The sequence below is a fragment of the Eulemur rufifrons genome, chromosome 13 (assembly GCF_041146395.1).
Source record: "Eulemur rufifrons isolate Redbay chromosome 13, OSU_ERuf_1, whole genome shotgun sequence".
Taxonomy (NCBI): domain Eukaryota; kingdom Metazoa; phylum Chordata; class Mammalia; order Primates; family Lemuridae; genus Eulemur; species Eulemur rufifrons.
Window position 1 is genome coordinate 2,702,875 of NC_090995.1, and position 144,179 is coordinate 2,847,053.

Consider the following 144,179-nt stretch of genomic DNA (forward strand, 5'->3'; position numbering starts at 1 on the left):
CATGTAGGTGTGCACTCCTCCCCTCCCCCCACCCCATCCCCCCCAGAGAGAACTTCAAACGTGTCCATTCCCCAGGCAGTGCGCATCGCACTCATCAAGTAGGTATACACCCATCCCTTCCACCCAGCCCCGACCTCTGTCCAATACCCAATTGGTGTGAATCCCAAATGTGCTCTCAGGGAAACCAATTTGCTGGTGAGTACATGTGGTGCTTGTTTTTCCATTCTTGGGATACTTCACTTAATAGAATGGGTTCCAAGATTTCTATTTCATTTTCATAGCACAGCCAAGAGCTCCAATCTACCAGGTCTCAGTAATACCTGGGAGACATCTACACCTTTTTCTGCTGTCATTTCAAGTTCATTGCGTTAAACTCCTGTGCCGTGATGAGCAGACATCTCCAGAAACAAATAGTACTAATGGTTCTTCTTGTTATTTTATCCTGAGAATTAGTGGGCGCTGTTTTTAATACTGTTCTTCTTTATATTTTCATAACTCTTTCTGAAAAAAGTAATAATGTCAACTTTATTAAACTAAAAAGGTACACTCTTCAAAAGACACTGTTCAAAGAATGAAAAGATAAGCCCCAGACTGGAAGAAAATACTTGCACAACACATATCGGAAGAAGGACTCGCATGCAAAATGTACCAAGACATTCTAAAATTCAACAATGAGACCATAAATTCTCCCCAAAATACATCAATAAATATCTGTGCAGACACCTCACTATAGTAGATGTACACATTAAACATAAGCACATAACGAGATGCTGAACATTAGCGAATAATGGCAAAAAAGTAATGCATTGTACATTGAGGAAAATCAAACTAAAACAACACGGAGGTAGACACCCTATGCATCTATTAGGATGGTTACTTAAACAACAAAGAAGCAAAAAATGGGCAACACCCATCCTTGGTAAGGCTACAGAATAACAGAAAACCTCCTTCATTACTGTTTGGAATGCATAATGGTACAGCCACTTTACAAAAGAGCTTGGCCCGTTGTTATGAAGCCAAACATAAAATCACCATAGGATGCAGCAAACATACTCCACCCGGTTGGTGGGAAGACTTACGACCACATACAAAACAGCGAGGACATCTATAGAGCCACTTTAGTCACAGTGTGTGAAACCTAGAAGCAACCAAGATGTCATCAGCACGTCAGCAGATAACAAAACTCTGTTACAGTGGGTGACTCCTGAGGCAGGAACAAATGATGGGGACCCATGAGACCCTTGGGGTACAGAGAGAGGAGACGGATACATGAAAAAAGGCAGTGTCACAGCCACAGGGGTTTCAGATAAAAAAAAAATGTCTGACAAGACTCACGAGGCATGGAGATACTTGAGGACAGACACGGCCACCAGTCCGGGTCACAGAGGCACACAAAGACAGCTGCGAGCTAACGGATGAAGACACTCGAGGGTGGGTATGTTCCATAGGCTGGACGGTGGAGGAAAAAGAATCGTGACATGGGCCACAGGGACAAGGGACTGAGACACTCGAGGGAAGACACAGGCTCCATGCAGAGGGGCTGGAGCCTGCAAAGATGGGCATGGGATGAGGCAAGGCTAAGGAGACGAGACGGTATACGCAACGCATGCTGCAGGGACAAGGAGTGGAGCCACGTGGAGCTGGCACTGCCCCAGGCAGAGAGGACACAGACACCTGATGACACACTAGGGCACTTGTCACTGCAGTGTGATGAGATGGTGATATTCAGGCTGGAGTGAAGACACCTGGAACCTGGAACGGCTGCAGGCACGTGGGCGAGCAATCCTGGAGGCTGACAGGGCTGCAGGGACAGGGTTGGGAGAGACATGAGGAAGTACAGGCGATGCCAGATAATTCAGGATCAAGCGGGAATGTGTCACCTTAAGTGCGCATGTCAGCGCAGGACAAAGGCAGAAAATCATCTCAGCTTTCACCTGAAGAATCTTTTTGTAAAAAGATCAAACCAGATACAGAATTAGGGCAATGAAAACAGCAGACATTAATCCTCTTAGTTCTTAATACCCGAAGACTCTGTAAAGAACGCCTCTAGTGTTGATTCCTGACATTGTATATCGTGTTCAATTTTCTTTCTTTTCCTTAATCACTTTAGCGGATTATTGATTCTATTAGTATTTGAAGAAACTTTTTATGGTTTGTGTTTCTGTTGTACTTTTAAAAATACTATTTCATAACTCTTGTAAATCACTGGATCTGGTTTTATCGGTGTAATACCTTTCTGGAACTCAAATTTCGGCTTAAAATAGGGATTAGCTTATTTTGTTGTTTTTTTTTTTTTTTTAGTAAGAACCAAGTCTTCCATTGGACGACATGTCAGAGTAGACTGACTGCAGTAACAAACAACCTCAAAATTTCAGTGACTAAACACAATAAAAGTTTAGTTTATTTACGTTGTCCAGTGTCGGCAGACAGACAGCTCTGTCTCCTGAAATCATTCAAGAAGTCAGGGTCAAGTGTATTGACCATTCCTTAGGGCTTTGTAGTCCACAAGTAGATCCTCAATATCAAGTCAGGTAGACAGGTGAAAAGAAAGAGTGAGCAGTTTTTTTCTAATTTTTTAAATTTTATTTCTTTTGTTTCATTTAAGAACATGGGAACCAATACACACATATTGGTTACATAATTTGCTTTTGGATAGTTTGAGTAAAAGTTACAAGTGTGCCCTTCACTCAGATAGTGTTCATTGTACCCGTTAGGTGTGAATTTACCCATCTCCTTCCCACCACCCCCATCTACTTGATTTCCCTTGAGTTTCACTTCCTTATTGCACGTAAATGTTGATCAATTCATTCCAACTTAGTAGTGAGTACATGCTGTGTTTGTTTTCCATTCTTATGATACTTCGTTTAGAAGAATGGTCTCCAGTTCCATCCAAGTTGTTACAGAAGAAACCAGATCACCATTTTTATGGCTGAGTAGTACTCCTGGAATACATACATCACATTTTATTAATCCACTCATGTATTGGTGGACACTTGGATTGTTTCCACATCTTTGTGATCATGAATTATGCTGCTATAAACATTTGAGTGCAAGTGTCTTTTTTATAAAATGTCTTTGTTTCCTTTGGATAAATACCTAGTAGTGGGACTGCTGATTGCTGGATCAAATGGTAGGTCTACTTTTAGTTCTTTCAGGTGTCTTCATACGACGTTCCATAGAGGTTGTGCTAGTTTGGAGTCCCACCAGCAGTGTATGAGTGTTCCATTTCTCTGTATCCATGCAAGCATCTGTTGTTTGGGGACTTTTTGATAAGAGCTATTCTCACTTGGGTAAAGGGATATCTCATTGTGGTTTTAATTTCCATTTCCCTGATGATTAGTGACACTGAGCAATTTTTCATGTGTTGTTGGCCATTAGTCTATCTTCATTTGAAAAGTTTCTGTTTATGTCTTTTGCCCACTTTGTAATGGGGTTGTTTGGTTTTTTCCTTGCTGATTTGCTTGAGTTCTTTGTAGATTATGATTATTAGCCATTTATTGGACTTATGGCATGCAAATATTTTCTCCCATTCTGTATGTTGTCTATTTGTCTGTAATCACCTGATGGCCTTTCAAGGAATGGTGTATATTCTCCTATTTCTCCTTTGGATTACATTCTTCTTCTGAACAACTTCTTATTTCCAATTGTGAGTGCTTCCTGAGTCCTCTGAACGTTCCTCCTTGACTTCCTCTAGCCAGCACATTGCAACTTTGCATCAAAATCTTTTACCTTATCTTTCTAAAGGAAAACCAGCTGGACTAGTTGTTTACATGAGTGGTCTTTAATACCAGAAAATTTTCTAGAACATGCTTCCTGGATGTTGCTGAAGAATTCAGATGATTCTCATTAAACTTGGTCTCAGATTTCAAGCAGTCTTTTGCTCATATGTTAATGTAGTAAACTATTTGTCGTATTTCTGGCCATTTAGTGAGTTCTGAGGGTATGGCTTTTAACCGACTATGCTTTTCGTTATATGTAACTTCAGCTAACCTCAACTATTATCAATTACTTTCGACTTAAATCACCAGTGTGTCTAATGCCCAGTGTTCTTTAGTAATCATGCAAGAATGATCATCTCTTTTTCTGCTACTGAGAAAGCTCTCATACATAATAACCGGTGCATGGAAATATCTATTTTTTATTGAGAAATGTGCATGGAATGTAAATCAAACTTATAGTGTGCACTTCCTGGAACATAATTCTAATTGAAACATTAGAATATATTTTGTCTTCTTTTACATTTTTGTATTGGAAAAGAAAAGGCTGAAAATCTTGTGGCAATGACATTACACACTACAGTCACATTTTAAAGCATTTTTGAAAAGCCTGTCTCTTTTGCTAATTGTTCTTTAATATTTATATGTCAACTTTTGAAATCTTGGTTATATTATGAAAAATATGTGCAATAAATCATTTCAGCTATGTGACTACTACTTTTAAATATGACAACTTTTTAACATTTAAACACTGTAAATTTTATATTAATATTTGTTTGACATTCACATTCATTTATCCAGTTTTTTTTTTTTTTTCTTATAGTAAGGCTTCAGTGTTCATTACGGTTTTCCATAGTAAACCTTCTAGTTTACACTTGAAGTCACAGGTGTTATATGTTTATGCTTTGGTTAACATTTCATTATTTTTAACCACTACTAATAAAGAAGGAAACCAAGCTAAAGAAACTTACAAAATCATCTCCACCATGAACTAAAGCTGATGGTGAGAAGGGAGAATAAATGTGTAGTGAATGCTGAAATACTTTTTTTTTTTTTCCTTTTGAGACAGAGTCTCACTCTCTTGCCTAGGTTAGAGTGCCATGGCGTCAGCCCGGCTCACAGCAACCTCCAACTCCTGGGCTCAAGAAATCCTCCTGCCTCAGCCTCCCAAGTAGCTGGGACTACAGGCACGTGCCACCATGCCTGGCTAACTTTTTCTATATATATTTTTTTAGTTGTCTAGTTAATTTCTTTCTATCTTTTAGTAGAGATGGGGTCTCACTCCTGCTCAAGCTGGTCTCGAACTCCTGACCTAGAGTGATCCTCCCGCCTCGGCCTCCCAGAGTGCTAGGATTACAGGCGTGAGCCACCGCGCCCGGCCCTGAAATACTTTTGAAATAGCACCTTCCCATGCTGCCCGTTACAGTCATCCAGGTCCAGAAGAATGAGCTCCACCTGACCAAAGGAAAAGAAGATGAGATTTGTGTCTACATAGAAAGTGATTGAATTTTTCAGTCTGGAAAATTAAAGCCTGACCTAAACACACACTCCTGTTTTGTTTCCTTTGAGAGAGCCAAGAGTATGAGCTAATAATTCCAAGCATCTCAAATACCAGGAGATGCCAAGACTGATGCTTTGTTTCCTATTTTGCGAGCTCAGGACAGGATGCTCAGCTCATAAACACATTTAGAGAGTTTTACAGGACACAAAACCACTTACGCAGCACTGTGAATCTCCATTTTTTAATTCCCTTCCAAATTAATTTTTATGACTTCTCGGGGAGACTTCTCAATTCCCTACACAGATCATGAAATTTTGATTAAACATTTAATGAGGTTCTGTGCATACATCTGTCTTATTTCCCAAGCCCTTTCATGCCACCATGGCTATTCAACTCAGTGGCCCATCTCGAAAATAAACTATGAAAAGAAACTCATTATCCATTTAAAGTTTTATAACATGTAGTCTTTTCAATCTTGGCCTTCTTTTTTTTTTTATTCTTATATCAGCATATTGTGGGGGTACAAAAGTTTAGGTTACATGTATCTCCCTTGCCCCCCCACCCTACCCCCGAGTCAGAGCTTCAAGCGTGTCCATCCCCTAGACAGTGTGCATGGCACTCATTATGTATGTATACACCCATCCCCTCCCCCACCCAAATCTACCCGACACCCGATCAATGTTATTCCTAAATGTGCTCTTAGGTGATGATCAATGAAACCAGTTTGATGGTGAGTACACGTGGTGCTTATTTTTCCATTCTTGGGATACTTTACTTAATAGAATGGGTTCCAACTCTTTCCAGGAAAATACAAGAAGTGCTATATCACCACTGTTTCTTATAGCTGAGTAGAACTCCATGGTATACATATACCACATTTTATTAATCCACTCATGTATTGATGGGCACTTGGGTTGTTTCCACATCTTTGCAATTGTGAATTGTGCTGCTATGAACATTCGGGTGCAGGTGTCTTTGTTATAGAATGTCGTTTGTTCTTTTGGGTAGATGCCCCATAATGGGATTGCTGGATCAAATGGTAGGTCTACTTGTACCTGTTTAATCTTGGCCTTCCTAGTGATAGGATTTTTTTAAATCTGTATTTATGAAACCATTGCTGAGAGCCTACTATGTGCTAGACACTGTGCCAGTAGCTTAAAAAAGATGGAGAGGAATCAAAATGGTGCTTTCTTTTCTCAAATAATTCACAGTATAATTGGAGACATCAAAAACTTATTTACAATGTGTATGTGAGATAAAAACAAATTTCTATGAAATACCCAGTGCACCGATACTTTCCGGCACGTTATTTGTTTCAGAATAGTATGGACATAGGTTCACTCAATAAATCAATCTGCAGTTATGCATTCAGTGGACACAGTACAATTAGTCAGCACATGGTGTGACTCACGTGACCCTTCTACGAGTTGATATACAGCATCTCACATAAATACATATACAAAAGGTAAACTTTGTTTTATATTATTATTATGGTGAGAGTTATTATTAATGTGTATCTGGTATTAAATATTATAAGTATATGCCACAGTTTTTATTGTTGAAACAAGATAAAATAATGACGGAAGAGGAAATTTTAAAATCTATGATGTAAGGATAGAGAATAAAGCTTAGTGAGAAGACAGACATTAACTCTGTCTGGGGCTGAGGAGTTAGGGAAGGTTTGGCAAAGAAGTGACATTTGTATTGAGACTCAAAGAGAATAGATAGATCGATAGAAGGTCATGGTGAGGCAGAGACTGGAGAAAAAACCTCAGTCAGTAGAAAGAGTTAAGTGCAGGAAAGTATAATAAAAATGTATTGCTATCTGCCAGATTTAGAGAGCCTTTATCATGCAAACAATAGACAGTAGAGAGTGTGAAGCTTTTTTTCCATCTTTTTGGCAGAGCTGCAAAAAGATTTGTAGATTGGGTTAAATATGGTGGAAGGGCTTGGTGGTCACTGTGATTTGAGAGGAGAAATGGCTGGAAGTAGGAGACAAATTAAGACATTCTTGCAATATGTCACGGCCAAGAAGGTGAGGTGTGATGTTTTGAAGAAGCAGGAATGGGTTCAAGAAATATTTTCAGTAGAGAGAAAAAAAAACCTGTTGAATAATTAAATAGAAAGAATAAATCAGAAACAGAAAGTAAAGGATGTCTTAGTGGGTGAAAGGTTGCAGATTTAATTAACCAAGTTGAAATGGAAAAAATGGAATTATTTATTTGTGATGCCTACAGGGCATCTAAACAGAAATTTCCAAAAGGATATGGTAAATATAAATTGGAACTCAGAAGATAAGTTGAGGTTAGATATAGTGGTTATTTTGCTGTGATTACAGTAGTATTTGCAGCTGAAGCTGAAGATATGAGATTGATAATAGAACATAAAGCATTTTTTACTAAGTTATGTTATTTTCATTGTTTTAAGCCAAATTAACTTTTGATAAACCAAATTATTTTTGTTATCTTGTTCAAATAGTTCAGTACTGGAAGCTGGAGGACCATAGTATGAGTAGGCTAGAGCTTCAAATTTTTTCCACCTCCGTTTCCCGATTTATAACATTTATAGCACTTATAACAATGTTTGTTTTACTGAGTTATTAAAATTTTTAAGAAAACATAAAATGACAAAAATATTCCTGAGTAAAGTGTGTCTACAAGAGATTCATTTTAAATTTAAAATGCAGATATATTGAAAATAAAAATGTGAGAAAAGATATACTATGTAAACAGTAAGCGTGCAAAAGCTGAAGTGGCTAAATTAATATTAGACAAAATAAATTCAAGACAAAACATTTGTTATCAATTACCTTGAACTAATTGATGTTTACAGAACAATACTTCACCCCAAAACTGCAGAACACACATTACTTTCAAATGGACATAGATTGTTTGCCAAATTAAACCCTATGCTGGGACATTAAATAAGTATCAATAAGATTAAAATAATAATGAAACATAAAAAAAGCATGTTTCATAAAACAGGTTTGGATGTGTTTCCTCCTTCAATATCTTCCAAACAGTTTGTATAAGTTTGATATTATTTCTTCCTTAAATGTTTGGTAGAAAACACAACTGAAACCATTAATAGCTAAAATTTTATTTTGGGGAATTTTATTTTTGATAACAAAATTAATCTCTTTAATAGGCATATAAAACTGTTTACATTATCTATAATAGCAAAAATCTAGAAACTCAAATATCCATCAATAGGAGAATGCACAAATAGTAGTATATTCATATAAGAAATACTATTCACCAGTAAAAAGCAAAAAACTATCATTATGTGCAACAATATGAGGCAAATCTCAAAAGCATTATGTTAAGGGAAAGGATCTAGACACAAAGGAGTATATAATGTTGGCTGAGCGTGGTGGCTCACACCCGTAATCCTAGCACTCTGGGAGGCCGGGGAGGGAGGATTGCTTAAGAGCAGGGGTTCAAGATGAGTCTGAACAAGAATGAGACCCCCTTCTCTACTAAAAATGAAAAAAATTAGCTGGGCAACTAAAAACAGAAAAAATTAGCTAGGCATGGTGGCGCATGCCTGTAGTCCCAGCTACTCGGGAGGCTGAGGCAGGAGGATCGCTTGAGCCCAGGAGTTTGGGGTTGCTGTGAGTTAGGCTGACACCACGGCACTGTAGCCAGGGTGACAGAGCAAGACTTTGTCTCAAAAAAAAAAAAAAAAAAAAAGAGTATATAACGTTTGCTTCTATTTATATTAAATTCAAGAGAAAGCAAAATCATCAATAGTGATAGAAATTAGAACAGCAGTTGTGCCGAGGGGATGAAAATTAATTTGAGAGGACAGAGGGAGCTTTCTGGGGTGATAAATATATTTTATATTTTGCTCAGAGAAGTAATTGTCTGGCTATATACATTTTTCAAAAGTTATGTATTTTATTACGTGTAAATTTTACTTCATTAAAATGGCATTAAAATGCATTGATTTGAAACTTGTATGTTCCAATATTTATGTTATATTATAGTCAAAAACACTTTAAAGAAAATTTGAGATTAATATGTAAAAACTGTGCAAAGTATCTGTCCTGCCTGTGACCCTGAACACCTCTGACCCCATTTTAAGAGATAGATAGATGACCTTGGGTTATTCCTGGCTATTTTTATATGATTTGAACCTGCTTTTGAACTCTCAGCTTTTCAACACCAACTACATCCCTTGACATTGAAATCCCAGCTTTACTAATGTACCACATTTCAAACTTTAATGTGCCCGGGAATCTTAGAATACTACAGACTCTGACCCGGGAGGTCTGGGGTGGGATCTGAGGGTCTGAACTTCTCACAGGCTCCCAGGTGACGTTGCAGCTGCTGGTCCGTGGAAGCACTTGAACTTGGGAAGCTCCGGAGCACAATGCTGTGGCTTTCCTCTCTGACACCTGCTGCCCTGTGGCGTCTCGGGCAGGAATCTTCCCCAGCTCCTGGCACCTTAAATACAAACGATGTCCCCACCCACCAGGCCACTCCCTGTGCCGGGCCAGCCCCAGGCCTAACAGAAGGGCATTACCTTCATCACTGTGCACACGGAAAGTATGTGTGTATCTCATTTATCTGTGGATAAGCTTTTCCACTTCTGTTAATTTTCCAAATAACTGAAATTTACTCCATATTATATGCTATTTTTGTGCACCAAAGTCTTTGTGATGCTCATTGTACTTCCCTGAAATCGTAACCAGAGAATACTAAGAATGATTGAATCTCTCATCATTAACTCAGGGACATTATGAGCCTGCAGTGCGGAGATGCCCTCGGGAGTGATTGAGATCTGTTTTTCCTGCCTAAGGAGGTCCTAGACTGCTCTCGTGTGCTGTTGGAAATACTTGTTGTTTCCCTGATTCCCCGACGGACTCTCGGCTATTAGTTTCATTATTAGACCTCAACTTGCCTGGCTTTACCAGGCAGCATTCCCTCTTCTGATTACTGTTTCAATTCAATTATACAAATTTAAAAGGAATAACCAAGCAGTGGTTTAAAACGCAAGTCAAAAGACTGAATGAGAACATAAAGTTTCCTGCTTCAGGAACACGCGGGAGCTTTAGTATCTGACTTTCAGCAATTTGATTAACTTAGAGGCCAATGTTTCTTCTTATTAGGGGCTGTGTTCTACAACAATGTTTGTTCATTGGTTTATGAACAGCTTACCATGGAATCAGCTGTGGTGCTTAATAAATTTAAGATTCTGGGGCCTCAGCCTTAGAGATGCTTATACATTAATATTAATCCTTGAGGATTCTGCACTTAGCAAATACCTCAGGGGTTCCTGTACCTGGAAACTTTGGGGAAAAACCAAAAACGCTGTTCTTGTGTAAATGTTATTAATCTGTTGAGGATCATGGACCTTCCTTAAGTTCTCATTAGCATTTCTCCTTTGTCTTTGGTCTTCTCAACGATGGCTAGGTCTAACTTTCCATGCGGCACTGGAAGACTTGTTTGTCTCAACTAGGAAGCCTCTTATCACTTAATGACTCAGTCTTTTCCATTTCTTGGGAGTGGAAAGTTCGATGGAAATGTCCTAACTTACCGTCAGGACTCCAAGCCTGGTCTGTGACCCTCCAAACCGAAACGCTGACTGGACGGAGCATCTAAAGCCGCAAATTCTCTCTGCCAACAAATACAAGTTTTTCCTAAATGGAGAAACCAGACGCATAACTTAAGGTCTGAACTTAAGATCACCTTGTGGATGAGAAAACAATTTACTTTATTCAAAATATTTGTGAGATATCTAACAACGAATAACTCGCATCTGAATTTTTAAAAGGCTCCCCAAAGTGGCTTATCATTAATTTTCATATGTCTAAGGATTCATAAGACATCAAAAGCGGCCCAAGCTTTTGTCTAAGGTAGAAGACAAGAGAGATAAAACATTTCTGGGACAAATTCTGGTGCGAGAAAAGCACTCCAACCCCCATGCCTAGAGCCTAGCAATTGAGAGCTATAGCTGAAAGTCACTTATTCATCGTCACCACCCTCCACCTGGTGTCCTGTATTGCTCAGATATTTTAGTACATTTTACTAAGCACCTGGCTCTCCCACTCTCTACAGCTATTCATTCATTCCACAAATATTTATTAAACATCTGTGAGCCGGGCATTGTGCTAGCTGCCAGAAACATAGTACTGAAAAAAATAGATAAAAAGCTCTTCCCTTGAGGAGCATTAAATTTTAGTGGGAAAGACAGATGTTAAGAACAAATATTTAAAGTATATAACAGGTAGTCATAAGTACCAAGAGGACAACAGTAAAGAAGGGAAGGAGATAGGAAATATTGGTAGGACAATTGAGATCTTAGTGTGGCTGGGGAAATGTGCTTTGAGAGGCAACTTTCAAGCAAATCCTGAAAGAGCTGTACAAGCTAGCCATGTGGACATCTTGAGAAAAAGTCCTTTGCTCCAGGGAGAGGAAGTGGTGGGTGCAACGGTACAGAGATCATGACCAGTGTTTTCATGGAAGGTTGCAGCTGAGTGAACAAAGAGGATGGAAGAGAGACACTCAAAGAGGAGACAGGTAGGGACAGAATTGAATGATGTAGTGCCACTGAAGTCTTGAGGATAGTTTGCTTCTTGCTCTGAGGAAATGGGAAGTTGGTGGTGCATTTGAGCAAAGCAATATGATCTGAGTTGCGTTTAACGGATCACTCTTCTGCTGTGTTGAGAATAGATTGGAGAGAGACGAGAGTGGGAGTATGAATGGGTGGGAGGATATTGCAAAACCCTGGCCTACGGATGAGATGCTTTCTGATTTTCCATACTGTTGTCAAGTTCCCAAAACATCCCTCTTCTATTCACACTTCGCTGATGGAATCCACCGTGAATAGCAAACATCCTCAAATCTGCAACTGCATTCAACCTCTCTTCCTTTTTCATATCACAATGGAGGAAATTATCCTCTTCTAATGAAAGATAGGCAGCAAAATGCACTGAATGAGAATACTGGCTCTGGCAAAAGATGCTTGAAATATAATACTGTCACCTCTGCCTAAATTGTGTGACTTGGGAAAATTCCTTAGTCATTCTGTGCCTCAGTTTCTTCACTTGCAACATGAAGACAATGGTAAGAGTTACTTCAATGAATGGCATGAGGACCAAAAAAAGAATACATTCCCATCATTGTGAAGAAAGCCTGGCACATAATTAAAACTCAATAAAGCTTAGTTTCACCTTCTGTGCATACGAGGGAGCTATCTTTCCTCCTTACTTGAAAAACTTATCCCAGATAATTCTCCCTGTCTCTTGCATCTTCAACATTTTCCTCCCAACTAGATCCTTCTCATCAGTAATTAAACACATCTGGATTTTCTCTATCTTTAAAAAAAAAAAAGTCTCTGAACCTACCCTTATTTTAACTCAGGTGTACTATAAACTGGAGAGCATGATACAAAGTTTAAAGTACTGATTCCTTATTTAAGAAGAAAAGAAGTGAGGCCAGGAAGAAAGTACAGCAATACTATATGACTGACTGATATTTGCAAGAAGAAATTGTGCCCCTAGTTGCCCTGGGAAGAAAGGAAGGTGAGGGAATTGGTTTACCTAACTCCCTCCCAGTTCTTGTTTCCTCCTGCGGAATGTGTAGCTCTCAAGGAGTTAAGTTCTGTGCTCTTTTGAGTTTTGTGGTCTGGTACTTTTGCGTGCCAGATTCCACACTGGAGTCTGTCGGTGTGGTTATGATTCATCAAAGCTCAGAAATGACACGAGAAGCCAAAAAATCCAGGGGTGCAGCTGGGTAGCTTGGCTACATAAAAGTAGCCAAGAGAGAAGCTCTGGTGTTCCCAGGGGACGTTGAGCCCAGACAATGAACCTGTGTTGGCAAAACAGAGTTGGTTGGACTCAATGGGGCCAAGGATCCGGGAGACAAGCGGTGCCAGAGGAATGTGATTAGTCACATATTACTTATGGCTGGTCCAGCCCTATAGCCCACTCAAACGTACTCCTGCTTCTTCAGCTCTTTACAAACTTATTGAAATGTTTGTCTACACACTGTTTCTTCGTCTTTATATCCTAGTAACTGCAAAATTTGGTTTCCACACTAACCCTAATCCTACATGCAAATGGCTCCCCGTACAGCCATCAAGGACCTCTGCAGCCTTAAATTCAATAATATTTTTCAATCCCCATCTTTTTCGACCTTTCAGCATCATTTGATGTAAATTGAAAATTTTCTTCTCTAGGTAGTGTCTGTCCTTGGGTCTCAAAAGAGGGACTTCTGGTTTTCCTCCTATCTTTCTGGTTGCTGCTTTCCTGCTTTTCTCTTCTAATGCGATTCTTTTCAATGTTAGCAATCCTTAGGGTTGGATTTTATAGGCTCTCTTCACTCCTCTTATCACATGCTCTTTTTTGTTATCCCATATATTCCATGGCTCTAATTATCATGTATAATCCAGACCCACCTCCCCACAAATGACATCTTCGACTCAATCCTTTCATCTAAGCACCAGTCCAACTGCTGACAGATTGTTTTTCTCTGGTGTTTTTATAGATACCACAAACAAACCATGTTCACACTTTAATCCATGCTCTACCCCACAAAGAAGCTTCCCCTATAGTTTCCCTTTTTAATAGATAACCCTATCACTTATATGGTCATTCACTCAAGAACTTTGAGAAGCATCCTTGACTCCTGTCCTTCTCTTAGTTTCCCAACTCCTAACATAATTAACCCACTCCAAAATTTCCATGTCCCAGAAATCTTTTTTTTTCTTTTCCTATTCTTCCTAGTTAAATTTCTCAAAAAATTTCTCTTATGCTTACAATCTACATTTCCTCATGTAGTTCCCAACTTTCAAATCATGCATCAACCCATTCCAACGTGGCTTCCATTCACATCACCTGTGAGAACAGAATGCATCCACCACGTGTCGCTAAATCCACAAGGATTCCTGAAGATCTCATCTTATTTTACCTGGTAGCAGCATTTGATAGTGGAGCTCTCTCGACTTCTTGAGACATTTTCTTCCCTCTTCTCTTTCAAGAGATTTTAATCTTATCTTTTTGGAAGTTCCTTTTGTCTCTGTAGACTCCTCTTCATTTACCTAGCAATTAAGTGTTGGGATTACAGTTTGGGCCTCCATATCTGTGGGTTTCACATCTGTGGATTCAACCAACCACAAATCAAAAGTATTACCTCCCCAAACAAACAAAAAGTAATGATACAACAATACAAATAATACAAATAAAAAATACGTATACTATTTACATAGTATTTATATTGTATTAGGTATGTAAAGTATTTGGGAGAATGTGCATAGGATATATGCAAATACTGTGCCTTTTTACATAAGGGACTTGAGCACCTGTAGATTTTGGTGTCCATGAAAGGTCCTGGGACAAATCCCTGATGAACACCAAGGGATGGCTGCACATTAGGTTCTTTCTTCCTGGGCAGTTGTATCCATTGCTGTTACTTTAAATGATAATGTATTGACCAGGTGTTTAAATTCACACCTCTAACTCATGCTCTCCTTCTTATTTCCAGATAAAATGCATGTCCCTACTTGCATCTGTTCTTGAACATCTCAAAAGGACCTAAAACTCAACATTTGCAAAACCAAACTTCTGAGCTCCCGCCTGAAACCTTACAAATTTTTATTGCTCTTTATCACAGTGCATTCACTATAATTCTGTACCACTGTGCTTTAAATTTTGAAGTGAGAAACTTAGCAACATTTCACTCTCCCTAAATCCTTAATTCAATCCGTCATTTCTCTTCATATCTACTGTCTTCATTCTAGTTCCAGTTTTCCATCATTATGTGCCTGTACTTTTTCAATAACCTTCTTACCACATTTGCTCCTGCCTTTCTCAAATCCATTTTCAATACAGCAGATAGGATGATGTTATCAAAATGAAAATCTGAGCCTACAATTTTAGAAGAAAGGCCTAAATTCTTAACGTAGCTCACAAACCCTTCCATCATCCGCCCTGACGTCCTTTGCAGCCCTATCTCCCCTATGTATCTGTCATGGCACTCACTTTCCAGACACTTTGGCCTCCTTTCTGTCCTTTGTCCCTTGAATGCTCCTTCTTGCCACACTCTCTTACTAGTGCTCATTTCTCCTTCCTCTACCTAGTTCACGCTTAAACATCCTTCACTGAAATGCACATCTATTGTTTTATATGAGATACTGTACTATTGTTTTATATGAGCTCTGAGCTTTAGCTTTTGTGTAATTTTACACTGGTAGGTGTCTATTGTGCTGATCCATGTATAATACAGTCCTACCCAACTGAATGAACAGAACAGCATCCCATATATCAATGCTATCCATCAGCGTGAACCATCTGAATGCCCCACTGTAGAGGCATAGGCTGACAGAATGGGTGAAGAAATACAACATAAGGGTCTTCTGTCTCCAGGAAACACATCTAACCCACAAGGACTCACACAGACTCAAGGTGAAGAGATGGAAAAAAATATTCCATCCAAACAGAAGCCAAAAGAAAGCACGTGTAACCATACTCATATCACATAAAATTGACTTTAAATCTACAGTAGTAAAGAAAGACAAAAGTGGCAATTATATAATGGTAAAGGAAGCAATTCAACAAGAAGACAACAATCCTAAATATTTATGCACCTACATAGGAGCACCCAGATTCCTAAAGCAAATTCTAGATCTAAGCAAAGAGATAAACAGCAGCGTTATAATTGCCAGGGACTTCAACACCCCACTGACAGAGCTGGATAGATCATTCAAGCAGAAAATAAATAAAGGAACACTGGACTTAAACAGGACTCTAGAACAAATGGGCCTAACATACATATACAGAACATTTTACCAAAAACCTACCAAATATACATTCATCGCATCAGCACATTGAACATTCTCCATGATTGATCATACCTTAGGCCACAAAACATGTCTCAACAAATTTGAAAAAATAGAAATCATACCATGTACCTTCTCAGACCATAGTAGAATAAAACTAGAAATCAACTCCAAGGGAAACACTCAATTCTACACAAGTCCTGGAAATTAAACAACCTGCTGCTGAATGATTATTGGGTCAATAATGAAATTAAGATGTAAATCAAAAGATTCTTTGAGCTGAATGACAAACAAGACACAACCTATCAAAATCTATGGGATTCAGCAAGCAGTCCTAAAGGGAATATTCATAGCCTTAACCACCTACATCAAAAAGACAGAAAGATCACCAATTAACAATCTAATGACACATCTCAAGGGACTAGGAAAACAAGACCAAACCAAAACCAAAATCAGAAGAAGAAAAGAAATAACTAAGGTCAGGGCAGAATTAAATGAAATGGAAAACAAAATTAAAAAAAAATACAAAATATCAATGAAACAAAAAGTTTGTTCTTTAAAAAGATAAACAAAATTGGTAGACCTCTTGTTAGATTAACCAGGAATAGAAGAGAGAGGAACCAAATAAGCTCAATCAGAAAGGAAAAAGGAGATATTACAACTGATACCACAGAAATACAAGATATTATTTGTGAATACTATCAAAATCTCTATGCACATAAACTCAAAACATAGAGGAAATGGACAAATTCCTGGAAACACACAGCTTCACAAGACTCGATCAAGACAAAACAGAACTCCTGGACAGATCAATAATGAGCAATGAGATTAAAGCAGTAATAAAAAAAACACTTCCAAAAAAATTTATTTTCTGCACTGCACAGAAGCTTTTTAATTTAATCAAGTCCTATTTATTTATTTTTACTGTCTCTATGATTGCCATTGGGGTCTTTTTCATAAACTCTTTGCCTAGGCTGATATCTAGAAGAGTTTTTCCTACATTTTCTTCTAGAATTCTTATGGTTTCATACCTTACATTTAAGTCTTTTATCCATCTTGAATTAATTTTTGTGAGTGGTCAGAGATATGGATCCTGTTTCATTTTTCCACCTGTGGCTATCCAATTTTCCCAGCACCATTTATTGAATAGGCCTTCTTTTCCCCAGTGTGTATGTTGTCTGCTTCATCAAAGATCAGTTGGCTGCATGCAGATGGTTTTATATCTGGATTCTTTGCTCAGTTCCACTGGTCTATGTCTCTATTTTTGTGCAAATACCATGCTGTTTTGATTACTATAGCCTTATAGTATATTTTGAATTCTGGTAATGTGATGCCTCCAGATTTGCTTTCTTTATATAAGATTGTTTTGGTCATTTGGGCTCTTTTCTGGTTCCAAAAGAAGTGTAGAATTATTTTCTCTAGATCTGTGGAATATGATATTGGTATTTTGATGGAGATTGCATGAATCTGTAAATCACTTTGGGTAGTATGGTCATTTAACAATGTTGATTCTATCTATCCAGGGGTATGATATGTTTTTCCATAGGTTTGTGTTATCTGAAAATTCTTTCTTCACTGTTTTGGAGTTGTCTTTGTAGAGATCTTTCATTTCTTTGGCTACGTATACTCATAGGTATTTTATTTTATCAGTGGCTCTTATGAATAGTATTGAATCTTTGATTTGACTCTCAGGTTGACTGTTATTGGTGTATAGGAATGCTACTGATTGTATATATTGATTTTGTAACCTGAGAATTTGCTTAATTTATTTATCAATTCCAGTAGTTTCTTGTTGGAGTTTTGGGGTTTTCTAGAGGGAAGGAAAACTCAGTGGAAATCATGCTGAGGAGGGAGAGATGAGGGGATGTGTGAAATCCTACCTAATGGATACAATGAACACTATCTGGGTGATGGGCACACTTATTGCCCTGACTCAATCATTACAAAAGTGATCCAAGTAACCAAAAACATTTATACCCCCATAATATTTTGAAATAAAAAAAGAAACCTAATTGTCACTTTTCCAGGAAAGCTCTGACATATCTTCTTAACTCGGTAAAAATCTTCCACTTACACAAATTCTACTAAATCAGATTCTCAAATAACATTTTCTAATAGCATATAATAGCAAATAGATGTTGAAAAATGACATTTTCTATGCATACTTAATCAATGTCTGCTCTCAGCTACAAGACAACCAATCTTCTTGTGAATATTGTCAGCTTCATGAGAAAAATTATTCTGGTGCTCACCATTTTGTTCCTAGTGCCTTGGACAGTATTGAACATGTAATAGGCATTCAATAAATATGCGTTAGATAAACAAATGAATGAATGCATTTGGCATATTTCTTGGGAGCTTATCTCCTTTTGAAGATTTAGGTATGACTGAAAACTTCAAAATATGGATGACTCTAATGCCCTCCTTATCATCCCTTTGAATTTATCATATCGGTTAAAAGCTGAGATCCAAAGTCAGGTTGTCTGGGATTCTAATCTGGCTTTTCTACCTAATATATGTGGGACCGCTGCCCATTGCTTAATGGTGACCTCTCTAAGCCTCGGTTTCTGATAAACAGAGATGATAATGATAATGATACTGTGCGTACAATTCTTGTAAGTATTATATGAATACATGCAAGTCAGTGGCTTAGCACAGCCTGCCACATAGAAAGTGGTCATTAAATCGTAGCTATTGTAATTACTGACCTTATTTCCACATGCTTTTCTCCTTTTCCACTCATGGATCTTTGCAGACTATTTAGATTTCATCTCCATAGTAGCTTGGTGGAAAAAGTCTTCTGCACCTTTCACAAGAAATCTGGTCCCACCAAACTTATTCTGGTTTTTGTAGTTTTATTGGAGATGTGTGTTTTCACAGCGAATTGCCTAGAGCCCAAGATAGCCTACCCACTCATTGGCCTCAGCCCCACTTCCCTCTTTACAGGACCAACCGTCTACACCTGATTCCTTTCTCCGGTCCCAGACTTGACCCAGCATTTCCCCCATGCAAAGACCCTGTGACTCTCGGTTTTCCTCCAGCTGTTTCTCTGATGGGGAACAGCCTTGTTAATTTCATTTGTCTGACCCCGCCCCCTAAGAACTATGGGGAAAACCAATGTTTCTTTCTCCCACCTTCTAAAACTCTTTCTACTGCCTAGAATACTTCTCTGAAATCTCTTGGCCCTTAAAATAAAGTTCAAGGCAGGATTTTGTACCACCTGGCCCCTTTCTGATCTCCTACTGTGTTTCCTCCCTCTTGCTCATTTTTCTGTAACAACATTGACCTATTTTCATCTGCCTTGAATGCAATGAAATTTTTCTTTTCAGGGCCTTCACGATTTCCCAAATATCTCCCTTTGCCCATCTAAGACTCACTCATCCTTTGTATTTAGAGTTCACACCTATTCCTCAGAGAATTCTCAATGACTAGAATTAAACTCCCTTGTTAGATAGCTTCATTGAATAATAGATATTTCTATTGTAAATCTTATCACAACTATAATTAAATAATTTTAATTCTTAAAGCTTATATATATTTCTATGTTTTAATTAAATAAAGCATTGTTAATTAAATAAAAATAATTAAGATATGTTTTCACATCATTAAACATCTCGAGGGCAAGTACTATGTCTGCCCAGTTCTTTGTTTTATACTTAGTCCCTGGACGAGTGATGGGCTCACAATGGCTACTCAACAGATATTGGCCGAGTCAGCGACAATTTAATCTTTATACTTTTGCATTTTGTTTGACTCCAGTTTTTCTTAGAACTCCCAAATTCTCCACAAGTCTGAATTTTATCTAACTCTTAATCCCTGAGTTTGTTTTGTGATGCTGAACTGGAACCCATTGGTCCACTGGAATCCTCTCAAGTGCTGGACTGGGTATAGGGGTGTAACCAGAAAAGCTGAATCAAGGTCAAGGTTCGGAGCTTGACATTGACCTGCCCAGCTTCTGAGACTTTAGTGTGAGTATTGGACTAAATGAAGACTTCTTGTGTTTCTTTTAGTATAAAAGAGTCCAGCTGAATGATTTCTCTTTGTCTTAAACACTGTCTACAGAAAAAAAAAAAAAAATTCAGTCTTTAGTTCTGTAGATTTAGTTATATGCTCTATTCATCTGATCAAGGGGTCTCTTTTTTGTGGTTTTCCCAGAGAGAACTGAACTTTTTTCCTGTGTGGTTTTGAGTCATTTTTCTAGTTAGCATCTGTAGAGTAAATAATTAGAGGCAACTGCTCAGGAATGTAAGAGGAATTTGGAGATTGTTCTCAGAAACACAGCAGATGAACCTCGTGCAGAGACATGGAGGCTTGGGAAGAGTGAGATTTCCAAGTTGATTTAGAGTCAATAAAGGGGAAGTATCATCTGGCTTTTTGTGTTGACAAGAAAACCAAATCCACTGTAGAATTCTCTCACCGAGGGTCCCTTATCTCCTGTGTAAATTATAATGTTGCAGGTGGAGAATGTCTGTTCTGTCTCTAAAGCACGAGAAGGCTGGACGGCCTCTGCGTGTGCGTGTGTAAGAGAGAACATGAGACTGAGAAGCAGAGACTAAGTTCAGTTTTGTGCCACCCTGAACAGTTTTGGAGACTTTGGTTCAGAGCCACCTCACTTGTAGTTGAATATATTAGACATTTTACTATCCTCCAGTTAGCTCCCCTAGGAAAAATAGGAGCAAGATTTTGTGGAACCTGAAGCTTGTAAAAATGTGATGGTTATTTTAAAGGAAAAGAGGTAAGGTATAAAAGCAATTATTCCTTTAGAATGAGAGAAAATAAAGGCCCACACATCACAAAAATACCTTTTATAATACTTATTTCTGTACGTTTTGACTCTGTAATACTTGATCACTGCTTCACATGGCAAAGATTTTGTAAAATCATTTTCTACAGGGAGAAGAGAAAGCTAAGCAATTGTTCTCAAGCCAGGTTGTATTAATACGTAATTTGCAATAGGTTACGTATAGTTGGGATGTCTATACGTGTGACATATATGCTTGCCTTTTGTAATACTGACCCAAGAAATACAGGCAACGTGGTAAATTCTATTTCTCATCATTCCTATCAGAAATGAAAAAAAATTGCATTGCATTGCATACTTGAATATATGGCATTTATTAAGAGTTTTCCTAACAGAACAAAAGAAACCACATGCTCTGCTTATAACGTGATACATTTGATGATTAAAAGAATTTTCCACAAGCTAGCATCCGATTCCACATATTTCAAACATGTTTTGCTTCCACAGCGTACAAAATTCTAGTACCAAGAGTCATAAAACAAACTAGTGCCATAACCAGACATTTGGCCTTGACCTTTCATGTCCAACACAAAGCCTGTCAGTGCAGTGAGCACTAGGCATGTTCTTGAAAGCCCTGGGACACTGAACACCTAGTCACAACTTGATGACACATAGAAGTGACTGTACACCACATAAATATTAATATACACTGCCAAATCCCATCCAAATTCCTCAACTCAATTTCCCCTTAGCCATACCCCCATGATATCCATTTCCAGTGCTGCCCAGCAGGAAAAGGAAGACAAGGGAGAAAGAGACAGCAATCTAAACTGATTTCATTAAGGCATCTTCCTTTTGCAAATTTTACAACAAAAACATGACTGCGTGAAACATTGCTGACCAAGGAATGGACATAGGCAAGTGAAAGACTCTGAAGCGTAAATTTCATTGTCTCTGGCCCAGATCTGTCTCTGGCGAGTCTCTGCCATCAATCTATGTTTCTTCCTGCAGAATGAAGATGGGGAGAGGCCCCCAGGAGGTGGGCAGGAAGCCTGGCCTCCATCAGAGAGGAGGTTCAGCATAACCTCTTTTAGGGCTGTTTGTCCTCAGCCTTATATTGTATTTTCTAAATCTTTTGTCTCCTGAAAGGTCAAGGGGAAAATGAATTTATATTTGGTTACAGTAGGTGCTTCTATTTTTCATATATTCATCACGAAGAAAATCAACAAAAAGGACATACTGTTTTGGAGGGTTTAATGTTGTTTTCTGTGCATGAAATGATCGCTACCAGAAAAAGAACATGTCTGAAAAAATATAAACCAACGAGTTTCAATAGGCTATGAGTTCTTCTCCCATCCCTAGTGACAATATCTCCCTGATGTTTGTGTTTCTGCTCTACATGTAGTCTTTGTTCTCCAAAAGCCTCAGATCTTTGTGACCATCGAGTAAATAACTTTATATTAATATAAGACAACTACTCATCCCAGCCTCAGTTCTAGCTACAAACAAGTTCTCCAAAGTACATGTTTTGCTGCCTTGCAGTGCTGTGCTTAGCAAAATAACTGAGTCTACAGTTAGTGGTACTTTGTTTTTTTTATCAAGTAAATTCACTAAGTCAACATTTAAGTAAACAGAACCATTCCCTTTCCTTTGCTCCTCACTGATATCTCAACACTTGCTAATGAGCTAGAAAGGAGTACGTGACACAAGGCTGAAGTCTTGGCTATTGATGGCCGCCCTTCTTTTGGAGCAGATTTAGAATGTCCAATATGGATTGAAATATCTCCAGGAAAACTACATTGATTCTTGTCAAGTGAAAAGGGATTGGTTCTCTTAGTCGCTGACAAGTCTCAGGTTCCGCATAGAATTCACTCTCTGTGAGCCATAGGGAAAACAAACAAACAAAAAAAACCCATACATGTTAAAAAAACAAACAAAAAAACCCTACAGCTGTGCCTTCAAAACTTCAGCATGCATAAGAATTATCTGGGTATGCCACTCAAAAACACCATGTTTTTTGTCCTACTCTTTGAGATTTTGACTATCTATTCCAGACTTGAAACTTACACTCTTTATTTATTTTAGAGACGGGGTCTCAGTCTGTAGCCCAAGCTGAAGTGCAGTGGCCCAATCATAGCTCATTATAGCTTCGAACTCCTGGGCTCAAGTGATCCTCCTGCCTCAGCCTCCCGAGTTGCTGGGACTACCGGCATGGGCCACTACGCACAGCCTGCTCTTTATTTTTTAACAAGCATTCCTGGTGATTTAATGTCTGTAATTTACCACTACACGCGGAAGCACTATGCTATAGTATTTCCAAGCTCAGTTGACAAACCAGAACTCTTTTGATGGCTGTTGCTCAGATCAGAGTTAGATTTGGTTAGAGTCCAACACATTAAGCAATCCTAGTGTATAAGTGTTGAGTGTTTTTTCTGTCTCATCTTTCCACATCTAAAAGTTCATTCTAGTGTTTGTTTATTGCTTCTTTTTATTTCTAGTGTTGTAATCCATTTTAAAATTGTAAAATACTGAATTAAAATATTTTTCCAGCATTAACATTGGGTATTGGAGTAAGGACTTGGTGTGAATAAATGTTGTTTTTAATGATTGGTTTCTAAATCACTTCCTTACAATTTTTATCTTTTCATGACTTCTTGTTCTCAATGTAGTTTAAATTGTCCTCCAAAAAGCAAGTAATCCAATGAAAGGGTATAGCCACTAAGATCAGTTGTGTCTGGCCTCCTGTGGAAATTTGGCACAAATCATAAAAAATTCAAATCAGTTATTGGAAATTCATAGCTACTTAGTTCAAGATCAGTATCAGCAATGGGGTTTCTAAAAGCTTATCCTGGAAGTGCAGAAGGAGAAGGTTGCAAGGAGAAATTTCTGTATAAAGTACCTGATTATGATGCAAGAAGTGATGTACCCATTGCTGAGGGCCATGGTGATTGCAAGAATGTTGTGCCTGGCGTTTTTCCTTCCTCACAGCCTGCAGCCAACTTCCACTGCAGGTATTTGTGGATGTTAACAAGAACATAAAACAAAACCCATTATTCTTTAGAAATAAATGATTTAACAAATCTGGGTTTTAATGGTATAGCACGTAAGGAAACACAAAAAAACTGGAAAAAAAATTCAGCATTGGGAAATCATCAGAATTTATAAACATAGGAAAGCAATATTAAAGAAAAATGTGAACATTTTCATTAAATTTCAGAAATCAAGGCTTAGTGAGCCATTCTTGAAGTTTAAAATAGTTATTTTAGTGAAAATGGAGAAAAGAAAGCAATGTGTTCCACATAGTCCAGTAGATAATAAAATCTAGGATTTTCTTGCTGTGACAAGAGCAACAACAACAATAAAAATAGAGATGTTATCCTGTGATACCGAGGCAGGACTTTCACAGAAGCACAACTTTGTCGGGACATGGTGATTCAGGATCTGGCTTTCAGTTTAATCCCCCCAGAAACTCAGATTTATCAGCTACGGAGAATTAAAATGAACTAGTCATATTCGGAAGGGACTGGTCATATAGAAACACAAATGTTAACTTATTGATTTAAATAGAGCATAATCACTGCTAAGGTGATGGCTCAGCATGCTATTTTTCCAAGAGGATATTTCTACTTGGGTAGCAAACATAATTAGAAGATTGTTTGAGCAGCATGAAATAAAACATGGCATCATTAAACTGATGGGAGAGATGCCTTTGTAATGGAATCCACCTTGGTTACTCTGTCTCAAACTTAATAACATCTCAGTCAAATAAAGTGGAAAAACTTCTAAAACCACTCAGAGTATAACCATTTCTTCAAGAGTTAGAGGTGTTTTATTCTTGTTCAATAAATCAGGATGCAAATATAATGAGATTCAGAAGGGGATTTATGAACCATTATTAAAGGCCACATGGAATGTCTGGAATTTAAGGGCTCGAAAATCTTAAAAACTAATTATGTCTTCCCATAGACTGGACTCATTGCCACTTGAAAAGGAGAAGCCAGGTTTAATTAGCTATGAGTTTGACTCATATAAATGGAAACTTTACCACTTAAAGTGGTACAAATTCTGTAAAAGTGAGTTTCTGAAATATTGTTGCTGCTTTTTAATTTTGAACATACTGATATTGAGAAGGCTTGCTAGGAGTCAGGAACACCTATAGAATCTTAAAGTGAAGGCTTTCCGGGTGGATGCTGACAGTGATGACCAGGAAATGCAGCTGCTACCTTTTAAATAATAGCAATTACATATTTTTTAAAAAAAAATTTATAATGATCTTTTTATCATTTTGTTTATTTCAGCATATTATGGGGGTACAAATGTTTAGGTTACATATATGGCTTTTGCCCCGCATGAGTCAGAACTTCAAGCATGTCCAACCCCCAGACAGTGAGCACTGCACCCATTAGGTGTGAATATACCCATCTCTTCCTCCCCCTCCCACCTGCCTGACACCTGATGAATGTTACTACTATATGTGCACATTAGTGTTGATCAGTTAATACCAATTTGATGGTGAGTACACGTGGTGCTTGTTTTTCCATTCTTGTGATACTTCACTTAGTAGAATGGCCTAATACAAGAGGTGCTAGATCACCATTGTTTTTGTAGCTGAGTAGAGCTCCGTGGTATACATATACCACATTTTATTAACCCACTCCTGTATTGATGGGCACTTGGGTTGTTTTCAATAATGATCTAAGTCAGTAATTATTAACTGAGGGTGACCATGAGACTCACCAGTGGATTCTTTCCCCCATATATATCCCTGGTCCTTACGCTATACTTCTAAATAGAAATTTCACCGGTGAGGCTTAAACATACATGCTTTTGAAAAGCTCAGCGGGGTGATTCTGAGCTAGGATTAGAGGATAAACATGGGCAAAACTTACAGTGTCAGGCCAGTCCAGGATTATCATAATTTGAAACCTCATAAGACAGGAAGTTTGGATTCTATGGTTGGAAATGTGCTCAAATGCAACACCCTCTGCTTGTGAAAGCGATTACTATGTCATTTCCTCTGACCAAAGGCTGGATTTGAAAGGAGGAGTCCCAGCTTTGTTGTTCGTCCAAGCTATTTTTATGTTTAGTTATATATGTGGGGTGGGAAAATACTAAACCAGTGCTAGTTTAATGAAGTTGAAAACATGTGTCGCAGTTTTGTTTGGTGATGAAATGAAAATAATTTATTTTGAGAAGCTTGATGGAGAAACTATTTGCATTTTTTGCTAAAATTTTTTTGCATTCTGGGAAGGTGGGAAATTTGATACAGGCTGTGTTCTTAATTATTAACATTCTGCTTCTAAAGCTACTTGTATTGCTTTATGAAACATTTTCTTAATTTTCAGCAAACTTAAAAAAACTGTATCTTATTTTTACATAGACACTGATAGATTTTAGAATGCTTTTATTCCAATCATCTTCATTTGTTGCAATAATACTGTGAATTTGATAGTTTCAGAACTAAGAACTGACATTACCATTTTAGAGATGGGTAAACTAAGACTCAGAGAAAAAGTTATTTCTATTCTAGTGTCATGTAACAAACAGGACGGGACTGTGAAGCATGCCGACTGCTTCAGGTAATTTACATGTATGACTCTCATGCTTTTTTCTGACGGCCCGGTAAGAAAAGTATTTTTTTTCTCCACTTTAAAGAAGAGAAACTAAGGTTTGGAGCGTTTCATTAACTTGTCCTCAGTCACATAGAGAAAATGGTATTTGCTCTGAAAGACATCATGTTCTCATGATATGCTAACTCTTCTAAGTAAAATGAGAACATCTATGTGATCCATAAGGACCAGCCTGGCCCTCTCTCCTCTGCAGCTACCTCCTGGACCACTGTGAGCCTATATTGGGGCTAGAACCCAGCTAAGCCCCTGGCATGCCAGCACAGCCCAGGAATTGAGACACAGCTGGGAGAATCTGATCCTGTGGGGAAGCTGAGAACGAAGCCTGGTTGTGAAACAGAAGTCAAGAGCCAAAAGGTGATCAGTGAGCCTTCCACTGCGTTTTATTACTAAAGGCAAAGTGGAGCAGGTGATGGGGACAGGGGAACAGAAGTCACTATAAGATCTTCCCAAAAGGTTAGGAGCAGAGCTGAGAAGTTAACGTATTTGATATGAAAGGTTGATTATTTTTTGTCAGGCACTATGCTAAACTATGGAGATAAATTACCAAGACAAAGTTCTGCCATGGAGAAGTTTACTATCTAGTGTCAGAGGCTGATGGCGTCCAAAATGTGTCACCGATTCAGTCTTTGTTCCATCAAATTAGGATTTTCGAGAGAATGTAATAGGACCCTGTACCGGTCAGGATAGGCTATGCTATGCTTCAGTGACAAACGTGAAAATTCAGTGACTCAATGCAATAAATGCTGGTGTGTTGCTCATGTAAATTTAGAGCAGATCTTTGGTGTTGGGGTCAGGGCATCCGCTCCACACACTCAGGGACTAGACTGCACCCCAGGAACACATGATCTCAAAGGTCAACATGTAAGTGAAATAGAAAACATAAAGAATCCACATCTGCTCTTCTATGCATGTTCCTTGCGGTGACACACGTCACTTCTGTGTAAAGACTCTGTGCAGAACTGGTCACGTGGACCTGCCTACTGCAGGGAACTGGACGTTCAGTGAGCAGCAGAAGTCTTGGTTATAGATCTGAGCCAGTTTTGACAAGAGTTGACGGTGGAGGGTGTAGAACATTATCGTCTGGGAAATGTCCCCACAGGTTAGCAGAGCACTAATCTGAGACACAGCACCCATAGGCAGCACCCAACTAAACTGGCAGTAGGCAGAGGCCATTCCAAAGGGCACAGGCCAGGCTAAAAGTCAAAATGCTGGAAGACTGTAACTAGAGAAGATTGGGAATGAAATATAGACAAAGAGCAAGAAGGAATTTCTTAATCCTTGAGGATTAGCCCAGGACCATTGGTAAGGTATCACTTTCACTGACATACGTGTACGGAGGGGTGTGTTAGGAGGAAGGAACCAGTGTAGACGCCCCATTTCTAATTGCAAGTTTATATGTTTCTATGAACACCAGAAAGCTGTGCCTGTTGGCTCTCTTTGGGAAAAAAAAAAGAAAAAACAGCTCTTTTTATGCCTAAAGATTCTAGAAGTTGAAGGTTCGTTTGTTTGTTTTAATATGCACTTTTAGAAAATTTTCTGGAATATTACTTAATCCTCTAAACAACATTGGAAAGTGGACAGGGTGTTTACCCCATTTTTTCATGGGGAAACTGAGGCATAGAGAAGGCAGATAACTCAGTCAAGTCTCACAGGACTAAGGGAGAGAGTCAGGATTTGAATTCAGACCACACACTCTTTGCCAGCTCATGAGGTCACCACTTGGCTTTCCTGTCATTTAAGATGATTTTATTCACAGAGAAGAGCTGACAGGAAGAAGGCAAGGATGGAAAGGGAGTTGAATTTGAGGGCTTAATAATGGCGCCACCCGAATAAATCTCAGTGCCACCCAAATAAGCATAAATCATTAGTGTTGGAGTCTTCATTGTACAGTTTCTTCTGTGTCAAAAACGTCAGTGACAAACCTTGATACACGCTTGGAAAGAATTCTGAGTTTGCTCTTGCACAACCTCAGGGTAGCTTATCTTTTCTTTAGGGGAGGAATTCAGAAGACAAATTGTGAAAAAAAAAACACACAAAAGCAAAGACACGGTTTTCCTCTCTCGGGCTAGAGTGCTTTAGTTCTCTTCACATATTCTCTTTTATTAAAGTGCTTTCAAATTACACACTTCCTAATAATGAAAACATTCAAGCAGATTAGAATAAAAGTATTTAATAATATTAGTACATGTATAAATACACATTCAAATATTAAGTTAAACAAAAAGTATCAGGTCAAAGAAAAGTTTTTGTTTTTTTTTTGGTTAAAAGACAGAAACAATATGTGTTTACCCTGGATAACCTTTTTAAGGAAAATATACAAATATAAGATAAAAACCACCCATATTTCACTATCAGGAGATAAACAGTGTTAGCATTTTCTATTTTTTTCTTTCTCTATGTATATGTGTGTGTGTATATATAGATACATATATACATGTATATTCACATATAGACATCATACATGCAACAAAATATCATAAATATAGTTCCACATCTACAAGAAATTCTTTAATAGTATTTTGTGACACAATAATATTCCATTTTGTTCCTCAATAAATAATGTTTTGACAAATTTTTTTAATAACAGAAACTTCAATGAACATCTTCACTTTTAGAATAAATTCCTGAACAAATAATTGCAAGTTAAAAGATTGTAGTTCTCTAAGAATTTGATGTACGTTGCCAAATCACACGTCAGAAAGGTCATAACCCAAGAATAAGATAGTGACTTTCTTTGAGCATTCATCAACAATGGGTATTGTCAGAAAATATACCTAATTATATTTGAAAGACACAACACATTGTCTCAATGTTTGAATACTTATTTCTTTGGTTTCCAATGAGATGAATATATTTTGTGTATCTTGTTGGCCTTCCATTTCGTTTTTTCTCTTTTGCCTATTTTTTAGTTGTAGAGTCATTGTTTCCTACATCAGAAGATATTTTTAAAATAAAATACCCTGTCCGTTTAAAAATTTTTACAAAATTTTTTATTTGCCTTTCAATCTTTATTCTTTTGTTTTTTTTTTTTTTTTTAAGATGCATTTTCTTAGTTTTTGTTTATATTTCTTATTTTTTTTTTTCATCTACAGGTCCTCTGTCTTTTAAGTCGCCTTAATAGTCTATCGTCAAGCATTCTTGGAGCACGTATCTGGTCTACTTCATGCAAACACACAGCAGTCAGAGCTGAGAAACCCAAATGCCATTGAATCCCTGCAGAAATGAACGTGACCCGCATACGTGGTGACCCACAGCCAACAACCCCAGCGTTAGAGCACAGCGAAGAGCAGGAAGTAAGGCCATGTGACTGCTGACTGTGATTTCCACACATCCACACCCTGATTTATTTCTGGAAGGTCCATGTGACATCCACTCACATATATTGCTATCTTTATATTCTCCGGGATATGCAGAATAAAGTCCAACCCCAAAGGCTATCTGTTTTAGAAAATCAGTTAGAAGAGGGTGAGATTCAGTCTCGCTTATGCACAAAGTAGAAACTTGGCATAAGTTTCTGACGCTTCGTATAACTTTGGGTCAAACAAGCCAGTGTCTTTGGGTATTCAGAGCAGTTAACTTGCTCTCACCCCTGTTGTGTGGAGTTTTTCTCAGCACGGTGCAGCAATGAAATGTGTGTTCTCCTTGTAAACAGGTGAAGGTATAAGTTTTGAATAGTGTTCTTGGTGGGGCAGAAGAATCTACACTGATCCATCGATGCTGGTGTCTACCAGGCCTCATTCCTGGAGACATATGAAAGGATCATGGGCTAGAATTAGATGCGAAGCCTGTGGCTGAGGAAAGGTATAAAGTTATCAGCACACACAGGGCTTGTATCCAGGGTTGTGGCAATGTTATCACCATTTTCAATCCATCACCACTGACAACAAAGTGACTCCGATATATAGATTATCCTGCCTGGTTGGCACTCTAGCCCTAAGGAGTCGATCTCTCCCAACCTCTCTAATGTGGCTTTCCTGCCCAGCGCCATTCCGATCTATACCCTAGAGCACAGCACCCAAGAGGTATTATAAGTATTTTTTCCTTATTCTTCATCCAAGTCCATCAACAAAAACCAGGAATGAGAAATGGACACTCATTTGTCTTTGCTTTAATTCTGTTAGGAATATCCTGAAAAACTTTTCTGATCATCCCTAAGAAGTGTTTGATTAGCAAGAGCAGAGCATGATCTATTGAGTAAGAGTTTGCACTTAAATCCAGAAGGTGGTCTTCACTAATCTGGCTTTCAGGTTGGAAAGAGAGAAGAAAAGTTGATTCCTTTTGAATTTTGCTCTAAAATGTCACCCCCGGGCAGTTACAGCCTCTTCATCTGCACCCAGTAGCTGCTTAAGGAGGCCCCTTTATAACCACTCCCAAACTCACTTTCAAAACAAAAGTTAGAAGGCTCTCCGATCCCTTCTCAAGAAGGATCTGTTTCTGTTCAAAACCCATCCTGACCTTTCTGTTAAAGAAGCACAAAATAATGTAGCAACAAAAACATAAGTGGCTGCCAAAGGAAGAGAAAAAAAAAAAAAAAAAAAAGAGTTCCTGTAAGGGACTGAAACAATAAATCTCCTCTCTGCTGAACTCCCAGAGGGAGTGTGTGTATTTCCTCCCGTTCTTTATCAGAGCCCCCAAAATAAGTAGGAATAGGCAGTGGCTGTTCACAGTCAGTGCACCTTTTCCACTTGCTAACCAGGCCTTGCGGGGCTGGGAGGGAGTCGTCCCTGCTCGACGCTGGACGGAGAAGCCACTGAGACCATCCAGGGCACCATGGAGCTGCTGCGAGTCACCGTTCTTCTCCTCCTGTCCAGTCTTTGCAACAGTGAACAAAAACCAGGTACCATTTTCTCTCATTCTTCTGGTGGTCCGGTTTAAAATCACTAGTAGGGAGCTCTTAGCCTCAGTTTACTTTCAGGGATGTTGCCCTGAAACTTCGATGCAGCGATTCCTTGGCTGAGTTGCACGTTTGGATGTTGACTCGGGAGCGTGGAGAAGGCTCCAGGGAGAGCTGTTTGCTTCCACCAAAGGGACACGTCCGGGAGTGCAGCAGCCTTGAAGCGAGCCTGATGGGATTACAAAAGCACTGGGAATATACAATGCGTTTTTTAGGGAACAAAAAGCTGGGGATAGAATGCTGGTTAAAAATGCACTCTTTCAAAAATGCATTCTTTCCAGATGTAAGCCCAGAAAAGCTAAGATTGTCATGAATAGGAGGAAGGAGGTAATTGGAAATACTGTATTGCAGATGCTAGCCTGTATTTGCCCCAACTTTCAGCTCTGATACACGGACGAGAGGTTGAGTAAAACTGCCATTAGGGAAGTGAATCTTTATGTCTTGAAGGGGTGGGGTGCATAGAGGGAGAATAATTTGATTAAAGTTTATAGACTCTTGCTGTAGAAATATGCACTTATCTAAACATATACATACAACATTTTACATAACATTTCAGGAATTCAAAACCCTACCCCCTGACAGCAGGTTAAGAAACTCAGATAAAGTATACGTATGTAGCTACATGAGCCCTATGTTAATAACCAGTTTTGAGAAATGATTTACATTTGACTTTTAATCCTTCCTGAGTGATTCAAAATAAGCAATTAAACTTGCTCAATATTTATTACGCTTCTACCCTGTACTGGCAGTGCAAAGAATATAAAAATGAGTAAGATGTTGTCCTTGCCCAGAATGGTAAATGTACTGTTGGGAGAAATAAGCATGTGATTCTGATACAAGACAGACTTAATAGGTGTGGAGCTGAAGTACAAACTGTCATAAAAGAACACATTTGGGAAAGATTGATTCTGCTGAGGGACTTTAAGGGAAAAAAAAAATCCACTCCGTTCCAATTTTCTTTTGCTCATTCTCTTTTCGAAAGTTTGCTGCCTACAAATTTCTGATCGACAGTGATGATGTGGGAAAAAAATAAGTCCACCCCTTCTTAAACAACATTTTATCAGCAATTTCTCGAAATTTCTATGTACACTTAAGACAGATTCCAAGATACTTCAGTATCACATACACTTGATTACCATGCACCTTTGGGTTTTCTGGGGTTAAGTTGCAGCAGGTATCAAAGATCAAAATTGTAACTTAGAAGCGTTATTCGAATCTGGTTTTTTAAAAATGAACAGTATTTATGAGGTGCCACAGAAATCGATGCACTAGCTTGTGAGTAACTCTTCAGTATGCGTGGGGACGGTGGACAGCAATCCCAACACCTCAGAAATCACTGCTCACAAATACACGTCGGGTTCGTATAAAGTCTGCAAGTCTGGGTTGGGGTTCTTGCTGCTTCTAGTCTGCAAGCATCAGTGAGTATGCTACGTCGCTGGCACTGTTAAACTCTGAACCGATTACATGTCCTTTTGAAAGGAAGGTGGAATAGGGTCCGTAGAAGTAGCCTGCAAAACCTGGTCAGAGTGAAGACAGGAAGGTGTAGGACAACCCAGAGAGGGCCGTGCAGGTTTCTCCGCAGTGGTCATTGTGGGAAAAGACCAATCCCCTTTAGCTCACGGGTAATAAGCTCAACTTGTTTAGTGTCATCTTTCTAATGAACTGTAGGATAATTTCCCATCTGAGCAGGGACAATGGTTACATAATGACTATCTCCTTGAACCTCTGACCAAAACCTAACTAGGTTTGAGGCCAGTATCTTAAAAAACAAAACCAAACCAAAACGAACAAACAACAGAAACCAAAAATCTACTCCCTTTATCTTAGAAAAGGGAGCTATACGTCAGGAGCATAGGTTGACCGTCTGAGTAGGCGTGGAAGGAGCGAGGTCAGATTTTCCCATCTCCGCGTATGATTTCTGTTGCACCTGGCTCTGCCTGTTTTGTTTTCCTTCGCAGATTGGGCACAGGAAACGAAGCATTTCCTAAGCTGATTTAGGAAGTTCTTTCCTTAACCCTCTGTACCAGAAACACATTGATTTCAGAGCTTTACGTGTTCCCCCAACGCAGAATGATCGGCATATTTCAGCAATAGAGTTGTTTGCGGAGGGTGTGGAGGGAGGAATTTCATCTGCCTTAAACGCACAAGCTGTCAAACACATACAGGCTTTTTTTTGCATAGTAATTTATTTCTAAATAATAATCTTTTAGAGAAATTGACTGCTTTTCACTCTTTCTTGATGTTTTTGTCAGTCTCAGGTTTAAATAAATACAATATAGTCTTTTGTGCTCTTTGTGAAAATCAAGGGAATCTCTCTCCATGTCAGTGAGTGACTCTTTATTACTTGGTGGGTGGTATAATATTTTACAATCTTCAATTTGGAAAGCTGTTCTATTGAAATATGTATGGGAGTTTCCTGAAAGGGAGCTGTCATTCTTTCCTAAGGTTTTCTAAATTGGGTTTGAAACTGAACAGAACCCTACGGTGGCTTTTAAGTCTTGATCAATGGATGAGCTTTTGAGCTTTTGACTGTCAGAACTGAGAAAAGTGGAATAAGAGGGATTCCAAGAAGAAGGAGGCCCTGGGAATAATATGTACTTACTCTTCAAGGGCCATTTGCTTTTGGAACTTTACATTAATTTGGAAAAGATTAAATGTTTTAGGCATTTGTAGGCTGGAACAAACACCACTTTCTTTATTGGCGTCTGAAGAAAGATTTAAATGCTTGGAGAAATTCATGTTAATGATTGAACATTCAATTCCATGAAGAAAAAAAATTGAACACACTATCAGCAGACACCATGCTAAATGCTGTTAAGTTTCCATAGATCAGTAAAACTCAGCCCTCACCCTAGAAGTGGGAAGGAAGGAAAATGAGCCAAGTAATTATAAGTTTGATTATATTGTTGGCCTTAAGAGGTCAATAAAGAACAACATGGAAAATTCACAACTAGCTTGGTTTGGGGTGTACAGACATCAGAAAAAAAGGTCTCATAGAAAAGTGGAAATTATGACAAGCTTTGCAAATTGAAAATCAGAAGGTTCCAGATGGCTGAAATTTCTTGACTAGGAACATTGAAACATCAGTATCTTCTAGTCTAGGAGTGTAAAGGGGCCGCTGGTTGGGCATAGTTAAGTACTGAGAAATAAGGCTACAGATACAGCCTCAGAAGGTATCGAATGCCAGGATGAGAAATATTGACTCCTATACTTAATTAGTTTGAGTCTATCAGTGTGTTTGAGTATGGGAATTATATGATTGGGGCTATAAATTGGGAAGATTAATCTGTCAGCAGAATATAGATTAGACTATATAAGCCTAAAGAAGATTAGTCGGGAGAGAGAAAAGTTAAAGAAACTAGTTCAAATGTCATTTCAAGTCTGAGAGCCTGTCAATAAAATGAAAAAAATAAATAAAAGAGTCTGGAAGAGCTTTAAGGAAGTAGAAAGTGTGTGATTTGACGTATATTGACTGGCAGTGTGGGAGAAGGTAACTGAAATGAGACAGGGTTATCTGAATACTAGAAGTGGGGAAATGTCTTCTGGACAGAGGTAAGGAAAGCCAGGAGGAGATGCTTTAGGGAGAAAAATGATGTTTGATTTTGCACATGGTGATGAAATCCTGATGAGATATTCAAGTAGAGATGGTCACTGGTAAATTAAAATGGTCTGGTGGGTGGTTAGAACAGAGCTGGAGCCAGAGGAGATGGTAAGGGGTGAGAGTCCTTTAGTCCTGAGTTCAGACATTGCTTAGTCCTGCCCACTGTAACACTAATAACATAGAGAAGCAATTTATTAATATTTCTCCTCTGGATGTCCACTCTTCTAACTCTCTTACGACACTTCTTTTCCAATTCTACCATGGTGATTCGCAGGAAGGTCTTATCTCCTCTACCAGACTACAAGCACCTTGAAACCAGGGGCCATGTTTATTACAGTTTGTTTGCCCAGCAACCGTTCTAAACACATAACAAGGGTGTAGGTGTCTGAATGGATGCATAAATTAATTAAATAGTTTCCTTCTTATTAATTTCATCTTTAATTTCTATGACAATCACTTATAGGTTTACTACTGCGTCCTTAGGAAAAGGTTATGAACAGGTATGAATTACAGAACCTAACATAGAAAAAAGTGGATTATTTTGATTGCAGCCTATGAAAGTGAGCATCAAATATAAAGGAAAAGGTTTTTTCTGAATAGTCAGGCAGCTCTCAAATGAGAGCAGGAGAAAAGACGATGAAATAGACAGACAACCTAGTGTCAGGTAACAGTAATTTCCAACAAATCTAGAAGGAAAAAGTGCTGTGACTATAACCATCAGGGAGAAGAATACCTAAATAGAACTGACTCCTTCTGTGGTGTCAAATACTTAATGTAATGCCTTCTTAGAAATATCCACACTTATTCTCAACCAACTTCTCAAAAATACAAAATGCCTTTTTTAAAAGCAAAGTTTACAAAAAAAGAAGCTAAGAGAAAGTTAAATAAATACCACGCATTATGACTTTATGTGCCATTTTAGGTACATGAGTTGCTTCACAGCAGATCATTTTACTTAGTATTTCTATTTAGCTTAATCTCCAGCTATATCTCTTACCTGAAATGGGTGACGTGTCATAGAAAGAGCAAACCAAGATGGGATGAATCCAGAGAGAAAAGCAATTAATCCCCAAACCAATTTATTTAGCATTCTTCCTTCACTGCTCATTTTTAATGACCCCTATCTAGAAGAAGTGATTATTCTAGAATTCCTATTTTCAGGAAATTCATTTCATTCAAATTCATTCAAATTATCTGGTAATTTTATTTTGCAGATTGTAATTAATCATAAAATTGAGAAAAAAAGATAAACATTGGAGGGTTTCAGAAAGCATTTTTTTAATTTCAGAATATTATGGGGGTAGAAACATTTTGATTACATAAATTGCTTTTGTACCATGCCCATCCTCCAGATACTGTGCATTGTGCACCTGTTAGGTGTGATTTTACCCATCCCCTTCCCCCCCTTCCCACCTGCTTGATTTCCAATGAATGTCATTTCCATATGTGCACATAGGTGTTCATTGATTAGTTCCAATTTAATGGTGAGTACATGTGGTGTTTGTTTTTCCATTCTTGTGATACTTCACTTAGAAGAATGGTCTCCAGCTCCATCCAGGTTAATACAAGAGGTATTAGTTCACCATTGTTTTTTTATGGCTGAGTAGTACTCCATGGTATACATATACCACATTTCATTAACCTACTCATGCATGGATTGATGGGCACTTGGGTTGTTTCCACATCTTTGCAATTGTGAATTGTGCTGCTATAAACATTCGAGTGCGGGTGTCTTTTTTATAGAATGTCTTTTGTTCCTTTGGGTAAATACCCAGTAGATGCATTGCTGAATCAAATGGTAGTTTTTCTTTTAGTTCTTTGAGGAATCTCCATACTACTTTATGTAGAGATTGTACTAGTTTGCAGTCCCATCAGCAGTGTATAAATGTTCCTATCTCTCCACATCCACACCAACATTTGTTGTTTTGGAATATAAGCCATTCTCACTGGAGTTAAGTGATATCTCATTGTGGTTTCGATTTGCATTTCCCTGATGATTAGAGATGTTGAGCATTTTTTCATGTATATTTGCCATTAGTCTATCATCTTTTGAAAAGCTTCTGTTCATATCTTTTACCCACTTTTTAATGGGTTGTTTGATTTTTTTCTTACTGATTTGCTTTTAATGTTCTAGACAATTACCAATCCTTTCTTTTACATTGGTGATGTTACATTTCAAGGTTCAGGTAAAAACATTTTAACTTGTGAATAATTATTTAATCCAAGTTACTTATGTTCTTTTTTTCTTAGTAATCACTTTCCAACTTCTTTATCTTTAAGAACAATTTGAAACGTGCATTTCTAAACATTGCATGTAAAAGCAGGGATTTACTCTAAGGGACATTCAACTCCTGGGTAGTGTCTTGCTGCTGCTACTGAGTTCCTATGGGTGATTAAAGTTCTATCAGGTTAGACCAGTACTACTTGCTGGTGTTAGAAGAAGCTCTTTAGCAGGCAAGATCCTCTTTGTACTGTTGCACACAACGGCAGCATCAGCATGGGAAACATTCACAGTGCCAATGACGTCTAGAAAGGCCACTATAGGGTTCCCAAATTTTGGGCAGCCATAAGGTAAATAGTTTTCTAAACTTAATAGAGGTTTCACATCTTGTAGAACAATATCTCTGTAGAGATCATCATAACCAGTCTCTAAGTAGAAGCAGTTACCATGTGAGTATTATATACCCTTTGTGGGTTTCCCTACATCTTCTCTGGTTGTGTTTTCTCCTGTCATAGCTGTGGCAACCAGCTACACATAGGTGTAACCTCGTAGCACCTTGCCTCCCATTAATGCATGTATCCTGCTTTTTGTCTGGTGCTATTCTGACGTTACGGTGTGTTTCAGAACCTGCCGGATGTCTGAGCTAGAAGTGTGGGGAGCATTAGCATTCTATGAGACAGCTATTGACCAACGGGGAAATGGAGCCCGTGAATACATAAATATTTTCCTGCTCCATTCCTGCTCCACTTTTGCTGTTTTAGTCCTGCACTCCCCTCCCTGAGACCAATTTCCTTCATAAACTGTCCGCACACAAGCCCTTATCTCAGGCTCTGCTTTCCAGGAAAATCCAGGATTTATTATTTTTCTTGATTGGAACATTTTTGGTTTGGATGATAGTATATACCTAGGTATAGATTAATTTCAGTTTCTCTGACACCTTAATTAATATTTACTACCTTCATTCCTCTTCGCTGCAAACAAATGAAAAAGCTTTGATCAATCTTTTATTGAATCATCTTAACAATATTCTAAACAGGTCCTGCTCTAAGGCAATTATTTGCCTGTTTGCATAGACTCAGTGATGAATGATGCCGTAAGCTTAGTAGTCAAAAATGTCGATGTCATTGATTTCATTCACAGTGTACTGCTCATCTGCAATGTGGACTGCTTTTTAATCTTCGGAATCAGTCATTTTCTGGCTGAAACCTGTGTTGTTTGTGTCAAAGATCAGAGAATGGAGATCACAATTGGGGATGGGCTCATTTAACCCAAAGACGTATGGTAACAACATTTGCTCACATCGACCATGTATTGTGCCAGGCTCTTTACACACGTGACTTCCATCACAATGGTTCAGACCAGCTTTATCATTCCCCTCTTACTGAGGAGGTAACAAAAGCTTGGAAGTGGTATAAAGTTATACCAGCATGGTGTGTGGCTTAAAATCAAACCAAGGGCTGTTGCTCTCCAAAACCTTCCCCTACAGCTTGGTGCCACTCCATGTGGTGACACTTCAGTAAGCTGAGCATTCTAAAAAGAATAAGGACAAGGATTTGCCACTGGAGTGATTTGGAGGCCACTGCTGCCTCTCACAGCACCTTCAGCCCTCTGAAGGTGGGACAACGAAGACCATGATGATTTATTTTTATTTTCTTAAATTTTGGAATATTATGGGAGTACAAATGCTTTGGTTACATATATTGCTTTTGCACCACCCAAGTCAGAGCTATGAGAGCACTGTACCCATTAGGTGTGAATTTACCCATCCCAATCTTCCCAGTGCCCTAGGAACGTTACTTCCATATGTGCATGTAAGTGTTGATCAATTACTACCAATTTAATGGTGAGTACATGTGGTGCTTGTAGCAATAATGGTTTCTTAATACCCTGGATTCAATTAATTCTCAGGAGATGGGTTGAAAGGAGTGGTAGGCATTTGCCTACCTAACCATTGTCATGTTGGTTGAAAAAAGCACATACTTGGCTCTAAATATCAGTGAAGCTGAGATGGGCTTGGAGGAGAAGAAAGAAAGAAGCAAAGAGGAAATAGCGTCAGTGAATTAATCACTTAGTGTCACATTTATAATTCTTCCAGAGACAGATTGTCTGGGTTGAAATTCCAGCTCTGCCACTTCTGAGCTGTATGAACTTGGGCAACTTACTCAACTTTCAGCTTCTTCAGCTGCAAAATGGAGATGAGTCTAGTCCCTATCTTGTAGGGATATTGGAAAGATCACGTGATGGAATATGCACAAAACACTTAACATAGTGTCCAGCGTGTGGTAAATGTTACATGAGTTTTGCTGAGATTGGGAGTTTAGAGTCCTATATTTTATTATGTTCCATACCTTAGGTAAAATATTTTATTTCCAAGTTAATTTCAACCCCAAATCAGCAAACATTTAAACAATTATAATGTTGTTTCTCACAAAATGAAATAATGGAATTGATCTACAATACTGGAAAGATGATTGCCAGGTAATATTTTTAATCACAAATATGCAGGCACCATTTGATACAGTCCATGCAAATTTGTGTCATCTGTTGGATGCCTTTCAGATTAGTAACTTATTTAAGTTATTCTGTGAACTTACCGTTCAAATTAAGAACTAAAATTTTGTCTGTTTTAATGGGAATTCTAACTTTTTAGTCTGAGAATTGTCAACATTCTCAAATATCATTACCTGTCATAAAGTATTGAGTGCTGCTTAATCTGAGAGGTTGGACATGTCTGTGTCGGCCTTAAGGTGACAATAAGTTTGGGTCTAGCTCCTTAATCTGCTCAAATTGGCCAAGACACTAAATCTTTTTTAGCCTCCGTTTCTGTATTTAAAAAATGAAAAGAAAGATGTATGTTAACATAGTATAGATATTATGTAACAATGAGAAATCCTATTTTAGACACTAAGTCATAAATGACTATTAAAATATTAGCTAGGATTGTGAAAATTAACATTAACTCACAGAATCAACAGATATTAGTACATAGGAAGGCGTAAGTTTCAGAATTCTCCCTCACTGGCTGGGCCTTCCACTGCTGTTCTACCATCTCCATTTTAGCCATGAAACCGTCACAGATTTTGGACGGTGGCTCACATCCAAGTAGCCATGTGTGGAAATAATGGCTCAGTTATAAAAATCACACACACAAAACACGGAAAACCATTTGTATCGCACATTGAATTTATTTTTAACTCAAGTGGGAAAAGAAATGCTTTCTTGTGGTATGAACTGTAAAATCGCCCTCCTGGGGTGTTGGGCAAGTGTGAGAACGTAAGTGCTGAGCTCTCGGGCACTGTCCCCAGGGTCCAGAGGACAGTCCTGCCGCCCTCCGAGCAAAGCCACCGCGAGAACTCGCGTGCTCAACCGGGAGACTTCCCCAATATCCTTCTCCCTACAAACTCAGTTGTTAAAAGTGACACTCCCCTTTCTAAATGCACAGAATTAACTAAAGATTTATTAACAATAATTGTAATGCATTTTTGGAATTAGAATAATTAAATCATGTGAATTATTGAGCTTTTTTATTATTTTTCTTTTCTTTTCATTTTCTGACAGCCTCCTTTGTTAGGTACAAGTTTCATACCAATTTAGTTGAAAACCCTATAGGTTTACAAAGTAGAAGAAAGAATCATTTAAGCACCTGTTATTAGGGGCTGTGACCACCTAACTGTATATACGTCTCTTGGAAGCAAAGACAACGTCTAACTGATCTTGTGTTTTTCCCCAGGATCTATATCTTTGGGCACATAGTTGATATTTCGTAACTAGTTTTCTAAATGTAGAGAACTGCATTTTGTCAAAAGTCAGCAGAGTTGAAAATACCTAAGGCACTTCTAAATTTGTTTTCAGTTACTTGCGGGTAATACTGTTTTTCCTTGGCCTGTGTAGTGAGGAAGCTGTGTCATTTTGGGAGACTCTCTTGGTTGGCTGAACTTACTTGATTTGCTTTATAAACTTGACCTGTCATTTCACTGTTGTCTAAATAACAGAAAATGCTTTCCTTTGAACTATAACCACTGCTGACCCTACCAGAATGATGTAATTATCTGAATGCAAATGTGGAATCATTCCTATATCTTGCTCACAAGGAAAGCTTAATGTCCTATAATTCATCAGGTAATTCAGAACCACTGAAATCACATCAGTCCCACCCCTAGCACGATAGACTGTAAAATTACGGAAATTCGATTATAAAGACACATTGAGTACAAAGTTGCCTCTGTAACTCTGCAGTCCTAGTTCACTATGTTGAGTTATCAACTTTATTCTAATCCTGTGCAGAAGCAAAGGCGTCAGATAATTCAGTCCTTCCCAAGTTTTTGACATTTCACAGATGGTTAAATAATCAAAATGCCCTTTGTGCAACTGATATGACATTAATTTGTCCCTTGTCAAATAAAGATAAAAAATTCCCACAATACCTATACTGTTTTTCAGACCAGTACATAAAAGAAGTACACTTTAGTTTAAAAAAAGAAGAATATACTTGGCAACATAGCACCTCTCTTATATTTTTCTCAGTGACCTCTGTCTGGGGTCACAAGCCAGCACTGCAGGGGAGGAGGGTGCAGTGACGTCTGAGCCAGGAGCACGTGGTGGTCTTAGTTACCAGGGGCCACCCGCTTGCTGTGTGCCTAAGGCGAGCAAAGTTTTTAACCTCTCAACGCTTCAATTTCCCCATCTATAAAATGAGTGTGGTTTGACTAAATGACACGGAAGTTTTCTTCCAGATCTGAATTCTACGATCTCGGTGTAATAGTTACTATATTTTGCCTGACATTATCTTGCCTCATTTTCGTCCTACTATCCCTAGGTGTGCTCATTCTGGAGCAAGATGCTACATTCTAGACCCTAATGTTTATTTCCTTTAGAGATTTTCAGATAGAGATATTGGAAACTGTCTGCTTCTCATGCAAAAGGACAGTTCTCTGCCATGAGAGACATCTCTCATATTAATGGTGCACATCAACAAAAATACATGTTTTCCATTTTTCCACGTGGTCTCATTTGTATGGGAATTGGAGATATTTGTTGGGGGTGGGATTAGTAAAAAAGACTTGGCAGAGAGAAGGGAGAAAAATTCATTAACATCCGAAAAGATCTAGAGTACAAATGTGGCTATAAGAGATTGAGCAGGTGACAGAGGCTGGGAGAAGGAGAGAACCTGTCGCAGAGGGCTGGGGCAGGAAGACGGGAGACCACTGGACCCTCTAAGGATGGGGGAAGAGCTTACCCCCAAGGCCCGCTGGCCGCTCTTACGAGGCCAATTCCTGGTAAAGTTCTCTCTTCTTGCCATTAAAGCTCTTGCCAGTTCTTTTTCCCACAAGAGAAGCAGAGGTATTTACCTTTCGAGGAAAGTGTTGGAGTCTAGTACTTTCAGGGAAAATTTTGGTGTCAGTTCAGTTCATCTAAATTTTTAAAAATTGTTTGCTTATACTAATTTAGGGTACATTTGGCCAAGGAAAGATTTGGCTAAGACAAATGTTAGTTGAAGTACTGAAATCTCCCTAGGCACATAGGCTTGAATTCCAGCTTTGTTTGACCATCTCCTCACGAAGAAGCATCCCTTGCTCGTTACAAGGGCACACTGACTGCTTCCAATTCTACTATTAATTTCCCTCCTGTTTTCATTAGCACTGAGAGATCCTGGCCCCTCACCCTGTGAGCTACTCAAGAAAATCAGCCACCTTTAATAATAGTTTGATTAGGGAAACAGCCACAGTGTTCCCTTCCAAGTTTCAAGTGGAGTCAGGAAGTGTTTGATCATGCAAACCCAAACGTTTCTGGTTCCTGGCCACCTGTTAAGAGTCAGAGGAGTTGGAGGAGGCCTGGAGGATTCGGTGACTAGCATTTGTGAGCATGGAAAGAAATGGAGAAGGTGTGATGTTCTGAATCTGGGCTAGATGTGCAGGAAAACTTCCAGTATTCGGAAATGACAGACTGAAGTTTGTTAACCGTTTCATACCCTGGCGATACGAATAAATTGGGATAAGGTACAGGATGAATTTAATAGCCTCTCTCCCAGAATTTACAAACTAGCGACCGTTGACATATGGCCTGCAGCTGTGTGTGTTGTTGGACCACACCAAACATGTAACACACCGGGTGTGTGTTTTAGGGCATGGGCAAATATTTAAAAATAAACGAATTCACAAAACAATAACAACCGTGAAAGAAAATCTTATTTGCAGTTTTTCTGGCAACTTTGGACCTCGTGTTCTCTCATGGTATCATTCAGTTAGACCTGAGTAATAAGTGTCCCTTTAAATTGAGAAATGCTCTTTTTCCTACAAACATATATGCACTTATACCATGCCTGATGCACTCATTTACCTCTACCCGGCCTATGAGCATCTGGGTTCATCCTTTCATCTGTTTCACAGCAGCTGTAGGGTTTGCTCTAAGCCTTGTGCATGCAATTTGCAAAGCTGTCACCTCCTTTGTGGTGGCTCAATGGAAACTGGAAAAAAAAAAAAAAAAAAAACAGGGTCCTGGGGCCATTTCCTGCAGTTGACTAAGCTTGACAGCTCAATCTCAGAATTTTAAAGACCCACTCCAGTCACCAAATTTTTCCATTTTCCATAAAGAAGAATGCTTTTATTAAAATATGACTATAAATAATTAACTTAGCACTGATTACTATTCTCATTTCCTAGTCTTAAGAAAGCATAAAAGTTAGAAAATGATTTAAAGAACATAGAAACCACAAGTCATAAAATGTGATTAAAATTTTATTTTATTTTTGTTTCCCACTATCTCTTGCATATTGATTTGAAGAATATAAGCTTTTCATCCTTGATGAAACTATTGGAGGCCCATGATTTTGTTTGCTCACCCTTAAGAAATAGACAGTTCTCTGGACAATTAAAGTCTTATCAATTCAAAATTAGAATATACAAGCCAAAATCATAATTAAAACTTCTCTCCCATAGGTCATGCCAGTGTAGGGTAGGATTCTACGAAGTGGCTTCTCTATAGGTTCTCGTGTTTTTCGGCTTCCCTGTTTTCTCTTGAGCTCCTTTTTTCTGACCCTCCATGCTAGGAGCAGAGTAAGGGAGGGGAAAGAGGTTGAATGAAAGATGTTAGCTGACCTGGCACCAGAAGCTGTGCCCACAGCTTGGCAGATGGGTGGATCCAACTGCCGAATGGTATATTTTCATGGGTTCCTCAAAGGTGTGTTTTGGGCCTCTCTCCCCTGCAGTTCCTTGGCTCATGAGGATAGATCCCTATTCCTGAGTTCGCTGTTACTCCTCCCAAAGCACCGGTCATCCTTTGTGAACTCAGAGCTTCTTGATGTCCCGTCTCCAGGCAGCCCTAAGCACTAGAACTCAGGATAGCCCTATGCCCACTCTCTCTCATTCTCTGCCGCCTTCACTCGGTCCGCAGGAAACAGTCACATGTCTCTTTCCCTAACAATCTCTGGCAGGGCAAGCCTATTCTCAGCATAGTGACAACTCTCCTGGTCCTATAACAGAGCAGCGAGGCAGCAGTGTTCCACTGTCTGGATTTCCCAGGTGTGGGTCAGACCCTAGGCCACTGTGCCTTCCAACTGTGTGGGTCACATGTTAGAGCAGGTTTGAATTGAGGGGGAAGGTGAGCCTTTCTCCTTGGGGATGGAGGAAGTGGAAATGGGACTCAAAAGACCATATTCTGCAAAGACGACCTCTTCTCAAATAATCTTTCTCTCTCCCTCCAATCCCCAACACACATACTGTGAATCATTTTATGTTAAGGAGTTGGCAAAGGGTCTCAAGGGTCCACAGAAATATATTTTAGATATTTTGCTTGAAAATCTGCATACGGTTATTTGTCCCATCTTTTTGTAATTTAGCACATCTAGATGCCTGGTTAAACCTTTGGTGTCCAGATATTTAGCAGAGTGTGCTCTGCTAAATATCTTCCACCAACCCTTCCTTTGAATACAACTAAAGATATGAATGTATATTTTCTCTGATTTTAATGTAATTATGTATGCTATAATGTAATTATGCTATAATGAATATTATAATTAGAACAATAAAATCTCTGTATGTTTAGAAATTAAGACATTCACCATTACAATAACCATTTATATATCTGTATATGTATATCTATATATATATCTCATATAACATCATGTTGTATACCTTAAATGTACACAATAAAATTTATTTTTTTAAAAAGAAAATAAGATATTAATTTATAAATAACCTATAGGTTATACATAAAATAACTATGAAATTAGAAAATATGTGGAATACAAAGATAAATAAAACATTTTGTTAAAAAATGTGTATGATGCAATTAAACCAGTGATTAGAAGGAAATTTCTAGTCTTAAATGTCCACATTAGAAAGGAAGAAATAAAAGAGGACCAAAATAAATCCAAATAAAGTAAACTAAAGAAAATAATGAAAGTAAGAGCAAAAGTGGATTAAATGGAAAAGAAATATGTAATACAAAGAATATCAATACGTAATAATATTGCTAAGTCTCTGCCAATACTAATCAAGAGAAAGTAAAGAAGAAACAAATAAATAGGAATGAAAAAGGAAATATTACTAGAGATTCTGTTAAAATTTAAGTTCAGTGAGTGGATATCATGAAAACCATTATGCCAATACTTATGACAATGTATATAAAAGAATGAATTTCTAGAAAATATAGCCTATCAAAACTGACTCAAGCAGAAATATGAAACTTTGCTAGGCCTTTAACCATTAAAGAAATAGACTAAGCAATTGATAATCTTCCCACAAAGAAAATTCCCAGCCCAGTTGGTGTTACCAGAAAACTACACAAATCATTCAAATAATAAATAAATCTAGTTTTACATAAGCTCTTTCAGAAAATAAAAATAGAGATTTTACTTTCCAACCTATGTTATATAGTTAGCATATTGTTGAAACTAAAACTTGATAAGAATATTAAAAAAAGAAAGGAATACTGTAGGACAATTTCATTATGAAGAAAAGATTTTTAAAAATCCAGCAAAATATTTAAAAAAGGTACTTCATTGTATCCAATTAGGATTTATATTAGCAAAGTGAAGTTGTTTTAACACTAAAAAAATCAATCAACATAATTCACTACACAGCTAGAATAAGGAGAAAAACATATGATTATCTCAATGAAGGCAGGAAAAGGTCTTCTAAAAATTCAATGTTTATTGTTGATAAAAACACTGGATTAAATTAAAAAGCTTCTGCACAGCCAAGGAAACAATCAACAGAGCAAATAGACAACCTACAGAATGGGAGAAAATATTCACATGCTATACATCTGATAAAGGGCTCATAACCAGAATTGACAAAGAACTCAAGCAAATCAGCAAGAAAAAATCAAACGACCCCATTAAAAAGTAAGCAAAAGACATGAACAGAAGCTTTTCAAAAGAAGACAGACTAATGGTGAATAAACATTTCAAAAAACGCTCAATGTCTCTATGCATCAGAGAAGTGCAAATCAAAACCACAATGACATATCACCTAACCCCAGTGAGAATGGCTTTTATCAAAAAGTTCCAAAACAATAGATGCTGGTATGGATACAGAGAGAAAGGAACACTTATGCACTGTTGGTGGGACTGCAAACTAGTACAACCTCTGTGGAAAATAGTATGGAGATTCTTCAAAGAACTAAAAGTAGACCTACCATTTGATCCAGCAATCCCACTACTGGGTATCTATCTGAAGGAAAAGAAATCATTTTATCAAAAAGACACCAGCGATCAAATGTTTATTGCAACCCAATTCACAATTGCAAAGATCTGGCATCATCAACCCCAGTGCCCACCAATTCATGAATGGATTAACAAAATGTGTTGTGTGTATCTGTGTATACATATGTGTAAAAAAATTAAATTAGATTCCTGTGTAACACTGCATACCAAAGCCAAGTCCAGATGAATTGTTGACTTAAATGTAGGATGTAAATCTTTAAAACTTTAAGCAGAAAATACAAGAGAATATCTCTATAACATTATTCTAGGAAAATACACAAAAGCACTGACCATAAAAGAAAAGACATATATTTGATTGCATTAGAATTAATTATTTATCAAAAGACACAGTAGCAAAAGTGAAACACCACTTTTGGCATTTCTCTTTGCCAGTTCTTTTTTTTCTTGCTAGGAGAATGCTAAAATGGACAAGAGCTTTGAGGACACTTTGATAGCTGGTAAATGACTCTTCTGAACTTATCAAAAACATTTTACTTCAACCTTTATCACCCAGGAGGAAATAAGGAATAATGTTTTCAAATGTTACAGAGCCTCACTAGAGAGATGAAAATGCTAAGAACACAAAAAATGCCCCATGAATTCTTCCCATATTTTAACAAGACCCTCTATCAGGAAAAACAAAAACCATAAATTTAAATTTATCCAGCATTCAACCCAATTGAGGTCACAAAAGTGCAAAGGTGTATTTACAAATAGTAATTACGTGTAAGAAATAATGATTTGCAAACAAATTTAAAGCCAGAAATTTTCTTTCAACATGAAGTTTCAACAGTAAATCATATGTTTAATATAAAGTCAACACAATTTTTTACTCTTCTATTTGTAGCACGTGGCAATTCTATTTAAAATGATAGAATAATTGCAATATTTTGAAGCTTCTGGCTATTTAGGAAAAACTTAGAGTTAGCACTTAAAAAACATTTATTAAGGGCCTAATGTCAAGTATTGCACTAATAGCTGAAGATACACAGATAAATGTTAATATTATCTATTAAAATTGTTTGAAAATTAATTATTCTTAATATATTTTACTCAATGAATCTAAAGTGCAGAGCACCATATTTATTAGGCCTGGATAAAAGAAATTAATTATATATGGATAATAATGTGAGATTACATCTATTTGTTTTCTCTTATTTTTATCTCTCTCCGTCAAGAAAATAAATTGTTCTGGCATGAATTTGTGCTCAAGACTAGAAATAAATCAGTTTACAAATCTTAGCTTGGATCTGATGGTAGCTTCCACACTTAGAAAAGACTTTATTACTCAACACTGGTGATATCTCAGACTTAAGTAATTATTGCTGCTGCTTTGCAATGCTGATTCCATAGCTCCAGAATCTTATTTGTTCTGATGATCTATCCTGCCATATTTGTACAGCAACCAATTTATAGCCAATATGGCTTGGAATAATTTGCCATAGAATAAATTTACAATTATCCTTTGCTTGGCAAACTCAGTATTGTGACTCAGCAGATTTCATTCTGGGTCTAGTAAAAAATTATTTAATGAAATAAGAAAACTTTTATGTATCAAATATTATGTAGGTATTGCCACCCTTTAAACCTTTAAACCTTTATAAACCTGTTCAGATTGAAGACTTATTCTATGCTCTAGGGAAAAGCCCAATGCCCAGATTTCTCCATATCCCATGTGGCAGAGGGAAGATTAAGTTCTCCTGTTCGCTTCTCTTTCCAACTTCCTGCATCCATCAAATCTTGTGCTTCTTTTGGTGTCTGATGACACTTTTAAGAACTCTGCATTAGCAACAACCAAAATGTAGTCCCCCTTTCCTTCACATGCCCAGAAAAATCCACATAACTGATTGTCTTCATAAGTATTTGCAGATTTTAGTGAAGGAAGGAAGGTTTACATCAAAGTGATGCAAAGGGGGAGTTTTAGATTTCCCTGTTCTTAAAAGTCCTGTAGATGCTCCATCTTCTTTCTCAACCTTTTCTCTCTTCTCTTCATTCACACCCTCAGTGTAAAAAAATAAGAAATTCTTTCATTTTCTCCAGCAGAGCAATTCAGTGCTCTCCAGCCCTTGCTCTTACACTCAGTTCTGGACGTCCTTTAAAATTTCCAAAATTACCTCTTGCAAGAGTACACCTGACCATGTGTTCTCAATAAGTACCTTTTCCATCCTAGTTTTTGTCTTGGCATTTGGGAAGGGATTTTGGAGTGCTTCATTTTCCTTGTTAAAGTTGACAATATCATACAACAGGGTATTACTTTTAAATAATAAGGCACGTTTGAGTTGATTGAAAACCAGAAGTATACTGCTTACTTCTTGCTCTCCTCTTTAAATATGGATTTCCTGATTTCTCCCACTCCCAGCAGAGCAGATACTTCCCACCCAGGCTTTGAGAGCACATTCTGGAAACGTGTCTGTTGCTTAGTACTAAATACAAAAATCTGTTGTTCTGTTTGGTGTAGGCTCTTTCTTTTTCCAAAGGCTACATCTGTCCCACAACATGCAGAGTTATTTTTAAATATGTTAAATTTAATTAACCTCCCCTCCTTTGATGGCATACTAATGAAATGGTTCAAAATCTACCGTATAAATGCTAGTCTCTAAAATCACAAAGTAGACAGTCATGAATCCTTCTTTGTTCTCAGACAAATACATGATGAGCTCCTGCTAAGCATGTGGTTCAGGGCAGTTTTTCCATTTCCAATGTGGATAAAATGTTGGGGAACAGATTCAGAGAAAAAAATGCATGTTTTTGTCCCAGCACTTAGAACTGGTATATACTGAAACCAAAGGGCTGTAATTCCCCTGCTCTGTAGGTATTTGCTTGTTTGTTTTTAATTAAAAAGTATGAGTCACGGGTGTTTGACGACAGTCCCTGACTATTTGCAGGGAATGAAAAAGAAAAGATTTCAAATTCTAGTTCAGTCCTATATGAAGCTTTGAGCAAAATTAACTAAACTTGACTGGTACTTATGTACTAATTGAAGATCCACAGGGAGTGGTCCGCCAACTTTTTGAAGATAAATACCTCAGTTACATGGAAAAATCATGAAACTACCCCTCTAAGTAAGATAATGATTGCACCCACCAATTGAGGAAGCAGAAATAAAATGCTACTAAATATTTATCAGTTTCTTAAATTTTATATCTTATTAATCACAACAGAAGCTATAGGTATTTCAAAATAGTAGCAAATATGTGTGACTCACTTTATCAGTATACAAACAATATTTAGTGTGAATATGGATTCAAAGATCCCTGGTAAAAACTGCAGATCCCAGCAGTCCAGTGTGTACAACACGGTAACAATCAATGCAGGGGCTACAGAACTGCAACAGGTAAAACCTGCATCTCAACTCGTGCTGCTCCCAGAGTTTTTTGTCTTTGATTTTAAGTAATTAATTGTTATATGTCTTGGTGCACTTCTATTTGGATTGAATTTGATTGGAGATCTCTGCACTTCATGTATCTGGATATTGGCATTTTTCCTCAGATAAGGAAAATCTTCAGCCATTGTTTCTTTAAATATGTTTTCCAGCTCTTTTTCTTTTTCTTCTCACTCTTGAATTCCTGTTATGCATGTGTCAGGTCTCTTGATAGAGTCCTATAATTCCTGTGGGATTTTTAATATTATTTTTCATTCTTTTTTCTTTTTGCTCCTCTGATTGCCTAACTTCAAATGTTCTGTCTTCAAGCTCACTGATTTTTTTCTTCAGCTTGATTGAGCTTGCTGCTAAAGCTTTGTATTGCATTTTTCAGTTCAATCATTGTATTCTTCATTGTTAGAATTTCGATTTGGTTTTTTAAATTACTTCTATTTCTTTGTCATACTTCTCATTTTGTTCATATATTTTGTTTAAGCCACACATGTATTGTTCATATTTTATTTAATATTTTTAATTTATATATTCTTACAGTTCACTGAACTTTTTAAGAGAATTACTCCGAATTGTCTTTTTTTTTTTTTTTTTGGTCATTTCATAGATCCCCTTTCTTTAGGGCCCATTGTTGGAGCTTTGTTAGTTTCTTTTAGAGGTGTCATGATTTCCTAAGTCTTTGTGATCCTTGTGTCCTTGCATTGATGTCTGTGCTTTTCAGGAAACAGCACCATTTTTGGCTTTCACAGGGTTTTTGGGCAGGAATAGACCTTTCCTATTTAGTCTAGGCTCTGATTTTAGATGTGCCAGCTAGTAATAACCCGTCAGATGGAGTTTGCTTCTGGGTTCTCTAGATGGGTGGGCTGTTGCTTTGCTCTGATTTCGGGTGTGGCAGCTGGCTGGGCTCTGCACCCAGGCTGAGCAGCTGGATAGGCACCGCAATCCCGCAGATAGGGCTGGGCTGCACGGTGTATTCTCCAGCCAGGTGGAACCACCATTAAGTTTAAGAGTTGAACAGTGTTGCAAGAGGGGCCCCAAGGAGAGGGGGAGTTGCTGTTGGGATGGATAGCACCAGCTGCTTGGCTCAGTAGAAGTGCACGGCTGAGGTTTATCTCCCTGCCCGTGTGGGGCCTGGGAGTGGGATTTAAGGCTGGGCTGAGCACTATTTAAATTCCCAGGTGTGGCAGATTTAGCTCCTGCTCTTTGTTGAAATTTGACACAGAGGTCATCTCCCTCTCTGGGCAAGGTTTGGGGAGGGACTTTGAGGTCATGCAGAGCACTGTTAAATGCCAACGTGTGGTGTAGCTAGCTCCTTGGCAAAGTTATAGTAATTAAAACAGCATGGTGCTGGCATAAAAATAGACTCATCAACCAATGGAACAGAATAAGGAGCCCAGAAATGAACCTACACATGTACAAGCACCTGATTTTCAACAAAGATGCCAAGTATACACACTGGAAAAAAGACATTGTCTTCAGTAAATGATACTGGATAACCACATATGAAAGAATGAAATTAGACCCTTATCTTACACCATATACAAAAATCAACTCAAAATGAATAAAGGACTTAAACATAAGACGTGAAACTATAAAACTACTAGAAGAAAACATAAGGTCAAAACTATGTATCAGTGGTTTAGGAAACCATTTTTTGGATTTGACCCCAAAAATGCAGGCAATGAAAGCAAAAATACACAAATGTGATTCTATAAAGATAAAAAGCTTCTGAACATCAAAGGAAACAACCTAGTGATTGGGAGAAAATATTTGCAAGTCATAGATATGATAAGAAGTTAATATTCAAAATATGTAAGAAACTCAAACAACTCTATGGCAAGAAAATAAATAATCCAGTTTTAAAAAAATGGGCAAGGGACATGAATAGATATTTCTCAAAAGAATACATACAAATGTCCAACAGACATATGAAAAAATCCTCAACTTCACTAACCATTAAAAAATAGAAATTAACAGCACAACGAGATACCACCTCACACCTGACAAAATGGCTATAATCAAAAAGAAAAAAGCTAAGTGCTGGCAAGGATAGGAAGAAAAGGGAACCCTTGTATAGTAATGTGTTGCTTAACAGTGGGAATACATTTTAAGAAGTGCTTTTCAAAAATTTTACCCCTTTACAACTAAAATCGGTCTTTCAACTGATACAAATTAAAGACTATTTTAAACCAGTAAGATAGCTTTTCTTTACATTTAGAGAAAACAAAAATAGGAGTATATTATATGAGAAGTAAGGCATCTCAAACTCTGTCAAATACCACTTTTTAACTTGAAATGCAATACTGGAGGCTATTTTTAGATAGTCTTCACTAATTAAATATAGATAGGAAGGTACACACACTACACTGTGAGAGAGAATTGACTAGCATATTGAATATGTGCTCTATTCATTCATGTAGGAATTAATTTATCTATACAAAACTTCAGTGTATTACACTTTCTCTTCTATGTTGAAAAGGAAATTCCAAAACTAAGTATTCCAAATATCCGTTTCAAACTTTAACATTTTCTCTGGTTCTGGGTAGACCAACACACTAAAAGGAAATATATATAGTTTAAGTAACACTATCAGATTGCAAATGAATGTAGTTAGCTTTGACTCTTAAAATGGACAATTCTTTTCTGGGCACATATTTTTCCCAGGTAGCAAGATAATAACTCCATAAAGCAATGAAGTGTCACTGCTGAAGTACAAGCCTCCTGTTGGTATGCATAAATGCAAATGATCCTTTAGGATTCGCCATAATGGATATTTACATTGGAACTTAATCTTAGAGGCACTAGTTTCATAGGTGAAGAGACATTGTCCAACAGGGCCCTTTGCATAGATGAAGAAACTGAGGTCCAGAGAGTTGAAATGGCTGGCGTGAGTCAGAGCTGCCAGGTCTGAATTTTTCTTCCACTTTCCTTCATGTTTTTTCCCGTGCGTAAGTCACTGTTCTAGATTAATGTGATCTGCTGGTAAAAAGTGTCTGGTGGGACAGATGATCCATGTTTCTGAAGAAATGCGCAGGAGGGCCTGTAGTTTCAGACTCAAGATTTAAAGTGGCTACATTCCAAGTTCAGAGGAAACCGAAGGTGTCATTTGGAGAGAGAACAGGAAGCGCACTGTCCCCTACGATGGCCTCCCTCACGGGGGACTCAGAGAAGGGAGAACACAGTACTGCTCCCCCCAGGACGCAGAAGGCACCCAAATGGATCCCCTTTCTGAAGTCATGAGATGGGCCCAAGAGACTTGCTTGCAAAGTTTGCTGGTGCCTATAGGGGCGTTCTGAGCCCAGCATCTTGGTTCCTTGGAAGATTCTAGCATCTTTTGAGCTGCACAACCACAGTTCTTCTCTGAAGTCAGAGAACTGAATGTAGGAAGGAAGGGATCTTGGGGCAATTGTCTGAGAGCCTAGGAATGCGGCTGGATTCTTCCTTTTCCCTCCCACTCCCACCTTCATAAATAGAAAATATAACCTTTGACTGTTTTTTTTTTTGTTGTTGTTGTTTTTTGTTTTTTTTTTTTTTTTTTTGCCTCAAAGAGTTGAAATTCCCCAAACTGGCTACAATATATAAAAAGTCTCCTTTTAATAAAGTCCACAATCTGAAGATATCTCCTTATTGTGGAATATGATCTTGAAAGAATCATCAGTCTGTAAAGGCAAAATAACCACATGGCCCCCCAATTTCAAACGTGACCCCCTCCATTTGTCAGCCGGAACGCAGATTCTTGGGTCGGTTGTGCAGATATTGTTGTTTTCTGTTTAACAGACTCGCCCATGGAATGTTGCCTTCCTGTTCTCCACGGAGGGGCCAGGTGGCCGGGACACCTGTCCACTCTCAGAGCCTGCCGGGCTTGGCACTGCCACCCCGCCTCACAGACGGTGACAACCTGAGGAGATTCCTCCTTCAGGTGCGGCCTTCTCCGGCCCAGATGAATATTTTTCTCTCTGTGAGAGATGAGATTTTCTCGGTCCTCATCCTCCAAAGTCATTCCACCTAGGAAATTCATTACGAAAACTTTTGTGCTTGCTACAACACTTTTTAGCTTGAACTGAGCGTGCACTTTACATTTAAAATCTTTTGCAGGAGTTACCACTAGCTCTGATATTTTCATTCCTGTTTTCCTCCCCCAGAATATTAATTATGCTTATAAATGAGTAACATCATCCATTTTGCTTTTCCGACCTATATTATATGGCCTCTGTGGAACTATTGATTTCCCTCTTCTGTTTGAATATGAATTTTTTTTCCCTTGTGAGTTCGATTATCTGATTCCTCTTGCAATCTCTTCCAAGAAATTTTTTCTGATTATCCCAGACACATGGATAGAAATGATCTTACTTTTTTTTCACCTTACATTGTGTAGAATCAGACATGCATAGCACTAATTATAAAACTTCATTTTTATACAACACAATGACAAGCATAATCTTGTAGTTGTTTCGTATATATATGAATGTATACACATAGCTTGAGTATTTAAAAAAAAGTCTAAATTCCTTAGGAAAAACACACATTTTAAAATTTTTCTTAGCACCTGTTGAAATAGATGCTTAATAAATATTTATCAAGGCAAATAACTTATTGACTAGTGAGTTACTTATACCTTTCCTATTGGATATTATAAAATTTTTGGATCAGTGCAAATAGAAGAAATCATGAGGGCTGCATCATCGCATAATAATGTTTTTCTTTTAATGGAAAAAAAAAATAGCTGCATTTGATTTGGTTGGCAGTGAACCAGAGTGACCTGTCCTATGTCAAAAGAGAAGGATCAACATTCGTGCAAAAATGTGTTGTTATGAAATTGAAAAGCAAAAAAAAGTGGGTGCCATATCTTTTATGAAGACTTTTTTGATGAGAATTTGGAAAATAGTACCCTATTCTATTTGCATTTATTCATTCTATATATTTTATTGTATTTATATTTAAATATATTTTGTTAAATATCTGCTTAATATGTGAGAGAAAATTGAGATTTTTTTAACTTAGACTGCACTAGTGGTCATTTCCTAACAAAGTAATTATATCATATTTATCAGTCGAACAATAAAAACTGTAATGCTAGCAATTACAGACAAATTACCATGAAAAGGGATCCTCCCACCACTTGTAAGAAGCCAATTTATGCATTGCCGTTATACGCAAACTTAAGAAGTAGATCTACATTCATTGTACACTGACATCCATAAGGAAATAAGCATCTGCAAAATCATAGCTGAAAAATTGGCAATCACTGTAAGATAAAATTTTAAAATACGTTTTAAAGGCCTGAGGGAATGAGAGTGGGTAGGAGGTAACATGTGATGACAATATGAGTTTTGTAGAGGTAATACATTGTAAGCTATTGAGAAATAAAATAGTCTCACCAATTCCGTAGATTAATTGATCTAGATTATGAAGTTATTACCCAATAATTATACATTGAGGGTTTATAAGACCATTTGGTAATTAGAAGTTTGTATTATTGTAATTATGTATTTCTGAAGAAATCACTCTTTTGTTTTCTTAAAGAGTTTAAACCTTTCTTATGAAATTTTGCTCATGGATAAAACCGGCAAAGTCAATATTTTCTCAGAGATAGTTCAGAGAGCAGGTGCATTTAATACTCCCAAATAGTAGAATTAGAAACAAAAACAGATGTTTCTATATCATCTAGAAAAGAGTACTAAAATGGAAATCATGGAAAGTTTTTTGCCAGTTGGTGCTATGATCTTTAGAAACTACCTTAAATTCATACATTCTCTAATATAAGCTCAAAAATGCGACAATTGTGTTACATTAGGACATTAAAAAAAGTTCTTTGCAGGTCTCCAATCATCCAAGAATTCTAAGTTACTGTCATTCAGTGTTTGTGTTGAGCTAGAAGAAGCAAGGTCTATCTTCGTTGGTAGTGGATTTCTACTGGGTTTTAGACGTTGATGTGATGGAGGAGATACAACCTGCTGCTCAGAAGAGGAAAGAGAATTGGAGAGAGCTCTGTTTGTTATGAGGAAGGATAAAATGCTAACTTTTATTGACTATTTGTGAGTTACCTAGAAATGTAATTACGAAGCATGTGTGATTCTTTTTAAACATGCTTTGTAATTACAAAGAGTAGATGACCTGACCATTTGAAAACAGGAGAAAATCTATTTGGTTTCCAGCCATGAGCTGAACTCAAAGACAAGAAAAGCAAGTTCACATGAAAGCTCCTGTACGGTGTCATATGGGAACAGTTGGGAATTTTCTAGTTTGAACTTCAGAGAATGCAGAACTATTTCAGGATCTATGGAAATACTTGAGCACAAATCTATCGTAGAACTTTTATGATTAGAGTAGTTATTTTGTTAATATCCAGATAATGCTTCAACCTTGGGGTAGAATCGGGACACAATGCCATCTGTTTCTCTAACAACATCCCAAGAGCAGCACTATTGGATTTGGCACAAAGTCAGGAGGCTCAGGTTGCCATGTTCAATTTATCTTTAATCACTTTGGACATACAGAGAAAACAAAACAGTATCTCATCATGTCCTGTGAAGAGAAAATACTTTAGAATAAGGCATTTCTCTCAATAGTTTATTAGGAAATCAAATCAAACCTGGAAGGGGTCTACAGGTCTATAGGTCTACAGGTCTACAGATACTGCAGGAAAAGTGTATCTGGTGGTTACTTGCATCATGGTCAATAAAACCTTCCACCATGGAAGTCAGAGGGAATAATTCTTTTCCATCACATCATAAGAGAAAGTTCCCAGTTGCAGAATTTTTCAATCTGAATAAAACTCTTATTTTTATTTTTCAAATCTAAATAGTTTTAGTCGATGAGAAATTTCCTTTAAAGCTCTAGGTCTAATATGAAAACATTTATGTGTGTATGTGTACATACACATACATGTATATGTGACACATTAAATGTTTGTTATTTTTTAAGGAAACAAGTGAGATATTTTGTCTATTTCCTCAGTACATAAGGGCAAAACATTTGTGTGTGTAGTCACTTCCTGTCACAGGTGCAGGGCAGGTGCAGCAGGGTGTGTCGCTTTGCATAGCCCACCTCCTCCTGGCCAGATGTGTCATGAAATACTACTCAGCCGTAAGAAACAATGGTGATCTAGCACCTCTTGTATTTTCCTGGATAGAGCTGGAACCCATTCTACTAAGTGAAGTATCCCAAGAATGGAAAAACAAGCACCACATGTACTCACCATCAAACTGGTTTCACTGATCATCACCTAAGAGCACATTTAGGAATAACATTGATCGGGTGTCGGGCAGATGTGGGTGGGGGAGGGGATGAGTGTATACATACATAAAGAGTGCAATTCGCACTGTCTAGGGGATGGACATGTTTGAAGCTCTGACTGGGGGGGGGGAGGGGCAAGGGCAATATATGTAGCCTAAACTTTTGTACCCCCACAATATGCTGAAATGAGAATAAATAAATAAATAAATAATTTTAAAAAATTAAAAAAAGAATATATTCTCCGGAGTCAAGGCTGTCTGAGTTAAAATTCCAACTATATCGCTTACAGTGTATAATGTGGGTGAGCTGTTTATCCTTTGCGAGCTTCAGTGTTTCCATCCATAAATTGGTGATCATAAAAGTATGGGCCCTTTGGTGTCTTTGTCGGGATTAAATTAGATAACCCACAGAGAGAGATTACATTGACTAGCCCATGGTACACTCAACACTCTTAGGGACGGTCAGCGCTTGCCAAAAGAGAACATGCTGCTTATTAAACCATCCAAAGAACTAATAATGGAGGTATTGTTGAGTATAATGGATTAAAGTTTTACTCAGGAGAAATCAGTGGTCAAATATGCTTAAGTGTAGCAAGGAGGAAAAGCCTCACAGCACATCTCAGTCTTACCACACCAGTGGTTAGAAATTTGCAGACTTGTAGTGTGGGACAAGTCATCTTACATATGGGAACGCATTGATATCACATGATGACTTCAAGAGGGCAGACGACATTAATATAAAAATGGGGCCTTTTGCAGCTCTGTCCAACTGGTGTCTTCTCATTCTCTGCCCCACAAATTTCCCATGGTTTTTCCTGCAGTGGAATTCCTATTTGGTCACTTTCAATGGCTCTCTAGTGAATTCAATAAAATCAAAAGTACAGGCCTTGGTGTTCGTGGCCTCTACAGTATGGCCTCCAGCATTTTTCCGGACAATGTCCACTAGGTCCTTTTGTAGCTCATTGCAATCTATCCAAATAGAGCTGTCTGCAGTCCTCTGAAATACTTCTCATTTCCCCATTCCAGAGCTTTCTCTCGTGCCCTTTCCACTCTGCTTACTCTCTAGTTCCTATGTCAAATCTCTCCTGAAATATTCCTTGCTCAGGCCAGCAGGGTGGTTGTCTTTTATCATATAAACTCTTGTTCAGTTTATTGTTTGCCCAGCAGCTTTCAAATTTTTAACTGGAATCACAATAAGAAATATATTTTGCATTGGCACACATTTCATCTAGACTTATACACACCCCCCATACCAAAGCTTCATAAAACAAAACTTAACCCTGTTATTTGCAATACCACTCTTATATTGTCTCTTTTCTTTTTTTATTTGGAAAAAGCTCTGACTGCAATCTACTAAAGAGATTTGATTACCCTTTAATTGTATCACAACCTGCAGTTTGAAAAACATGGGTCCATTCAACCCATACAAGAATGTCCTTTTTATTTATTGTGCATATTTATTGTGCATGTTCCCTGCCAGATAGAAAGTTACTCAAGGGTGATACCATGTGGTACATCACAGAGTCTTTTACTGTATCTAATCATGATTTTCATATACATAGTCGCTCAACATATATTGAGGAAGGAAGGAAGGAGGGAGGGAGGGAAGAAGGAAGAATAGAGGGAGAAAAACATCTCTGGAGATGTTGATTATGCTCAGAAGTAGTCACTGTTATTATTTAGGAAGTCAACAGATGAGGATCATTCAAGCTATTTACAGGTGGATTTTCAAGTCTAAGTGGTATACTTTGAATAATTTCTTCAACTTCATAATAAACGTAGAAATGAGTGTTACATTATGGAATCTAGAACCAAAAGAAAGAGAGTTAAAACAAAATGACTAGTAGAAAAAAGATAACCTTCTGCAGGCTATGGGCCTGCTCCCTGCTGAATGTTGGGGGTGTTGGAAGAGGTAAAACCAAGGGTGTGAAGTGCACCTCCAGAGGTGAAAAAAGCTTTTGACTTGATTTCCATAAAGCTTGTGGATTTCGTTTTGTGCTGAACACATCTCTACATGCTGAACACATCAGTCAATTTCTGTGTAAAAACTATTAGCAAAGTCAGTGCCAAGAGCTAACACTTCCAAACACCTCAAGGCTGTAAAATTAAACAGCAAATATAGTCTATTTCATGACATATGAGATATGCATTTCACTGACATGCCAGATTATTGGTTTTTCTCAGATTCAAGAGGAGAATTTTGAGTGTAATTTAAATTTGAGAAGTCATACTAATGACATATATTTACTATAAGGGCATACCCAAGTTGACTGGGATTCAAACATAAGTCTTTGTTGTTCAAAGTCCATCTTCTTAACTAACATTCTATACTATACTATATATACTCTATACTGACCAAGTAACAACAGAAAAAACAATGCCTTCGATAGATATGAATCCTTTTTCCAGATCTTTTGCAGATCTTCCATAGATATGAATCATTTTTCCAGATCTTTTGTAGATGCTTTCTGTATTTTGATCCTTAACATAACAGTGAATATTCAGAGATGAGACCAATAAAATACAGGATTAAAAAGATTATATAAGTGCTAATAAATTACAATAATTTTATGTGAAGTAAATCTTTTCATAGAACATAAAGAGTTTTAAGTTCTACATACTTCACTTTGAAAAATAACAATGAAGTGATGGTTTTGCCAACTCTGACTATTATAGAAGACCTATTCCCTAATATATTTAAATGGAAGTTTTAAGAATTCTTATTAAAAAGAAATATATAATATGGATCACAATATATTATCTTCATTTGTGTGCCTTTGGTTGCCCAAAAACTGTTACAATTTAGAGAAAATAAACAACTTGACAATGTGGATGTATAGTAGCTCCATTGACAAAAATTAAAACATGCTGCAATTGTTGAATTTCTTAAAGTTTATTGTCTTTCTTTGGAACTTATCTTTATATGTGTAATACTTTTATATTTTATACTCTATATATAGTATATATATAGAGAGAGTGCTTTATATTAAGAAGATACATACTGATATTGACATTTTACTACTTTATAACTTCAATGTGCTATAAAAATATTTAGTAAAACATCCACTGCCCAGAGAATGCCCATTTAATTATTTCATCTGAGAAGGTTAGTTTAGTTGGCTTAAAAATATTATTAAATTTCAAATCTACACATTAATTTCTCATTTGTTTTCTCAGAAATTGTATAGTTTTGGAACCATAAAATGCTCCTGCCAGCCATCTTGAAAATTCATGCCATTGAGGAGAAGCAGGTGGAATTAGTGAAAGAATCCAGAGCTCAGGATGGACTCATTATAATGGAAAATGAGTTCCAAATCTACGCTCTACTGACTGCATTAGCAGAACTATAGCTAGAAAGATAGCTGGTTAGATAGATAGATGATAGATAAATAGATAGATAGATAGAGCTTTGTTTATATATACCAGTCTAATGACTGGCAAAATAAATGCAAATGTTAATGCAATTATTTTAACATAATTTACTTTTTTCAGATGTTACAACTGCTACTCCTAAGTTACCATCAACGAATTCTACAACAACATCTACACCAACACCAAGCACAGTACCATTACCAAATACTGTTATCACATCAACATCTCCTAAAGGTAAGATTAACTCTTAGTAGAATATTGTTAATTTTAACAAGCAAAATTAGTAGTGTTTATACGATTTAGTAACAGGAAAATAATTTGGGGTCTTATGTGTGGTTGTTATAAAGGTCCATATTATTTCACTATTTTGAAATTCATGTGTTATTTTGGGTTGCATGCAAAACCCTGAGATCTCAGCGGGCTTCTCTAACGGTATTCTTCTGGATCATTTCCTGTTTGAGAATGATGCTATTGTGACTGTTCCATAAACAAAGTTTATTTTTAGAGAAGAAAAAAATTACCATGTTCCAAGTCATAAAACTGTCCTTCCAAATATTCCAGTTCTCCACATAAACAGCACAGCCGACAAGGTGAAACAGTATTAATAACAGACTGGTTTTGTTGGTTGCATTGTGCTAACAATAGATTTAATTCATAGGTTTCAATCGCAATGTCACCATTATTGTTACTGGATTGAGTGACAACAACCGTGTCATGTTTTCGGGCTGGATATTAAAGAGGATTACTATCCATAAACATTTAAAAATCCATTAGAATCTTTCTATGCAAAATCTAAGAGGCTATCAGTGCAATCCATACTGCATTGCCCAGTCTGCAGCACACACAAAATGAAGCATGTTATTCAGGTACAGTAATCCATGGAGGAGAAAAACAGAATTGTTGGTTGATCGCCTAGGAGCAGAAACTCTGGTTAGAAAGCTAAGGTTATGGAAAGACCAGAAAATCACACACACTGGTGAATGGATGACTGAAATTCCTACTGCTGTCTTTTCTTACCTCTCTTTTATCCCCTTAATTTTCATTCTAAGACCAAAGTCAAACACATGCAGAGGACCAGTGAGGGCTAGTTTGGTGGGCATGAAGGGGGCAATGATTCTCGGAGTTAAAGGGTATCTGATCATTTTCCAATATTTCTGCTATGTATGATTCTAAGATGAAACCAAACCATTTCTAGCAACTTTACTACCAGTGGCTCTTGTGGTAGGACACCAAAGCAACCTTCTCTGAAGCCAGTAAATAGAATGCTTGAGCTTATATGTGCATATACACACACACATACACATATATTCTTTTTGTGGACATTTTCACCGATTTATATTACTCAGTTAACAGAAATTAAACTTTGGTCTGTATTCTTCAAAAGTTGCCCAGATGAGTTTTAAATTATTCACATTCAATTGTAAAAACTGTAATAGCCCAGAGAAGTTTTCCTTTTTATTAATTTTTATTATAAAACTGTTCAAATGTACCCCAAAGTGGAGAATACTGTCATTAATCTCCATATATCCATTTCCCCAAATCAACATTTATCTACATTTTACCACATTTGCTTCATTTTTCTTTTTCTTTCTCCTTCCTGCTTTCTTTCTTTTTCTCTTCTCTCTCTCTCTTTTTATTTGGTTGTCAAAGTATTTTGAAGGGAATCCAGACTTCATGCCGTTTCATCTCTACATGTTAAACATGCCTGTCAAACAATATGGACAATTTATTACAAAGGTACAATGCCATTGTAAAACCCTCCAAATCAATAATAGTACCTATTATAATACCTATCATCTATTATGTGTTTAGATAAGTTTTCAGGGTTAAAAATCTAGTAACCAGGAATCTGTCAGTAGGAGGGGAAGTGAGGGAAGGAAGGAAGTCCATTCTGGGGTCTCCAATGGGACCTGCCGGGAGAGTATGGTGGACGGGAGGTGCAGCAGGGAGGCAGGGTCTTACGCTGCTTGCATCCAGTATGGGAAACAGAAAGTCCAGCATGGTGGGCGGGCCAGGCAGAGGCAATAAGCCTTTTCTTTCTGGCTGAACTGATCACCATTTGTGTATTAAGGGTGTAGGTGGGTTGGACTATGTAGACTGGATATCGCCTGTTCTCCTAAAGGCAATAAATACAATGAATACACAGTCGTGAAGACAGTGGAAAGTTTGCCTCGAGTTCTCATGTTCTAAGGAGTGTATCAGTGTATTTGACTTCCTGAATTCAGGCCCGAGGGGTTTAAATTTGGGGGAGTTTTCGACATCGTTCCATATTCCGGAATAACCATTTTTAAATTACACAATAATATCAAAAACAAAAACAAAAAATGTTTGTCTGTAGGGAAGGAGTTCCTTATTCCCTCTTCCTCATGGCTAACATGTTTCTCTTAGCCACAAAGAAAGTATTTACTGAAAAAATATGACACGGGGAAGCCTCTTTGTCTTCATTTGAAGGCTTCCCAATCGGATTTTCTTTGTTTATAGGTCAAAACCAGTTGGTTTAATAGTGCTTATGTCCAGCTAAATCACATGCATTTTCTTTCTCTTGCCAATGGCAGAAATTCTATCATCAGAAAAGTGGAAAATGTGCAACTGAGATGAGAATTCTTCTTGCAGCGAGATAGCCACTGAAGTGGAAGAAGTAATTGATAAAGCTTTGCCAGGAGCAGGGCTCATGCTCAGAGGTTTACCCAATTAGAGAGATGGGACCTGATCTTTTCCTAGATACACACCAAATGCGCGGCACATTTTGTGCAAAGGCCAAACAGCCAGAGTTAAAAATCCACATTTGGCCATTATCAAATAGAAAATGAATTTCTAGTATACAAAAGCGAACCTAAAATTTTATTTTTAAAATGTGATTATTATTCAGCTCAATTTTAAAAGCATTTAGTAGTCAATTTTTAATGAGTTGAATTATAATGCAGGAATAAAAATTTCTCAGCTCTGATACTAAACATTTCTAGTACTAAATAGACAATTTAGTGTCACCTGAGATCAACAGAGGAACCAGATGTTTTGGGCCATCTGTCTCACTTGGGGTTCTAGATATGGTGATGTTTAGGTTGCAGATCCTCTAGGTAGAAACTGACTAGGTAAAACTATAACATACAGACTTTTTAAAAAGCATTCTTGGAAATTTTCTTGTGTGATTAGTCAGAAAAAAATGGGTTTGAGTACCTCATTTTTCACCATAGCCTTTCTCTTTTCATCCATTGTCTTTCTCTTCCTTGTTAAGTTTGAATTGGAAATGATATACCTGGGACATCTTTGTGTATAATTTTTTGGTTTCTTCTTTTCATAGAATTTTGAAGTAGTAAAGTTGACATTTTGCTTTCAGTTTATCCTAATAAAATATGAAATGTTTACAAATTAGACATTTTTGTGGAACACTTATGGCCTAAATAAAATTTAGCACACTTCTAAAAGGTTATTTTGGAAAATTGTATGAATGCTAGTTTACTAAACAACTTTTGAGAGAGTAGAATTATGATATTCTAATGATTTAATCTTTTATAAATATTTGTTGGCTCAAAATGATAAAACGTCCTTAAAGATAAATAGCCATAGCATTCTCTTAATATATTAACTTCAGTCTATTTCTATAATTACTTAAAAGTATATAATCATTGCTTTTGCACATAAAATTAACAGAAATCAGTTATCATTAGTTACTGAAACTTTTTACTCTTGCAATAATAAATGTGCATTTATATTTAAGAATTTTAACATATCTAGCACATAAGGAAAATTTCACTATAAGTTTTTTGTAGAAAGCTTATTCATATTTGAAAGTGAATATTCATGTATTAACAATCTAAAATAGTGTCCTTCATCTCAACATAAAATTGCTAACTGTGTGAGGTGATGGATATGTTAATTAGCTTTATTGTTGTGATAATTTCACAAAAATATGTAAGTATCAAAATACCACCTTGTACACGTTAACACATTGACTGCCATGTGAGTTGTATTTAACTCAGGGTAGTTTTGAGCCTGGGGCCACGTGAAGCAAAACCCTGCCATTGGTTTGTGAAAATCTTGTTGATGTTCTTATTGTTACAATTAATATTGACAATTTAAAGATGTTGATTGCATTGCCTATAGCTCATGCACAGGAAACAATAAAAAATAACAAATTAGAAAGGATCATTTTGTTTTAATAAAACAACATGGCACCAGGGAAAAATTTTTCTTCTAGTGTGGCAGTCAATGTATTAAATATATACAATTTTTAATTATCAATTATACCTCACTGAAGCTGTAAAAAAATAAAATAAACAAAAAATGAAAATAACGTGTCCCATTTATCTTATAGATATTATTACAATGATTATATATACTGATCATTAACAATCACAAGATCACGGTTCACATAAAAGTTTCAGAACACCAAAAATGTACAACTATTTACTTCTTCAGTTTTGCAAAGACTGGATGAAAAATTCTGGCTGAATACTGAGTCCTAGGCTCAATTTTATTATATCTCTTCCTTTCATCAAACATGCAATCAAAATGGGCATAAAAGAAAATGGTCAAGGCTCAAGCCATATATCAAAAACATTTGTACCTCCTTAATTAATATTTTGAAATAAAAAAATGGTCAAGTGCTTTGAAAACCCAAAGATTGTTCACCAGCCTGAGTGACAGAGTAAGAACTCATCCCCTCTAAAAAGATTGCACACGCTTGACACTTTCTCTATATTCATTATTATCATTATATGTATCCTAATTGATTTCTATGTTCTGAATTTTCAAGCAGTATGTGAGACATATACCAGTGAAAGATAGTGATAAAGTAATTTGAAAAATTCCATTCAGCCTATTATGGGTACCAAGAATCCCAAGGGTGGTGAAGGAGTGGAAGCAAAGACACCTTGTCTGGCCAGAGGGAATATTTCATTTATATATCGTCACATCTGTATTTTTAATATGTTGGCATCGTGGGAGTGGGCAATGCAAAAATCTCAAATCTCACTTTTGGGAATAAGGTTTCCTTTGTCGGTTTCTTCTTTTAAAATAAAACCATGTAAGAGTCTGGCAGATTATTAGAAAGTGATAAATGCTTAGCAGCTGTCTACATGACAATATAATTTCCAGAATCTGCCTATGACAGCCACTTCCCACCGCAGTCATAATCTGTCCTCCCTAAGAAGTAGTGAGGACAGAGAAGCAAGCAGTAGACAAAACCTTCACCACTCACGTGGAAGTTTGTCCCCAGCCATCCTCCACAGGTCGTATCTTCCTCTTATAGTTTCTCAGAATCTTCTGGCATACAGCTCCAGACAACTTACCCTTTAAAACTCTCCTCTGGACTACAGTTTTAAAGCATTAGATTAATTGTGCAGTGCCAATAGTTTCTCCCCAAGTACGCTGTGCATGCATGTGAGACCCAAGATTTTATATATGTCACCCAGTAACTATGAGACCTGTGTCCTCATCACAAAAGGGCATTCCAAAGTGTTTTAAGAAAGACGGGAATGCTTTTATAGACAGTAGCTATCAAACTGGAGTCATGTTAACTACTTAAGGCAGATTTTTTTCCCTTTGTTTATCTTTATGTCCTATGTGAGTGCCCTCTTATTTGAACACTTATTAAATGCCCACAGTATGCCAGGAATTATTCCTGATATTACTCATTAAAAAGATGACTAAGAGTTGGATATTGCCCTCAAGAATCTGGGATGGGGCCTGAGAACTCAAAGAATGTTTCATGAATGAACAAATTAATTATAGGAGTTTGCAAGTTTCTTTATGACCTTTTTTTTGTTGTTGTTGTTTGAAAGTTTCAATGCCATAACTAAATCAAGAAAATGAAATGTAATTCTGAAAAAAAAAAAAAAAAAAGAGGCATGATACTCCTAGGTCCTAATGACCAAGTCATTTTTCCCACAGGGAAAAATAAAATGATTTGAAATCATTAGAGTTTAGAGTTTTTGCAGTAATTTTCTTGCATGTTTAAAGATACTAGGTATCAATCTGCAGTGTAAATTTGCTTTTGGGGCCTGTTATACAAAAACATGTGTTGTTTTTTTCTTTGTTTTTTAAAATCAGGCCACTCAAGCATTCGATACTTATATTCCTCTTTGGAGAAAAGAAGCTAGAAAATGGAAAAATTAAAGAAAGACAAAGGCTTACCCAGTACCTCTGCAGAGGGATTCCAACCCATCTCCAGATTTTATTGACTTTTATTTATTCCTTAACAAGTGAGATGAGATTGTAATTCATACTAATGTCATCTATCTTATCAAACTAGGAGGAAACAGCAGTGAGTTATTAAATGCGTCTCTGGTGACAACAGTTTCTTCATTCATAACAGTTAAAAGTGAAGGTGAGTAATGATTCATTTTGCCACCATTTTTAAATATGTATAATCCACACCCTGTACTTGTCACTCTTTTAAAGTATACAATTCAGTGGTTTTTAGTATATTCACAAGATTGTGCAACCATCATGCATATCGAATTCCAGAATATTTTCATCTCCCCCAAAAGAAACCCTGAATCCATTACCAATCACTCTCTAGTCCCCCTTCCCCCAGCCTCTGGTAACCACAAACCTACTTTCTGTCTTCATACGTTTGCCTATTCTGGACACTTCATATCAATGGAATCATACAATATGTGAGCTTTTGTATCTGGCTTCTTTCACTTAGCGTAGTATTCTCAAATTCATCCACCCTGTCGCCTGTATCTGTAGTGCATTCTTTTTTAGGACGGAACAATATTTCACTGTATGAATATACTATATTTGGTTAATGTATTTATTAATTGATGAACATTTGGGTTGTTCTGCTTTTTGATAATTATAAATAATGCTGCTGTGAACATTTGTGTACAAGTTTTTGTATGTCCACGTTTGCCATTTCTCTTAAATATATAACTTGACGTGAAATTGCTACATCATATCAGAGCTGCGTTTAACATTTTGAGGAGCTGATTTCCAAAACAGCTACGCTATACTATTTCCTCATTTAAGGGGAAGGTTGGAGTCAAGGTCTGTTCTCTGGATGGGTTCCTACATCCTCAGATGTTGAGTTTCTCCACCTTGGGTGACCTTTCCCACTTCCATGCTGCCGTGAACACCAATTTCTGCTTTCCTGCTACAATAAGACATGTCTCCACTTTCCTTGAGTGTTTCCCTCTTGATTTAATACTTCAAAATGTCTCTAAAGTTTGTAGCTATTTCCACTCATTCTTGCTCATATGCAAGGTTAACACTATAGTCTATATTTATTTCACTTCCGTTTGCGTCCCAATTCCGGAAGCCTTTTTACCTGAAGGAAGACGTAGTTATCTACTGTCTGTGAGGTCTTTTGCAAACTGTCAATTTCTCCAGCATGAACTCCTCAACTGCACTAAGAATTTGCATTACAGAGTAGATGCTTGTTACCATAGAATGGAAACTGACTGGCACTTCTGGAAGGTGCCAGCAATTCTTGCTCCATCCTGCTCTGTGATAGGAATCTACTAAACTGCTTTCCCCCCATCTCCAGCTAACACCAAGCATGAACCAAATGGCACGGCTGCCTTTCCTTTGGTACCCCAATGTTCCCCACACTGGACTTCGAAAAGACTAAAGAGCTTTTCATTTTGCTTTTATAACATTTATGCAAATATAGATTATTTCAAGTCATCTTATATCAATCTTATTTTTGAAAAGCTCGGCTTACTTTTTCTTTGCTGTTAATTTTTCTTTCTTCAAAAAAATGAACTAAGCATAATTCAAAGTATATTCTGTTTACTTCTTGTTATCCCTTCTCCCCTGGCTATTCCACCTGCCTGAAAATTCTCTCCCAAGCAGCATGAGAACCGTGGTGCCATCTTTAACTACTGCCACTTCCTTGCCATCCTCTTCCCAGAGTTTAACTGAGTGATTAACTTTTGCATCAGAAAGGCTTGGATTCAGTCATGGCTCTCTCCTATTGCAATTTATATTATTGAGGGGAAATTATTTCTCTGAGTCCACATAAAATTATGGTCATAATGATGACTTAATTCGTAAGATAATTATAATGATCAAATGAGATTCCCTATGGCAGGTACATGGGAAAGTCTAATGTCCCTCCACTTTCTTTACAGTAATTAACTTTATCACCAAAAGGCAAATATTGAAATGCTATATTTCTAAATCTGGGTCAGAAGACTTTCAGCAATTAATCTTCAAGTTGTAATTGGATGTTAATATGAATATCAATAAGACTGTCTGGTGATTTTTGTACCCTGATGGCTGCTCGTCCTCCTTACAGAATTAGGGACCACAGCCAATGGTTCCTCGAAGAATGAGTCCAGCACCACAAGCGCAACAGTGACAAATCCTCCACTTTCAAATGCTGTCTCAACGTTACAAAGTTTCCAACACAAGAGTAAGTATGAGGATTGGTGCTGATGTGCTAAACTAGTGTGTTGGCCAGGACTAACCTCCGAAGTTTTTTCAGCTCACAATTGCCAACGAATCATGCCCCACTTATTTTCTCTCCTCGTCTGTACCAAATAGGACAACCCTTTGGCAACCTTGTTTTTTACAGTTAGACTCTGTCCCATTACAGCCACAGATGGGTGTGTGCCAAGGAAGATTAATTCAAGGTTGGGCAGTAATCTATGCTATTACCTGGCAAAAAAAGGACAGCTCAGCCAACAAATTGGACACCTTTGATGAAATGGGAAAATTCCTAGAAAGAAATACATTGCAAAAATTGACTCATGAAAATATAGAAGTCTGAAAAGATCTATAACAATTAGAAAAATTGAAATAAAAATTTGAATATTCTGTGAAGAAAATTCCAAGCCAAGATGGCTTCAATTGTGAATTCTACAAAATATTTTCAAAAGAAATAATACCAATTCTTCCCAAACTCTTGCAGAAAGTAGAGGAGGAGGGAACACTGCACAGTAATTCTCTGAGGGTAGTATTACCCAGACACCAAAGCTAGAAAGGAATGAAAAGAAAAAGTAAGTAAGAAAAACTACAGATCAATATCCCTCATGAACATAGCTGCAGATATCCTTAATAACATATTAGCAAACAAATTCAGTAACACATAAAAAGGAATAAAATATGAACAAGTGAGTTTATTCTCCAAATGCAAGGTTGCTTTAACATATAAAAATCAAATAACGTAATACACCATAATAGTAGAATCAGTACATTCATAAACAGCATTTGACAAAATCTTACATCCACTCCTCAAAAAGTCTCAATAAACTAGCAATAAAATGGAACTTCCTCAACCTGATTAAGGGCATCTACAAAAAACCTACAGCTAACATCATACCTAATAGTAAAAGTTAATGTTTTCCCCTTAAGGTCTGGAGCACAGCAAAGATTTTCATTCTCATCACTTCTCTTCAGCATTGTAGCCAGAAGTTCTGACAGTACATTTGGCAATGGATAATAGATAGCTCCACCTAGACTGGAAAATGCAGAACATTTTCTTGTAGCAGTGTTTTGGCTTCTGTAAGGAGAACCTATTTCAGAGGCAATATATATCTGTAAGGTACATTTAGCAAACCAAAACTTATCTACCTTATATCATGGCCCGTAATATAAACAAGAATAAAACTATATATGTACCTGCAAAGTATATAGCAGCTTTTGGAAGATTAAACTCAAACAATTTGTACTTTGCACTAAATACCCATTCAGTGGCTGATGAGGAGGAAAATGTCATTCAGGGACTGTGATTTATTAAAATTAGTACTCCACAGAAGTATGTGGTCAGCACCATGAGTCACTTAAGACTCTTAATTTCACTTTAATTCATGAAGTAAAATGCCCTTTGCATCTCAGTTCTAGGGAGTGTTGTATTTATTTAGCTTCTAAACGCAGTTTGAAATGGCTTTCTTCCAAGTAGTTAAAAAATACATCAAAGCCACTTCTTAAAAAAATGAAATACCCCGGAAAGCAAGATAATGAAATAAGGGTATTTACTGCTCCCTTTTGTATTTGCCATTTGATTAACCAGCTCTATACTAAGTCTTTTAGATATTAGTTTTAAAACACACTTCTTGGGCAGCCTTTATTCCCCGGATATCTCTGTCTTCACGATGCTCACTGCCCAGCATGGATTCCACTTGATGTGATGAGTCTGCCCCCATTTCCATCTGCCAAGTGAGGAAACCAGGACTTCTCTTGATTCCTGTTTACTACAGCATCACTCCCTCTCCACCCTTGACACACACACATTCAGAATAAACAAGTCAGGACAAAGAGGTAGATAGAAAACAAAACCAGCTACTGTTAGGGGAATGCTGAACAGCTGGAGATTCATCTCCCTTTTAAACATAGGGGCAATGGTTCCTTGGATAGGGAATGTCAGACAAAGGCATTATGGACATTTCATCTCAAGACTGGAACAAGTACAGGTTTGACTGAGAGTGGAAGTGTTAGGTTTATTGCTTTACTCCCCAGAAAGGTCAAATGCAGATCCGAAGAGATGCACATCCTCAAAACATTTCTAATTTTTCCCATTCTCTTAGAATCATGTGTTTTTCTACTGTTTTATAGGATATAAATTACTAAAACTCTTAGAATTTTTAAGATAGAAATGCTCATTAATTCAGTGCTCTGATTTTATTGTTTAAAAATGTGGGCCCTTTGGATTAATTGACAAATTAATTTATACACTAGAAATCTTTTAGAGGGTCTCCTGTATACCTGGCAGTATTCTAGCTTGTGAGAAATAGTTGTATATTAGACAGCGCCATCATGGAATTTACCTTCTAGTGGATAAAAAAAGACAATAAGTTAAATATTGATCATTCAATATCAAATAGACATATTCTAAACAATAATAAAACAGAGTAAAGAAAAAGCAAGTGATGGTGCTGGTGCCGATTTTCATAGGGTGCCCTAGGAAGCCCTCTCTGAACAAGTGACATTGGGAAGAGAACTAAATAAAGGAGGAAACATACAGCTATCTGGGGAAGAGAATTCAGAGAAGAGGAAATAAAAAGTGCGCAGGCACTGATACTTGGATGAACTCAAGTCGTTTGAATAATAAAGAGGCATCTATGGTTGGAGTGAGAGGAATGAAGGGAAGAATAGGTTGGTGGATGACAATTTACATAACCAAAGTGTTTGTACCCCCGTAATACTCTGAAATAAAAAATTTAAAAAAATTGTGTGATCATTGTGTGTCATATGCTTGTACCAAAACATAACATGTACTCCATGAATATGTACAATTATTTATGTATCAATCAATAAATAAAAATAAAATAGAAAAAAAAATTGTGTTGAGAAAACTGGATATCCACATTCAAAAGAATAAAATGAGGCCGTTACCGTATACTATACACAAAAATTAAATCAAAATGGATTAAAGACCTAAATATAAGACTTGAAACTATAAAACTCCTTGAAGAAAAAAGGTAGGAGAAAAGCTTCATGACATTGTATTTGGCAATAATTTCTTGGGTATGACACCAAAACCACAGGCAATAAAAGCAAAAATGGACAAGTGAAAATACACAACTTCAAAACTTCTGTGCAGCAAAGGAAACAATCAAAAGATGGAAAAGGAAACCTTCAGAATAAAGGAAATATTTGCAAACCATATATCTGCCCCTTGGTTAATGTCTAGAATATATAAAGAATGCCTATAACTTAACAGCGGAAAAACAACCTGGTTAAAACTTGGGCAAAGGGCTTGTATAGCCATTGTTCTGATGAAGGTATACAAATGGACAACAAGCATAAGAAAAGGTACTTAAGATCACAAATCATCAGGGAAATGCAAATCAAAACCACAATAATATACCACCTCACACCCATTAGGATGGCTACTATCAAAAATAAGTAAATAGGCCGGGCGCGGTGGCTCACGCCTGTAATCCTAGCACTCTGGGAAGCCGAGGCGGGTGGATCGCTCGAGGTCAGGAGTTTGAGACCAGCCTGAGCAAGAGCAAGACCCCGTCTCTACTAAAAATAGAAAGAAATTATATGGACAACTAAAAATATATACAGAAAAAATTAGCCGGGCATGGTGGCGCATGCCTGTAGTCCCAGCTACTCAGGAGGCTGAGGCAGGAGGATCGCTTGAGCCCAGGAGTTTGAGGTTGCTGTGAGCGAGGCTGATGCCATAGCACTCACTCTAGCCCGGGCAACAGAGTGAAACGCTGTCTCAAAAAAAAAAATAAATAAATAAGTAAATAAATAAAAAGTGTTGGGTAGGATACGAAGAAATTGGAACCCATGTGTTTCGTCTGTGGGAATATAAATGGTGCAGCTCCCATCGAAAACAGTGCAGAGATTCCACAAAAAATTAAAAATAAAATTATCTTATGATCCAGCAGTCCCACTTATGAGTATATCTATAAAAGAATTGAAAACAGGATCTTGAAAACGTATTTGTACACTCATGTTCATTTCAGTATTATCCGCAATAGCCAAGAGGAGGAAGCACCTAAATTTCCATAAACAGATCAATGGATTTTGAAAATGTAGCATAAACACACAGTGAAATATTCATTCTATAAAAAAAATCCCTTCATGTGCTACAGCATGGACGAACCTTGAGGACATTATGCTAAGTGAAATATGCCAGGTACTAAAAAGCACAAATACTGCATGACTACTTCTCTGAGCTATCTAATCTAAAAGAGTCACACTCTTAGAAACAGGAAATAGAATGATGGTTGCCACAGTCTGGGTGGAGGGAGAAGCAGGGAATTGTTCAATGAATATAAAGCTTCAGTTCTGCAAGATGGAAATATTCAATAATGTGCATACAGTTAACACTACTGTGCTGGGCACTTAAAAATTATTAAGATGGTAAATTTTGTGTTTTCTGTTTTCAACCACAATTTTTAAAATAGTAGCCAGGTGGTGAATTTTAAAAAATCAATTCTGAGTCTACTTCCAGTAATGTTATACCTCCTCCTATTCAGAACATTTTTAAAAGTTGGGCAAAACTATAAATATATATTATATATATGTAAATGTTGAAAACACTAAGATTTAATAAGATAATATAGATTATGGAATCAAGTTCCTGAAAGAAGAAAGAAATTCACAGAGAGAGCTTGGCTTGGCATTAGAGGCAGCTTTTTTCTCTAGAGTCATCTGCTGATTCCCACATAGGCTGATAAGAGGCTAGAAATTGAAGGGAGATTTTGACTGACCTTCTCTCAAGGTTAGAAAGACTGAAAAAATGGAGTTCAGGACTTATGAAGGAGAAGGGGCTCTTAGAAACCTCTCTTTAATGGTGGGAATCTCAAATGGCTAAGTAAAGGTGAACCAGAAATAAACTGCAGTGGCCCTCAGACACTGAAGCTCAAGTATAAATCATTTCACTTCCCGGATTGCTGAGTTAGTATGAGCTAGGACAGCTAGTGGGCCCAGGGCATCCAGAAAAAAACACAACTCTTCGTTACAAGATAACATCATCCTAGCCCTCAAATTATTTCTACTATATTTTTAAGTACTCAGTTTGCACTAAATAAAACTTAAACAGGTAGTATGGGAAACAAGACCATTTGATTAAAAACCAAAAGGACAATAGATAATTGAAACAAATATACAATATATATATAAAAATTTTAAAATTTATTAGATATTAATCATGTGTTCAAAGGAAATAAAAGAAGAGATTGATGATTTCACTAAAGGGCAGAAAATGACAGAAAAGAGAAGACAATGAACATTTTAGAGTTAAAACTTAATAGGTAAAATTTAATAACTCCATGGGTATGCTTAACAATAGCTTAGAGACAGGTGAAAGAGAACCATTATGCTGTAATAGAAATAGTAAAATAATTTAAAAACTATTTAATCAATTCAAAATGAAGCTAAAATAGTTATTTAAACAGTAACATACAGCAGACAAATAGAAAACAAGGAAGAAGATGGTAAATACTACATTTGATCTTAGCTGAAAAGGCAGAGAAGTGATAAAATGGTCAATAAAACACAACCATATATAAATGGTCTAGATGTTTCAAATGAAAAAAATAATTGCTAGATGCAACACAAAACACACACACACAGAGCAACAATCCAACTATATGCTGCTTACAAAAGACACACAATAGTTGAATTTAAAAGGACGAAAAGAAGATGTACCCTGAAAACTTTAATTAAATAGAAATGGTAAACATACATCAATATCAGAAAAATTAGAATTTAAGGCAAAAAATTAAATGGGGATAAATAAGATCATTTCTTAGTACTAAAATATTTAACTTAGTTTAAAATAAAACAAGTTAAAATGTTTACATATGTGATACTGTAGCCTGAAAAATATATAAAGCAAAAATTGAATGAAAAAGACAAATCCACAATTCTATTGCACGTTTTAATATACCTCTCTCAGTAGCTGGCTAACGGTCAGAAATGATACAGAGTAAATCAGCACAATTAACAAACTTAATTTAATGAACACATGTGGAACACTGCACCTCAACTGAAGAAAGCAAATTATTTTCAAGTAAATAAGGATTCTTTAATAGATCATAGCCTGTGTGATGAGCTATGATCTATTAAAGAGTTTCTACACATTTTAAATGGCTTAAATCATGCAGCGTATGCCTCCTGATCACAGAGGAATTAATCTAGACATCAAAAAATAAAAAATAAATAAATAAATAAAAAATAAATAAAAATAAAAATAAAAAATAACTACTAAAAGATTACCATATGCTTATAACTTTTAAAATCCATGAGTCAAAGAAGGGATCACAATGACAGTAAGCAAATAGTTTGAAGTGAATAATAATGAAACTATGACACATCAAAACTTGTATGATATAGTTAAAGCCACTCTTACAATCAAATTTAGAGCTCTAAACTATATATATTAGGGAAGAAAAAGAATGGTTCAAACTTAATTATCTGAGCAACCATCTCAAGAAGTCAGAAAAATAAAAGAATAATAAACCCCAAAGAATGTAGAAAAAATAAAAAATAAAATACAAGTAGAAATTAATGAACTAGAAAACAAACAGAGTAAATCAACACAATTAAAATTGTGTGGTTTTTTTTGGTTTTGAACATGAAGACATAGCAATAGAAACTAGAAAAAAATGAAACCAAGAGAAGAAAGACTGAAAAAATAAGAATGAAACATCAGTAAGCTGTGGGACAATATCCAAGGGCCTCATAAACATATAACTGAAGTTGTAAAAGAAGTGAGGATGGACAGAAAATTATTTGAAGAAATATTTTGCAAATGTGATAAAATTATCACATAGAATCAGGAAACTCAACGAGCACCAAGGTGAAGAAACAGGAAGAAAATACATCATAATCCAATTACGGAAAACCAGAAATAAAGGGAAAATCTTGAAAGAAGCTGTTGAAAAAGAAATGACTCACTAAGTCGAGAAGAACAAAGGCAGAAATGGCAGGAGAATCTCATCGGGAACAAAACATGTCAGGAAACAAGGAGGCAAAACCTTTAGTGCGGGAAGGGGAAAACTCGTCACCCTTGAATTCTATAAATATTTTTCAGACATGTAGGAGCTAAGAAAATTCATTACCAGCAGAGACATTCAGGAAGAGAAAAACATGACGCAGATGGAAATCTGAATCTAAATACAGGTATGACGAGCATTAGAAATCGCAAACACATGAGGACATGTAGAAGACTTTGATCTCATTTTTAGCCTCTTCAGAAGATAATTGATTGTTTAAAAAATTAACAAAAGTGTATTGGGTGTTTAAAATGTTTGTGGAAGCAAAATGTGTAACAGCAACAGCAGAGATGCCAGGATGGGAGAAAGAGGATCCAAGTATACTGTCGTAAAATAAATAATGGAGATGAAACAGCATCTCAAAAAATACTCAGTTAATCCCAAAGAAGGCAATAAAAAAAAGGAACAGAAAACTATGAGGATAGTTTAGGCACACACTTTGCTTAATTGCGTTGTTTCTTGTTTGAGATATGATAAACTAAATTTTTGATTTGAAATCAGACATTTCATATTTAATGACCCACCAGTTTTCCAGGGCAGCTGTATTCAAGTAGCACCGAGTGGCTTCAACAACAGAAATTGCTTTTCTGCAGCTCTGGTGGCCAGTTGGCTGAGACCAAGGTGTGGGCGGGGTTGATCTGGAGGCTCTGAGAGAGAACCCACCCCATGCCTCTCTCCTAGCTTCCAGTGACTGCTGGTAATTCTTGGCATTTCTTCACTTGTAGATGCAGCACTTTAATCTTCGCCCCCATTTTCACGCTCCCTTTTTCTCTCTGTCTTCATATTTTCATATGGCCCTCTCCTCTGTGTCTCCTATTCCATCTGTGTCTTCTCCTCTTCTTTTCTTTTTTCTTTTTTTTTTTTGAGACAGAGTCTCTTGTCATCCCTACCCGCCCCCCACCCCCCGCCAAGAGTGCAGTGGCATCATCATAGCTCACTACAACCCCAAACTCCTGGGCTCAAGCCATCATCCTCTTGCCTCAGCGTCCTGAGTAGCTGGGACTACAGGTGCATGCCACCACGCCCACCTAATTTTTTTTATTTGTAGTAGAGACGGGGTCTTGTTCTTGCTCAGGCTGGTCTCAAACTCCTGAGCTCAAGCCATCCTCCTGCCTCAGCCTCCCAGAGTGCTAGGATTACAGGCATGAGCCACCGCACCCGGATTTCTCCTCTTCTTATAAAGACACTCACCACTGCATTTAGAGCCTACTGTAATCTAGAATGATCTCATCTCAAGATCCTTAGCTTAGTTACACGTGCAAAAACTCTCTTACTAAATGAAATCCCAGGTTCCAGGTCCACGTGTCTTTTTTTGGGGGGGTGGGAGGAGATGTCACCATTTAACTCACCGTAGGCCAGGTCCCCGTAGTAGCCCCTGCGACACCTGGATTTCATCATCCGTGCATTTATCGTCGTCTATACGCAGGGCTGCCTTGCTGGGCACTGAGGGATGATTCAAAGGAAGCATTGGAGCCCCTGATCTCCAATAGCTACTCTGTGGAGAGACAGGGTGTCAGGCTCTCTTGTGAAACTACAAATCTCCTCTTCCCGATTCCTATTTTTCACTAATGGTTTGAGACCACAGCATCCTCTTTGACTCTTCTTGTTTCAATTCCTATGCATATCTTGTTGGTTTCTGAGGAAGGAAGAGAAAGGAAAAAGGAAGAGATAGAGGGCAGGAAGCAAAGCAGATGCATTGCTTGCTGGTAACCTAGTCGTTCTGGTGCCTATAAGCGTTTTGGACAGTAGCCATCCTGCAGGCTGGAAGAGATTAGCGGGGAGGAAGGGGCGATTGTTCTTCCTCCCCTTAGTGAATTCTGACTTGGCTGAGGAAAGAACATGGAAGGAGATTACAGATAAGTTGGTGAATTAAGATGAGCGTAACTCCAATACACAACTCTACTAAGCAAGTGCTTGGGTAGAAGCGTCCCTGATGGATTTGCCAAGCCGGAGCTGCTGCTACCGTAGCAGAATATACAATAGTCAGCCTTGAAATCAGGAGAGAAAATCTGGCTTTTGTTAAGTGGAAATAAATAACATTTATAAGCAACCAGGAGGTTATTAAGTAGGAGTTAATGTTTATAGATGAAAAATAGAAGATCAAATAGATTTCCTTTTTGCATAATTTATCCTAGTTGAAAGTGGAGTTTATTTTTATAGAAAAAGCGTAGATAATTTTACAATAACCAAGTAGACATTTTACATGTGCTGCTGGCTGAACGTGAGAATCGCTTATACTCAAGCTTTTGTTCTCCAAGGCACCACACCCTTCATAAAATAAAAACTGGTCCCTCCAGTCCTGCTGAGAGGAAATTAGCTTATCGCTTACGAATAGTGATTCTGAAGGCAGATTGCTTAGGTTCGAAAAAATAGAACAACCATTTATTTCTTCTGTGTGTTTTGATCAGCAACTTAACTTCCCTGTGCCTCAGTTTCTTCATCTGTAAAATAAGTATAATCAGATGACACCCTCACAGGATTGTTGTGACACATAGGAAGTTTAAAACGGTGTCTGGCAAATAAACAATAAATTGCAGCTCTTATTTCACTAATAGTAATCCTTACAAAAGCCAGGCAAAGTTGGTATTTATGGTAACAGTTTGATGAATAAGGAAACAGGCTCAGAGAGACCAAATGGCTTGCCAAGGTTAAATTAAAAAGATGAAATTTAAACCCTGCTTTTCCCGCCCCAAACCCCATAAATGCTTCACTATTCCATACTGTTCTTGTGACAATTTTACATAAAGCATCTGAAGGAATTAGAAAACTAGCTTTCAATTGGGGCATCAGTTGTTCCCTAAATATAAGACAAGATATTGACTCAGTGAATATAAATAACCCTGTGATTCTAACCAGGAAGGTCCTCTTGCTATTGCAGACCATTCCAGATTTATTCTTGATTGTGTGTGTTTTTTTTTTATCTTGGCCCCCTCATTTGTATAATCCTTATGCCTTCTTCCCCCACTTCCTTCTTCCAATTGCTGATTTAAATTCTCCACATCCATCAAAGATTTTTCCTCACTATTTCTTACAATTTCATGAGTGTTGCCAGAGATGTATACTATCTGTACTGTCATTTATTTAGTATTTTTCTTTAAATTGATGATCTTTATATTCTTAAATTTGTTTGAAAAGGAAACCACCATAAATGAAAAACCAATTTTGCTTGGACTAAATAAACAACAGTAGCTACAAAAATTGCTACATTGTAAACAAAACACAATTCTAGCTAGATTTGTTGTTTGCCAAAGGCTCTGAATTTAAGATATGCTCATTCTCATTTAAAAAGTAAATAAAGATTAGCACATGCTACATATTAATGACATATGTGCAACAAATTGAAATTTTAAAAGTTTCTCATTGAAATAACTAAGTAAACTGCAAGAAAGCTGAAAAAGAAATAACTTTCTCATTGAATGTTTCAATCTGATTTAATGCCACTATCCAGTACTAACTTATAGAATCTCTCATCTAATTCCCCCCCAGCCTCAATATTACTTTTGTGAATTGCACCATTTGTCTATTATACTTATTTGGAGACTGTATCATAACTTTTCTTATATATTAATACTGTTTAACTAGTTTATATCATTGCATGAAGGCAGATACATCAGAATCCTCGGGATAGTAAAGTCTCAGTTACAAGTTATGGGTTAGCCAAGCCAGGAATAATCTCATGTCCAATCACTCAGGCAATGCCATATGGAAAAATGGTAAGGAAAACGTGAATTGACCACAAATTATTCTACAGCAAATCAGCAGAGAATTTTGTAAGGGAATAGCTATATATGTTCTTTCCCCTGTGCCTGTTAGTGATACCATTATGTGCAAATACAGTTTATTAGTTGGAAACACAATATTCTTTGTAAGGTAAGACTATTTACCAAAGTTATTTATTGTATTGCTCTTTGAGCTTTCTGATTTAAAAGCTAAATGTTCAGGTAAAGTTTAGCTCTGTATTAATGTGATCAACATTTCAAAGTTCATTTGCATTTCATAAGACTTCAGTTTCATATTACAGAATCAAACTCAACAGATTGTCAGCCTTCCTGACTAAGGTTTTGGTCTTTACTGAACATCTAAATTTGAGAATGGTTAACAGAAGCACACTACACTCATTTGCTATTTGACTTTCCTCATTTCCCTATAAACAGAGCTTGGCCTTTGCTCAAAACACATGTGTTTCCTGAAAGCTATAAATAAAAACCAGGAATAATTGCAAATGTCTTCACTTACCATTAATTCTCACAACTTTAACCATATTCCATAGTATTCATCTCTATTAAACTTTTATATCCACAGAACTGAGACTAAATATGAAAGTTATATTCCTATGAAAATACTTTATCATCTCCAAAATATAACTGTGATTTCAGGGGGGAAAATTTTATATATATATAGAAAAAATATATAAGCATATATACCTATAATATATATAAGTATATACATAATATATAAGTCTATATATAAAATATATATAAGTGTATAAATATATATATGTATATTCCAGTCTTGATTAAATATTTGAGATTTGCAGAATTTTGTCCTCAAAATAACAATTTATTCATTCATATATATAAAAGTCTAGACTTCTTAGGACACTTAATATAAGGATTTTAAATTGATATATGTTATGTTTTTTTAAGGTCCATCTATGTCTTAATGCATAGTTATATTTCTTGTATACATTATGTTCCTCTAAAATTATTATACATTTTTAAGGCTGGAAAAAAAATTCAACTAAAGGATAGTCCTAAGATTTTATATGATACAAATTTAAAATTTTTCACTCAATCAAGTCTATCAACAAGAAAGTTTACGAGCTAATAGTAAGAGGAACAAAGGGCTTGATTTCCCTTGTGCCCTAATCCTCCAGCACCTAATAAATATTTCAACTGCATCTCCCAAATGCGGCTTTATGCCTTGCTCAAAAATATTTTAACTAGTTATCAAAAGTAGGAATTACTTACATGAGCTTTTCATTTGGAGCGATTTAGTAGAAGGAAAAGCCATCCATTTTAGTGAAAGTGGAATATAGAACCAACAGAACTTAATCATCACCTTGGTTCCACCCTAAGAAAGCAATTTTATTTCTCTCAGCTAATGTTTGCAGATTTGCAAAATGAGAATAATAATATCTCCCTTATAGACATCCACCAATAATATGTGAAACTGATCATAAGAATTGCTTTAAAAATGGTAGCTATCATTATCCAACTAACAAATTTTTTAAAGCGTATCCATTTTTCCATAAAAATTGAATTCAGGTAGGTAGAATTAGTCTCATTTGTTATTGTTATTATTTTCTATTCTCATTCATTCATTCTATATATTTCCACTGGAACCTATTCTGCGACATCCTGTTGGCAGCCGCTGGAATCAGAGCGCTGAGCAGGACAAGGAGACTCAAGAAAGGCCATTAGCTTTTTGCCTTGTGCAACTAGAAGACAATGACATCATGCATTGATCCAAGAGGGCAGTGAAGAGGCAGATCTAAGGATACCAGCCAAGAGTTCTGTTTGGGGCATGTTAAATTTAAGATGCTGATATAGACAGTGAAGTGAATATTCCAAGTAAACAAATGGATTTTTTTAAATGTCATTATTGGGCTTCTGTTTATTTCAAAATTATTTGCTGTGTTTTTCATGTGACAGATCTTGTTCATGCTGCATATACTCAAGTGATCTTTGATTATAAAATTCTCTCAAGTTACTTTGCTTGCAGAAAGCTCTTCTAGACTGTATTTACCATAAAGGAATTCCCTAAGTTTCAAAAGCATCTGCTGCTAGAACCTTCCTGCATCTTCCCCAGTTCATGAGATACTTCATGTCCTAGTAGGATGACAACACATGACAGCCTCATTTATGAAGCACCTAAGGAAGGATTGATAGTTCTCTGTGTCATCTTGGGGTATTCGAGATGTGAGCTGGTACCAGACGCTCTAAAGCAGAACTCAGCCAACTAGGGACCGCAGGCCAAATCTAGCCCCCTGATTGGTTTTCAAAATAAAGCTTTATTGAAACACAGCCATACTCATTCTCTAGGTATCATGTACGGCTGCATTCACACTAAAAGGCAAAGTGGAGTAGTTGCAACAGAGATTTATAGCCCACAAAGCCTAAACCATTTAGCCCTTTAAGAAAAAGTTGACTGACCCCCACTCCAAAGGTTCTTCCAATCATGAAGCGTCGTGATTTTATGATTTGAGAAAAAGTGAATCAGAAATGAGCTAAGATCCATATCCATTTCCCACTTGAAACAATCATGAGAATAGATCTGATATTCAACATTTAATTTTTGTAATTATTTTTCTTTTCTTTCCTCTAAAGCTGAGAATCAGAGTACGATCAAAACAACAAAAATCACAGGTAAGTTAATTTTTTTTCCTCTATCTTTATGGGTAAAATACCAAGAATCAAACAAAGTAGACCAATCAGTTTGAGGGCAGAATGAAATAGTACAAGCGAAAATATTACATGGCAACTGAAATGTTTAGGAGACCTTGGGTTTAAAAAAAACCCACAGATCAGGAGAACATACAAGGATAAGCCTGAATGCCCTGTGACCAAGGTGAGTGGAGCCAGCTCTAGGGAATGTACAAAAGCTGTGAAATTGTCCTCTGGCCAGAACTCACTGTTCTTGGTTTGTTTTTGTTGTCGGCCTGCCCTCTCCCAGAGGGACAGAGTGTCTTCTCTGTAGTTTCTAACAAAGTCTGGCCCTGGCATCCACAAAGATGATGTTATAAAGCACAGTTAAGAGCCTAAAACATTATCATTCTAAGAAGTGCTCATGTTTCACCATTGCTTAGTTTTAAATTGAATGAATTTTGGATGATGGAGCAACAGGAATTGAAGATCACTGGGCAGGAGAAAATGGTAATGTTGTCTCTCTGTTGTCTTGAAATCATAATTATGTGGGGGATTTTTATCTTCCTGTATCTTACTTGGTACCTATACAAATGACAAATCTCATAGGTTTTCAATTCTGGCCACTTTTTATATATATAAAATGTGAAATAAACCTAGAAGATCATGTAACTTTAAAAAAAATTGGAAAAAAATAAAAATTTTGAGTGTCTCTAATAACATTTTCACAGTAAATGTCCTAAATAATCATCTTAGTCTACCTTAGTCTACACCTGTGTTTAAGGGTGTTGAAACAAATTATTATGGCTTTAACTTTTAATTATCTTCTACATAATACATCTCTTTGATAAAGAAGTTATTTTTACATTAATTCCCTTTATTAGACCTCATCACCATTTTTTTTATTATTTCTACGTTCAAAGTCTAGAATGGGCATACACTAGGAAAAAAAAGCAAAACAAAACGTAAAAACGGTGCGTCCAGACAGAGAGGGCTGACGCCATTCTGGGAGGCGTCCTTCTCCTCTGCTTCGTGGGTTGACTGTGGAGGAGAAGTCAAAGGTGGAGGAGAATTGGGAAGCTGCCAAACTGTCGGTTCCTTTTAAGGAGGGACTGAAGTAGCTTTCATTTCGTTTAAAGGAACTGTGCTTACAAAACGCCAGCTCTAACTATAACTGATTTTAATGTCATAAAAAGCTCCTTTAGGCTATTTTAATTTTTTGAATTATATAAACTAGCTTTCCTAACAGATTATAGACAATTTATTTGAATGGTGGACTAGAAAGATGAGACTGGTCCCATAAACTGCAAGGAAAGTCAATTTCATTGCTTTACATTCAGACTCCAGATGTGTATTGTGGGTAAAGACTGAACTCAGATTCTCCATCTCCCAAAAGATGAATTAACAAATTTATTAACAGGGTATTTTTTATACTTCTTTTGATAACCCTAATAATTTGATTTTTCAGATTAAAGACTTTTTTAGTCATATATATTGTCATCAAAGATGTTAAAATAGCAAATTTGTGAAATATTTATTCATAGCATTAAGGACAGGCATATTATTGAAAAATAATTAGTATTTCTGTTTAAGGTACAACTTGACCTAGAATTATAGCCCACAGAATTACTAGTACTGTTTCCTTTCTATAAATATCAGCAAATATGTATTTAATCTTTGAATATATCATGCGTAGTTCTTACATGTGGTATTTGCTTTCATATTATGCATCTAGCTTTAATTTCCTTGAAAAGTTACAATTTTTACAACTATTAATACTTGCAAAGCTATTATTAATGGTCAAGCAACTGATGATTATTTTATGTAGGACCTGTTTTGGGGATTAGGCATAAGTAAGGCAACTCTGTATAAAACGTGTATTATGAGCAATTATACATAGATATGCTATTTTCACATTCTAAAAATAGAGTCCTGTTGAGTGACGTCAGCAAGATGGCCAACCGGAAGCTCCTGGTGTTCTTTCCTCCCCACACACAACAGCTCAAAACAATGAATAAACAATTTACATTCTGACCAAAATAACTAAAGGAGAGCTCTGGAGCACAGGCAAGCAGCAGCAGAATCCTGCAGAGCACAGGCCCTGGGATGCTGCGTAGGGAAAGGTGGGAAGCACCCAGCCTCTTCCACTCCCTCCCCCAGTTGGGACCAGCTGAGACCCAGGAGGGCCTTCTTCCTGCAAGGAAAGGTCAGCAAGGGGACCATGCCCCCCACCCCATCACTGCTGCAGACACGTGCAGTCCTGGCCACTAGAGACTCCTGCCGTCCTCACGGGCTCCAAGGCCAGCTGAGGGAGCTCCCCAGAGTCCTCCAGAGAAGGAGCTGAAGCTGCACTCCATTTAGCCCCAACCGCCACCACCAGTGGCTTCTGCTGCTACTGCGCTGCACAATCTTGGAACCAGAGTCAACGCTAAAGTGCATCCTACTCCAGCAGCAAGTAGCCCTAGCAGCCGTCTCTTTCTGAGGTTTTGCTACCACTGCAAGATCCCCGTCCAGTAGCACATCATCCCCCAGCCAAGCTTTGCTAGCCCCTACCTCATGGGGCCAAGCTTCTGCAACGCTGCTCTGTCACCCCCATTTCAGTGGTTAGTGCACCCTCCCCTGAGGCTGAGCGGAAGTGGTGTCCCTGCCCTAGGACCTCAGGCCTCTTACCCACCAGAGCAGTCATAGCCCCTAGTGGCACAGATGAGGCAGCCTCTGATCCCTGGAGACCGCAGGCCTTGGCCACATGGGAGCAGTCAATTCCCCACCCTGGCCCTATAGGTAAGGCAGCAGCCAGCCCCCAGGGGCTCTGAGCCTCTGGCACACCAGAGCAGTCGCACCCCTCCCCCAGTGTCACAGCTGATGCAGCGCCCTGTCCCCAGGGAACCAGCAGCTCCACTGACCTGTGTAGCCACGCTTTCTGACCACTGTGCAGCCCAAAGAATCAGCACCTTGCTTGAGCTGTGCCCCCCTGCCCCCCAGGCCAAACAGACACAGTGCCCCACCTACCCAGTCCTGGACTAGTGACTAGTCCCCTGCAGCCCGAACTGCGGAGACACCCACCTCTCCAGGGGCTGGAGTCGTCGCTGTGCTGTTCCCCTCCCCACAGGGTCTAAGACACAGCGGCATTTTGCCACTCCTGGGTCACTGCTGCTGCTGTACCCAGCCTCACAGAGCCTGGGCTACGCTTGTGACCCCTGGACCACCCCAGGGCCCAGAATCACCACGGCGTGGTACTTCATCTGCTGAGCCATATTAATTCTGGGTCCCAAATTGCAGCTCTGCTCTGCTCTCCAGGGCCCAAGACTCGGGAGTACCCCTTCCTCCCCCAAGCTGTGCCAGTGTTATGCCCTTGTCCCCAGGGTCACCACCACAGCCACACCCCAGCACCTTGGGCCAAAGCAAGGGTACCTTTTGCAAATTATCCATGAGAGAGATGATGGTGGCTCGGATCAGGGTGATCGAAGAGTCCATGGCACAAAATCTCCAAATTCTGGATCTCTTTTGGAGGTGGAGCCAATATAGATGGCTGAGGATTGCACGTGGGATAGAATAGAAAGAGATGAGTCAAAAATAGGTTTTTGTCCTGAGTGGTTGGAAGGCCTGGTTGTCCCCAGCTCGGATGGCAAGACTCGGGTGAAGAGGAAGTTCAAGTGTAGACACGTGGAGTTTAAAATGTTTATTATTTGCTAAGTAGGCATCTGGATTTATGAATCTGGAATTTAGGAAAGAGCTCTGGGATGGAAGTATAGTCATTGACATTGGTGTATGTAAACCTTGAAATTGAATGAAAGCACCAATTAAATGAATGTAGTTAGAGATGAGGACCAAGGACTAAGCCCCGGGACACTCCAAGGTAGTGATTCAGAGAGAAGAGAAAAAACCAACCAAGGAGACCAAGAAGAACAAGCCATAGAAAAGTCAACGGGCTGTGTGCTGTCTTGGAAGCCACATGAAGGAAACATGTTAAGGAGAAATGAATGATTGTATCAAAGGCTGAAGTTTTCCTTTATAAATGAGACGTGAATCCATCAAATTGCAATTAGAGAACAATTCCAAGTATTTATAGAACATGTAAAGCAATAAGTGTTCAATTCAAAGGAGTTTAGATCCTCAGGCACGTACATGGTATTAACATACCACAAAGAAGTATAGGTAACGTGAGGGAAATAAAAATAAAACACACAGTTTTGTTTTCTTTCTCACACTAGAATGTTTTATCCTCTAATGCCTCCCACACTTATTTCCCATTAATATCTATGCATCTCATATGTTTTCCTCTCAATCCCTTCTTTCTAATTTTCACATTTTAATTGTCTGCTCTGATGAACTCAGCTTTGCCTGTGTGTTGTGTGGGTTTACATCATAACACTCGGTTTACACGAAATCTTTCTGGGAATCATAACTGTATTTTCTAAAAACAACTTGGATATACATCGGACATATGTTGATGGGAGAAATTAAAATCAATAGTGTTCTGGAAAGTCTGGATAGAGAACTATCGGAGAGATTTCCCTAGAGAGAGTGCCACCAACTGCGTTGTGTAGTCCAGACTACAAATCAAATGGCGAGAATTTCGTCAGGGTGAAAAGGGAACGGAGACAGGCCTTGCAAGATCAGTAGAGGGTGTTTTGGAGCGTCGGGTGGCGTGGGAGAGCTTTGTACGTATTTTAAATTGGACGGTTCAGGTGGCCAAGGCTTTTGCAAATGACTTGAAAGGAACAATCCTTACGCTTTTTCACAGCTTAGAGAAGAAACGTAGAGAATGAAAAAAACACTGGAATAGCCATTGGGAGATTCAGGTGTTAGTTTATGGCTCAATCACTAAATTGCTGCAAGATCTTGAAAGAGCCTCAGAAGCCTCTCTGAGCCTCAGTTTTGTCACATGCAGAATAAAAATGTTTGGACAAGTCAGGGATGGCAAATGCATGATGCCGTGATGCTGCGCCTCAGCCACCCTGTCCCCACAGCAGCCTCTGCAGATTGGCCATGTCACGTTTTTCTCCGATATGGCTTCATAATGCTTCTGAACACAGCACTGCACACAGGGAAGGCGTGGCTCCAGCGAGACACGGCGATGCAGTTCAGAGAGCAGGCGGGTAAGCTTGGTCACTCGCGCTGTCTGTCGCTGGAGCTCGGTGACATGAATTAGCATGGCAACCGCAGCTGCCCTGGGATGTCAATAACATCTCTGCCTTTAAAACTGCCAAAGATGTATTAAGCAATTGGTTTACAGCAGGGGCCAAATATGTATCCACGTCAGATACCAGTGAGGAAAATCTGAACACACATGATTACAACAGGCCTGGCTCTGAGGGTCTCTGCCTCAAACAGCTTGCTCCAAGTTCTGACCTGAATTTTGCAAACTGGACTTAAATCGTGAAACAACATATGTGCAATTTAATAGTCATCGCAATCACCAAAGTCAGGGGCCAAGAGCAAAGCTGTGTCATCAAAGAGCACCATATTCCACTCTGGTTTCTCTAGGTCCTGCCTCGAGCAAAGAAGAACCTGAAAATACGGAAGGGTCTCAAGAGTCCATTTCATATATCTGTACACTTAGAATTTTTGAGAAAGTTAGACAAACTTATTTTGGTTGGAACGCTCTAATCACACTATGATAATAGGATATTGTTATAATATATAATTGTATATATTATATAATATAATGTATACATATTAGTATCAAGTACTCTTTTAAGCAGTTTAAATTTATTTTTACTCATTTAATTTCCACAGCAACACTATGATATTGAACTCTTATACTCTCCACTTACATACGTGGAAATTCAGGCACACAGATGTTAAGTGACTTGCCCAAGATTCCATGGGGAGTGAGGGTTGGGCTCAGACTTGAACCCAGGTTCTCCATCTTCAGAATCCTGCTCTTAACTACTCCAGTGGATTTGTCCTGCCCCTCCTCTGCCCGGGCTATTCAGTAGTAATTTAGGATCACACAGTCTTAACAAAACCCAGGGAGATCAACTCTGAGCACATCATCATGGATCCCTCCGTCTTAGTCACAGAAAGAATAACATCAGGCTCACAATTTGTGAATTCAGACAAGCACAATAATTTCAACAATATGATCTTGCTAAAGGACAGAGTTTCCCAAACTGTGGATTTAGACCAGTATTTTACAAAATGAAATGAAAGAGAATAGAAAAGAAACATCAGAAGGCAGTACACGTAATAGGGGTAAAGTGCGTGTGTGTGTGTGTGTGTGTGTGTGTGTGTGTGCGCGCGCGCTGGATTCAGAAATGATTTAACTGAGGCTAGCAGTTTAAAGAAAAACAAAACCAAAATTTGAAAGTGTCTGTTCAAGGAGCTGCTAAATCCTTCCAATAAGAAGAGTTGAGTCTCTTTCTTACCTATGGATCGTTAGCAATAACCACTGGCCCTGAACACTCAATGTGTTTTAAGTAGGGAAGCTTGGAGTTTCATCTGAGCCAGACACATTATACTCAGTCCTGAGGCTGCCACTTAGCCTATCTATAAGAAGGTAATAAGGTAGGACATGGAGTCTTGAACACTAACCCTTGGGAAATCCCAGGATTAATACCCTGTAGGTTATTCAATTAGCCACCTTGTTCTCCACCAAGACCACTGGAAGACCACCCATCCTCACTACACCACTTAACACTGGAAAGAGCAGCTAAAAGTACCAAGCTTTCAGCTAGTTCCCACTCTTTCATTTAATATTCCTTTTTCTGCCTGCTCAGTGCACTAGCCTGACATTTTTCTTTGTTCTTATGGGCATATATCGAGCTTCCTCCCACAGCTCTCTTGCATGGCAAGAACGGCACAGACGCTAAACATTATTCTTCACCCACAGATGTCAAAGTCGCATGAGCGTGCCGTGTGTGCTGGCACGGGGGTGGCGAGGCAGGAAAGAGCCCAGGCAGTTACAGAAATGCCAATTGCTCTGGTGCGATTGTACGTGGCCTCAGGACTGCTAAGGGCCATCATCGCGAGGTACCTCCTGGGTCAGCCACGGAGCCAGCTGCGGTGGACCCCACGCCCCTGCGGCCGGCACCCCACGTGAGCTGCCGTGGGATGTGCGGCCTTTACGCTCCAGGAACTTACAATTCGGGGGAGCGACAAGGAAATAGGTGTGATCAAAACAGAGCACTTCAGACTATAAGAGAAAGGGAATTAATTTGCAAAATATTTTCTAGATGCAAATTATATTTTATCACAAATTCACAAGAATAAATGCTGTAAACTTATAAAATGTTTCATTATTTATGCTTCCTTTAAGCTTATGGAGATGTGTGGGTTTGGGATAATAAATTTTTATTTATAATTTTTGTTTCAGTCCTTCTGATTGAAGATGAAAAATGTGAACTAAACAAGACTAACTGTTCGTTTCTAATGAACATTTTCCTTGGGAGACAAAAGCATGGACAGCAGTAGAAATATAAAGGAGTAGTAATTATTCCAGATAAGGCACACGGTATACACAGCTGCTGGACTTTCGGGATGAAAATGAAGGAGTGTTCTTTGATTTTTTTTCCCCAATCCTCCAACCAAAGCCTCAGTTGCAATCTTTTCTCTTTAACCACAGAGAAATATTATAAAATCTGAAGTTGTCTTCAGTCATGCTTATTTTAACAATGTGTGATGGAAAAAAATCACTATCATCAAAAGCTATAATATCTGAAATTTAAATGACGCTTTTGGATAGACTGCATCCCACAAGAATATCATGCAGTAGGTTATACAGGCTGTAGCCTAGGCTAAAAGACTTACTCAAGTTTTCTTGGCCAGTTCTTGAGGATGCAATACTAATATTTAGGTTTTGATTAAATTCCACAGATCAAATTTGATGACATCAAATTTAATCATTTTTCCAGGAGGAATAGATGAATTTATGGTTTAGTGTTACAATTGCACGTATCCTGTTTTTCAACAATAAATAGTTCTCACAGATCTTCAGAAATGCAAACTGCTTGAATTTGCAAAGACATCTGTTCATCATATGAATAGTGAATACCATAATCTGACTCTGGATTTATCAATTTCCTACAGGTAACACTCCACCACCAGATACATCGCCTTCTAGAACCAGGATATTACCCTCAATAGCCGCTACAATTGCAGAAAACAACGTTCTGTCTCAAGGTACAATTTCTATGGGCCTAAGTGGGAACTTGCTCTCCTTGCCCTTTCTGCATCAAAAGAGCTCTACCACTTTTGGTTCACAAAACGAAGCTCTCTCAGAATGAGATAGAATTTTTTGTACTTGCAGTATCATACCCAGAAATCAGAGGTGCTTCCTTAGATAAGGGTGGAAGGGAGATTGTGAAACTGGCATACATTAAGGTGACTTGTTGTTTTCTTTCTTAAAATAACAGGCACCGAGGATGGAAAAAATGCAAGCTCAGCATCCACCAGCCCCTCTTATTCCAGTAAGTAACAGACGTATCTTCATACATGGCCACAGACACGCAGAATGTTTGAATGTGACCAATTAAGGGAAGAGATTAGATTCTGGACAGCCTTTTCTCCACTTCCCTGAACCTGCAATCCCACTATAATCCTATTTAACTGGCTGCCTGCTTTGGGAATTTTCTACAAGTAAGTCTGGTCTTAATGACCACAGGAAAAAAGCATACCTTGATGATTTTTTTTCTTATCTTAGTGCTTAGCAATTACCACCAAGGGCCAAGTGTGACTCGACAGGACTGGTTTCAGATAAGCCAGAGTGCACAGGCAGAGATCCCCATAAAGATGAATTTTTCCCAAAGCATCATGTCGTATACCTTGAACATATTCCATCTTTATTTGTCAATTAAATATTTTTGAATAAAAAATAATCAGCAAATTGTACTAAAAAATGAATTTTTTGCCTTGACACAACTTTATCTTAACATTAAAAAACAGTCTTTAAGAAATGTTCCATTTAGCTAAAACATATACGTGTCATATCACATAGGTATGCTAAGACTGAACACAGAACATTCAGTAATTTCCTTAGCAATTAAGAATAAGATGAATAGATATGGAGCTGGAATCATAAAGGACTACCTTTGGCTTAGGTAAAGCCATTCTGTTAAATAAGTCAGCATAGAAATTATTGATCTGCTGAATCATGGCATATTCATTTTGGGAGACAATAATAACCTCACTCAAGATCTATTATGAAATCAGCAGAACTTTCTTAAATCAAGTATTTAATCCTGACAGGGGAAGTGTAAACCACCCTACAAATGAATTGGAGAATTTTTCTCACCACCCAACCCTGCAAATATATGAGGAGTATCTATGCAAGCAGATGAGACTATGTAACTAGATAGTAACTTTAACTTCCTCTGGCTGTGTTCTTAGGGCAGCTTGCTTGCTTGCATCCCTGCAGTTTTAACCTGGGAAATGACCGTCAGAACAGAAGGCAGATGCTAGAAAAACCAGCAAAAACCCTCCTCTTAATAAAACATGCTAAGTTAGTGCAGCAACATCAGGCCCCAAAACACACACACACACACACACACACACACCCCTCACCTGAACCATGTTCATTTTTAAAAAGCATATCCACTGCAAGATCACTGCAATATCTTTCTATGATGATATCTTAAAACTAGGAAAGGCATAAAAGAACGTGCAAGATCCACATTCTTTTATGCCTTTCCTAGTTTTACGATATCATCATAGAAAGATATTTGTGAGTTTTTTAGAAAGCCAGCATTAAGACCAGAGCAGTCCAAAATGGGCTATATGTTTTTTTTTCCAGTAACTTCATTATAAAGGACTAAGGAACATAAAGTGTGAGTGTGGGTTTAATTACAATCTAGAGGACGCCTCTGGCCCTCTCCAATCTCCTCACTCCTCTGGTCTCCAGGAAGATGGAGGAACTCTCTCTCTTAGGTGTGGAATTTTGTTTCAGAAAGGTTACAAGACTGACATCAAGTGGATACGTCAGAAATGACATCTAGAGCAAAACCCAGGAGTCAGATAAATCTCTGCCTAAAATGCGATGTTTTTAATAGAATGATGTTTAAAGAAGAAAGCAAGCATGCATGCTCTGCTCACTTAGTAAACTCTCTATGTGAAATTCAATAGCCACTCTAATTGACAGTGTCTCCAATACTTTTCAGGTATTATTTTGCCGGTGGTTATTGCTTTGATTGTAATAACACTTTCAGTATTTGCTCTGGTGGCTTTGTATCGAATGTGCTGGAAGAAAGATCCAGGTAGGTGACGATGTTTTGTTTTGTTTTCCTGAAAGGAAAATGAACATATGCTCAGTTTCAACTTGACTTTAAACTCTTAAACGGAGAGCAGATTACAGAAAAAAATAAAACGCTGTATTTCCTGATCACAGAAACAGAGGGGCAGAGTAATGCACAGAATACAGGTGAATGCAACAAGTAGGGGTTAACTACTATTAGTAGATATTATCAAACACGGGCACATTATTTTTAATAAAATAGCCCAAGTGTTGTGGGTGGTTGGGGAAATACGGTCGTGTAAAGGGCGTAAAACAGCATGGCTCATCCGTCAAAAGTGAAGATTTATTCCGTTTCCATGTAACAGAGAATAAAACGGGGGCTTGCTAAGAATGCAGTTCAGGGCCCATAATTTCAAGAGATGCTCTGTGACTCACTTCCCTACTGGGAGGCACAGCTTCCTTCCAATGAAGGCGCCTTCCATGACGGTGGTCTATTTTTATTCTTTTTTGAAATAAGCTTTCTATTTTAAAATAGATTTAGATTTATGGAAGAGTTGCAGAAAAAAAGATGGTACAGGGAATTCCCATACACCCCACATCTAGTTTTCCCTTACTCCTTAATATCTTACATTAGGATGGTATATTTGTCACAATGAATGAACCGATATTGATAAATTATCATTAACTAGTTTCCCTACTGTATTCGTATTTCTTTCAGTCTTTTTTCTACTCCAGGAACTTTGAATCTCTTTTTACTCAGTGCTATACCTGTGTCTCCCTTCAGCTTCCACGGCCCAGCTGTCCCTGTTATCTTAACACCAGTCTCTCCTTCCACTCCAGACCCCGGCCCTGGTGGGTTGTGTAGTGTCGTACCTCCACGCCCTCGTCCACACCATTCCTTCTCCTGCAACGTCCAGCCCACCTCTTGGCCTTTATAACATACCTAACCTCCAACTTATCCATTAAGATCCAGCTCAAACACCAATTGACTGCATATTTTTATAATAGCCCACTTCTTCAAACACAACGCATTGTTCCTTTAATTTTAATTCTACAGAATTTGATGGCACCATTGACCATACTATAGCATAGTTCCTTCTTTGTGTTTCTGCCTCCCCTGACAGTCAGGCCGTGCCTCTAAGTCACAAACTGTACGTTGTCCACGTTGCATTGTACCTAATATATAGCAGACCTTCATCATATACTTGTTGAGTTAAAATTTTTAATGTTCAGTAAAATAAAATCTTCCCTTTCCCCACTGTGATTCTAAATATTTCACTAACAAAACTCTACCTGTTAAAAGGTAAAAAGCAATTATTTTTATAAGGTATATAAAGCCGCATTGTTCTGTTTTCCCCATGGATGGCGTCCCCCTAGGACACTAATTAATGCTGTCCCCAAGGCCAGCCACTCGCCGTGTATGGCACCGACGGTTTGACGCACAATCACGGCTGTGCGAGGAAAAGTTAGGAGACCAAAACAGCAGTGTTTATTTTAGCTCTTGGTGGAAAATAAGAAGAAAACAGATCAATGTCTTTTCCTTTGGGAGCAAGTGAATCAACTTCTTAATACCGTCTGAAATATGTTTCCTTACCAGTTTCCAGAGGGGAAATAGCATTTTTATAAATCAGTTTAATTTCTCCAAGTGTCTAAACTACCAATCCTGTCTTTTGTGGGAAATTAGCCATCCAAGTTGAAGCCTGTAGGTGTTGATATATAGGACAGGTAAAAATTAGTGCACGAAATCCATTTGTAAAAATAGCCTGTACTGAAACATTGCTTTGCATAGGGAAGATTTGAAAAAAACATTAATTGAAAAGTCGACATTTTCCATTAAAGAGGACTCTCGGATGTATGAAATTCCTACCACTCTGGAGAGTTATTCTGAAGATATATAGTACTTTAAAACCAAGTTTGGCAATTGTACGATTAACCAAATCTATTTGGTTACTGTTAGCTTGAATTTGCAGAATCTGTTAATGGAATTTACAACATTGCTATCATTAAATTAGCACCATTAAACAACCTCAGTCAATCGTTCTTCAAGTATGTGGGTGAGACTTCGTTAAGTTCAGAAAATCAGTAAACTCACTATGCTCTCGGGAAGACAACTCAAGTCAAGGATTTTAGGGTGATATTAGGCCTATCTGGGCAAGGTTAGCAGCAGGCTTAGCTGTAACCCAGTAAGAATTGCATGTGTCCAGAAAGTAATCTGCTGGCGTGCGTCTGCTAATGTCCTCGTCATAAGGGAAAACCTATTAAAAGAGGCAGACAAAAAAATACCAATTCATTTTGAAACAAGGCAATGAGCATCATGGCTGATACTATATATGACACTTATAGGAATCAAAAATGAGAGAAGAGGAGGTTCAGTCTCATTGGTGAGCGGTATATGGTGCCAGGGGTTAAATCCTAGGAATCAAGAGTTATGGTGCGACATCTTAGCCCAGGTGACAGAAATAGAAGCCGGCAAAATAGTAGTGGAAGTCCAGGTCTTCATAAAACAAGGATGGTCAAAGCCAGGAGAATTATGTTCAAAAGCTGTGTTCAATGATGAGAGCTCGATGAGATTCGGAAGGAAATCTAAACAACAGGAGCTGAGCAGCAGCAGTGGAATCAAACCAGAGCCAAATCAGGAGCAAAACAAGGGGGACCTTAAGCAATCGCATTAAACGGTTGGCCTAATCGGCCACGACTGGTGCAAGGTTTAACCACCAGCATCCCCTCCGGAGAAGCCACATCCTCGTGCAGAATGAGTGACTCTGAGTTCTCGCTCTAAATCCAAAGGTGTTTCCTACCGGACATTTGCGAAACCACGTGGCAAAGAGTCCGGAAGATCAGTTACAGCGAGTGGCCCGAGTGACATTTTGCAGGGCTTCAGTGAGAGGCTGAATCAGTGAGTTTAAGGTGCCGGTAGAAACAGTATCTACCTTGTACCTCACCACAAATAGTGATTTTCTCTCCCAAGAAAAAGCAATGTATAAAGGAAAGTAGAAAACTCAGTTCTTTGGTATAAAAAATGGAATTCAATACTTGAAAGAGGATTTTTTTTTTTCAGAGATCTTGAAATGAACTGAGACATTCTCTGATGTCCGTGGGGTGGGCAGTAATAGTACTTTCACACAATGACAGGAAACTGTAAGATCAAAATTAGTCTAGAACCCAGTCCGGTGGAGTTGATCCAATTAGGACTGTCCCATGAATGTCAGGATGAGTGTTAACCCCAGCTGAGGAAAAGGTCTATGGGGGGAATGAAACAATTTAAAATTGGCTTTAGAAACATCTCTGCACAGAAAACAGTAGGGTTCTCCGGTTTTGGGCAGCCAAGCTCCTTGCAACGCTAATAATAACAACTCTCTCTTCTAGGCACGCCGGAAAACGGAAATGATCAGTACGTAAGCCCACAGCATTTTTTTTTTTGTAGAAACTCTGGCCCTACTGATTCCATGGGGAAAATTATTGATCCTCTACTTATACCATTTTTCTTTTTTTCTAAAGAAATTCATGTGGAAAGTACTATATATTGGCTTTGGCTAACTATTTTTCAAAGCTCTCACTATTTAACAGAGAAATTCCAACAACTAAAAAACATTGCCTAAGCTAAAATAAAGTGGTAAAATGAGAAATACAAAGATTAAATGGAAAAGTAGAAGAATGAGGATAACCAGGAGGGAAAATACCATAGAAAACATACCTAGAGCTTTAAAATAGTTTTCCCAGTGAAATTTTTGGTATGTTTATCACAGAGAAAAATTAGGCCTATATCTTGATTCTGAGTGGCTTTGACCCAACAGTACGCTGTTGTCATTATGCTACTTTGACTTGATTAAAACAAAGGAGTTGTTAGCAACCCAGGCAACTGTCACACCCCAGGTGCGACGAAGAGACACGATGAATTGCTTCCATGCCAAAAATAAATCCTGTGCTTAAGTTTTCTTTGTTGACCTGAATTTGTAGCCTGCCTTTATATAAGGGTTTTTGTGTCTCATCGGGTTGTAAACTTTAGAAATTATATCCTTAGATTACCTACCCATCTGAATTAGAAGTGGAGGCTTTTAAGATCTCTACGGGAAAGAGTTGGGGTCTGTAACTGTCTGGGACAGGTGGGAACTCTTGGTTAAAATAGACAGTTGAGTCAGTATACTGCAGTATCTCAGGACTTCATAGAAAGGACTATCTCCAGAACTCAGCGTCAGCCTAGAAGGTTTGGAAATATTTCTGTATCCTCCCCTTCGTAAATCTAATTGGAGACACGTGCAACGTGGACCTTGTGACAAGTGTTTCACGTAACATATATTAATGTTTAATTTATCTGGTGATCGCCACTATAACAGAGTGACAGGGATTTGGGGGCTTGATTCCAGAAAAAATGGAAAGTGCTAAAAAGCGTATGTGTATTTGTATGTGACGAGCAAAGGTTTCACCATAGAAACACATAAAACTATAAAATATATGCACATAAAATATATGCATGTGTATCTTCTTCACGCTGTTCGTGTCACATTTACTTTCTTTCACAGACATAGAATGCTGATGACTGTGGTGCTAACTTAACGTTTTCTGTCTTAAACAGACCTCAGTCCGATAAGGAGAGTGTGAAGCTTCTCACTGTTAAGACAATTTCTCACGAGTCTGGTGAGTTTCCGGACAGCTGGATAAAAGTGGTTATTGCAAAATCTAACTATAGCCTTGGATTTGTTCATGTGAAACATAACCAAAAAGCATAACTTCTTTAGAAATAGTCAATTAGTGACTCTCCATACACGTAAAATTTTCTTACGCGCCCCAGAAATACCATTTCTGATAAGATGATTGTACTATCTGGCCTTTAGAGGTGGTTTTTCTACAGATATGTGGATGTGTTCTAATGAACAGGTGGTGGCTGGAGATATTTCTTGTTCTGCAAGAGTGGCAGAAAAAGCACTCGGTTTATTAATGGGTTTTTTATTTTATTATTACTGCAGTTAATTTGTTTCATTTTGGGTAATGGGTGTGTATAGTCAGCTGGAACCAGGATATATTTATCAGTCAAAATGTAAATCATATTTCATATAACTTTAATTGAGCTTCCCAACAATATCCTGTTGGTAAAATTTGTATTTCTTTATCTAGTTTCTTAGGATATATTCATTTGATTTAAAATGTTAAAGTCTTTCAAAATATACATATGATCTGTAGAGTTGTATTTGTATCAAGAACAATGAAAAATGAGACGCTCAATAGCTTTTCAAAATAAAAAAACCACAGATATTTTCTTGTTTGGAGTAGACTAGATATTTAAAAGATTGAGGCCGGGCGCGGTGGCTCACGCCTGTAATCCTAGCACTCTGGGAGGCCAAGGCGGGTGGATCGCTCGAGGTCAGGAGTTCGAGACCAGCCTGAGCAAGAGTGAGACCCCATCTCTACTAAAAATAGAAAGAAATTATATGGACAACTAAAATATATATATACAAAAAATTAGCCGGGCATGGTGGTGCATGCCTGTAGTCCCAGCTACTCGGGAGGCTGAGGCAGGAGGATCACTTGAGCCCAGGAGTTTGAGGTTGCTGTGAGCTAGGCTGAAGCCACGGCACTCACTCTAGCCCGGGCAACAGAGTGAGAATCTGTCTCAAAAAAATAAAAAAAAATAAAAAAAAAAAAAGATTGATATCACAGAACAGATCAATTAAAAGTATCAGTTTTACAAAATAATCTATGGGGCTCTAATTTAAATATCAAGTTACAGTAATACGTTCACAATATTCAATCCTCCAAGTTTTATTTATGCAAAATAGTCCAAGAATGTATGTGTTATGTAAAGTGAGAGTTGCAGAATGATAAACTACATTTTAAATATTTCTGGGAGCTAAAAACAATTTTGTAAAACAGAAAGCTATAAATAGTGTCCCAAATCAAGAGCAAGATATTAGAAGTTTAATGTGGCCCCAATTCATGTAGGAAACTCAAACAAAAACAAACTACAACAGGCAAACAGAAGAGCTGGAGAGTCAGGGTGCCCCAAGCCCAGACCCCTCGTGTAAGCCATCTTCTCTTAGGAGAGACATCCTTCATCCTCATGCCTCTTCCACTCCTTGCTACACGCATTTCCTCTGTCCTCACACCATGCTGTGTCTCGGGAGTAACCATCTGAAACGGTGAAGGAGGAAAATTCATCCATAGAATAGGCAGAAGCCACTCCCGGCTTCCTCCTGGCTATCCACCGGCCTTGACTCAGCAACCAAGCCTGTTCTACTAGGTCAGAGCAAAGGGCCAGAAATTGGCCAAGCAGGTAAATGTGAGCCAGTCTCGAGTAAGCTCAGGAGAGACCCTGAGCGTGGCCTGTTCCATTTATCAAGAAAGGTTTTCAGCCTCTGCCCGAGACCTGCAAGCAGGCATCACAGTAACTCCACGCATCCTCCCTCTCTCCCTTCGGACTTTTTTTTTATTGATACATCATAATTGTACATATTCACGGATTACATGTTACATCTTGAAACAAGCACACAACATACAATGATCAAATCAGGGTAACTGGGACAAGATTCACCTGAAACATTCATCATTGCTTTATGTTGGGAGCGTTTGAAAACTTCTAGCTATTCTGAAATACAGTGAACTATCGTCAACAATAGTTGCCCCATTGCACCACTGAACCTCAGAATTTCTTCCTTCTATTGAACAGACTTACCCCTTCACCAACATCTCTTCGTTACTCCATCCCACCACCCTGACCAATCTCTAGTAGCCACCATTCTGTTCACTACTTCCTTGAGATCAATTTTTTTTTTTTTTAGGACTTTAACCAAATGCTCTGCAGTTTCCTAGGCTCCCAAGCTGCGGGTCGGGTGGCAGCCAGCACCTGGGAGTAGCCACTGCCTGGGAGCTCCTTGCTCCCCTCGTGATGGGGGTGGCTGGCGTCAGGGCCAGCTGCAGTTCCACCACCCATGGCCACCAGGGTGATGACAACTGACAATAGAATCACGGCCTCTGGGAGGGAAAAAAAAAAACAGAGAATCTTGTGTTTTTTGGTTGCAAATTTAATAGCTGACCCTTCTGTAAGGCCCAGAGAAAATTCTACATAGGCCGCCTCCCACTCTCATGGTGACCACAATGGTAAGTAGAACGGACCACAGAGGGTGGTCACGTAAACCCACGACCTTCCACGCTTCCTTTTCTTCTCGAGTAACTTCTCAGGCCACAGGTCTCAGAAGGAGATCTCATCTGCTATCATGGAAATAATAAGATGTATTCTCTGCTACTTTTATTTCTACCAACTTCGATTTAGGAGTCATATTGTTTTTAACAAAATAACTTCTCAAAGGTCAACGCAGGTGATTACCGTGGAAAATTATCTGGTGACGGAGCAAGACTGAAATTGGTGATTCAGAGATTTCAATACCCAGAATTTATACTCTAAAACATAATGATCTCCAAATGCTCCTTCCCTACCACCGTTTTTATGAAAGTCTGTTATTAACCGGAATTGATGGCTCCTAAAACAAAGCTCTTCCCCCTGCCTTTCCAAACTTATTCAAAATATGTTTTCTTTACAAAACTACGCTTACCCCACTCCAGGGAAGTTATATTATTCAACCTATTTTTACTTATATTTGCCCAATACTGACATTTTGCTTAAAATATAACTAGAACAAAACCTGAAATGATTAAGTTTAATATAAGTTCACAAGTTTAGCCCAATGTGTCTACTATCACCCATTAAAACTTTTTAGACATTTTAAAAATACAGAAAAGACTTTGATAGAACAGATGTCAGACTGTCCATTACTCAAAATTCATACTTGTTATACTTATATTAATATCTCATTTGTTTCAAGACCTAAGAATAGTGTTAGTTAATGTGCATAAGTGGGTAACACAATGACATGTGGCCATAAAAATTCTTTGAAGTTGTCATTACTTTAGTATAGAAACTCTAGGCTTTTATCTCAAAATAAATTGTATGATTGAAGCCAATAAATAATATTTCCAAAGAAACAGATCTCTGCAGCAACACACCTTCAGGGAAAATGGAAGTGGATGCCAAATTTTCTGAGTTTCTAGAGCCTTGATGAGGCATGGTTGGAGTTCTGGTCATTTCTCCTGAGAAGACAGTTCCTTGTCCCCAAATCCTTCTCCTCTTGTTAGGTACCTAGTGTGGTGGACGTTCGCCCCCTCCACACACTCTGCTTCCTTTAAATGTGTTCTCCCTCAAGCCAGGTCTTCTGCTGAAAATGTAGCTCAGACACATTTTGGAGGTTTAATGTAAAAGAAAACGCCCACTAGGATATAAGAAGGTGGTTTCAGAAAGGAAAGAAATGTGTCAGATCAAGGAGTTCTTTATAAGAACATCCAAAGCTCAGCTTTAGTAAGAAACCTTGTCAAATTAAACATCACCATGATTGACTGAAAAATATATGCGTAACCTGATTCATTTTAAATGTAATTCCCACTTATGTCACATATCAGAAAGCTAATAGACATTATCTCAGTTTTAATATGCAAGGTTATAAGGATTACGAAGAAAACTTTTTAAATTAGTGAAGAATACAGGACTTAACAGCAGAAGGAAAACATTCCGTCACAGAGCTTAGTTTCAAAGCATGAGTTGATTTTGAACCATTTAGAGGAGGTCAGAGCAGATCTGAGTTCATTACAATATCCCTTTGCTTAGAAAACTCCCATAAAGGTTAAGTTCAATCCCCTTAGCATATCTGCAAGGCCTTCCCTGGAGGGCCAGCCTGCTCCAGCTCCTAACAGTGCATGCTCCCCAGCCTTCATTCATACCTTCCCTTGTCTTCCTCGATGGGCTCAAGCTCTTTTGGAGGAGACAGCCCTTCCTTCCTTTGTACCTCTCCCTCCCCGTCCTATGGGAATCACACATTACTCATATATGGTCAGCGTACTAATAAGAATTAGTATATTATGGTAATTACTCATTAAATGCATAGTCACCTTTCTTGCTTATTTATTTTTACACGTAAAAGTTCACTAACAAAAAAATGAACAACAGGGTAAAAATGAGCAAAACATTCCCAGATGTGTAAAACTGTACCCAGAATCATCTTCCGTCTCCTCCACCCTTCAACACTGGGCCATTCTCTGCGTTCCCCCTCAACCATCGGCTGTGAATGGTCTTCCCCTCCTCTTAACATATTGTTAATTTGGCAAATTAATGTGTATCACCGCCATGTAATATTTCTTCATGGCGTAAACAACCATTTTAATACTTGACCCCATGTGTGTCATGAAAAATAGAAAACCATAGAGAATGGAAAATAATTTAAAACAGCCACTACTGGCATTTGGTATATATCTCCTTCTGGTTATATTTTTTTTTTCCCCAGGTGTGTGTTTTGTTTGCTTTTGCCATAGATATGATTATGATAACTGTTATTAAAATTACATTCTTATTAAGAATTTATCACGTTTTCTATTTTCAGTGAGATAGATCTTGAAAAGGGAGATTAAGAATGTTAAAGATTTTCACACGATTTGCTTTCCATGCCTTCGGGCAGACAGCAGGGGCTCAATACATGATTATTTTGTTTGCTTCTCGTTCCTGTGCTTCGTAGCCATGGGGTCCAGGCCGGTGCTGTGCCTTAACCCCAGTGAGAATGGCCTTTATCAAAAAAACCCAAAACAACACATGTTGGCGTGGGTGTGGAGAGACAGGAACACTAATACACTGCTGGTGGGACTGCAAACTAGTGCAACCCCTGTGGAAAGCATTATGGAGGTATCTTAAACAGATTCAAGTAGACCTGCCATTTGACCCAGCAATCCCATTACTGGGCATATACCCAAAGGAAAAAAGGTCATTCTGTAACAAAGGCACGTGTACCCAAATGTTTATAGCAGCACAATTCACAATAGCAAAGATGTGGAAACAACCCAAATGCCCATCAATACATGATTGGATTAGTAAACTGTGGTATATGTATACCATGGAATATTACTCAGCTATAAGGAATGATGAAGATACGACATCTCTATGGTTCTCCTGGAGAGAGTTGGAACCCATTATATTAAGTGAAGTATCCCAAGAATGGAAAAACAAGCATCACATGTACTCACCAGAAAATTGGTTTCCCTGATCATCACCTAAACACAAATCTGGGAATGACACCAATTGGACATCAGACTGAGGTGGGGGGTGGGGGAGGGGATGGGGGTATGCCTACACAATGAGTGCATTGCACACCGTTTGGGGAGTGGTAACACTTGAAGGTGCTGACTCGGGAAAGGGGGGGTGGGGAAAAAAATATGAAACTATTGTTTTTAACTTGCACTGTTCACTTAATAATTTATCATGAATATTTCCCATATTATTTCATATCATTGTACAAGAAATAATGTATACATTATGAGGACATACTGTATCTAACAAGATATACTGTTAGACTCTTTGATTCTGTAAAACTAAATTGAAAAAAAAATAAAATAAAAAAAAAAAACAAACAAACAAAAAAAAACAATATTGCACAAATGGTGCCGTGGGGCAGGGGCTGTGGGGGCTGTCGCTCTGGGCCTGGCATTTCTCAGAGCTCAGGACCTAAGCGCTCCTGATGGACAGTTCTAGGTTCACTGCCCCCATAGGTCTCTGGCACTATTTATTATTCCGACATTGTGCAAGTAACAGGTGACATCCAGAGGCCCCAGAGGATAGGGTTCCTAACCACTGCCAGATAAAAGCTGGAGCAGAACGATGACATTTATTCTAGAAGCTGGAGATTTTGACCTCCGTTGCTTTTATACAGTGTGACTGATGTGGATACTTGATTCTACCTGCAGGACACAAGTGACGTGAAATGTGTTGGTCACGAATCCAGTGGCTTGTAAAAAATGCCTGGGGCCTCTCAGCTTGCCGTCGTCTAGGTTAATATTTATCTTTCTATTAGATGCTGGAATAACACTGCAATTTTGAGTCATATTACCTGTGCTGCTCTGGATGTCGCCAAAGTGTTCATGCTGGGCCTCTAAATTCATTCTCACAAAACTCTCATTGAATTATTTAAACAGAAGGACCCTACAATGCCTTCCTGATAAAATGGCACTCTAAATGTATGATATGGGTTTGCTTAGTAAAGCCAGTTCATGCAACAAGCAAAAATCGATAACTCATTCCCCAGGGTTTCTCTGTCATTATCATCTCCCAACTCACCCCTGTCCCCAGGGAGCGAGTTAGCATTGCTCCTTTAGAGCAAAAACAGGCGATGCCTGAAAAAAGCCCATAAATCTTGGTGAATAATTTCCAGGCAATACCAAAAGGCAAATTGTGGCTCTAATGACATTCCTGCAGGAGAATTGAACTTTTGAAAAACAAAACAAAACAAGAAAGCCAGGAAACTTTATTTTCATCCTGAGTCACTCTCTGAGCTTGCAGATCAAAACATATCTTCTGTTCTTAGGTGAGCACTCTGCGCACGGAAAAACCAAGAACTGACAGCTCGATGAATCCTCCCCACACCTAGGCAATGAATATGTAAGTTTCCTTATTTCATTCACTGAGAAACTCATTAATATCTGTTTTGTTAGATCGCTGCAGCTTAGATTATTTTTCAAGACTTTTCTAAGCTACAAAGTTAATGGCTTGTGTGTCAGGGAAACCAGCATTGTCTATTTGTCTAAAAACAAACTCTAAAAAGAGTTGCCAGAAAAAATGAATCTCGTGGTGGTTGTAGATTTGTCCAATTGCCTTGCCTATCTAAGGAATGACACAAATCACTCCTTCTGCCTGTTGATCATAGCTCCTTATAAATGCAATCTGTCTTTACCTGGGTCAGGAAACACACAGTGACAAAGACTCACAGGTGCAAGGGACAATGCTTGCAAATTTTGCAATTTATTGTAGGAAAAGGACACAATATGGAAGCTACGTTAAGGATGTGTATCACAGCCAACAGCTAGCTCAAGGAAGGGGTTGCGGAGAAGCTGGGTGGGAGGTCCAATTGCCCTCCGTCTGTAAGGACCATACTGGGATGCACTTTCCTTCTGGGTCCAGGAACTGTGGACAGGTGGACAAAGCACCTCCAACAAGGTGACCTAAAATGCAGTCTCAGCCAGGCTTTCTTACGCTCAGCGATCACACAGGCACGTTCTTGCTGCACAATCAGCCAGGCACAGAGCCCTCCAGGTGTCTCAGTGAGACCAGATACAAATGACCCATCTCACTTACAATAATTGCTAATCAATGTAAAACGGCAACTTCTCAAAAGTATGTTCCACGTCTTGACCAGGAGTTGGTGCAATTCAGGTTCATTTCTTATAGTAAAATGGCTCACGCCAATGTCAGGACTGCTCCGGAATGAACCCTCCCAGCTCGACATAGGATTGCCTTTTACTTTCCTAGAACTCAGTGAGGAAATGCTCTTCCGACTTTAATTTAATTTTTTATAAGAGGCATTGATTGAGTGCTCTCACAATTGGTGTTTGATGCCTTATAGAACCTGCAGAAGAATCTACCCTTGGGCAACTGACAATAAAAAAGCAAAGCAAATTCGTAAATACGTACATGCCCAGAATTGGCCTGACCACTATGGTGGTCACTCTGGGTAAGGTGTCCAGGGTGAGAATATCATTGCCATGTCCATGGTCTATGTTCACTGCCCAGCTGCTGTTACAGGGCTGGCACAGACACTCAGCAATTGCTTGTTAAATAAAAGGTGTCTTCCGCGCTTTTCTGGTCAGTAGCAGAAGACAGAGATACAGGAGCACCATCCTGACCTACACATCAGGAAGAGAATTTCATCCCTTTCTAGCCAGCAATTGGCAGTGGATTAAAACGAGAGGAATCTGGTAGTTTGTCCATCCCTTTGCAATGGACATTTCCAGGTGCAAAGTCTGGGAAGACGAGCATGGAGGTGCAGTCCAGCCCTAGCTAGTGTATGGAAAGCTTCCTTCCATACTAGCTATGTTTGCTTTGCAACCCAGTGGCTAGGAAATGGTCGTTTTCTAGATTACCAAAATGCTCAAATATTAGTAACTAATTGTCCAACTTAGAGAAGAACGGTCTTCTGTTCAGTTGGAGAAAAAAGACAGACAGACAGAAAGAAAGAAAGAAAGAAAGAAAGAAAGAGAGAGAAAAGATGGGTAGGAGACAAGGCATAGTGCTGACCCAAACCAGCTTAATAGAAGAACGTGTCCTCCAACTCCCATTCCTTTCCATTTCTGTACTTTAAAAAATATTCCTAGCCCCTGATTTCATGTCTTTTGATTTTAAGAGGTAAAGAACTTTTGTTGCTCTTCTGTGTAATTCTGGAACTACATAACAATGTACTGAAGAGTGAAAATCAGAAAGTAATGGGAAAAAACAAGTTTGACATCTGTCAATTCTACTACTTGTCTTACTTTTTTTCTTTAACATGTTTCTGTCACTGTACTTTGAATTTAAAAACCAGTCAGTAATTACTTTCTAGGTTGTCAGCTAGAAGTGAGGTATCACCTTAGAGATTCAGGATAAATAGGAATCTATTTATCAGACCTAGAAGTTTGGGGGAAGAAGTCTTTGAGTCTGCGTGCAACAGCAAACAGTAATATAGAAATAATCACCTATGGTAAAAGTTTCCATCTCAAAATAAGATTCTAGATACATTTACTGGTTTCTACTTCATATGTTTATCATCTATTTTGTGCAGAGTATTCTATTTAATATAAATTGGCCGGGCAGATAGGAATTTCAAAATATTGACAAGTTAGGATTCTTGCTCTCCACAAAGCTTTATCTGGTGGGAACAGGAAATCGTGTACAAGAATGGTAATAAACATTTAGGAACAGCTGAAATGTCCAATGATATGGAAATTATAAAATAAATGATGCTCTGTCCAATGACATTATACAACTAGTAAAAGTAATTCTCAGAATACTTTTTAATAACATGCAAACATGTCCAAGACATAAAGGCAAATGGAAAAAAAAACAATTTTGGAATGGAACAGATAGCAATTCGACTTGTTCTGTGACCAACTCTGGACTGTGGTCAAGGAGGCAGCTGCCGCTACCTGCTGCCCCTCTCGCCAAGAGATCTCATCTCCCTCTGTTGCAAGACACCTGGGAGGCCGGGAAGTGAAGGGAGCTTCAGACCAGTGAGGAACTGAAGCACTGGAAATTCCAGTAGCTTGTCTGAAATCACATCCTGCAGACCCTCAGCAATGTGGAATGTCAGACATTTCTATTTTTCTCCCAGGTACAATTCCTTGTATGTCTGTACTTTTCTAAATGGCGCCCTGAGAACCCAAGAGCATCTTTGTGAACTTCCAGAGGAGCTTAGCATGGCTTAAAAGGAAAACCTCACGAGTAAAGGAGATTTATAGTTGTCCTTTGGTATCTGCACGGGGTGGCGGGGGTGGTTCCAGAACCCTCGCAGATACTAAAAATAGTATCACGGGGGGGGGGGAGGGGATGGCAGAGACTGGGACTAGGGAGCGAGGGGAAGCAGGTCGGGACGCAATAGAGGGTTTTCCTTCCAGATATGTTGAGTTTGAAGTCCTTGTCGGACATTGAAGTGACTCTACCGGGTGGAAAAAATTCAACTAGTCACTTACATTTCTTATCAAGAAATGGAATCCTCTAGCGTCTCTGTTTCTTCTTCACCTTCTTGGAATCTGAACTTTGTTGTTGTTGTTCACAGGCTTCATCTTCAGCTTCTCTGTTCCAAGGCCGGAAGGGGACAAAGTCCTGCGGATCCTTCCTGACTCCCAGTCCCGCTGCCAGTCTGCGCCCGTGCCTGTCCCAGTAACGTGATGTCCGGCTGACATGCAATACTTTGACAGAATCAAAAAGAATTCTGGGCCTCTCTTGTTTTTTGAGACTTAAAATGCACATTACTTTGTTTTATAGAAACATTCCCAGGAAGGCGATTTTTAGGAGGGGCGTTTGGAAGCAGGGAACCCTACAGCCCAGGCAGAGGGGCTCGCTGAAGGCACGCCCTTCCCTGGAGTTTAAAGTTTCCCAGGGCTGACAATTTTTATCCATGAAGATTTTCCTACTTTCTGGGTGTTCTTATATAACTAATGTCTGTATTTATTGTTTTCCACTATGTAAATGCAGGGAAAATTTGCAAGTATATTATTAAGTGTTAGGTAGAAATCAGACCATGCCATTTTGTATATATATATATATATATAGATATTTTATTCCTATGTTCATGTGTTACTTTTAATAAATAATTACTGTTCTCAGCACTAAAGATAGCATGACATGACCGTGAAAATGGCAATGGTGTTGTCTTCCCATAATTGTGACTATTTTTTGGATTGATTATTAGAATATGAGAACTCGCTAATAAAAGGCATCTGTCATAAGTGAGAAAAAGACAAAGTATTCACATATCAGAGCCTGTTAGGGGGACGGCAATTTTCCATTTATTTGGTCTTTCTATTTGTCATTCACAGTATGTGACAAGGTTGGAAGGGCATTTATGACACTTTGTACTGCATTCATTAAGATGATAGGATCAAGATTTTTCATTAGTCCATTTTGTTGACACTATGTCTGTGGATTTTGTTATTTCTTTTCCAGCAATCATTGCCAAATCTCTGGTTTGTAGAAAACTAACACTTCATAAATACATAATTATGATATTATTCTTCAGAGTATCACTTTCCCAACAATACCATATGATTATAGCTGCCATTCCATCAGGAGCAAATTGTGCTGTTGAAAGCTGACGGAGCAACCTTGACCACGTCCTTGACATGTGAGATCGAATGTCAAGTTGGCTGTGGAAAGCTTTGGAACTAACCGGTTGCCAGTGGCAGCTCTTTAACTTTTATTATTTTCTAAGCTTATTTCGGTGCTAAATTATCATAGTGATCCAAGGGCAGTATGGTAGAGAAGGAATGGTATATTTAAAACTGCCTTTTAAAATTTCTTTCGTTGTAATGTGTTTGACAACTTCCAGCTTTAGGGGTTATATAATCATCTTGATTTTAGCTTCCTGATGTTTGGGCTATTTATAATCAAGGACATCAAGCAAGCATAAGCATATCTAAATTTCTGACTTGTGTCTCTTCGAGAAAGATGGAGAAGAGGAAGAAAGAAAGGAAAAGGAAGAGCAGAGAGAAAAGGTAGGAATGTCTACATCAGCCTTCCCGTTAGGGCTGCTGTGCTCATGATCAATTCCAGTCTGGAAGTCTTCAAACTGGTGACACAGTGAGTGGAACATGCCAAGCAGGAAGCACTTGCCTTCAGAAGGACCCTATCCCCACATCTCTAGAATGCTTCCCCGAGCTCCTCAGCAGAGCTATGATGCACAGAACATATTGCAAAGAAACAGACTCTTCTGCAATTCAAATGACTACAAGTGACATTTTATTCTGAATCCCAGGAAAACCATTTTCTCTGCTTTTCATGAGCATTCTCAGAAGAGAATGTGTAAGAATCGAAAAGAGGAAAAGCTTTTTAATGGTCGTAAAAGAATAAAATTTGTTCTAGTTCAGGAATTGTACACAAAGAACATGCATTCATCTAACAACTAGAGCATTAAATCTTTAAGAAGGTCCAAGTGATAAGAGGATTGAGAAATTTACAGGGCGATCCTGGCGTGTTGTAGCATCAGTCTCAAAGGTAATGTCTGCATTTTTATGAACCCACTTAAACTTGCGTTGAAATAGGATATTTTGTTTTCAAGTCAAAATTGTCATTAATCAGATGTTTTTTAATTATCTGATTTGGATGATCTACTTTTTTATGCCTGGCTTATTATAAGCTTTTTAATTCTGGTACACAGTTCAAATGTCATCGCCACAAAGGAAAGCGTGTGTTTAGATCAAAGTCAAGACTTTCTATGTGTTTGCTCTGCATGGCAATATAAATATAATTTCAGTCTATCGATAGTCAAAACATCAACAGGGGCTAATTAACTGGCACTGTTGTCACCTGAGAATATGTGGATGTTGTTGCTGACACACAGGCTGTAATCAGCCTGCAGAGAAAGACTTCTAAATCCTCCTTGCTGAACTGAAATATTCAACTGCATATGGTTGGCAAATCTGTGTTTCTTGTCTACCTGCCGTATTTAAATTTGTGAAGATCAACCTAGGACATAGTCAAACCTTGAACAATGAACCTGCCTGATTTTGCCTGATTTTTTCCTCTGTTGAGCTCTACTTGTGGTCATTTAAGATTTTATGGGGTTCTGAAAAGAAAACTGGGTATGACCTTTAACGCTTGTGCTTTGAGTGACTATAATTTCAAGACTCTGAAACTGCTAATTACTGCCTAGTATTTATGATATCCATCGTTGTGGTTAATTAAACCTACGCTGAAATGAGAATTTGTGACGGGTTATCCACAGACATTGTCCTTGAAATTTCCCCACAAGCACAAACAAGACTTTTCATGTTCCACTAAATAAGTATACATTGTCCCTGTTTCCAGAGGATTTGTCCTTTGGGCCTGAATATACCTGTTTTCTGTTCTGGATATTTTTTTAAAGAAAAAACTATTTTGATAAATAACGGGAAAATATTCATCTTGCCATCAAAATCACATTTCTGAACTTGAAGTCAGAAATTTTACCAAAGTCAAGGTCACCAAGAATAACTTGAAAGCTTCCAAAGGCTTGCTTAAAAGCGTTTTCAAGGCTGATCAAGAATTCTGACATGTAAAAATAAATAAGAAGATTGAATATTTAAAATTGTTTTCTTTAAAAAAACAAAAAGAAAATCTGATCATGGGCAAGCATTAGTTAGCTGACACCATATCCAACACTCACTCTGTGCCAGGCACTGTGCCGACAACTTCACAGTCATCATTTCGGTTAATCATCACAATGAGGACAGGCTCAGTGGCTCACGCCTGTAATCCCAGCACATTGGGAGGCCAAGGATGGAGGATCACTTGAGGTTAGGAGTTCAAGACCAGCCTGAGCAAGAGTGAGATCCTGTTTCTGCAAAAAATAGAAAAAAATTAGCCAGGTGTGGTGGCTTGTGCTGTGAGTAGGTCCCAGCTACTCGGGAGGCTGAGGCCAGAGGATCGCTTGAGCCCAGGAGTTTGAGGTTGCAGTAAGCTCTGATGACCCCACTGCACTCTAGCTAGGGTGACAGAGTGAGACACTGTCGACAAAGAAATTATCACAAAAAGAGACAATTCCTAAAATTCCTAATACATTGGCAGCAGCAACATCTCCATTTTAAAGATGTGGAGATCAAGATAGAAAGTTAAGTAACTTGCCCAAGGTTGTACAAACCAGTAAACAGAAAATATTTGAATTCCAAGCTATATCCAAATCCCTGTCCTTCATCAGTGTATTGCTTAGTATTTCTAAGCCTCAGCTTGCTTATCTATAAAAAGGGATGAAAGCAATATGCTCCTGGTCATAATTAGAAGCAAGGACCAGACTTATCTCACTATAAACAATTTAAAAATGAACAATTATTTCAGACAGTGGACAACAGGAAGAGCCGGACTGGGACCGATGAGCAGAGAGGAACAAAAATGGTGAGCCCTGTGACTGCCCTGACTTTGGCGCATTCCAGACCAGCTGCAGGGCAGAGGAGCCCTAACTAGAGCTGATAGTTACAATGAGCTGAGGAGACACGGATTGGAGCCAGAGGACTAAAGTGGCTGTAATTCACGGAGCACAGAACCAGAGAGAAGGCAGCCACACAACAGAAGACCTCAAAACAATCTTCGTATCTGTTGATGATGGGACAGGAGGCTGTGAACACACTTAGGATGAAACTCCATGAGACCAGGCAAAGAACAACTGGGAAAAAACAACTGGATAGCTGTATGCTGAAATGTCTAGATCTCAAACAGAGCAGAGAAGCATTCTGTGGTTGACCATATCCCAGCATCCTCATTGCTCACTCTGTTTAATGACCCCGGAATGGTCACACCTTAGTCGTAGTGCAAAAACACTTCTAGTGTAAAGATGACTCCAGATAAGTGTTAACACAGCTTAACAGTAGCCTGGAATGAATGAAGTAAATCCACAAAATATTTAATAGGCTTCCAGAACAAAGTCTAACAATCTTTTATAAATATATCAAAATACAGCATAACAACAACTCAACAATAAAAAATTCTAAATATCCATCATCCAATTATACAAAATTATACATATACCCCCACATAAGTAAATTACGAACCATAACCATGAGAAAAATTAGTCAATAACAATAGACCCAATCAGAAATGATAAAAAGGATGAACACTTCACAACTAATTCCATAAGATTGCTATTACTCTGATTAAAAAAAAAAAAAACAGCTAAAGACATTACAAAAAAGAAAACTTATAGGCTAACAGCACTCATGAACATAAACATCAAAACCATGAAGTAAATATTAGCAAATCAAATCCAGCAAATTAAAAAATAATATGTGAGATTCATTCCAGAAATCCAAAGTTGTCTAATATTTGAAAATCAATCATTTTGATTCAACATATTAACAGAATAAAGGAGAAAAACCATATACTTATCTATATAAATGTAGAAAAATCATTTGATGAAATTCAATATTTATTTATGATAAAATCTCTCATCAAACTAAGGTTAAAAGGGAACTTCCTCAGTCTGATAAGGAATATTTGTGAAAAACCTACAGGTAACTCTGACATAAATGATAAAAATATAAATATTTTCTCCTAAATTTAGAATCAAAATAAGCACATTAATTCTTACCTCTTCTATTCAACATTGCTCTGGGGGAAGGGGGAGAGTTCTAGCCAATGCAATAATGCAAGAAAAAATATATAAATTGGAAAGGAAGATGAAAAGATCATGCAGAAATCCTGTTACATCTATTTAAAAAACTACTAGAATTAATAAGTGTATTACAGTTCCAGGATATGAGATCAATACACAAAATCAACTGGCATATTTTGCTAATAACAAAAAAAAATAGAAATTGAAAATAAAAAATACTGCCTAATATCAACAAATATAAAATACTTAGGGATAAATTTTACAAAATATGTGCAATTATTGTACACTTAAAATTGTGAAACTTCTGAGAAATTAAAAAACTCTAGATCAAGGATTAAAAGACTCAATATTATTAATATGTCACTTGTACTTAAGTTGACCTATAGATTCATCACAATTCCAATCCAAATCCAGTTTTCCTTTTTGTAGAAGTTGATGAGATGGTTCTAAAGTTTATGTGGAAATGCAATATACTTAGAATAGCTAAAACATTTTTCAAAGCATAAAGTTGGAAAACTCTCACTACTATATTTACAGACTTAATATAAAGCTACAATAATCATGACAGTGTAGTATTGACTTAAGAATAGAATTCAATCAATGGAACAAAATAGAAATTCTAGAAATAAGTAAATATATACTTTTCCTCCCATACACACATACATTTATGATCAATTGATTTTTGACAAGGGTGCCACGGTAATTCAAGGGGAAAAAACATTCTTTTCAACAAATGGCTCTGGACACTTACATGCAGAAAAAACTGAAACTCAGCACTTACCTCACACCACGCACAAAAATAAGTCAAAGTATGTTATAAACCTAAACACTGAATCCAGATCTATAACATTTACCTTCTTTAGAATCAAAAAATAATGCCTAGATTAGACACAAAAAGACCAAAACTAAGGACAAAATGATAAATTGAATTGTATCAGAACTAAAAATTACTGTTCTTCAAATGAGCATTAAATAAATTTCTGCTGTCTGAGCCTCTCTGTCTGTGGTACTTTGGAAAACTTTGGAATGGCAGCCCCAGCAAACGAATTCACTTTCTTACAGGGTTCTTGAGATAACTAAATGAGATTACAAAGTATTGGGGACACATAAAATATTAACGTTTTCTGTCTTTGGTTTTCCCAGTGACTAGAAGGGCTAGAAATATTCATGCTTATATTCAAGGTTAATTAGCAAGCCTGAGACTTCTTTCCAATAGCTGGGAAAATTTCTAATCCCTTTTATTCTATCACTAGATTAGAACCATCTAAATTTCTAAGCATCATGATTCTAGTACCACCTGTTAATATAAATGAGCTTTTTGCAAGATTGACATTTGTCTGATAAACCATTGAAATCTTGAAATACGTTAGTAGAGAATGACATAGAAATGGATCAACGGTGACTGACACGTCACTGCTGTCCTGAGCCCACTCCCTCCCCAGATGCCCCCCTGGCCCCTCCCTTGAGAGCCTCACGTTCTCCAGGACCCAGCAGGCAAAAGCGACGCACCTGTTCTGATAAGTCAGTGCCACACCTATGGTTAGATAGTTTGAATATCACTGGTGTTTAAGGGCACATTTTGATACCGAGAAGGAAAACAATAAGGATGAATACTTTAAGAAAACCATGTCTTGAATTATGGATTTGATTTCTAGGATATGTTCATCTTGTTGGCCAAATCTCAGCCTGAGTCACTTCAATATAAGCACGCTGAATACAAGATTAAGGTTTGCGATGTTTTTAAGTCTAAGTCCTCACTTAATGTATCCAAATGTAGGGGTCCGGTCTTGATTGGTCTTCTCTAGTATCAGGTATGTGTGGATATCTCACACTCCCTTGCTCACAAGTATGTGTGTATGTGTGTGTGTGTGTGTAATAAAAGACAGAACTTGTTTGGTGTGCTGGCAATGTATTAGCAGAAAACTTCTGCTGACGATGCTCTGTGCATTTAAATTATACATGTAAGCACTGTGCAGAATTTACAGCATTTTGCTTGGAACTAAAATGAAAGCAAATGAGAGCACTTAAAACAAAAACTGTCAGCCACTGCATTGCTGCTCCCACGGCAATGTCTTATAATTACCTCCAACAGCTTAGGTGATCTGACAGATTGGGAGGAAGCACCAATGAGGCTTTCTCTGGCTTTGCAGTGAAGCCCACTTGTCTGCTGAGTCCAGCGCCACTGTTTGTGGTGTGCATGCTACAAGAGGCAGGTTTCAATTAACACCTCTATTATCTAAGAATTATGGATCAGAAAGGTATTGATTGAACTTCACTTTGGCATCTTAGAAATATGTGCTCAATCTCAGCTCTGTCCTGTTATTCTGATGTGGCCTCCTCCTTAAGATTGACGGCAATTTTTATCTGAAAAGAAGAACAGGGACACTCAAGTTCTGATAGCTCAGCTTCCCACTCGGCGGAGGCTCAGAGTTTGAAGAATGGAATTGAAGTCAACCTATCTGGGTAGAGAAGTGTGGGAAGATCTCAAAGGTTGAGGTTTTAAAAAATGTGCGTGGGAAGTTAACAGAAATTGAAATCATCTATTAATACCAAATGCTAATAGTTATTACTTCCATCATCACATCATCCCCATCATCATCAATAAAGTTTCATTTCCTCCTACTGGTCCAAGACATTGTTTTATGCACAGGAGTTAAAAAAAAAGTCATAATTGATCGTTCCTTCCAAAAGCTTATTGTCTAGTATAGAAGATAATTCATATAGCTTCAAGAGGAGGATTTTTTTGACTTATTGCTAATATGAGCAAGTGAAATGAAGTGATTAAATGGAAACCAAAAGTTACATGGCATTGCTTACACTTCAGTCTACACATGGTACATTGCATAGCAGTGGGACAAGTGATGACTTCTGAGTCAGACATGAGCTCATGTCTAGGTTCAGTTGTCCTCTCAACTCTAAAATGGCAATATTAAAGTTTTGAGAAGATCAAGTAAAATGACGCATGCAAATCATTTAGCACATGGCTAGCCTATAAACCAAGCATGAAAAATAATAACTTCAAAACAAAAGGAAAATTAAATGTGGCAGAGAGCTAATACAGACCAGTAATTAGGTACATAAGATTGAAGCATAAATAGAAGTCACGTCTTGGAAAAGTTTGGGCTCTTTTCCTACAGGCGTTGAAAAAACTCTAAATGTTATTTCAGCTTGGTAGTACCTTATGGAACCAAGAAACAGAAGAAAAATGCAACAGATCTTTTTTTATTTTCCTTTTTAATGCATAAAGGAAGAAAAAATATACCGTCAAGAACATTCCCAAAAGAAAACACGCAATATTGACACTTAAAACAGCATCCTTAAGTGGCACGATTTAATGACACGGGATTATACTAATATTTCCTTCTCTAGGTCTATTTTAGGAGATAGTTTTTAGCCCAAGATCAGGGAAGACTCCATTTAGTTAACAAGGTATTAATATTTTACTAAGGAAATATAAGGTTCACTCTCTTAAGATACAAACATCAATTTAAAGATTTCTATGTGTGCCCATCATTTAGCTCCTTTAATATTTTAAAATAAAAAAAACATATAAATAAATATAAAAAAGGAAAAATCTCTTTATTTGCTACTCACTATTATTTAATAATCAACTATTGCTTACACTGGATTCTCAGACTTCAGTCAGCCTAGTCTCTCTCCTTATTTGTTTCAAAGGCCTGAGATTTTCTGTAACTCACCCACTCTGCCCCTATCTCAAGAGGCGTAGATTAAAAAGATTGAGCCATCCACGGTCAAAGTCGACAGACTACATCTGTCCCTTGAGGTAACCTGCCCAGTCTTTTTTTTAATCCTAAAATGATGGGCAGCAGTAAAAACCAAACCAATCGCAATCTGTACTTTTCTGGCATTGAAAGGTAGCTTTCCACTCTTCTCTAAAAGACATGCCCAAGTTTCCTACAGGCACAAATTCTCCTGCAAGAGCAAGCTATGGTTACTTAAGTGCATCTTGCACTGTCATTGTCATCGCAGTCACACAGTGTGCGTTGGCAGAGAATAACGTGACACTGGCCACACCATGGCGTGACCTTTCCAGTCCACAAGCAGGAAGCCTCATGAGAGCTGTCCGAGGACCCCCCCCCATGAAAAAGCGAATCTTGCTACTAGGATCTACAGTGAATACATCTAATCATAATAATGTAAGAAGTGTTTACAGTTTCTCAATTTTGGAAAGACCTGTAAACAAAATTTAAAATTGAATGCAAACTATTATAAACTTTGAGGATATAAAATAATGGTGTAGTCCAAAGACGTTACGAGATAGAGGGAAGGAGGAGAGCACAGACACCGTAGGGACTCAGATGCCTTTATTTTACAGAAAGAGAAGCCGTAAGATACTGCCTGAGTTAATGAAAAAGAGAAAGATAGGTTTAATTATATTATTTAAAATTAAAAAGATAAGCAATACAAGCATTAAATGGTAATATAGGTTATACAGCTTGGGAGACAAGAGGAGGGAAAAGGTGGAGTAATATTAGTGTGCTAAAGTCTTTTTCATTTGTAGCAGGGGGTTATTAGCCACTGTCTAAAGCTGTTACAGAAAAATGTACACATTTATTATTCAGAATTGTAGTGATGAGTCCCGGAAGAACTGAAAACAGGGATGGTTAATATTGTTATCTCTGGCCAGTATTTAGGAGCAGAGGGCAAAAGCAAACCTCAGTTTGCTTAGGCTTGGCAAGACCTCTGCTATATAAATACTGCATATGTATCTTTCCTTTTGAAAAAAATAATAAAACTGACATATATGCAATCTTACTGTCTGCATATGGATTGAAAGGTAATAAAATCAGATCACTTTATATACACAGGCTTTACAAAATAAATTATTAAACACTCTGACAATTATGAGTTATAACTATGAAATTACGATTCCATTTGCCACGATAACTCTGTGAATAGGTTGGGTTGCTATTATTAATTTTCCCCTTTATTATAGATATGGTAACACATTGTTTGCTCCCAGAAAGATAATTGATTAGTAGGAAACATGTAGACAGTTTGTAAGTGGCCAGGAAAGGGCTCTAACCCAGGTCTCTGACTTGTAGTTCAAAGCCATTTCCATTAGAGAGGGTGAAATTTTGACTTTTCTTATGCTTAAATGATCAGATAGCCTTCTATCTTTGCCTGGAATGTAATCTTAACTGCTAGATTATCAAAAATCTCCATCAAGTCAACAACAAATCATTCAGTCACCAAAGATTTAAAAGCAAATTCTCTTATCAACATCTTAGCTTCTTGAGAAGAAAAACAGAATTGAATAGGTATCTATTTGGAAACACGTGTTATCAGATTTTGGGGGGCTAGTAAAGTTATTAAGCCTCAAGGATCCATGGATATCTAAGAAAGTTATATCACTAGACTCCAGAATCCAATGACAATTTTTCTATAATCTAAAGCACTGTTATTCATTAAAAATAAATATGAGCCACATATGTAATTTTAAATGATGTAGTAGCAATATCAAAAACTAGAAAGAAATATGAAATTTATTTTAACCAAATATATTAAAAATGCTACTATTTAAACATGGATATAAATATCAAAATATTTTTTAAAACTATGAAAGAGATACTTTTTTGTGAAACTAGTTTTGAAATCAGGCACACATTTTATACCAGCAGCCCATTTCAGCTGGAACGAGGTGCCATGTTCAATGGCTACTATATAGGACAGCAGAGTTCTAGGGACTCTAGCGACCCCAATCCCAGGATTTAGTGACTCCAATACCTACAACAGAAAAGGGCTATAGGGAAGGAAACAGAGCAATACTTTAAAATACCAAATAGTTCAAAACCCATCCTAGTGATGAACTCAAATATTTGGCAAACTATCCAATTCATTTCTCAAAAACTATCCAGTTAATTCCTGAAACTCTCCAATTCACTCCTCCTTTATAAAGGAAAACTGTTTTAAATTATAAATCAGTTGTCCTACTTGATAGTTCTACTCTCCATTTTTCTTCTAAAAAAATTACGACTAAGTTTTTAAATCCAATAGCTTGCACGTAGACCCAGCAGGTATTTCTGTGTGATATCCATCGTGAGCTAATTATCAAGAATATGAAGATAAGGTAAGATTATTCTCAGTTCATATGAATCCCTTATCATACTGAAAATCCATAAACAGGAACTGCCTATGATCCAAATGGCATCATTATTCTCTCACTCTTATACTATTAATGCTTCCTAGAGGCTCTTTTCTAATAAAATTGCTCACATCATAGTGAACAGAAATAAACTTACGACAGAAAAAAAAACCCATGGGTGATGTGAAAATCAAGGCTATGTCTTGAAGTCCCTGATCTACATATATTTAAATAGTTACTAGGTGATTGGATGCATCTACTAGAGCAAACAAAAACCCAATCATTCTTCACTACATTACCAACAGTTTTACTATCATAAGTAGGAAGTGAATTAAAGGCATCTAAACATATTAGCTGAACATCATTCATCACAAAAAAGCACACACACACTCACAGAGCTCCATACCAAAACCATATTAAAACTGAAATCATTATGTTTGCAAATACAATTTAATAGGAAAACAGTAATCTCATCAAATAAATCCATTTATTTAGTGCTTTGACATGCAATCACGTATAGATTTATTCTAGTAGGCTTATCAGGATACAGTTCTATTGAAGCACCTTTACTATTTTGAAATAATTATCACCTGATCTTGAAATGTTTAAAATCAAAATTGCCTCTTCTGAATCAAATGCTAAAGAATTTTCTGATTATACTCCATTATCTATGGATAAGTGCAGTAAATTCCATGAATACATGAAATACCCTCCATTTGGATGACAATGTTGGTCACACTCTTACTCATACCTTTATTTATTCATTCACTCAGTTACATATTCTGTATTCAATCATTTCAGTTTCCATTGCATTTATGTATTTGTATTCAATCATCTGTATTTCCGTTGAATCCGTGACTCTTTTTGCCAGGGATCGTGTCATACTGAACAAAAATAAACAAATGACAGTTGCACAATTTGGGTACACAGATACGCAATCAAAAAGTCATACCAAATTATATTTTGCATATCTCTGTTTTTTTAATTCAATATCTCACCACATGAAGGAATTTCCTGACCGCAGCTACGTGTTCTGAAATCTCCCTTTTTTGTCTCATCTATTTGATTAATACATTATACCTATACCTTTCTCAAATCTCCTCCACAAGTTCTCTGAAAAATTCCTCATCGGGCCCCCATCTCATGGCTTCTCTTCCCTTTTTCCTTCTTATCCTAATTCCTTAATATAAAATCTCAAAGAAGCACTCAGACTAGCAAAGGCAAAAAACTCCAAAGAAGCTGAAAGAAGAGAACGAAAAAAGAAAAGAAAAGAAAAGAAGAGAAAAGAAAAGAAAAGCCAAAACCTCTATCTTCTATTAACAGAGAAGGAAATTTCAAAATTCAATAATTTTTTGGTCCTATTACATATTCATTCAACAAACATTTAGCACCCAGAAATAAGTTCCAAAGAAGAAAAAATGAGATAAAAATCCATGTTATTAAGGGGCTCTGGTCTAATGTATGTGTGTGGGGGGGGTGTTATTAAAATAGTTCCATATAAATTTTATTAGTATCTGGACTGAGACAATTACCATAAAAAATGGTAAAATTGACAGAATTCCTTTAATTAGCCATTCCCCTGGAATCTCTAAAGTTAATCCCTCCATCCAGAAAGATCATCAGGAAGTAATATTCCTGAACCCGTCTCATTTCCCTGCAGAAATTTCTTCTCTGAGTGATACTTTAAGGTTATTTCTGCAACTTTTATAAACATCAGATACGTAAAACTCCATTTTGAACAAAATAGACGTGCCCTCTGAAAAATCCTAATTAAAAACATTGCAAGATATGTTACCCTCTCTCTCTCATATAAAGACTCACACAACGGGTGCCTCTTTGAATTTGCACTGCTGAAGTTTGTCTCTGCAGATGAGCTTGTATGAGTTCTGTTACTAAACAGTATGGAGTCCCATGTTGCCAAAATTATCAGAATACTCAGAATTAAATCGGTGTATAATTAATTAAATTAACATGCCTGGTAACAAAAAGTAATAGGGCCTTTACCTCATTGATATTTTTATTTGTTTCCTTTTTAATTGTGCTTAATTTTTAAAGCAAACTTAAACACTTGTTAGAAAAAGGTATAATGGCTCATCCCGCTGCCTGTAAAAGTCTAGGACACCTTTCAGCAGTGGCCTCCTCGGGGTTGTTGTGTTGCTGTGGGTATCTTTCTGGAAAGAAGTCCAGAGATAAAATGACATCAGGGAAACAATCTGGGTATCCTCATAGTGTCACACTCCTAATCATACCTTGATCCTTTTCACCACGGCCAGTGGCAGATACCTACCGTTCAATTAAGCTTATCCTACAGCTGCCTCCTTACGTATTTTAAGCTCAGCCTAAAGGTTTCTCCATGGTGAACTGTAACCTAACTGGATGCATAAATGGACTGGAACCTACTCTTGTATAAATCACCGAGTTTTGGCCACTCAAAGGCCGCCAACTATTTAAACTGTGTTCAAATAAGACAAACACCAGGCTGTAATCAATTCAGACATTTCTATACCTTACTTCCAGTTTCTGCACATCACTTTCTTTCTCCTGCCCATAAGTTTTCTCTGACCAGGCAGCAGCCCCGGACTCACCCTAAACCTCTTCTGGTTTGGAGGGGGGGCTGTCTCATTCACAAACCATTCTTTGTTCAGTTAAACTCTATTAAATTTCATTTGTCTAAGTTTTTCTTGTAACACGACTAACTGAAATAATGATCTGTTCTTATCAGCCTTGAGAGAGTCATCTCAGCGCTATAAATACCTGCTTTGGGTTAGGCAGTAATTTGCAAGATATGGTAACATAGCAAAATGTCGCAAATTTCCACCCACAGGACACCTGAACACCTATATAAATAAAATCTCCAGAACCTTCTTGGGTGTATTATAGCTTCTCAATTTATGCAGAAGTTATTTTTAAATTACTTTGAGGATGAAGATATGTGTGTGTGTATATACCTATATAAAAAAAAATCTGAGGATGGAGATATATGTATTTATATATATATAAATGTTATCACCATTTAAATTGTTGTAGAGGTCATGCAAATGCTTGTCACTTCTACACGAAAGCATAAAGAAATAAAAGTTTAGAAAACCTAAGTTATGCCAAAGTGCACAGTAGGTGTTCAAAGAAATAAATCCAACATTGGTGGGGTAGAATTTGATAATGAATAAAATGGCAGGGGTTTGGCACAGTCATGATAAGGTATATACAAGAGTTTCTGGAGATAAGTCCTGCATTTTTTTTTTTTTTTTTTTTGAGACAGAGTCTCACTTTGTTGCCCAGGCTAGAGTGAGTGCCGTGGCGTCAGCCTAGCTCACAGCAACCTCAAACTCCTGGGCTCAAGCGATCCTCCTGCCTCAGCCTCCCGAGTAGCTGGGACTACAGGCATGTGCCACCATGCCCGGCTAATTTTTCTCTATATATATTTTTAGTTGTCCATATAATTTCTTTCTATTTTTAGTAGAGACGGGGTCTCGCTCTTGCTCAGGCTGGTCTCGAACTCCTGACCTTGAGCGATCCACCCGCCTCGGCCTCCCAGAGTGCTAGGATTACAGGCGTGAGCCACCGCGCCGGCCAAGTCCTGCATTTTTAATAAGAGTGAGGGTCTTTGCGATTTTCAAAGAGAGTCATTAACATCATAGTCCTCTTAGATCCACCTGGCCCAGACTGACTCTTCCTCTAAATCCTTCACTTCATAGCAGGTTTCCAACTCAATAATTACTGTTTAAGTACGTCCACTCCCTCAGCGCATCCAGCCTCTGACACCAGCTCAGGGTCCTTGAAAATCTGTGACAATATTTTCCCCACAACGTCACTGGCAGTTCGTTTTGTTCCACTGTCTGAACATTCTTAGCTTCTACTTTCATTTCATCTGTAATTTTCCTCTCTTGGATTTGAGCCACTGCTTTAAGCCAGGACTCCAAGGGGTAGGAAGCAAATGCTGACGGACTGAAGCAGCGACACAGCTCAGCTCTAATTCACGTATGTTTATGATCACACACACACACGCACACACACACACACACACACACACCTCTTCCTATAAGAACACAACAATGCTCTCGGCACTTTCTTTTCTAAACTATCCAATGCAGTTTTAATCCCATTTTCTCGAAGGAGGTTTTATCCAATTACACAACCCTCATCCACACATTCTTCTCAGCACCCACACGCACAGACGGTCCCCAGTCATTGTCACTCTGGCTTCTGGTCAACCACGCTTCTGAATCCAGCACCATCCACGCATGCGCGGGGACACTTAGTCTCAGCAAACCATATGTAACTGCATTGTCAAAGCCCTTACAGTTATCTTCCACCCTCTTTTTCCAGCCACAATTAACTCTATCCAATCCGCTGACTACTCCAAATTCTGGCTATTACTCCCTTCCTTGGAAACACTCCTCCCCTTGTAACTCCATCCTCTACAACTCTTAGCCTTAATGATTTTCTCTGAAGGCTCGTAACAGGACTCACATGTCACTATTTCTGTATCTCATTTCACACTTTATATAACTCTCTGATATCTCACGATACCTTGTCATTAGTTTTTAATGTATAGCCACCCCAAACCTCTACCCCCCATGGGGCTGGAAACAATTCTACCATGGCACACAGGGCCAGCCATAAATAGGCTCTCGTTGTATGTTTGTGGAATGAATGATTGATCTTAATACAATTTTTCACATATCAAAGTTTCCAAATCAAGTCATTAGCCTTTGTTATAGAGATATCACTAGGTGACAAGGAAATAAAATTGGCACTAAGATTTAATGAAACCAACCGTAACAGGGAAACCTAATCAGAAATTTTGTCAGAAAATCGTTCTTGATTCAGGTTTTCCTCATGCTTCACTAATGTAGAAATTGTGGTATTCATATATTTATTAAATCAATTATTTATTGAGGATCTAGAATATTCCTAGCACCAATACTGTCTCAGAAGTAAAATGGCAAGACAAGCATAGTTACTGCCCACATAGAAAAAGGAGAAAATTCATACAATTGCCTAAATCTAGAATTCAAATGATAAAACGGGACTGCAAAAGCAAGAAAATGGAAAGGAAAATATCATTTTCTTTTCTCCCTGCTTGTCCCACTCAGAGAGAGGATGTGAACCAACTAAAACATTTCACGTGAATTTTGCTGCTGGATAGATTCAACTTGTTGAGGCAAACGAGGTGACATTCTCTCTCCACTTGCCCCAGGGTACACACCTGTCTTCCTGTAGCCACACAGAGATGGTCATGCCCAGAAAACAACTGGTCAGAAAGTAGCCACAGTTCTTAAGTGCATGCATAATAAAAATAGTCCTCGGACTAGCATATTCTGAGCATATTCTTTTTCATCTATTGCAAATTGTCACAGAAGAAAGTTGAGGTGGCAGAGCTTGAGAAGGGGGGCGTCACGTGTGAACCTCAATAGGGTTGTATTAGGTAAAAGCCTGTCAAGCTCTAGAAACTGACATAGAAACTGTGTGCAATGATTTGCTCTCTTTTCATGCCTAGACGATTGAATAGGACAAACATTCAAGTAGACGGCAGATGCGATCAAAGGCAATCCGTATGCCGTATTTGCTTACAAACACCAGGTGTGGCTCTATTTCCTGCAAGGAAGAATAAACAATAAGCCAGTTAAAGACAGCCCATGCGGTCCAGCTGCAGGACAGGACAGAGCTGATCTCAGAAAAGGGCACAGGTCTAAAACCGACTTACCACGAGAATCAGGACCAGCCTTGAAGAGTGTGACCTCGATCACACAGAAAACCCCCATGAGCAGCACAGGTTAAGAGGCAATGGTAGCATGCTAGGGCGCGTGATTTGAAGATTCCAAGGGAACCAACACAACAAAGGAATTAAAATTCTTTATGGAGGCAGCAAAAAGCAGGGAAGAAAAAAGGGGGAGAAGACAAACAAAACATGGAATGAGAAAAGGTCTGTAATAAGTACATAGGGTATATTTTTTAAGTGGAAAAGAAAAATTTATATAATTCACACTAATAAATGTAAAAATTTTCATGAAATATATGACTTTTGGGGAAATATAAATGGCCCAGATTTGCTCCCAAAGAAATAAAAAACCTCCAAGTACCAAGAATGACGTTTTCTTCTCTTCTGTGTACTGTCGTCTTGAGTAAGAAACTGGGGGCTGAGACGGGTGGGAACTCAGGGCAAGGAAAGAAGCCCGCCCTGTTTTTCTTCAGTCCAGCGAACCAGGGTTCTTTGAGAGAATTCGACACCAACCCATGCGAACAACAAAGTTTCGTGGCTGTGTTCTGATAAAACTGTATTTGACAAACAGGTGGCAGGTATATTTGGCCCACAGGCCACAGTTTGCAAACCTCTGGTCTTTAAAGTGCATGTTAGAGATTTCTTTTCGAGGACATTCATTTATTTAGGCTCTGGGAAACTGAGTAGATCGTTTAAGCTGAAAAGAACAGGAGGCTTTGTGTTCTGCACTGGCATCTGCTGCTTCAGACCTGCCTCCCTCCGCAGTCTGCGTCCCAGCCTCCCCTCCCTGGGGTCTCGGGAGCGCCCCGCAGGCCCACTCCCCACCTCTCTTCCATCTCACTCACAAATGGCCAAGCACCCCTCTTCTTCCCAGGTTAGAATGGCTGTGGGTTGATGTGCTCGTAGTGGCAGGTTGAGGACAACACTGGCTGCTTTGCTTGGAAGTTGCAGGAATTTCCTCTGGGTCTTTTTCAGAAAGCCATCCAGGATGCTCACAAGTTCCCCTCACACGCAGAGTTGCTTTGTGTTGCAAGAATTCACACTTAATTTTGCAGCTTTGAAGCCCGCTGTCCTATTGATGCACCGAAATTCCAACACACAAGGAAGGTTTTAATATTTTATATATTGGTCTCCTTTGAGTCCAGTGTCTTTTCACTCAACTTCCTATTAAGTTGTCTAGTGCCTGAACAAGATATATCTCTATAAGAAGAAATGTTCTCAAAGTGTTGTTGGAATTATCTTTCAGCCAGCCAGATTAATATTTAAATGACATGTGTATTCTCCTAAGAACTTTAAAACATTGTGTATATTACCCATATTAGCCACCCACACGTGTTTATGTTTCAATGTTGATCTGATTTGCACAGATTTTTGTTCCACATAACATAACATAGTTGCAACAAAAACAACCACAACAGCTAATGGAAATTGAGCCCTTAATAAATCCAAGGTCTAATATTAAAGTCTTTACATTCACTCCAGTTGAGCCTTGTAAGCATCTAGGAGGTGGCTACTATTATTTTCTCCATTTTGCAGATAAACAGAAAATGAAGCTTAGAGAGACCAAGTAGATTTCCTAGGGTCAGCTAATTTATTCAACTACTTAGAAGCAATGCAATATATTTCTTTCTTTTACAAACACTAATGTCATACTTATGTCAAGTATGGTTCTAAACATTTTCCAAATCCTGCTCATTTAATCCTCCCGACAACTGTGGGGTAGACCCACAGAGGTTTAGTCACTTACACACCACAAGAGGCAGGATTGAAAATCAAACCTAGATCATCTGGTTCCGGAACCTCGTGCCTAAACCCTGTATCCAGGTTTTTAGAGCCCAGAAGACCAGCCAGCAACTTTAACTTTACATATCATCTGCTTTAAGACCTTGACAGAATCATTTAATCAGAATTAAACTCTGAGCCTAAATTTGCTCATCTATAATGGCAACTACATAGGATATTGTTACGATCAAATGAGATGATGCTATTGAATATTTTAGTAATTATTGGGATCATTCTTAGTGTGCCACTTCATGACTGTTATTAGCACCATTAACGATTTATGTTAATATATGCTGTGTTGTCATTAACTTGATGATTAACCCTCACAACTATGGTGCTTCATTGACGGCATTGCGCATTGTCACCGTTTTTAAGGGGCTCTGCTTAATTTCCTCACCTGTTACTTACCATGCAGACTTGCGTCTGAACAAAGAGCAAGGGAAGGACAATGGGATCAGAGACAAGCGCCGACAAAGAGAAGCCTTGCAAATCCATTCTGAGTCACAGAGCTTTCAACAGGTAGGGCCAAGGTTGCTACTGTCATCGTCTCTCGTGGTGTTGTCCAAGAATTGAAACCATTCTCTTCCACTCTGTGCATGGAACAACAAGTGCCAAAGGCAGTCCAAACAGGCCCAGCCCCCTTTTCTAAATCCTCTCTTGGAGAATGGTGCAATTCAAGCGTGACAGACAAGTAAGGACAGAAAGGAAGCAACAGTATAGTATATAAAATACTAATTACAAAATATCCATCTTCACCACCAGTTAACTAGAATCGCAAAGTAGAATCTTTCCATTTCACCTGCAGCGACAGACTACTTGGTCCTTGATCAACTCACGTCCTGCCCCTGGGTTTGTTTTGGGCCACAGGACCTTTCTCAGCTCTGTTTCCTTTTTCTCAGCCCCCCTACGCCTCTTGGAAAACTTCAGAGTGTTTTTCTAGCTAAAGTCAAAACCTCAGTTGGCTGCATGCAACATTTTTTTTTCTCTCATCAGTTCCCACTCCAAAATGCTGTAATCCAAAAAAAGAATGTGAGTTGCCATGGTGACCCCTATTGTAGTTGCTAGAAGCTTTTGTAAGATGCAGGCATCCTCTTGTTCTATTTCAGTTTTTAAAATTTCCAGCAACAAGAAAAATGAAGCTTCATTTTTTTAGACTGGAAAGCGGGGTGCTTGACCATTTGTGAGTGAGATGGAAGAGAGGTGGGGAGTGGGCCTGTGGGGTGCTTACGAGACCCCAGGGAGGGGAGGCTGGGACGCAGACTGCGGAGGGAGGCAGGTCTGAAGCAGCAGATGCCAGTGCAGAACACAAAGCCTCCTGTTCTTTTCAGCTTAAACGATCTACTCAGTTTCCCAGAGCCTAAATAAATGAATGTTCTCGAAAAGAAATCTCCAACATGCACTTTAAAGACCAGGGGTTTGCAAACTATGGCCTGTGGGCCAAATATACCTGCCACCTGTTTGTCAAATACAGTTTTATCAGAACACAGCCACGTCCATTTACTTATGCATTGCCTGTGGGTGCTTTTGCACCGCAATGGCAGAGTTGATTAGTTGTGGCAAAGACAATATTGCCCTTAAATTGTAAAACACTTGCTATCTTGCCCTTTACAGAAAATGTTGGCCAACCCCTGCCGAGAGCTGGGTAGAGGAAGAGACGTTGAGAAAAAGAGAGGATAGCCAAGCACAGGCTGGAACATCACACGGATATTGGCCTCGTATCCTTTGGTTTCCCCATAAGGGGTTATTTGCATTCCGATTCCGAGTTCTAAGCCGTGGGAGAAATCTATCTTCTTCTTGTGTTAGCTCAGGTCCCCCGAGGAGCAGACGCCAAGACAGTGGCAGGTCTGCAAGGGATGGACCAGAGACACCCTCAGAGGGGCCACGTGGAGGCAGCTGGGGAGGGAGGAGAAGCCTTCAGAGTGCCAGGCACCTCTGCCCTGGGGAAGGAGAGGGGTGAGGAGGGAAGGGTGGTAGGAAGAGGCTCACTGCAGCCCAGCCCTAAAGCTTCAGCCCGGCCTCAAGTCTGCGAGCCAAAGTCACCCATCAGAGAGTCCCACCCCTCACAGGAATGGGTGGCCTTACACCGGAACAGGGCCCTGTGCAAACGCAGCGGTGGGTTCAGACGGCGGCAGTGGGATCCCCTGTCCCCTCTCCTCCCCTCCCCTACACCCAGGAGGTTCAAGTGGTACATTTGCATGGCCTCCCCTCACCCCCATGCGACTATTGCAAAGGTATCATGTTTCCAACCTGCTCACAACGACTGAGTGGCCGTCCTGTCTACAGAGCACTGTGCTAATCATTGTGATGAGGAGGAGGAAGGAGATCGAGGGAAAACAAAATCACTAAGTTCAAAGCCAGGTGAGTATAACCTTGGGATTGCTGACAGAGGGGCAGTGAGCTCTGATTTTTATCTACAACTGCTTATTGGGCCACCGGCTGTGAGTTAGACTCTGAGAGCATGCACGAGCTTGGAAAGCCTCCTCCCGACCTTGTCACCTGCCCTCTGACTAAACGGACCACAGAGTAAAGGATCTATTGTTAGATCCGATTCCCCTTGGCCCCAGGAACAGAGAGGCAGAGTCATTGAGGCTGCAAAAAGCAAAGGAGTTTATTGGCTAGCCCAAGCCAGGGTCCAAATTCCAGAGCACCAACGCAGTGGCCTCTCCACGAACTAGGACCCCGCCCTGGGGTAAAGGTTAAGCTTTTATACTTTTCTGTATGCTAGTTTTCACACGACACGTTAGTCTGCACATGACATACTAGTTTGCACACGACACACTAGTCCACACATGACACACTAGTCTGCACTTCATCCCCCTTCAGTTTATTTGTTCCTTTTTTTAGAAGTGGCTGATCGCGTTGGCTTCTGGTTTGTTGACTCTAAGCTTCGGGCTTTTCGTGCTGGCGCCAGTTGTAGTTAACGTCATCCAGGGGAAGAGGAGGGTCTCCGACGGGGAGGGGGGCTGTTGTTGCATACCTTCTAGTTTTTGGTTACAAGCGATACTGGGAACACACGCCCTGCACAAGCCGTTCATGTGCTGATCATGTCTTGCTCTTCTTATCTACTTAGTTGGTTGGAGGGCACCTGGACTCTCCAGCCCTTTATCAGGAAGTAACTTGCGGTTATCTCCCCGGAGCTTTGTTTTCCTTTACTTTAGTGAAGCCTGCCATACGCTAAGCACCAAGCCAGCAAGCCATATATACAGAAGCAGAACTAGGCTTCTCACATGGAGGAAGCCTAGCCTATCATGGAGTTACCTTTGCTCTTATCCCTGTTTTTCATTCTGATTAACTATATTTATCAAACAACTAAAAGCAAGCATAGTCACAGAAGCGAATAGCATCAGTTAGAATCAAAGAGAGCACACATTTTCCTACTATCAATTCCTGTTCTTCACTATATCATGCTGGTCCTCAAACCACTGGCCTGGGACGTCCTCTCTCCTCTGCTGTCAAGGTAGAATATATACTGATGAGAGTGATGGTATTATACACGTGCCAACTGCTCTCCAGTTTCCGATTATTGCTCCTGCCTTACAATGGAGACAGGCAGAGAGAAGGAAGCAATCTCAAAAAGACCAATCCATGTAATGTTATTTCACAATGCAAATGCTTGGCATTTCTTTGCTTTTCTCTCTTTCTCTGCCCAATCTCCTTTCGTTAAAATTTGCTTAAGGGGCCACCATGGCCACTAACTAAACAGTGAAAAACATGCAGTTCTGTGTCTCCCCCCCACCCCCCGAGAGTGTCAACTGAGGTTGATGGTGATATGTATTTTTGCTCTCTGTTCAAGCTACTTAAAAGGAAGACCTGGAATCTCAAGAGCCTGTTGGCAATCGTTTCAACAAGCAGAATTCTTCTAGAATACACTGTAGTTTCAGAATTAGAAGACAACCCTCTCCCATGAAGGAAGGTCAGCAAGTTAGCTTTTTTGATCGATTTCTGACCAATACCTTGGATCAAACCAACAGACGCAGACCCTCATTGGTCCTGACCATATGTCACCTTCTTGTGCCTGTGTCCCTTACTGCCATTTATGAAAGCTCTTCATCTTTTGCCTTCTCCTCCAGTTCTAATTGGAATGAGAAGGAAGACAGAAAAGGGCAAATAACTTTCTGCTCCCCAAAAGTTAACAGCCAGGAGCTTCCAAATCCTCCTTCCTCTGCTCTGTGGTTTTCTTGCCTTAGCAATAACTTTCCTCATAACTGTTTGTTGGTGGAAATTTTTGCTAATTCTATAATGGAAAGAGAGAGACCCAGTGTTGAGAATTTAATTTATAATCCAGTATACAAAAAAGTAGTAAGAGCTATATTAATGAGCATTGTATTTGCAGATATATTTTTAAGGACAAGCATTCCTATCTTATATAAGACCCAGAACTTGCTGATGAAATGAATTCTGTGAAAATGCATTCTGAAGTTGAGCCTCCCACAATCTCACCACCCACAGCACCCATCCCAGGAAGTGCAAGGGTGTGGGATTCAGACTTACTGAAGGTAAATAAAACATGAATAATTCTAAAAGCTTATAATTAAAATTAATAAATGATTACAGCTGCTAATATATGTAGAACTCTATCCTTAAAATTTTATTGTTCTTTCTTCAGTTCTATCTATTTTTAGAACAATGTACATACATGTGTTACATTTAATCAAGAAGTTATTGATTGAAGAGAAATCAACAAATATTTCCCCTACGCTAAGTTCTACCTCGTTTTAAATCAGTGGTTTCCAAACTTTCAGCTGCCAAGTGAACTTTTCATTATTTTTCTTCTGTCTCATGTTTTGAAATGTTTCATCTACCAAATAATCAGACTTAACTAAATAGAAGTTATTTTTCCATTTCTATTCATTAAGGAGTATGCAACCGCTCATCAGAGCTTCCAAATGGCTTGCAGTAGTTAGCATCTCACCAAGAGTCGGCATAATTTTAGCCTGAAGATAAGAGACCAGGTTTTAGCCAGCAGCTGGAGCACCTTCACTGTCAGCAGAAATACAGGTTCCATAAGGTTGCTTTAAAAAGTAATGAACATTGCTTGCAGGTCTCCATTAATTACCAGCTTCATGAATCCCCTAAGATCCAGCGACCCTGGTGCGACATATTCCTCCGAGACAGCGGGGCCACCCCAATATCCAGGAGATTCAACCCACTCTTATAAGTAGCCATTGATCACAGTGGCAGGTTCTATACATGCTGTCTCCGCAACCCCCCAGGCAGGAATGTGCTAGAATCTTGGGGAGAGAGCAGGGCCTGTTGAGAGCAGAGAATGTGTTTGAAAAAGTGTCACAAGCAATTCTAAAGTAACCTTCACTTCACCTTCTTTGTTCAAAACAGCTGCTGGAAGTTACACAATTCCTCAACAGAAAGGGAGTTTATTTATTCAGTTGGGAAAGTTAAACTGTTTTCGATGAACTTTAGGTATAGCGGGATGATGAAGGAGATTTTCATGATCTGAAATACTGTCATTGGTTTTTCTGTATTTTAGAACAGCAGAGAAATCTTTTCAGTCGCTTCCGAATCCCAGTCACTGAGGAGAACACAGTGCTGTGCTTTGCCAGAACTCCTGAAGGTCGAGTTCGGCGGGTAGAACATACCCAACATTTTTAAAAATACAGGAAAAGGGGCTTTCAGGGACTGTGACAAAATTTCACCACAAATTCCTCCACATCTTCCTTTCATTTCAGCTTTCTGGGTGGCCTCTTGCTTTGGAGGAAGCTACTTTGAATTTCAGATGCTGAGACGAAGCAGTATGCGGATGCACACGGAGTGTGGGAGGGAAGCTTATTGTCCCCTTCCCTGTGATTATGAAAAATGCCTCCCACACTCCCGGAGTTAACATTCCAAATGAAATGATAAACCTGAAATCCTCTCATTTATTTTGGAAATGGTAGTCTTGGATGTGCATGAAGTTGATTTTTGTAGAACTTTGATAATCTGCCAAAATCTTCCTCATATTTTCCAAGGAGCTTATTATTAACTGTACTCCAAGTACATGGACACCTTGAATACATTAGAGTAAGCCCCATAGCTTTATCTTTCAAAAGATTTTGAGCTAGAGCTTTGGCTAATTTTATTTTCCAGTAGAAGTCCAACCCTGCCAAGGATCCAAAATTGGAAGCATTCCTAAAACCAAGCCTATTTATTTTTCATGCATTATCTTTCTCAGTAGAATTTTGCCAAACATGAGAACTGTGCAGATTTTTAACCATGTAGCTCATGGAATAAATTTCGGGTCACTGATAATTTGCATTTGTGGCAATAAGAAGCAAGATACAGCACAGAAGAATAAACAGAAGTTACATAAACAAAACTAATTTCCAAATAGTGTATTACTCTTATGTACTCAAGTTTACATCTAAATAGCAAAAGGACTATCGTTAAAGTATCCTATATCCACTGGACCTTCTTTACTTTGGAATTCCCTGCACAGACAACAGAATTATACAGAAATGCATTAGAGTAATAGGCTCACCAAACAGGATACATAAGACGTTGAAACTTCATTAATCTGAAATTCTGAAGTCACACATGAGGCAACTGAGTCACTGAATGGTTGAATGCATATTTCAGGTTGCACATGGCAGTCCCAGGCCCTTTGAGTCTAGTTTCTTTCCATTACAATGTCTGGTTGCAGATGAAGATCTAAGATGCATGTGATCCTTTTTCAAAACGTGTGAGAGCAGAGTTGGTAGCAGTTCATCTGGGCTGCAGAGGCCACGGAAGAACATAGACAGTAATGAGATAAGCGAGATGAACTGCCTATTATGTGTCTGCTGTTGTGAGTCTATTTGACATGTCAAACTCCTAAGTGCCCAGCAAAATTTCTTGAACTACTTAAAACAAAGTATCTATAATGACGTATAATGAAATTCATTACAACACAGTATCAATGATGAGTTGGTTAATGAAAGAATGGGTGTCTTATGTTACGGAATAAAAATGACCTTGGCTAATCTGACTGCCTGATGCTGCTCTTCCACCTCAGAAAGAGTCGAAAAGAATTTCCTTTAAGATCAAACAGTGTTGTTGTCAATTTCTCTATATAGTTATGTTTTAGGGATTTACTAAAATTTTATAAAGTTTGTTTCATTTATTGACACATGACATAAACAAACTTAATTTAAACATCAATACAATTGCATTTGAGTCTGTGGCGATTAATCTTCTGATGGATGGATGATGCCTTATTAAAATAGAGGAAGAGCAAACTTCTAGCACTCCTAAAAGAGACAAGCACGTACTACATTGTGTTGACATTGTGTTTCACTAGGATATATCTCTGTGAATTCCCTAAGGACCCTAACAATACCTCACTATCATTATTCACGGAATCCAGCATAGCACCTCAACAGTATTGGATCCTCAATAATATTTTTTGTGTAAAATTGAACTAAATACAATGGTTTTTATTTCTACATGCAGAAGATCTGCTATAGACTCAGATGTCACTTTCCTAATGCAGACACTATCAGAAAAGTAAATCAAAGAGGAGGTCTTTTGCAATTTTCCAAAGAGAGCAAAGGCTCGTTTGGAAGAGAGAGTTAACTGCTCACCAAAATTGCCCGAGTAAAGAGATGACCTTGGGGAGTGGCTTCACAGACATAGATTATGTTCCCTATCCTCCCTTACTGGGAGGTGAGAACACAGGACCAGTCCTTATTGGATTACTACATCAGTAAGAAATAACTTCCCTTGTGTTGAGCTATGAAATTGTGCTGTGGTGTTTTTCATTGTTGTAGCAGCTACTCTGAGCCCAATATAGACCACAAAATATTACTTTGCCTACCAGTTCTTTTCATGAAACTCTATATACAAGGTGTTTCTTTGTTTGTTTGTTTGTTTTTCACTCCTGCATACATTGAACTGGTAAAGTGAACTGTGTCACTCAGGAGTTGCAATACTGCTTTTGAGGTATTGAATGACCCAACAGGATTTGCTACCGATGTTCAGCGGAATGCATTATCAAGGTGACTCTGCTGACGTTTCTGTTGGTGGCAGAGCTTGGAAGCGCTTGCTCAAGTCTTTAGAAAAACACCACTTTTCTCTTAAATCAAGTGCAGGTAGTTAAATTCCTTCACTTTCCCCTCTTCCTCCCATTCATTCTCCTTTTGCCTCCTACACTTACTTTGATTCTTTTAATACTTACAGAGACTTCTTTTCTAACCAAAGAGATAACTTTTTAACTGTAGATTTTGTCATAATGAAACTAGCATTTTTCCATATCTGATGAATTATTGGCAATGGAAGAAATCGTCATAAGCTTGGATTTTATCACGTTGTATCACATACTGCATTTAAAACATAGAAAACTCAGCTGTCACTAATATCACCTATTGGAAACTGTTACTGGGGTGCTGATCATTTAATGAGACAGTGAGGAGGCTGCCCTTAGAAACTGGAATAACTCCTTTATGTTATAAAGATGTACAAATCAAATTTCCTTTGTATATATTCAGCACAAGTGCAGATTTATGCCTTTAATAAAGCGCAGCCGTGATGGAGTTGCGTGTCTGAAAACCGACAATGTGCAGAACTTCCCTTTGGGTGCCATTTGCCTGAAAGCCATAAGAGTGGGAGGCTGCAGGGTCCCAGCAGTGAAAACATTTTCCCGAATCCTGCTGGGTAAGTCAACAGTGAAATGGACTCCTAAGGAGGAACTGGGTAGTTGGAAACTCCGTAATCACTTAGTGATCGTTTCTATCTGCAAACATTTGTTGTTGGGTAAGTTCTGTCACACTTCAAGAAATGATAGTGTCTTTACTATTTGAATGCAACTTGGCTCCCCTTTGATGCCTGAATTCTATCTGGCAAAGTGTTCTAGCTAGCTCTTCTGATCAAAGTGCAACCCCCAGCATCTATAGCTGTAGTTTTACCAGCGGGATCGAAAGCCCAAAACTTCTCAAAGTAGATGGGAGACGTTTTGTGATCTGGCCAAAGTTTGCTTTTCTAGGTCTCTCATCCTGCTCTGCTTCCCCACCGTGCGCCACTCAAGCACATGCACACACCTTCTGCCCTCCACCAACGCCAACTGTGGGCACTTACTGTATACCCGACTTTAGTTCTCAGGTGGAATATCAATTCCTCCAGAAAGCCTTCTCTCATAGTTTCATCCCTGAGAAGAAGACCGACACAAAGATGCAATTTTTAGAGAGGACTCTTAGGATCAGTATCTGTGGAAGGAAAAGGAATAAGAGATTGAGCAGAAGGAGAAGTCTAGCTGTGATGAAATTTGAACAGAAACCTACGGGGAGTTTTGAAGCGGACCCTTAAGCATTGACCCAAGTTGGGGAGAGAAGGTCAGGAATTTCTGGCCCACGGCAAGGAAGCACTGCACAGACAGCGCCCAAGGAAGGAAACATAACCGTGAGTGAGGCAGCTGTCTGCAGCCAAGACAGTGCTCCAGTGAGACCTGGCTTTCTGCCAGGAGGACTCTCAGCAGCTGAGGAATAAATCATGTCTTCTAGAAGGGGAATCTAGGGAGCACATCACCGCATCCACTACAGCTCACCCTTTGCTCCACTCAAATCTGCTTCTTGGTGTAAACTGGAAATGCCTCATATCAAAATTTATAGGTGCAACCCAAGCACTACATAGAGAAACTGTATAGCCTTAAATAAATGAGCTAGGAACCCATCATAAGAAGTTGGAAGATAAATAATTTCACAGAAACATCGGCCAAAAATACGGCCCAAAACTGTCAAAATTAAATTTGTCAAAACACTGGAAAATGATCAAAGGTTTCCAGTAACCAAATGAATGTATAAGCATGAAAAAAGGCCACTTCACACGGTAGAAGAGTTTTGTGGAATTATGTATAAAATATGTAAGCCTACCAGTCATCTTTCCTGAATCGTGAGGAACTGATGTAATGTATCAGAGGGTACCAAGTGATACGGGAAGAACTTTTATATTCTCTTTATTTAATGAAAAAAAAAGTATAGTGCTTCTATCAACAGGAAAGATATTATAGATGAAATAAGATTATTTTAAACAGTAATTACCAAACACATATAATGCTAACTATATCTCATATCCTCTGATCTAAGTGATTTTTATATGCATTAATTCCTTAAATCTTCACAACCTCTAAGGTCGTTGCTAAAATTACTCCCATTTCATAAATGAGGAAACTAAGGAGAAACTAATAACTTATCCTAATTCACCCAGGTAGTAAGAGGTGGTGCCAGTTTTGAACATAGGCAGTATTGCTGAAAAGTTTGTGCTTTGATCTTTTGTTCCAAGTATGAAATATGTACTTCATAGTACATAGCACTAAGATATAAAGTAACATTATGGAAACTTAGGGAAGTAAAGGGAAAATCACCCATAATCTATTTTACTATAATCATTGACTATTGTATAGTTTCTCTCTAACGTATTACTCAACATTAAGTGTTGAGTAATATTTGTAGTCCATATTCTGTAGCTAGAGTTTATCAGTTTATATATTACAACCAGTTTTCCATGTTGTTGTATAATAATTATAATTCAGCTTAATGGCTGCATATTATTTAATTTTAGAGATTGGATAATTCATTTAACTGCTTTTATGAGACATTTTATTCCTTATTTTATTTAACATTATTAGAAATTAGGCTGCATCCAATATATTCCTCTTACGTGTGCGTATAAACCTACTCTCAGCATCATCATGACATGACTTTTACCAGGTTCCTAATTATTTCTTTAGAAAATATATCCTTAAGAAAGAGTGAGGTTTTATAACCTCACTCTTAGTTACACAATAATTCCCTCTTTCATAACTATTTTTTTCTTCTTTAAAACACCTAAAATGTTTCTCATTTTTTTCTAAGCATTGTGGGTTCCTAGGTTGCTAGTCCTTAAAATCAGTAATTAACTAAATATCATCTTTTTTATTTTTTTTTCCCAGAAAGGATCTTGTTTTGTTGCCTGGGAAAGAGTGCAGTGGCATCATCATAGCTCACTGCAGCCCCGAACTCCTGGACTCAAGTGATCCTCCTGCCTCAACCTCCTGAGTGGCTGGGACTACAGGTGTGTGCCACCACACTTGGATAATTTATTTTATTTATATATTTTTGAGATGGGGTTTCACTGTGTTGCCCAGGCTGGTCTTGAACTACTGGCCTCAAGCCATCCTCCCACCTCAGCCTCCAAATGCCCTGGGATTACAGGTAAGAACCACCACACACAGCTAAATCCTGCCTTGTAAATTCTTCCTCACAATAGATCACTGGCAATTGCCCAGCAGTGCTATATGGGAGTAACAGATTAGAAGTTGCAATGTGTACCCTTATTAAAAAATCATGAATCTTCCCTTTCTGAATCTGACAATAATATTCACAAATTTCTTTATTTGGCTCATGGCTTTTATACAGAAGAATACAATTTCTGCCAGCAGAACAGAACTCCTTTGTTTGGCCAAAGGAAGATTGAAACTGACGATTTTAATTGTTTCGGTAGATTCTAGCCACAGCTGGATGGAGCAAACCCATCATGGAACTATACCCATTTGAATTGTTATTTGCTCTTCCCTGAAAGCTGAAAAGCTAAAGCTCCAGAAAGTGAGGCATTTGAACTAATTTTTTTTTTTTAATGTACTGAATTACTGAACCATCACAAACTCTTTCACATAATAAACTTGTTTGCTCTGGGTCTAGTACTTTGTGAAACGATAGAGAAGACAATTTCAGAACTGGAAAGGAACTTAAAAACATTCATTTTGTCAAATTCATTTTACATAAATGGAAAAAGACACCCAGAAACTTTAAAATGCCTTTTTTAGACTTTTACTGAGCACTAATGGCCAAGTCAGGCCAGATCTGAGTCTCCTCACTTCGGCGTCCTCTGTGCTTGCAAGATTTGAGCATCCGGTACTGGTTCTAGAAAGGAACACTTATACACTGTTGGTGGGACGAAAGCTAGTATAACCTCTATGGAAAATAGTGTGGAGATTCCTCAAAGAACTAAAAGTAGACGTACCATTCAATCCAGCAATCCCACTACTAGGTATTTACTCAAAGTAAAAAAAGGCAATTTATCAAAAGGACACTTGCACTCGAATGTTTATTGCAGCACAATTTACAATCACCCAAAGATGTGGACTCATTAATTCATGAGTGAATTAATAAAATGTGGTATATGTACATAATGGAATACTACTCAGCCATAAAAAATGAATAATACCTTTTGTAACAACCTGATGGAACTGGAGACCATCCTCCAAAGTGAAGTATTGCAAGAATGAAAAAACAAACACCACATGTACTCATTATTAAATTGGAACTAATCGATCAGCACTCATGTGCACATCTGGAAGTAAAACTGAACAGAAATCAAGCACGTAGGAAGGAGGATAAGGGATGGGTAAAATCACATCTAATGGGTATAATGCACTATCTGGGTGATGGGAATACTTATAACTTTGACTCAAATGGCACAAAAGTAATTCATGTAATCAAAACATTTGTACCCCTGTAATATTCTGGAAACAAAAAGACAGCTAATTAATCTCAAATAAATAAATGGGACTTAATTAAATTAAAAAGCTTCTGCAAAGGTGAGGAAATAATCAACAGAGCAAATGGACAACCTGAAGAATGGGAGAAAATATTCACAAGCTGTACATCCAATAAAAAGTTAATAATCAGAATCTACAAACAACTCAAGCAAATCAGGAAGAGAAAAATATACAACTCCATTAAAAGGTAGGCAAAAGACATGAACAGAGCTTTTCAAAAGAAGATAGACAAATGGCCAATAATCATATGAAAAAATGCTCATCACTAATCAACAGAAAAATGCAAATTAAAACCACAGTGAAATATCAACTTACCCCCAGTTAGATATCATTCTACCCCAGTTAGAATGGCTTTTATGAAAAAATCCAAAAGCAGTAGATGCTGGCATGGATACACTGTTGGTGGGACTGCAAATTAGTACAACCCCTATGGACAACAATTTGGAGATTTCTCAAAGAACTAAAAGTAGACCTACTATTTGATCCGGGAATCCACCTACTGGACATTTAGTGAATGGAAAAGAGAAGAAAACATGAATACATTGATTTGACATATAGAAGATATTTTTGAAAGTTTGAATAGATGTTCTAGAGATATAATATCTTCAATTAAAAAATACCTGAAATTTGAGTCCAAGGAGGCCAGTAGATAGAGAAAGGAAGTTCAGAAAAATATTTGACAAAATAATGGACAAATTTTTTCTATATTTGGTGTCAAATATAATCTTACAGATCCAAGATGCTTTATGAACTCAAACAGAATGAGCATAAGGGAAATCACATCAAGGCACATCACAATCAAGTTAATAAAAATGATGAAAAAGACTAAATCTTAAAAGCAGCCAAAGAAAAAAAGACATGTTACATATATAGACAAAAACATAAGGATGGTAACAAATTTATCATCAAAAATGAGGTATACCAGAAGACAGTGGACTACTGGGAAAAAAAAAATCTGTCAACCTGGAATAATATATTGTCATAGTTCAGGCTGCCATAACAAAATATCTCAGACTGGGTAATTTATAAATGACAGAAATGTATTGATCACAGTTCTGGAGTCCAAGAACAAGTCACCAGCAAATTCAGTGTCTGGTGAGAGCTTAATACTAGCACACTGGGGATTAAGTTCCAACATATGAATTTTGGGAGAACACCAGTATTCCAACCATAGCATATATCCAGCAAAAACATATTTCAAAAATGAAAGAGAAATAAAGATTTTTACAGACAAAAACTGAGAATTATTCTCCATAAGAAATTCACTACAAGATCTGATAAAATTAGAATTCTTTAGGCATAAGGAAAATGATGCCTGATGGAAACTTGAGTTGACACAAAGAAATTAAAGGCATTAGAAATAGTAAATATGGTGCAACTAACTAGGAAAGACGTTTTTCCATGTATCATCTTATGAGATAGGTATTATTACGCTACTTTACACATATGAAAACTGAGGATCAGAGAGCCTAAGTAGTTTTCTCAGAGTTATACAACTAGTAAATCCAAAGCAGGGACCTCAGCCTCTGAGTTGCTAAATTTCATGTTCATAACTATTATCCAAGGAAAAAGAGAACACGACAAAAATCTATACTTTTAGTTTTTCAACTTCCATTGTAAAGCATGATATTGCAGTAGTCAGGACAACTCCTATATTTTCAAAATGTCTAATTAAAAAAGACAATTTTGAAATTGCGACATTTATTCTAAAATCGTAGTATACATTTATAGAAATTGCTGTTGGTTTCTGTTCATGCATATTTACTAAGCTTTTAAAAATAACTTAAATTACATCAATAAGAATACAGATTGAGGAAAGAATCTCCACAGGAGTAAAAGCAAATGAGGAAAATAGATTCTTTTGTTTTAAGCAAGAATTTCACATACACAAATAAGCTCACACACACACGATCATTTAAGATGCTCCATATGGATGGGAACATGAAGAAATTAGATAACTAGGAGCCTCATTAGGTACGTTCAGGGAGAAAAGGATCATACTATGTTATATTAAACTGGGACACCAAACTGGGTTAGTTTGCTGCTATATTCTGAGCAGCATAATAATTTAAAGGTCATTGTTATGCCCAGGAAAATGCTTTAAGTTTAGTTGCTCTGTGGCCATTATGCAAATATGATCTTTGTTTGTCTAGCTTAGTCTGGGTTGCAAAATTGGAGATGCCCAGCCATGTTTTAGAAGCTCATTAAATCATTCCACAATAAATACACACTAAAAATAACTGATAGAGGAAAGTTAGCAAAAAACTAATGGCTGAGGCTGGGAAAGCAATACGTCCAAATGTAGAAATACGTTTTCTTTAAATGAATGATGAAATTGAAAATAATTACAACAAGCACAAGACACTGCTAACTTAATAGAATAGAAAATATTATGCATGAGTTTATATGCAGATGTCTCTGAAGTAAAGAAATCAACCCATTATGTCCCCAAAGCAAAGAGCTTTTTTTTGTTTTTCACATTTCAAATGTTAGGACTTTCTGTTAGAAATTCTATATTTCAGATTCTAAAAGAAGATATACTTGCCAAAGTCATTGATCTTTGCTGTACTCAATTCATTAATTTATGCATTTTCAAACATTAAGAACAGCTACCACTCCTTGAGCTTTTAGAATTTTGCAGGCTGTGTTCTAAGTGTTGTATGAACTCATTTAATCCTCACAACAGCCTATGAGGTAAATAGTACTAGTATCTCTATTCGCAAATGAGGACACTGAAGTCCAGAGGGATTAAGCTGTCCAAGGTCACACAGCTGTCAGATACTATTAATAGGGGCAGAGTTTGAGCCTCAGCAGCCTGGTGGCAGAAGCTGCGCACTTGGCCACTATCCCACACCAACTCCACTATGAAAGTGATATTGCGTGTGTGCATTACATGTATGTGGTGTGTTTGGATATGAGTTTAAATTTTTTTTTTTTAAATAACTTTTCTTAAAATTCACCATTTTCCAGTGCACAATTCAGTGGCATTAAGCACATTCACACTGTCACTCAACCATCACCGTCCTCCATCTCCAGAACTCTTTTTTTTTCGTCTTGCAAAACTAAAACTCTACCCATTAAACAATAACTTCCTTTTCCCTCCCCTTTCCCCCAGCCTGTGGCAACCACCATTTTACTCTTTCTCTCTTTTTCTCCCAATGAACTTGACTACTTTGGATACATCATATGACTGAAATCATACAATACGTGTCTTTCTATTACTGGCTTATTTCACTTATCATATGACCTCAAGGTTCATCCTTATTGCAACATGTGATAGAATTTCCTTCTTTTTTAAGGCTGAAAACTACTACATTGCATGTATAAACCATATTTTGTCTATCCATTCATCCATCTGTGGATGCTTGGGTTGCTTCCACCTTTTGACTATTACGAATAACACTGCTATGAACACGGGCATACAAATCTCTCTTTGAGATTTTGCCTTCAATTCTTCTGGGTACATACCCAGATGTAGGCTTGCTGGATCATATGGTAATTTTATTTTTAATTTTTTGAGGACCCACCATTCTGTTTTCCGTAGTAACTGCAACATTTTACGTTCCCATTCACAAAGCACAATGATTCCAACTTTTCTTTCTTTTTTTTTTTTTGAGACAGAGTCTCACTCTGTTGCCCGGGCTAGAATGCCATGGCATCAGCCTCGCTCACAGCAACCTCAAACTCCTGGGCTCAAGTGATCCTTCTGCCTCAGCTGGGACTACAGTCATGCGCCACCATGCCTGGCTAATTTTTCTAAATATATATATATATATATTTTAGCTGTCCATATAATTTCTTTCTATTTTTAGTAGAGACAGGGTCTGGCTCTTGCTCAGGCTGGTCTCGAACTCCTGAGCTCAAACAATCTTCCTGCCTCGGCCTCCCAGAGTGCTAGGATTACAGGGGTGAGCCACCGCGCCCCGCCAGGGTTCCAACTTTTCTACATCCACACTAAACCTGTTATTTTCTATTTTACGACAGTGGTCATCTAATGGCTGTCCAATGGGTGTGTGTTTCAAGTTCTCGTGAGTTTCTAGAGTCTGTGTTCTGAATTATGACATATACTGCAGGGTTTGTCTCACTTTGAGTTTGCCATGACCATGTCCCTACTAAGGAAAGAGGTCATAGGCACAAAGACACATAATTTGTATTAGCTGGCCCCTAGGCATGTGGCCTTATGCTTTATTCTGGTGACCCAGCTGTTTGGACCAAAGAATGGCACCTGCGCCACAGGCTGACCAGTGATGAAGTGTCCTGATGCAAAACAAGACAAAACAAACAGAGAAACAGAAATGTTCCCAAAGAGCATCTACCCAAATTTCTTCTCTCAGATTCTGTTCCATGGTCTCTGTCCTCAGCTGTTTCCCTCTGGAGATTTAAACACACAGTTTGATTCTCACGTTTGGTCGGTCCCTAATGGCGGGAGACACAGAAGGAACAGAAACAGAGAGACAGGGCATCGAAGACCCTGGAGTGGTGGGACAGGTACAGGTGCCAGCTCTGGGAGGTTGGACCAGTAACCGGATCAACAGGCCACTCTGTTTTTCCTCATAGTCCTCTAGTGTTGGAAACACCTGTCTCCGATCACATTTGACACATTCTCCAACATACCCTCCCCATAGACACAATGACCTTTGACCCTGAGGTCACCTCTGTTCTTTGCAACCCAAAAATGTCTATCACAGAGGTTTTAAACAAAGATATACAGTTACTAATTAAAACCAGAAAATATTTGGGTTTTACAATGCCATTCTTGATTGTTTTTTAAATATAACTTTAGTAAGAGACTTCTGCTTTGCAAAGCTATGTTCCTTTTTAGGTTTTTTTTTTTTTTTTTTTTTGGTTTGCTTTTATGCGCATGTTAACGCAACTAGGAAAATCAGAAGTTAACATGATAAAGTAACTTAAAAGAAAATATACACAAGATACCTGGCTCTGGATTAAAATTAGCAAAAAGCAAATAGAAAATTTCCAACATGAACACAATCACAAATACCAGCCATTATATAATTTCCCCGATTTAAAAAAAAAAAATCAAAAGAAACACTTCCTTATATTGAATTCTAAGTTCTAATATTGACTCATTTCAGTAAGTCAGATTTCAAACTAAGGAACAATCCAGAGGCATCTGCTAGCAAGGGGAACACATGATTTGCTGTAAACATTTTTTAAATTAGCATTCATAAAAGTTAGAGAACACTTTCCCATAATTCACGTATTTCCGCCTCCTCGTACTCTTGATCGCTGTAGCTCATAGTTAACTTACTCCATTAAAGCAGAGAAACAAATATACCACTTAAATGTGCCTCTCTCATCTGCTAATGTAAAAACTAATAATAATAATAACTACTTCTGCAGCACTAACTTTAACTGGTGGCAAAATGAGGGAAAGGCCAGAGGTCCAGCTACAATGACACTGAAAACACAATGAAAACATTGAGTGGGTGACATGTAGAGACACCTGCCCTTGTGCAGACCAGAGATTTCAAACCGCAGCTGAATGTCTGCTGAGCTGATCTATGTCCCCTCTGATACAGTCCATGAGCCAGGCTGGCAAAGTGTGTACCACATTTTGACCCCAAACGTGGTGAATAAAACCAGAGAAAAATCACAAACCCCTTTCCCAACTTGTCTAAAAAGTAAAAAGGTGGCAAGCTTGAACATGCTCAGTTTTTCAAATAATTTGAAGTGACGTGGGGAGAAGAGAGAATACGTATCGAT

The 144,179-nt window shown here is 38.1% G+C and overlaps 1 protein-coding gene across 1 annotated transcript; it reads left to right on the plus strand.

The window, feature by feature from the left end:
* The first annotated feature begins 26,303 nt into the window (after positions 1 to 26,303).
* EMCN (endomucin) lies at positions 26,304 to 107,670 on the plus strand. The gene is made up of 13 exons (XM_069485452.1): positions 26,304 to 26,319; positions 31,067 to 31,207; positions 60,890 to 61,003; positions 67,023 to 67,097; positions 69,015 to 69,131; positions 82,509 to 82,547; positions 90,576 to 90,668; positions 90,902 to 90,955; positions 92,642 to 92,737; positions 96,082 to 96,106; positions 97,289 to 97,350; positions 104,103 to 104,176; positions 107,322 to 107,670. The coding sequence occupies exons 1-12, from the start codon at positions 26,304 to 26,306 to the stop codon at positions 104,135 to 104,137; spliced, it is 867 nt and encodes a 288-aa protein (XP_069341553.1). The 3' UTR covers positions 104,138 to 104,176; positions 107,322 to 107,670.
* Positions 107,671 to 144,179: the final 36,509 nt, after the last annotated feature.

What these genes read in the sequence shown, in the direction of transcription:
- EMCN (XM_069485452.1), top strand. An exon ending in CACCAGCCCCTCTTATTCCA is followed by an intron (nt 90,956 to 92,641) that starts GTAAGTAACAGA and finishes AATACTTTTCAG; the next exon opens with GTATTATTTTGCCGGTGGTT. An exon ending in CCGGAAAACGGAAATGATCA is followed by an intron (nt 96,107 to 97,288) that starts GTACGTAAGCCC and finishes TGTCTTAAACAG; the next exon opens with ACCTCAGTCCGATAAGGAGA.